This window comes from Tympanuchus pallidicinctus, unplaced genomic scaffold (genome assembly GCF_026119805.1).
Source record: "Tympanuchus pallidicinctus isolate F22 unplaced genomic scaffold, pur_lepc_1.0 scaffold8, whole genome shotgun sequence".
NCBI classification, from domain to species: Eukaryota; Metazoa; Chordata; class Aves; order Galliformes; family Phasianidae; genus Tympanuchus; species Tympanuchus pallidicinctus.
Window position 1 is genome coordinate 39367645 of NW_026294802.1, and position 102332 is coordinate 39469976.

A 102332-nucleotide genomic window follows, 5' to 3' on the forward strand; every position below is an offset into this window, starting at 1 on the left:
GTTATATTCTACCCATAAGCACAACAGTGCTTTGAGCTTGGTGCAGACCTTGCCTGAATCTGAAGCGAGTTTGGTCTTCCACTAAAGGGAAGACCAGAAGGGAAGAAGGCAGGGCTTGCCAAAGAGGCATGTGATGCTGTGCAGGACATCACAGTCCTTGAGCCTCACACAGCAGAAAAGTTCATTTTGGAGAACTTGTTTTTAACCAAAGTGTCACTTAGATAGAAGGTGGCTGCGAAGTGTTTCTTCTTACGTTTTGTCTTTCATAAAGAGCAGTGCAAGGCGCTGCCTCACTTTGTAAGTGCCCTGCTGTGTAAGGCAGCTTTCCCCAAAACACAGATTTGTAGGTTAGCTAGAACTTTCTTACAACATACAAAAACTTCCCCAGTATTCAAAATAATAATAACAATAATCATCTAATCATCATCAGGGTATATGTGTTCCTGTGTTCCACTCATGAATTCCTGATTTTTTTTTAATTATTATCATTTTTTTTAAGTTGCTTTTCTCTAATATGAGAGAATAGTTGTGTAACTTCTTTGGAGCTGTACGGGCCTACCAGTTTTCCAAATTATGGACTCCAGACCCAGAATGAGGCTTCTATAATATTCTTTCTTTGGCTCAGCTGTGTTAAGAAATAGGAGCTTGCTACTAAAATTTGCACCCCTAGCTGCAGAACTTTAGAAACAATGGAGGATGCCTTTTTACTACTGATCTGATGAGTTTGAAGGGCAGTTCTAACAGGTTATGTTACTATCTGTAGATTCCTTATCTTTTACACTGCTGCTTATTCACTGCTGAGTATTTGATGTGATGTGTTTGTCCAGCTTCAGGTTTCAAAGATTGAATTATGTTGCTTTTTTCACCCATTTTCTATGTGCCACCTCTGGTATGATTAAAATGTCACAACACTTCAGATGCAGCTTATGTGCTGCTTCTTTGTTCAAAGGCCTCCTCTTTTAAAAGGTCAATTCCAGTAACAGACCTGATGGTCCCTAGTGCTACAAAAACAAACCCTTTTGAAACATTGGTGTGCAAGAGCCCTGCAGTCAGTGCACCTGACAGCTGATTCAAATATGAACATTCTGGTAAAGCAGAAACTTCTGTCAGATAACCTCTCGCTGTGTGTCTGCATGGAGCTGTGAATCAAACATTGCTGAGGATGTGGATGCTCCCTCTTCACGCTCTTCTTGCTCTTGTCCATTTGTGACCTTGAAGCCTGTCTTCAGTGTTTCAGCAGAGCAGACTCTTCATTGTGGTTTCCAGTGTGGTAAGTCCCGGCTGCCATCCATGATTGCCAAATATCAGTGAGTTTTAACTTATTTGGTGAGAACAGTTCCCAGCATCTTTTCCTTGTTGCTATGCTGTACTCATTTTACATGCAGGAGGCAATTACAAAATGGTTCCAGCTGGGAAAACATCTCAGGATAATTTCCTGTATCACACAGGGCATCGGAAAAAGCACAAAAAGCCAACTCTTACAAAATGAAACCATCTACTCTACATGCAGCCTAGCTCCATGTATTTGTATGTTAGCCTATATTACATATACCTCTTAACATTATGGTGGGTAGTAAGAATTGCAACCACTGGATGCAGTAAATAGCACTGTTCGTGTAAGAATACATTTTTACTCTAATAAAGAACTTCTTTAATATACTGCCAGCCTTCTGCCACCCTTCTTGCTGGCCATACTTCAGCATTTTTTCATTTATCAGCTGAATTCTTATTCCATGACCTGCTGTTGAATAGATTTCATTCGTTGACTGAATTTCTTCTGTATTTTTACCTGTTCCTCGTGTTTTGTCTCACACTGGACTGATGTACGTACAGATACTTCTTCTAACATGGTTGCCAGAGTATTTCAACTAGTTTAATTCCCTCTGTTTCAGACCAAAAGGTCTAAAATGAGTAAGTGTTTAAAGACTTTGATGTTGGGAAAGTAGCGTTCTTGAGAGGAGAATCAGAATTAGTAAATGTTTAAAGAGAATGACTCTGTGAACCTTAACTACTGCAATAATGTTCTACTAACTACACAGCAGCTAACACTTTAGAGATTTAGCAGCAATTGCATTTTAGTGGCATTCTATGTAATATTCTCAATTACAGGTACTATTCTGAGTAAGACTATGCCCCTTCAGAATTATTCTTACATCATTTCCATCTGCAGTAACACTACAATACAGAATCACTGAGTTTTTGCAGAAAATAGTGTTAGCTGGATATGACTCTAACAAAACCTAATTGAACTGTGGAATAATTGATAAAAGGTCTTGAACCCATTCCTTTTGTGTTCTACCCTAAGGTGAAGTGCATCTAATAGGTTGGTGCAGACCTATTAGTGGTATTTTGGTCTGCACCAAAAGTTAAAATACTGGATAACTGTAATGTTCTCATCCCACAGAGGACTTTCAGTTCTGGTTCTAGTGGACTGACTGATTTTGATTAACTGCACAGCTAGGGTTGGTGAATTACTAGCTCTGAGGGACACTAGTGCTAGTTCCACGATTAAGGGCAGAGTGTCATACAAGAATTTACAGAATCTGCAGTAAGTCCTAGGAGGTAACACAGTTGAGTCTGTCTTCACAAATCGCATTCATAAAAATTGCAAAACAAAGTACTTCATAGTAGCTTAGGTTTTCCCCGTCCTTTTAAATACATTTTATATTTATATATATATATCTGTAGCATCTTTTCCTCTTAAGGTACTTCAGGTATAAAGGAAGACTAATGCTACAAATATTCTCTTTCACCTCAGACTGGAAGGCATTTATTCTGTAAAAAACACTTGTATGTCATTTCTCTGATCTGTGAAATCAACCTTTGCATTAAAAAGTTTGAGTTTTGCCATCCTGTAATTTTGTTATTAGCTACTGCACTACAGCAAATTGAATTATTCAGTTAAGTTGTTGCTCTAATAGACTTACAATAGATGGAAAGCATTTTTTTTCAGCTGTTTTGCTACTTATTACTGATTTTTTACAGCTGTGTTCATTCTGTCCACTTAGCCAAATCTCTCTGGATAGTACACGATATACATTTTTTATCTGCTGCCAATAAATTGTGGACTGTAAATTGCATGCCAACTGCTTTCCTGCTCACAGAACTTTTTTTTTTTCTTTTTTTTTTTTTTTTTGTAAAAGCATTAAGCCAGTGCCAAAATAAAACTACATAAACTAGTAAGTGATGGGGAATTTGTAGGTGCAGCGTAAACAGGAGTATTTTCAGGACCACCTTGGTGCTTGTGTCATGAAATGCCTCTTTTTACTCTAGTAAAGCCTAAAAAAAGCTAGAACAGGAATTGAGATATTGAGTATATATGTATATATGCAAATATGAAAAGTCAGGTAAGTTTTAGTTTCTTTCTGTAGAAGCTTTGGTCTGTATAGCAAGTCTGTGTCAGAGGGGTTCCTGGTGCAACTGGGTGCATCCTGTCAATCAAAAATTCCTAGTTCCTCCATTATCTCTAGTCCTTTCTACACTGTTTCTTCCCCTTGATCTGAACTGCCTGTCCTCTTGCTTCATTATCACGTGGAGGGTGAGTAACTTCTCTGTTTCAGTCTATTCACTTCACTTTCTGCTGACCCTCAGGCAGCCGTTTGTATCATATAATCTTGTAGATGTTTATGCATACTAATAGCTGCTTAATGATAAAGTAAGTGGTGCTATGAACTTTCTGTCTCACCTCATCGTCTTGCTTTTTATCAAGACTGAAGGTTATTCAGATATTTCAGTGTTTTCATTAATGTAATATTTTTGCTACAAACTTGTTTTACGCTTGATCAATTAATCTTAATTAATGCCCACACAAATGTCCTGTAGACAGTGACAATAGGAATGTATTAAAGGTTAGACTAGAATAGGAAATGAAATTGTCACATCAGGCAGTGTTTTTGTATTTTATATAGTTGTAGTCCTGTGAATATTTGAAGTAAGCCAATTGCACTGTGGTTAAACATAATGAAATATGATGCATCTGTCATTCCACAATAGATTTTTCTAGAATGTCTGTACGTAAGTCACTCCCAAAGTAGGTTGATGGTCACAAGAGTATTAGTATTATTCAAGGTATCTTGTGGATAAATTATAACTTTACTTAATATTTATTTAATATTCATGAGGTGTTATTGATTTCTTCATACTGATGTCTATAAACGTGTTGACAAGGTTTTATTGCTCCAACACATATCCTGTATCTGCAGTAGAGGGATAGGGCTGAAGGTGCTGATGTTAGAATGGAGGGACTTGCTCTTAAGAGAATAACTGGAACATTTCAGTGTTGTTTGTAGTTGGTTTATTTCTTTTTTCTTCTTGTTATGCCAACAAGTGAGAAGCTATTATGCGTGTACAAGGAGTAATAACTTAGGGAAATGTTGCCACTTTATTGGACTTTCAAGGTTCTGTGGGCTGAAAGGGCAACAAAAGAGAATTGCTTAGGGTGACAATGTTAGAAAGTATTTAGGCACAACAATCAACTTCATCCTAAAATGTGAAGCGTTTCTGCTTTAGAAAGTGAGTTTTGATGGTTCAGAAATGAAGTGTGAATGTAAGTGGTTTGAGATCTTCCATCAGTATGACACAAAACACTGGATATTGGCTGCTCAAGGTTTCAGGGTTTCCTTTTGATTACTTTTCCATATTACATGTTTGGAGTTTATTTATGTCTTTTATTGGAAACCACTGGGAAGACATTTATGCCCTGTGCACTGGCAACTTCTTGTCTTCTTGTCTTGTCTAAAGCAAAGAGACTTTTCTACAGAAGCATGCAGATGGTGATATGCCTCTGTGCATATTCCTTGTGAAGCTTCCTTCATGTGTTTGTAACAAAGCTGTGTGTGTTATAGGATTTTGCAGGGTCAAGGCCATACCTTTGGTAGCAAACAAGGCAGAGTACTTTGCTGCCACTTGTTTTTTATTGTAGATAAACGGAGGTCAGGAAGAATCATTATGGTTTAATGAACGCAGGTATAATTAATTTATAGGTGGGTACAGGCATCACAGGGTTATCACTGGATTTTCAGAACTTTGGGGCAATGTGGTTTTTTTTTTTTTTCCCAAGTTCAAAAGTTCAAAGAGGCAGTCATTACGCTCTCATGCAACTCTAGGCATACACTTTCGCTTTTCTACATGCCATATATGACAACTGTCTTGTCAGGACTGAGTAGTTCAGTGCCTGTTTCACTGTTACATCCAGATAAGCCATTCAAATGAAGCCATCTTCATGCTCTCTTCTCGTGAGCTCAGCCCAGCAACCCTACTCTAGATGCTTTTTCTTCCCAAACCATAGAAAAAGATAACTTGCCACCTTTTCATACAGCTTGCTGTCCAGCGGTTCTAAGAACAATTTGATATCATGAGAAAAGATGTAGTTAGCTCCAAAAGTAATGCTTCTTATTTATTTCTACAGGTGCTGCAACATTTACTAAGAGCACAATAACATGATTTGATAAAGCAAATTGCCAGCTACAAAACACCTTTTCTACATAGTAACCATTACTAGCTATCCATTTTCTCCAGTAACAAACAAGAGCCTACATGTCATGCTCATAAATATATGCACCAGCAGGGGTGCCTCACTGTCTCTATTGCCACAGCTGAAGCACACCACCCACCACCTTGCTGTGCTCACATCCACTACTTGGTCTCCATAAACTTTCAGCAAGTGTCATTGAGTGTCAGTGGGTGCACTTTTTTTCCACATGGGGGAATTCAGTGGCACACCTTTGCTTCATATGTACTTCCATACTTCCATGTCAGACTGCCCCTCTGCTGCCACCTGTCACACAGCAACAACATGGAATGGGATATGGGTGGGAAGGCTCATCCTCTACTGCTGTGCCACCATCATCTGTCTCTGAAGTTGTAGGCCAACATAATAAAGTGGGAGGCATTACTTTCAGAGCATCCTTCATATATGTCATACTTAAATTGTAGTGTGTGTGTGTGTATATATATATAGTAAAACTGTAGTAGGTAACATATAAGTTAAATATATACTCTATATACTTAGTTGTGGTCAAAGGACACAAGGAAAGTGAGATATAGGGAGAGGAAAAAGAACTGCTGTTTCCTGAACAGCTGCTTAAGCCTGCTTCTTTAAAGCTACCTCCAAATTCAGGCTTTCCCTGTTGCTCTAAAACAGCACTTGCAGATTGCCCAGTCAGTAATGAATGATCATCATTCATAAAACATCAACCTGCTAGTCAGGGAGAGCTCAGAAGTGTTGAGTACCAGTGATTGCTGTGTAAGGAAGTTGTTGTGCTGTATGAAACTACCTGTCATTGGTTACCAATATTTTACATTAGAATTTCTATATCCATCTAGAAATAATATTTGAAGCCTTGAGTTTCTGTGATGGAGCTATTTTGGTTTTAGCTTGCACATCAGAAAGGACGTTTTATTATATATTAGATCACATTTTTCGGGAGGGGGCTGGGAGGGGTTATGTTGAGCGCAGTGCTTGTCCTTACTTTATCTTACCTGTTTACTTTTGCAAAGATCCTCAAGATTAAAGCAAATATATAATTATAGGACACTAAATTGAATGAGTAGAATCTGTAGGCTGCATAAATTGAAGCGTTACACTTCAGAATAAATCTAATAAATGTCAACACATTCACTTCTGGGAACTCTTGTTTGTTTGTTTATATTAATAATTTTCTTATTTTTTCCTACACTGCTTAGTTTAACTGTTTTTAATGTTGGACCCATTCCTGTTACAGTCATATAACAGAACTCAGCTGCACTGCTTTACAAATTGGCTTCAATAAAAATTATCTAATTTGAAGTTTTGCTTGCGACTAAGATAATCAGTGTAGTACAACTTTCTAAAGAAACACACTATTTCTTGGGCCCCTTCTACAAAACGTGCCTCTATCTGAAGTAAGTGGAAATTTGTTTGCCAGTCATGGAGGTGGCAGTAGTTGGCACAGCTGTAATCCTCACACACAGACTTGTTAAAAATCTACAGAAATGGAAACAAAAAGAGGTGTTCCTGTTCTTACCCCGAATCTGGATCCCCAGAGTATTTTTCACAGAAGTGCCCAGTGAGGCATTCGTGCTTCCTGTTTGTGACCTTCGTGTTTTTCCTTCCAGCTCTGTCTATCAGGCTGCTGTGTGTCGGATTCATTACGTACTGGTTTCTGTGCTATGATCAAACAACCTAAACATCTGGCTGTTCTGCTGAATTGTTAATCCGGTAATTTTGTGATCCTGAATTAAAACAGCAACTATCTTGAAATGCTATTAAGGATTTTCAACAGGTGATGGCATAAAAAAGATATTTTTTTTCTCCAGAACACCCTGGGAACAGGGAGGAACATCATACTAAGCTTCTAGAAGCAATGACTAATTATTAAACCACTTCCAGTGATACAGTTAATGATCAAAATGGCAATGAGAAAGTACAATGAGAACAGCGGATTAAGTATAAAAAAGAGGCTGTGTTTTCCATTTGGTGATGTAGTGTACAGTTAATAGTGTTGAAGGAGCTTTCTGGAAATAAATGCAGTTAAAGCCATGGTGTACGGGACTGGTAGGTATAATCAATCCAGACTAAAGGCTAAGGAAGGTTTTCTATTGATTAGGCTGAGTGTTGCATTGTGACCTCAGCTGTTACTGAGTTTCTTGGGAAACTTAAGAAATGTCCTCTTTGTTTTGGTTACACAGGCTGTTGTTTACCTTTCTCTGCCTTCGTTCTTTCAGTACTAAATAAATAAATAAATATTTTGCAGGAATAGATAAATTATATCTGAAGTCTTCTGAGTTTTGCAAGCCTCTGATGGGTGTGGATCCTGGCTCCAGTTAGACTGAATGATTCAGAAAAAAATGTCAGTCTCCTAGAAGAACACAGAAGATATTTTTAAAGGGAAGCTCTGTGCCTGAAAGTCATAGATCAGACAGAGGAATCTCACTTAGTTGCTCCTGTGTTGGGGCAGCACTAACCTATACCTGTTAGGTAACTGAATTTCTCGTGTTATTCCTAGGGAACGTGCCAAGTAGAAATCAATAGATCTCTATGCTTTTTTAACTGATACTCCTCCTAAGGAAATTTCAGCGTTCCCTTCTCGTGAGCTTTGTTATACAATGTTTTTTAGATCAACTTTTTTCCTAGCATTAATATGGCTCATTCTGAGGGCTGGCTATGTCTGGAGAATGGTAAGTTACACTTTTTGTGTGTGCTTTCAAAAGCCAGCCTCCTTTTTGCAAAGGAATCTGTTTGCTGTTCCTGTCTGCTGAAGTAGGATAGTTATGACAGACTATCGTCTCAGGTTCATTTGGTATAGAGAGCGTATTATACTGAGTTTAGACACTTGATGTTCTAGCCTTTATTTTAGGAGTGAGTTTTTCCCCAGGCATTTGTGTTTAGAATACAGACATTTGTAGTTAAACAAGAAGGTGCTTGAATGGTAAGGAGATGTCTCACATCTTAAGAAAGCCTCCTCCTCATACTTTCAGTATTCAGAATTCCTGTGATGTTTTTCAAGAAAGATATATTGGTTTCAAGTTTGTAGTTGGTATATTTCTTTCCTTTCTTTCTTTCTTTCTTTCTTTCTTTCTTTCTTTCTTTCTTTCTTTCTTTCTTTCTTTCTTTCTTTCTTTCTTTCTTTCTTTCCTTTCTCTCTTTCTCTCTTTCTCTCTTTCTCTCTTTCTCTCTTTCTCTCTTTCTTTCTCTCTTTCTCTCTTTCTCTCTTTCTCTCTTTCTCTCTTTCTCTCTTTCTTTCTCTCTTTCTTTTCTTTTCTTTTCTTTTCTTTTCTTTTCTTTTCTTTTCTTTTCTTTTCTTTTCTTTTCTTTTCTTTTCTTTTCTTTTCTTTTCTTTTCTTTTCTTTTCTTTTCTTTTCTTTTCTTTTCTTTTCTTTTCTTTTCTTTTCTTTTCTTTTCTTTTCTTTTCTTTTCTTTTCTTTTCTTTTCTTTTCTTTTCTTTTCTTTTCTTTTCATGGTACTTTTGCCCTTGATGTATACATGAAGTCAGGTGTTTTAGCCACACTAGTAGAGTTTTAGCTGTATCTTTCAGCACAGTGTCTATTTTAAAATTCTCTTTTCATTGCTTTCCTGGCTTAGTCTTTGAAGAATAAAACATGAAGTTAACTATTTCTGTTACTTCCTTTCTTCTCACCTTCAGTGTTTCTACTCTCCCCCCAGCATCTATATATATTTCAGGGAAGACAACCTTCAACAATTTTTTTATAACTGTGGTATTTTTACTCAAATATCTCTTTCTTCTGACTCTTCTGATAAGAAGTCACACTTCGGTTTAAACCTCTTTCTAAAAATCACAGATGTCTACTTCTCTTTCTGGCTTCTCTCTTCTTATGCATCCCAGGCATTATTCACCTGCCCTCCCTAACTGGGTGGACCTGCTCTGTCAAAAGCATGTTTGGCCTGCACGACTTTTAAAATTGTTCTCTAACTTTTACTCTGTCGTTTTATGGCTACTGTGAAAGGATGGCTGAGATTGAAACAAGTATTTGGTTGAGAATTTTTTTTTTTTTTTACATTTCTCTATATAATTAAATATTTTAATTACTTGTTTCTGCCTCATAAAGTAGTTTTGCAGCTTGTGAGTTGTCTGCTCCATTTTCATTTTGCTCTCTGTAATTAAACCCACAGCTGGTTCTTTCCCTCAATGGTTTTAGTGATTTATAACCCATTACAGTGAATTAATAGATCATACTGTTCCTTTCATACTGGTACAGGGAAGTGTAAATTAAGTTTCTGTATGCCAGCAAGGAAAAAATTCTATAAAAGGGTAGAGTAACAAATTACTATTTTTAATCTCTGTGACAAATACATTTAGAGATAAACCTGTTGTATCTGCAAATATTTTTATTTTCTTAAATCATAAATCAAATGTGTCAGTTGTAGTTATTTTTCAGGTATACCTGGCTTTTTCAAACTCTACTTTGAAGAGTAGTGCAAGTATTGTCTTTTTTAAACTATTAGCATATTTAGGTAACATTTAGCCATGTCAACCAATATTAAGGAATCATCCTTATTGTGCCTAACTAAATATAGAAACCCTTGGGAAGGAAAATAAAAATGGCTTTTAAAAAGTCTTTGTAGATTTTAGAGTCTAACATGAAAACGCTTTCTCCCATAATTGTTTAGAACTACTTGCATCTGTTGTTTCAGTGTTCAGGGCTGTGAAATTTATCCTTTTGTCCTGCTTCCTGTCAAAACCCACTCTCACCAGCTCTCCTCAGTCTTATATCAAAGAAAACAATGAGATTATGCATTCATCCTTTCTACTGTGGGAAGAAATGGAGACATCCAACAGGATTTTTCCTTTTCTTCATTTTTCTTGCTTCTTTCATCAAAGAGCACCTTTTTTCAGAAAATAAAACAAAACACCATTCCTGATTTGGGTTCCAGTAAGCAGTTCATGATTGTGAGTGCTCAGTTGTCTTGCACTGAGTGAAACAATGGTAGGAGAGCAAACTCCGGAGTTCATGATCAGAAGTTAGTAGAGGCAAATTTCACCATTAGTTTGTAACATTTCTTTGCAAACCTCCTTAATCTGTGGTTGAATTGCGTTTTACTCCTTTGCACATCACTATGTGAAGTTGATTTCTGTGATAATAATAAGTGAAAAGCTGGGTCTGAGTTACCTTCGACGATGTTAATGTCCTTTGCTCTCTTATTTTTGCAGTGTAATTGTGGTAGCCAGTAAGCTTTAATTTTCTCAGAGCACAAGGCTGCAGCAGCTGGAGGCAGGCAGTACTGAATTGCTCTGCTGTTTACTTGCAGCAGCAGGAGTCTGGGCTTAGTGATCAAGTCTTAAGTTCTTTAAGAAAGCATCATAGGGATATCTGGTTCCTTTGCAAGTACTCCAGTGAGATCAGTGGACAACTTCTTGAAGTCTGAAACTATTTTGCTATTGTCATCATTATTTCATATGATTCTTACCTTTCTGTAATGTAAACTTTAGTAAATTCACAAACTATTTTGTAAAGAAAATAAACCAGCTGCTATTTTCCGGAACTAATGGTAAGTTTCTCTTACTCTCATTTTACTTCTAGAAGAATACCAGGTGTAAAAAATTTTACACAAGTTCAAAGGTCTAGCTTTTAGCCCTCAAATATCTTAACTGTCTATTTAAAATATGGCTATGCCTGTTTGGCTTAGCACAAGTGGCTGCAAGAACCCATTATGAGAAATAGGTTTCACCTCATATAAATTTTCCATTGTGTCCTATGTGAAAGGCTTTTAATTAAGCTCGGTAGTTCACAATATTCTGCTGTCAGCTGCCATGTTCAAGAATAACAACAAAAAAGCCATTACTTCTCATATTGGCTAGATGAAAACCTTCATGAAAATGCATCAGCAAGTCCACAGCAAGGCCAATCCTTGTTCTTTTGTACTTGAAAACATCAGGTTTCTGAAGCCTGACTAAATATGGGGCTATAAGGTAATAACTTGAATGTCAGCTTTTCCTCTAGAGATAGTATCATAGAACCACAGAATATACTGAGTTGGGAGGAACCCGCAGTATCACCCAAAAATCAAATCCTGTGTCTGAGAGCAGCATCCAAATGTTCCAAACTCTGGCAGACTTGGTGCTGTGACTACTGCCCTGACGAGCCAGTGCCCAACAGCCCTGAAGCAGGGCTGAGAACACTATGGGAAGTGCATGGAGAAAGGGGAATTATATGTCAGCTCCTTTATTTTCATGTCAAACATCATCTGCATCCTTGTTTCCCTCAATGAGCTCAATGCCCTTGGATATCCTCAGAGGTATGGCTATTTCTCTTCAATTATGTTTTAAAATTATTTTTATGTTTACTCAGAGTTAAGGTTCCTTACTGGAGAGATCTTCTGTGCTTGTTTGCAGAAGCAATTTTACTTTTTTTCAGGACCAGAGAAAAAATGCTAAGACTTACTGTTCTTCTATGGCTTGAGTAATGAATGGCACACTGTTTACTTCAAATTTGTTCTATTAAGATGAGAAAATGTTGAGACTCACAGGGAATAATTTTAGGCAAGAATATTATACACAAAACCCACTTCTAGAAAGCAACAAATTAAGGATTCGTTGCAACATGTGAATTCACATGGCAGGATTTATACTGTGTTATTTTTTGCGGTCAAATTTCAGTATAGAAGATGCTAATTTCAGAGCCCTGTCAGGAACTCAAGCTCTTGCAGTTTTAATCAGTTGTAAATACTTAGGAGCCTTTTCCTATGGGCTAGCTTCAATAATCTTCGTTGTTCAGCTATTTAAGACAGCAGATGTGCCTTTTGTTGAATTGTAGTAAGATACAGTCTTGGACTTCTGCCCTTCTAACCTCAATGATATCATTGTTCTAGGATTATTACATGACAGTAAGAAGAGGAAGAAGTTAAAACTATCTTTGGAAACATAAACCTCGCAAACTTGTCAGGCTTGGCTTCTCAGGCTCATAATTCCTTTCACATTTATTCTTGACTGAAAACAAACAAACCCTGAAGTCTTTAGAAAACTTTCTCCAGCTCACTTTCTACTGCAGCTTCGAAAGAAGTAAATACGTTCTGCAAAGTCTGAAGTGCAAGATTGTGCCCCCAACATCTGATAACTGTTCCTTTATACTGTTGAATCAGCTTAATTCAAAGTTTTCTCTTTTTTATTAGCTTTATTTGTGTGTGTCTGTGTGTGTGCGAACAATTGTTGCTTTTTTTTCTTTTTATTTAAATGCAGATACCCTGTCCGCCAGGTCATTTCTCATTTCTGATTAACTGTCCTAGCTGACAAAACCTGTCATGAATCTTAGTATTACTCAGGGTTACTGCCAGTGGAGTGTTCATCATTTGAACAATTCTTTTAGCATTTATGCTTAAAAATCAGTAGCGTGAATTTGTTGCGTAATCGAGCCCACAAGTCTAAACTTCCTCTTCTCAGATTCTAGTTCCTTCAGGACTGCACTCAGCATGACTTTAGTCAGCAGAACCTCAATGAGTACATTGGGACTTCATGTAGCGAGGCAGATCGAGATTACTTTTCAACAAATCTGAAAGTTTTTACTGGTTTTGATGCATTGGACTTTGACAATACAAATGGAAATGAGTTGTCTCAAAATTGTGTGCTGGTGGATGAAATAATCAGTTTATATTTTCCTTATTCTTCATCAGAATGCTTTAAAATAACTTCCAGTTTGAAAAAGATATTGCAGTTGTTGATAACTTCATAGACCAAGAAGCAACATCTGAACACATCTGACTTTTGTCTGTTGTTTCTTTCCAGTGTGATGTTAAAAATTTTCATCGAAAATTGCACGTAATTTAAAATCTTCTGAATAATCTACAATGGTTTAGGTTGGAAAGGACCTTAAAGATCATCGGGTTCCAACCCCTCTGCTGTGGGCAGGTTGCCACCCACTGGATCACGTTGCCCAGGGCACCCTCCAACCTGGCCTTGAGTGCCCCCACAAATGGGGCATCCACACCTTCTCTGGGCAGCCTGTGCCAGTGCCAGGAGTTTATCTGGATCATTTCTATAGTCAACCTCTGCAAACTCAGTAGCAGTCGAACTGGTCTTTGGTCAGTGTTTCAGTTAATCTTGTGAAGAAGTGCATGCACTACCCTAGAAATGTTAACTTGCATTTCTTTCTTAAAAGTTGTGGAGAGACATTGTATTTATTCCCATAGCGTTATCATTCCCTTAAGAACTTACTCAGTTGCTATTATCAGTAACTCAATACACTCCTATAAAAGCTTTGCTGCTTCAGGTACCTTGAAGGTGGACAATTATTGTTTGATTTTCTTTTTCCATCCAGATGCAGTTATTTTCTGTATTTAGACAACTTGGCTAAGTTTTCCTCTTTTGTGTGATAATGTAAACTTTTCCTCTTTGACTGATACAGGACATGCAGTGTCCTAACAGATCTGAAAAAAACTAGAGGGACACCAACATCAATTCTTCTGTTTTTATGAACAGTGGTGTATCATCAGTGTTTTTCTTTTCATAATTTCCTTGGAAGCTTTTGAAAAATACAGTCTTCTGCCCATTTTGCCTCTCCAGGATAAGATATATACTAATTTCACAGTGCTTGACCTCCCAGCTCTGTACCTTTTATCAGAGACATATATACCTGGTAGAAGGTCCGTGTTGTCCACCGGGAGTATTAAGCTGTGTTCGAGACTTACAGAAACGATGTATTGAGTTGACTTAGATAGATATTGATGATGTAGTGTGGGAAAGTATATGTGACTCAGTTTGCCAAGAGTATCCACTGCACTTTGATTAAGAATATTGATCTCCAAGTGTGGAAAGCATTGGTTGTAGCAATTCTAGCAGCACTAAGACAATGAATTGGGATGCAGGTTTTGCTGATGTGAATAGACCCAGGAACTATCAGTCTGGCTTCTGCATCTGAAGATAGGGCTCTGTTCATCTGTAATACTTCTGTGTTATAGAAGTATTACTAAAAAACTATTTGCCTGGTAAATACCTGTGAAGGCTGCTGTAGCTTTTGTCTTGTTTATGATCCACTTTTCATTACATTTCCTGGAAATGGAGAAAGTCCTTGGACATCATAGTACTATATGCAAAAAACTGATAAGCAAAATGAAAAATGTTGTCTTGCTAATTTATCCACAAGGAGAGTGCTTTGGGGACTTGACAACTGAAAATAGATATTAGTAGCTATGGTGAAGAAAGCTTTTTTGGAATAGGGTAGGTGGATGACAGGTGAAGGCAAACCATCTCAAAAGGGGTACTGAGAAGCTCTAGCTGACCCATGTCTTATGGGTATTCATGTAAGAAGATTGGAGCCGAGGCTTCCAGCCATTCTTGTAGTTGCGTGGAATGAGGAAGTGAACTCAGGTGTGTTAAGTCCAGCTGGGCACAGGAAGGCCTGAGGGAACAATCATTGTCAGGTTCTGGATCAAATCCTCTGCATTAATTAAAGCATATTTGATTATTAGATGTGGCTTCTTTGGGCTGAATGAATTATTGCAACCAAAACAGTTTCCAGTTAATTAAAAGATTATGAAAAAATTGAGTTAGAATTGAGTTAGCATGAAATTGATTTATAGATCTGATGGTTTTAACTACTGGCCAAAGAAAATAAGCTTTATCTTGATATCTGATTTCTTTCTCCCTATCTGTGCAGCATAGGACCAGGTTTGTTTATTTGTTTGTTTGTTTTGTCAAGGATGTTTTAGTTTTCAGAATATCAACATTGCAAGAATTATCAAAATGTTTTTCCATTTCAAGAAGAACAAAAAGTCAGAGACTTAGAGTGATACTTTTGTCAGTTTCTCAGTGTTGCTTTCTAGGAAGATGATATTTAATATGACAGTGCTTTCTCTTTCTTCTTGCAGCTTCCATCCTTTTGTCCAGTGATGCTAGCTAATCAAAAATTCAAATATCACTAATTTCCTCCTCTTTTTTTGAAAGTGGGCCCGGGCTTCCTAAGGTACAAGCTGCATATAAGAAAGGGAATGCAAAATTCAAGTTTGTGATTCTGTGATAGATAAAACTAATCTTCCCTCTGCCTTGTCTTCCTTCTCTCTGACCTCTTGATACAGTGCTATTTTTTTCTTTCTACTGAGTTCAGCATCTGCTGAAAATGCATTACTCTGGTGGGGTCTGAAGCCCAGTGCAGCTTCATGCTCAGTCTAGTGTTCCTTGATGGGAATTGGGCCGGGAACATTTACCTCAGGGCAAGGAAGAAGCCAGAGTTGCAGTCCTTGGAGAATGAGCTTTCAGTTGCTGGCAAGCCAGCCAGTTTGCTTCCCACTGTTACTTCAGGCTGGCCACTGCACATTGGGTGAGGAAGCCCTGCCAGTCACTGCAGTGGTGGCACAGCAAGATTTTACTCATTTTCCCCTCACATGCAGCTTGCTCAGTAACTCAGGCTCACTATATTTTCTTCAGAAAGACAGATAGATGGTGGATGTGGATGCGAGTCAAGAGATAAAGTAAATGTTGTCACACCAGGCTGTATTTCTGTAGAAGTGAAAGATGGTCATATTAATGAAATTCATAGGTAATACTAAATTTGGAGGTATTTCAGTCACCAGGGAGAACAGAAAGAATACAGTTTATTCCTACTCACACTGGTGCTAATGATAAGTTTCACATTCATGTCAGCTGGAGTATGTTCAAGATTAAAACTACAAAATGTTTAAAAGAAAAAAGCAAGGAAATGTATCAGTGGAAAGCATTCAAGAAGCATTAAGGAAGGATTAAGGAAGCATTCAAGAAAAATGGCAAGAACAAATTCTGTAAAATGCAGGTAGTTAAGACTGTGCAGGATAGGGGCTAAAGTAGTTGACGTGTTTGCAGAGCTAAACAGGGCAATTGCTGGTACTTAAGGAACTATTCAAAGTTTCAAGAAGAATTGTTCAAAATTAGAGAGCTTGTCATATAAAAGGCAATAGAATTTTTCATGTAAAAAAATGACATAATCAATAACCACTAAGGGGATGTCTTTGTCAGTCCCATATTTACTACAAATGCCCATAAGTCATCTTGGTTGGTACCAGCAAGAAGGGAGATATGTTTATCCAAAATACTCCATCAGCCACTGACATTTTTAGTAGTTTAAACTTGATCCACAGAAGGTTTTACATGACCAACATATCTCACTTTCTAAAGTAAATTGCAAAAAAAAATCTAACCCGGTGTGCAGCTTCTGCTCTATTCACCTGCACCAGAAATCTAGAGGCTGGAAAGACAAAGAGTCTGCAGCAGAGTGTTTGTATATTGCTTGGACTGGCTCACAGTGTCCAGAGGAAAATAATGAAGCTGGTGAGGGGTCTAGAACACAAGTCTTATGAGGAGGGCTGAGGGAGCTGGGGTTGTTTAGTCTGAAGAAGAGGAGGCTCAGGGGAGACCTCATTGCTCTCTACAACTGTCTGAAAGGAGATTGTAGTGAGGTGGGTGTCAGCCTCTTCTCCCAGGTAACAGCGATAGGATGAGAGGTAATGACCTCAAGCTGCACCAGGGGAGGTTCAGGTTGGATATTAGGAAATATCTCTTCAAAGAATGGAACAGACTGTCCGTGGAGGAGGTGAAGTCACGATCTCTGAAGATGTTCAAGAAACATGGAGATACGTTTTATTGGGCACGATGGTGATGGGCTGATGGTTGGATTAGATGATTTTAGTGGTCTTTTCCAGCCTTAACAATGTTGTGATTCTGTGATACTCCGGATTCTGCATCTTAACCTTATTTCCTAGTTGAGTATCCTTGCCACCGAGTGCGGAGGAGCAGGGAGGCCGACCTGCTGTCACTGCTCCATGCCAGGCCCACTTGCAGCCCAGTGCCAAACGCGGGCGGGCCGCGAGAACTGTGGCGGGAGGAGCGGCTGCAGAGCGGTGCGGTGCGATGCGGGGCGGTGCGGACTGCCGGTCCGGGGCCGGCTCCGCTAGGTGGCAGGATGCCGAAGGGCTCCGCTCTACTGTCCCCAAGCCCGCCTAGACTTGGTCCTGCCTCTCCGCATTGTCTGAAGACATGATAAAGCGTAGGCAGTTTCCTGGAGCCCTGCCTGCTCTGGGTTTCTTACTGGTTTTGTCATTAATAAAGGAGAGTCGGGAAGGATCCATGGGAGCTCTGAGGCACAAAGGAGTCCGGTGCGATGGCAGGGAAAGGGGCACCTCTCTGCTGTCTGCAATCTGTGAGAACTGCTGAGGCAGAGCAATTCCTTATGATATCACGGTGGGGTGTAGAGAGAAGTGGTGAAATTAAAAATTCCTGCAAAGTTTACAAAGAGAAACAGCAGCTTTAATTGTAATGGAGTTTATAAGAGCACAGAGTAGCATGTTTGCCTGTTTATAGATCTAGCTCAATGAGGAGCAGCTGCATGCTTAGGGAAGCCTTATTACATCTATACTTTTTCAAGTTATAGAAGTGAAAGGAAAACTGAGTTTGTAAATATGACACTAAAGCATTAAATAAAATTATCTGATGTGCGGCATTAAAGCATAAGCTCTCGTTCCTGCCTCTGGCTGTCTTTGTCTTCTTATAAGCATGCTTTCTACTTGGCAGCAGGGATCCTGTTTGTACAGCATGCATCCAAAACTATGAAAACAGCCTTACTGTTAAGCCCGGCTCTTCAGACTGAGCTCTATAAGGATGTGCTCCAGCTCTCATTCCTTTCGGTTCGGAAATTTGAAAGAGTGCAGCACGCGTGTGCGTGTTTTAAAGCGGATCCGAAGGCTTCTGTGCGCTGTGCCCGCTCTGTCCCGCCGTCGATGGCACGGGCGCAGGTGTGCAGCCGCCTCCCCTCGGCGCCTCGTCCCCGCCGCGCCGCAGACAGGGCAGGAGGCCCCGGTTGGATGGGCGGTGTCTCCCCGAGGGGCTTCTGCGGCACAGCGGCAGGGCCGGGCAGGAAGAGCGCTGCCCAGGGGAGCCGGGGCGGGGAGCGCGGGCCGCGGGTGCCGGGCGCGGCGGAGGAGGAGGCGGAGGAGGCAGAGCGCGGGCCGGCGCCGCAACCCTCCCGCTTTTGAACCTGGGCAAAGCAGAGGCGGGGAGAGGGGCAGGGGAAGGAGGCAGGCAATGACATCAGAGCGGCCCGAGCGGATAAGGTGGGAGAGCCGCGGGAGTGGAGCAGCCGAGCCGGGCGTGAGCGATTAGCGGCCGCCGCCGTCCGCGCCGCGCAACGCAACGCAACGCAACGCAGCGCAGCGTAGCGCCGGGCACCATGCAGAGGTCTCCCCTGGAGAAGGCGAACATCTTCTCCAAACTTTTCTTCAGGTGGGAGCCCCGGCGCGGCGGGACACGTGCGGCGCGGGGCTGCCCGGGGCTCGGCTCCCTTCCCTTGCTCCCCGTTCCCCGCCCTCCCTTCCCCTGCGCTCCCTGCCCTCCCCTCCCGTCCGGCGGCCGACTGCTCCGCGGGGTGCGCGGTGGGAGCCGCGGCCGAACGACGGGATCCTATCTCTTCTCTTGCATGTTGTTGTCGCGGGGTTTTAGCACCGAGCGGTCTCTATCTGTCAGGTGTCATAAGCCCTCACCTGCCCCGGACAAATTAATTTATGGCATAATTTGAGCAACCTTTGGTAAATTACTCAACGAGGCGATCTGTTATTTCATCCTAAACGGTGAGAACACGGGAAGGGCAGGGGGCGGCGGGGAGCGCTCCCGGAGCGAGCGTTCCCCCGTGGCTCCTCGGGCTTCAGCGTTTGCTCGGCGTGCGACCGCAAGACGCGATCTTACTGGAGGGAGTTCCCTGTGAGCCTTGAGAGCCTTCTCTTACTAGTTCTGTCCCTGGCGCCTTTTCTTTCGCACAACAACAAATAAAAAGAGAAGGAGCCAATGCCAACACCGGTGCACAGCGCTCTCTAAGTCGGTATAGAAGCCTGAACGCGCTCTACCTGACATTGTTCGAGGTAACGCTGCCAGCTGGAATGAGCAAACAATCCGGCTGGCAGCAGCCCACTTGCCGTCAGTTTTGCCCTTTTCCTAAGGAGCTGCTTTCCTCTTTTGTTCCTTGGGGGTCTTTCACACAGCACTGACGGGTGGGAGGAAGTGTTAAAAGCGTGAGCACGGGACTGAAATGGGAACACGTGGTATGAAACCATAACATTGGCCGAGTAACCGAGGGCTGTTAGCTCACTTTCTAAAGCTTTTGGGATAGCTTTCCCCTTCAGCAGGTTGCAACCTGCCTTGGGCTTTTCTTCTTCTTCTTCTTCTTCTTTTCGTTTAAAAAAAGTTTCTTAAAGGAAGTTCCCTTAGAGAATTGCTGTTTTGCCAGCCTCCCCCACTTTGAGCTCTGTTCATCTTTAACCAGGTGCGATTGCAGGGTAGAACCCCGAACATACACGGTTTCTGAGGCTTTATAACCCTCCAGGCAAAGGTGAGGACCCCAGGGAAGTCTGATACAGATGCTGCAGTGAGTGCAGCTGTACCTGCCTTCAGATGCTTTTAGATCCAGAAAATGTGGATGATGGGAATAACCCCATATAAATTAATCCATAGAATAAGCATCAGTTAGTTCTTCCCTCAAGTACTAAGATACAAATCTGAGGAAGAGAAGGCTACATAATGACTTCAGTGCTCATGGAGCCACTTGTATTTCATTTTATTTCTTTGTAAAGTTTATGTCAGGGTTCTCCGCTAGAACCTGGGAAGGCATCTAGGAAAGATTCCAATGTGATAAAGTAAATGTATTTCTGATTCTGACCTTAGTTAATGTTTTCATGGCTGAAACCAGATGCAGCTCGTGCTCAGGAAGTGCATAATTAACCATTCTGGGATCCGATCTGATGTCTTTTAAAATCCGAGTCGATTAAATGCCGTTTAAATCTTATGTCTCACGGAGGAGATGTGGTACTGCACCAACTATCTTACTGTAAACAAAGTGATAATAACTAATATATGAAGTAAAAGAGATAATTGTCATCAAAATTGACTACACCAGATAAACTTATTTACAAAACTTTGCAATAACTATATGTCACAGAAATCTGGGGAAGTACATATTCAGTTCACTGGGTGAGAACAGCTAAAAGTGTAACAGTGTAAAGAGTCATACGTTCTGAATGATGTGTGTCTATTAATTACAAAGTGTTCTGCTTACTTGCATTTTGACAAGTACACTGCAAATGCCTTTGTTTCTTATGAACATTACTTGAAAGATTTGAAAAAATCACAGAAGCAAAAACCAAAAGGTAAGAAAAAGTATTGCAGCCAAACTGGCAGAAAGAATGTCTTTCTTTTAAAAATAATTAAAGAAATCATTGTGTCTTTTAAAGTCACGCATTATTTATAGCTGTGGCACACATTAGTTTGTTTCAAAATGCTTCAGTCTTCAAGGACTCCAGCAGTTCTTGTCTCATCAGGGGTAGATCCATATCAATACTAAACACTATTAAAAGGTAAACTATCACAGAGCAAAAATGCAACAAGGTGTAATAATTTCATACTGCTTGGAAGTATATTTTCTGTAATGAGCTTTACAAAGTCAGAGCATTTGCTACATATCAATATCAACTGTTTCCAGTCCACTCAACTGGAAACACCCACAATGCAGTGATTAATGTGTTAGATTGGAACAAGGCTTTCTAGGATGTCAGAATATTTTATCAGCATTTTAACGGAATGTACACACATCGATGGTTTATTAAATTGATGCTATTCAGTAAAGAACTTCAAGGCATGCCTACACTTTAGTATGTGCTTTAGTTCCATGAAAGAGTGAGACAGAACCCAAAGGGCATTGTATCTGGAAGAAGTAGTCAATTATTTCTTTGGTGTGTATGGAGAAAGATGGCTTTTTCCAATAACAGAACAATATTTTTTTTCAAATACAACATAGATGATGAATGCTTTAGTGAAGTAACTTCTCTGGTCAGTTCTCATGGAGTTACTTGAGAAGTACCAAGCTGGTTTTAATGCAGTTCAGTTGAAGGTTACAGAAGTGTGTAAGTATTATTCTGAAGCTCTTGTGGATAAATATAATGTTTTAAAATATTTATTTAATATTCATGAGATTAAATCAACTTCTTGATACTGACATCTATAAACGTGTTGACAAGGTTTTGTTGCTCCAACACATATCCTGTATGTGCAGTAGAGGGATAGGGCTGAAGGTGGTGATGTTAGAATGGAGGGACTTGCTCTTAAGAGAATAACTGGAACATTTCAGTGTTGTTTGTAGTTGGTTTATTTCTTTTTTCTTCTTGTTATGCCAACAAGTGAGAAGCTATTATGCGTGTACAAGGAGTAATAACTTAGGGAAATGTTGCCACTTTGTTGGACTTTCAAGGTTCTGTGGGCTGAAAGGGCAACAAAAGAGAATTGCTTAGGGTGACAATGATAGAAAGTATTTAGGCACAACAATCAACTTCATCCTAAAATGTGAAGGGTTTCTGCTTTAGAAAGTGAGTTTTGATGGTTCAGAAATGAAGTGTGAACGCAAGTGGTTTGAGATCTTCCATCAGTATGACACAAAACATTGGATATTGGCTGCTCAAGGTTTCAAGGTTTCCTTTTGATTGCTTTTCCATATTACATGTTTGGAATTTATTTATGTCTTTTATTGGAAACCACTGGGAAGACATTTATGCACTGTGCACTGATAACTTCTTGTCTTCTTGTCTTATCTAAAGCAAAGAGACTTTTCTACAGAAGCATGCAGATGGTGATATGCCTCTGTGCATATTCCTTGTGAAGCTTCCTTCATGTGTTTGTAACAAAGCTGTGTGTGTTATAGGATTTTGTAGGGTCAAGGCCATACCTTTGGTAGCAAACAAGGCAGAGTACTTTGCTGCCACTTGTTTTTTATTGTAGATAAACGGAGGTCAGGAAGAATCATTATGGTTTAATGAACGCAGGTATAATTAATTTATAGGTGGGTATAGGCATCACAGGGTTATCACTGGATTTTCAGAACTTTGGGGCAATGTGGTTTTTTTTTTTTTTTCCAAGTTCAAAAGTTCAAAGAGGCAGTCATTACACTCTCATGCAATTCTAGGCATACACTTTAGCTTTTCTACATGCCATATATGACAACTGTATTGTCAGGACTGAGTAGTTCAGTGCCTGTTTCACTGTTACATCCAGATAAGCCATTCAAATGAAGCCATCTTCATGCTCTCTTCTCATGAGCTCAGCCCAGCAACCCTACTCTAGATGCTTTTTCTTCCCAAACCATAGAAGGATCAACCTGCAACCTGTTCATATGGTTAGCTGTCCAGCGATTCCTAGAACCAAGAACAGTGGTATGATGAGAATATATGCTGAATTCCTTCTTCCACTGTATGTGTGCTAAGAGGGATAGAAAATGGAATTGCATGCTATGTATCCTTCCCTCATTTGTTTTCTGGGAGGTAGGACTAGTTACCAGTGTATGGACAGTGTCTGTCCAAACTCTTCAAGTTGCTTTAGTTTTCTCCCTGGCTCAGTTAAAGCATTGTTGCTCTTGTGGGTAAGAAATTTATTTGCATGTAAGTCCTGATTCCTCTTCTAAGGGCATTCCTTATGAAGCGGAAGTCTGTTGGAAGCCTTCAGGGTGGGTAACAGCATCCAGGACTGAAGTTTTGAAAGTTGTTGACTCTTGAGCTATAGTCATGATTATTCTTTGTTTTCAGCTTGATTCACTGTTAATACTTTATTTTATTTTATTCTATTTTATTTATTATTTTCTTCAATGGCATGCTTTCAAGTGTAACATTTGGTGGTGCCTTTACCAAAATAGTTTCTGGTTAAAGAAGACATTCTCATGAGAATTAGTTTGAATTCTTTCACATAGAGAAAGAACTAAGGCTAGGCCACATGTGTGCAACCTGTTAGTTTCATGTTTTTGTTGTCTTCTTTTTTTATACATTAGTAAGTAATATAAAAATTATTAAAGAATTGTTGTTAGTATGTATTAACTATATCATATATTTTATATGTGAACCAAGACAATTTGTCTTCATTCCATGCGGTCCAGGCCACGCTGATTGTTCGGACACCTATAGGCTAGACCTACTGCAGTATTCTTTCCAGTGAGGCTGGTATATTAATAGTGGCTTAAAAATGGAACCTGCTCTATCCTTGAGTCAGGTATTTTAGCATTGTGTTTAGAAAAAAAAGAAGGTACTTAGTTTTTGATTTCTGAATAGAGATGAATTTATGTACTTATTTTCCTGGAAAATTGTGGGTTTTTTCATGCATGTTTGTCCTCAAAACTTACCCTGAAACTGTCTTGAATTCCCAAATTCGTGGCAGTGGATTTTGCTCTGGAGGGCAAGTATCTTACATCCAGCAAATATTTGGAACATGTCCTATAAATGCATAAATTTAGCATCTTGGCCATTTCTTTTCTGAGAGCCTGTGTGAATCGTCAGCTAGGGGCAGATAAATTGAATTGCTCAGTATGATGTTTCAGTTGCTGTGACAGCTTGCTTAGGCATGTGTGCAAGGCAGATTTCTTAGTCTGTATTCCTAAGGCCCTTTGAGGATTTAGTCCTGAGGACCTGACTTTTGGTAATCCCAGGTAATTCCAAATCCTATCTGCTAAAGAATATCAGGCATAGATGTAGCTGCTACACATGTGTAGGTCACTCCAAAAGTAATGCCTCCTATTTATTTCCATGGAAATTACAAGTTATACAAAGAGGATAATAACACCATTACACCATTTGATACAGCAAACTCCCAGCTACAAAACACTATTTTTCAGCATAGTCACCATCATTAGTTATGCATTTTCACCAGCACTGATCAAGAAAGAGCCTTTATGCCACGCTCATAGCAATCTGCTCTAGTGGAGGGGACCCATTGTCTCTGTTGCCACTTCTGAAATGCACCACCCACTACCTCAGTGTGCTGACATCCACTATTTGGTCTCCAGAAATGTTCAGCAAATATCAGTGAATGTCAGCGGATGCAATTGTTTCCTCATGGGGGAATTCAGTGACACACCTCTGTCTCATACGCCCTTCCAGATGCCATTGTCAGATGCCATTCTGTCAGACTGCTTCTCTGCTACCATCTGTCACACAGCAACAAAATGTAATGGGATGTTGTTGGGAAGGCTGTTTAGCTTTCTGCTCTACTGCTGTACCACCAACATCTGCCTCTGAGTTGTGGGCCAACATAATAACATAGGAGGCATTACTTTCAGAGCAGCCCTCTTTGTTATGATTCTGCAGTGCTGATCATTTGTCTATAGCCACAGATGTTCCTTTGGGACATGCTCAGCAGCCCACCCTTCAGACCTCTATGAAACAGTGAGCTTTCAGGACTTCTGAAGGTCAGCCCCGAAGGTTCACCATGCCTGCAAGTTTGGAGGCTCTTTAGGAAGTCTGAGTATAAAAGGTGAAAAGAATTAGAGAAAGAATGCTGACTCTCCTAGTATCTGAAGTATCACATTATGCCTTCTGAATTAAGTAAGAAAGGGCGAGCCTGTGTTGTATGAGCAAGAACTTCTGGGCTGCGTTTATGTTTCACTAAGTCTCATGCAAACAAAAGGATCCCCATGAGCATTTTCACAGCCAGCTTGGGGCTAAACCAGAACTGTGTCAGGAAGCTTCCAAAATTAGGAGAAATTAAATAGACTTTTAAGATAATTTTGGGAACAGTTGGGTTTTTTTTCTTTGAAACCAGAACCTTACTGCTGTTCAGATATGGGCAAGCATCCCTTCCTTTGGGGTAGCTCCTAGAAGGCAGTACTCGGGTGATCTCTGCAGAACTGGCTCCTTGAATCTGGGGGCAAGGTTGTGCCTTAGGAGAAAATCCCAAATGACAGATGGGAAAGGTACTTGGTTTCAGGTATTTTCTCATGCTGTGTTTTAATGTTGTTACTTACCTTTTTATAAACTTGTCTCAACTTTCAAAATAAAGAATGTGAGCCTATATTGTGTTGGAGCCAATCTGATCTTTCATATTTGCTTCTTTCAACTTAACACAGTTTAAGGTTAATCTTTGAAATCTGTGATGCTTTTATTTCTCTGGAGGTAATGAATACAAAACAAAACAAAAACCAATGTAACATCAGTGTTGCTTTGCTCAGAGCCCAAGATTTTAGAAATTGGAAGATGTGAGGCATTTTCTCGTTAACTTTCAGGAGTCAGACTGATGACCAGCAGCATCAAATACCAGGATGCAGAGAAGATGACAAAAAGCAAGCAGCCCTGTGCATTTATTACTTATTGTTATAGTGGCAGTTTACCTTTTGATTCTTAGTATTTATATTAAGTAGATAATTTCTTCCCATTTCCTTGCTCAAACTGCCACAGATCTGTTCAGTTTGTGAAGATATTTACCTCAGATAAGATCCCAGTTGCTGCCACTGGAACAAATGACACATTTGAGAAAAGTTGCAGCATGTTATGTGCAGCTGTGCATTAATTTGTTATGAAATATGTCTGAAAATGCATGGCTAAGATAGTGGAGTACTATACTGAGTGAAGGTAGTTGGTGTCACATCTGTGATCATCTTCAAGTTCAGCTCAGCAACAGTTTTGCTGATACAAACTCTTGTGCCCATTTTAAGTGTCTTTAAAAGAGCAGGAAAAAACTGTTTGTCTTCTGCTATGGCACATATAACAGAGAAAGAATAAAGATGAAACATTCTCTTCTAGCCTGTCCTACTGTACATACATGTTGCATATCCATTTAGAACCCATCATTACTACTGTCGTATTCGATAGTTCTTTTACTAAAAATAGCTGTTATAGTAGTTCTGCAAGCTGAAATACTTTGGCCACCTTACTGAATGTAAGGAAATATATTGCATTTCTGAAAGAAGTCTGAGTATTTAAAAAAGAAGAAAAAGTGGAAACGAGTACTATCTGTATGTAGCTTTTTTACCTTCTTTATCTTCTTTTGAAGCCCTTCAACAATTAGATGTCAATATTATTCTCAGAACATTGCATTTGTTTCTTTTTTAAAAGAAAAAGTGCTGAAGGTTTTATATATACTCTGAAAGCTCTTCCAGCAGGGTACCTATCGTTTGAAGCAAAATCAGCCAACCTCAGCCGCACTGCACTGAGAGCAACCAGGCCCTGGGGTTTAGGCTATGGTGCCTGGCAGCTGTGAGGCTGTGCCACCCATTAGTGAGGGCCATGCAGAACTAGAACCACTTTGCTTGGCTTAATTGCAGGAAGCTCTCAGAAGAGGTTTGGTGGTGCAAATGCATTTCAGGCATGGCAGAACTGCCACCTCCAGTATCACATAAGCTACAATTTGCAGTTTGTTCTGCAATGGGCATCTACTGGGAGAGGACTGGAGTGTGAGGCTCTCATGGCATCTGGTCTAGTTCGGATTTTGAGGGGTGCCTGAGGTCTGTGTGGTGCCTTGATCTTTTCCTACTGTCAGTGGGAACTAGTGGCCCTAAAAACACACTGTAAAACTTGGGCTCCAAAGCATCCAAATCATGGATTGATTTTTTTTTCCCCCTGAAACTGTTAAAAGAAGGGATAAGATAGAGGCACAGTCCTTGCTTCATCTTCACCAAGGTTTGGGCTCTTTCCCTTAGGAGCTACAGGCATTATTTCCAGTTGTGTAATACCTCAGGAGGGAAAGAAGTGCAGCCATGTCTGCTTCTGTGCAGCTCAGTAGATATATCACTGTGTTGTGCACATGGTTCCTCCCCAGGCATCTGCTCTGCTGGGCAGGCCTCAGCAGCATGGACTGGCCATCCTGGAGCAGCGGTACCTCAGGGTTAGAGAGGGTCTGCTGTCCCTGGGGAGCTCCTGTGCCTGGGAGGAAGATCTGGATGGTTGGCTTAGCAACACAGAGGCTCTTTCTGTCTTTGGTGACACGCAAAGCAGCCTAAAGGGAGAGTCAAATCCTATTGACTAGTCAAGAGTGTGTATTAATTCTCTTTGGGAAGCCAAAGACATCTGTCCTTCCTGTACGGTTTGTTTGAGTGAAGTGAGACTGCTAGAGAAATAAATAGCTGTAAAAAGAGATCTATTTTATACTTCTAAGGTGTATGGTAAAGAGATGGTCGTTAGAAATATAACTAAAGAGAAGTTCAAACATTGTGTGTATGATATTTATGTATCAAATGCGTAAGGTATTTTTTTGCTACCAGGCAATTGATATGGAGGAACTTGTTTTTCTTTCTTTCTTCTTTCCTACTGTACACCCTTGAAACTTGTCCCCTGCTGGGTTTTGTGTGTGTGTACCCATAATAACATTCCTAGTAAGTGGCAAAACTCTGACAGCACTACAGGTTTCTCTGTGAAAGAGTTCATTAAATGCCAGCCAGTAATCCGATGGCATTTGCTAACATAATGCTGTAAAGCCAATCTGTCTCCCTTCCTTCTTGCTTTCTTGCTTTCTTCCTTTCAAAAGAAATTTTGCATTCTCAGTATACATGAAAAGAAAAGGCTTGGAATTAATGCTGGCAAATAATTTCTATTAAGCCTAAAAATAGAAGAGGTGTATTGACAAACTCTGATTCGGCTGTTTTAGCTAATACAATGAAACATGGATAACTACAGATGACATTGCTGGTTAAAATAAATGTGCAACCATTTTGCATTTCAAAACTTTGCTAGAAATCCAGAGCATAATGGTAAACTGGATGCTATTTGAATCTCCAAAAAATGTGTTTGTAGAAGATATTCATGTATGTTCTTTTTCATTAAATATATACAGTCTGATATGGTTCTTGACACTACCAGACAAATACCACACAACAGCTAGATCCTTCCAGTACCACCACTCAGACCTGAAGCACATGGCTTGGCTCACAGGTCGGTTCAAGTGGGGCATCCCAGTAGGACCAGGTCAGGTGGGAGGTGAATACTGATGTGCAAACCTTGCCAAAGACTGTGGTAGAAACCTGACTGCAGAGCGGAATATGCCTGGAGGGTGACAGTACCACTCCTTTAGCTGCTTAGAGGAATTTGTTTGCTGTAGATACAGCTGCTCTGATGAGTAGACTTACCAGGACAAGGACTGCACTAGGTTTGATTCAGACTTGTTGACTTTGGAGAAGAGGTTGACTTCGGGGCGTATGATTTAGATTGCACTGATAAGTAGAGCCAGTAAAACATCAAGAAGAACAAGAGACGTCCTTAGGAGTACAATAGGCTTGCTAAATATGCCACCACCCTCAAATGATAGTACAGCCACTCTGCTTACTAATTGCAGTCACATTTTGTTACTTCAAGCAATGGAAAAATGCCAAAGGTAGATGATAATCAAAAGTATAAACAAAATAAATGTGTGGAGAAAAGCAGGGCAATGGAAAATGTTTTCCCAAAATCTGCAAGGTTGGGAAATGTAAAGCATTTCTTTTTTGTCAAGACAATTTGGGAATCACTTATTGCAGTCTCAAAGTATTATTGAGGAGGTCAGCAAGGATATTCCTTAACTACTGTGTTGAGAATTAAAAAGATTGCTTTGGAAGTATTGCATTAGCTGCAGTACTGGTTTAGAGTGTCATAACTCATCTGTTTTGTGATTACTGAAATATCTGCATATACAGAGTTTCTGATGAAGACAGTCAATGAGAGTGCTGTGCTTGAGGAGATTAGCCATTCCTGCACCTGATGTGCACAAAGTCCATAGCAACTGGTCCTTTCTGCTGTCTTGTACTTGATTTATCACATGCAGTAGCCACCAAAGACTTTCATATAACAGTGTTATTTTGAATTCAGAAGTGCTTTTTCTGATCCATCTTCTTATGTCCCTGCAAATATTGGCCCCTATTTCCAGCATCAGTGAAGCTTATGGATCCTTTACCAATGACTACAAAGTAGATTCTCACAGCTTGCTTTGCTACAGCATACTGTGAATTGCGTGGTACTTCTCAGATAAAGTGATGTCGAAGACAGAATTGAGCCCAAATGATTTATGTGAAACCACAGTATGATTACAGAAAGGAAGGATAATTTTCCAGCTCCTTAAGACGTACTCCCTTTGCAGTGAATATAATATAGCTTTTCACTTGGGAAATACCTTTGCATTATACTGGATTATGAGGATTATAGACTTGTGTCTCATAATCTTAATAACTTTGTTAAATGAACGTTAGTATGGACATGGTAGATATTTGCAAATACAGAACAAAGGTCTCAGTGCCCTGCTTGTTGTCTGACTAAATGGGAAGACTGGGGCATAATCATACCCCCAAACTAATTAAATGCAACAATTATGCAATTATTGTTTTAATGTTGGGTTTGTCACTATAGTTTAATAAATACGATGTAAAGCTGCACTGTATTATATCATATTGTGTGTACATATATGTGTACAAATATGTATAATTTGGGTGCATTGGACAAAATAATCACACAGAATAGTGCAGTTCTACCATTAATCCCAGAAACTAGTCATCATTATTTTATTTTTTACTTTAGATGGACAAAACCAATTTTGAAAAAGGGCTACAGACAACGACTGGAACTGTCAGATATTTATCAAATTCCTTCTGCAGACTCTGCTGACAATCTTTCTGAGAAACTAGAAAGGTATGAAAAGTTTCCGAGATACCTTTGTTTCAAGGATCTCATTTTGATATTCTTTTTCAGTGGGGTGTAACTCCGAAATTGTGCTGCATCTAGAACTATTTCATATAAACACAAGGGCTTCAATCCAGTCTCTCTCCCGCAATGTGTGGTGCAGGTTTTTGCTGGTATTTGGGGCAGCTCCCATCTGCATGATTACAACAATGCTGCTAAACTGAAGTGCAGGGTGACGTACGTATTCAAAACTGGTGCAAAGTATTGGTAGCATAGGTATACTTAATTTGTTTTCATACTTATAAATGGAATATTCTGGTTATTAAATATTCTCTTGAAAAATGAAGGAAAGTGTTAGCTGATTAAGTTCTCAGGAGTGCTTAAATCTGTGGGCTGAGTTTTGATTAAACATATGCTTTTAATATATAGCACTTCTTCTGATTGATGATCAATTATTAAATAAAAAATCAATGCTCTGCAGTAGAAAACTCACATTTTTTACGCTTTGCTGGTATTTTCTTTTTGCAGATTGGAAGAGCTCCAAAGCATTTATTTGCCTATTATTTGTGTGTTGGTCTTAAGTACACCAGGTTTCTTTAAAACATACAGTGTGACCTTTTCATGAATTAATTCCCTGCAGAGTGATGTATGGCTGTGTATTTAGAACTGCCAAATATGTGGCTGAACTACATTTGAACTTTTATTGATCTATCAAGTCAATGAAGATCGGGTCTTTGGGGTCTTTGAAAAGCTTTGTTTCTTTAGTCACCTAGGCTAAATCTCCTTGGATATTCTTGAGCAAATTGAAGTATGCCAGAGCCATAGACCCGTGTATTTGCTCACACTACTTAATGGCCTTGTTTTTCGGTTCCTTTTCAGAGAGTGGGACAGAGAGCTGGCAACTTCAAAGAAAAAACCCAAACTTATTAATGCTCTTCGACGATGCTTCTTCTGGAAATTTATGTTCTATGGAATATTATTATATTTAGGGGTAAGATTTATTCTTATTTCTTGTGAACTTTTAGTGTTCTGTAAAAGGATGTAGGTCATAAAGATTGCTAAATTAATACAGAATCTTGTGAATAACTACAAGTTTTTCTTTGTGGATTGCTTAGAAAGATAATAAATCTGGAGAGATAAGCAGGGACCTTCTTAAGTAATTTATTTTCTGACCATGTGTTGATATCTTTAAAGCATACCTATTGCTAAGTGTAAGCATATGTTTTCTCAAGTAAAGATAGGGAACTGATGAATTAAAGTAATTATTTTCTCATGTAAAAATTTTTAAGACATTTCCCAATGAATTTTCAGGAGAAAATTTCATGTACACTAACAAAAAAGGACAGTGAAATCTAACACGATTTTGGTCAGTATTACCAAAGGGATTAATAAAGTTGTCATTATTAGTGGCAACAATTCTGCATAAATAAACATGTAAAATATGCGTGGAGTTTGGTGCTCCAAAGTATATGAAGAGGAGCTTGATGTTAAAATCTAAACTGTTTGTGTTTATCAGTTTTGCCATGTTGTGATTATCCTGACATGAAATTCCATCTGTTTGAAAACTCTGCCACTGGAGTTCTGATCTGTGAAAATAAATTATTGGTAGTGGTGTCTTACTAGATATGCTGCATATCCAGTCTGTAAATTTGAAAACTACTGTTAACCAATATATGCATTAAATATGTGTGTAATTTTCAATTTTCTGTGATTTAATAGTGATATATCTGCTTCTGTGTTCAAAATATTGTCATATCAGAAACTGTAGATGTAATAGCTTGGACAGTTCCAACTGTACTCATGTAGTACTCATGATGTACTCATGTAATCAGTATTCTCAATTTTAGACAGACCTCTAGGCCAGAGTTTTATTTTGGATAGGTTGATACAGAAAGGAATTAATTCTATCTCATTAGTGTTGAGTGTGATATAATTTAGCTGTATTTTCTAGGAGGAATATGAACTGGACAAAAGAAGAGGGGAAGGGTAATTTGTGGGAAGTAATGTATAAATTTATCTGAAGTTCATATTACTTCCAATGAAACAGCTCTCTTCTACATTTTTATGAGGTATTCCAGTGAACTACTTTAAGAGAATAATTAAGTTACAGAAATGCAAGTCTCTGTAAGTCTTTGTTCCCATTAGAATGAAGTGTAGTATGGAAACTGTCATGCTTCCTCTTAAACTGCTAATGATTTGTCTGTAGAAGGGAAATTGCAGGCCAACTAGATCTTTTCATGAGCTGATAAAAAAAGATCAGAAACTGCTCTATAGCAGCCATTCCAGAAGTATGCTAAGGTAAGTGAGATCACTTCAAGTTTTAATGAATTTATATAAAGAAAAACTTGAAAAATAAATAAGAATAATCTGAAAATTAAAACTTTACTGCATGAAAACTTTCAGCATTAAAAGAAAACCTTTTATAGGTGAAAAATAGTAATTTATCATGCAGTGCTTCTCATTGAAGACTATTTTTCAGATTAAGTGTTAGATTACTACTATGAGTGCTGTTAGTCTTATGATAGAGCAGCTCTTTTGCAGTAAACTTCCTTGGAGTTCCTCCTGTTTACATGGCTATATGAAAGACAAATAAATTATAAAGTAAGCTTGTTTAGGATCCTATGGTGAAAATCCAGTCAATCCTAAGAATATCAGGTTGGATTGGTAATGATTTTTGTGTAGATCACCATTAATTTGGTTTGGATAATCAATAACTGCCTAAAATTGTACTTCAGATTGGATTTTTTCCTAAAAATTAAGGGAAAAGATGACTGCTTCTTTTTCTTATAATAACATATCTACCTAAAGGAAATATAGTATTTAAAATACCTTTCTGCAACACTGGTTTATTCACTACTGAGTATCAGTAATAGAATCACAAAGTTAAAAAGTAACATTGTCTAAAAAAAAAAGGAATAAATACTCTGAAGAAAATGGATTTTTTTTTCCATTAAAATGCAACTTTCCCTTCCTTTCTAGTCTATTAAAAAATAGGATTTACTTTGCTATATCTTGTTACTTTACAGGTATAAAAAAAATAGGCCTTAATTTGCTGTAAGCACGTTGATTGCCTCTTAGGGGTAGCTTTCACAGAACAATTCTGTAATTTCTCATCACAAAGGTTTGATTTTAAAAATAAAACCTAGCATGAAAATGCTCTCTGCATTTTATCTTTTTTGCTTCTTTCTTTTGAATAATTACACTCACACTTATGAGTACACAATTTCTGATTAAAAGTAAGGTATTCAAGATGGTTGCTTAGTTGAGGTGAGATACGGAAGCAATTATCTCCAAGCCAACTTTTCCCTAGTTTAAGTCTCTCCAACTTATTAGCTCTTGTCATTGATGGAGACCCTTACACCTCTCCTAACTGATGCTCACCTCATGTGAAGCTGCTGCTGCTGAAGATTTGGTTTGGTGAGACATGGTGAGACATGCTTACCTTCTCCATGTACAGGGACCTCACAGCAAGGAAAGAGAGACAAGGTTGCCACAATGCTCATTCTGGAGGCCTTTTCTGTCAAATCCTTGTCCTCCTTCTGGCAGTTCAGCTGTTGTACAGGGCTGCTGGGAGCCAATGTGGCTCTAGTTGAATTTGATGAGTCAAATTGTCTTTTTGTCTTCGTCCAGGCATAACAGAGCAGTACAAGGCCTCTTGGTGTATGCGGAACTGAGTCATAACATTTATATCTGTGCTCTTTTACCTTGTTTGTTCACAGCTCTGGGACAAGACACTTTCTTTGTCGGTTCCTATACAGTTCTGTCTTATTTGCTCCTGCTGTGTCTTATCATAGCTGTTAATTTTTTATTCTATTTCCTCTTGTGTGTAACAGACACCAAGCCAGTGACTCCTGATTCCTGTCAGGGTTGTAACACAACAGCAGTTCCACAAATGTAGTTTACCATACAGAGCAGAATCTGTCACCTGAAACTACCACAGTAATGCATTCTTGTTAAAAGTTAAGCAGTGTCTGAAGGTTTAAGGACAACGACCTTTCCTGGAATATGAAATGTGAGGGGCTGTGTGACTGTGTAGAGCTGATTTCTCCATGTGGATTTCTTTGGCCAGTACAATTTTGGACAAGTTGTATACAGAACAGTAACAGGTCTGCAGAATACTTGAGTCTTATTTTATTTGTTGCTTTTTTCTTCCTTAAGAAATTGCAGACATAAAGCTCAGCACACAAGAATCAAAATCTTTCACAGTAAACATGGCAAGGCTAAATTTTATTTTAAATTCTTCATTTAATTATGAGCTGACAAAACTCATTTTAATTCATTTTGTTGAAAGCCTGAAGAGGAAAAACTCTCTGCTAAAGCTACTGATGTTGTTTTCAGACCCTGCACACGGAAATTAATGGGAGCTTTGCCATTGGTTTTAATGGGGACAGGATGTTGTGCCGTATTGGCATCAGTGCAATCATGTTGTGTGCTCTTTTGAACTTCGCTTTCCTTTCAACTCTTCTCTTGTAAGATCCCCAAGACACTTTTGCAGCACCTTTCTTGGAGTGTTTTAAACTCCATTTACATCCCTGCTGTCTGTGCAGTCGTGGTTGAAGCCAACATCACATCTTTGTTCTCATTAGGTCTAACATTTTTTTTCTCTCTTTCTTGCCCTTCATGCACCCTAGGTGATGATGTTATTGAAGGGTGGACAGTTGCACTCTGGCCCCCTAGAGTACTGTGCTTCTCCCTAACACAGGGTTATGTTGGGCACACTGAGTTAGTTCATTTAATGTTTCTACTCCCCTGCTGGCTTAAACAGCTTCCGTGTTTCACCTCATCAGCAGACGTTTTGTAATGTAAAGGAAAGATGGACTGGCAATGAAACAAAAATTGTTTTTTTTTTAACAAGATGTGGCTAACAAATTGTGAAATTATGCACTTTGCTATGAGGATCATTTACATCTACTTACATTTACTTACAGTCTTACAGTCATTAACTTAGAAATGGGTTTAGTGTCATGTCCCAAAAGATTCTGATGAGGATTTCCTGGAGTTCTTACGTATAGATCATGTGTGTGAGTGCGTAGGGCAAGAAGGGATATGAAAGTCCCAAGGCACTTCTTGGGCATGGGCCAAAGCAGAGATGTGCATTATTGTCTTCAAATTCAGAGTGATTGAGCATATGGGAAATATATGTAATGCAAAACTGCTCATTGTGTAAGGGCAACCATACCAGGTCAAATCAGGGATCCATCTAGATAGCATCCCCTGTCATACTCCATTTCTGTTCAGAACTTTGATCTTTTAATGAGCATTAATGTGAGTGGAATGCTTATGAGTTTCTCAGTGGCCTATAGAATGCAGAGGGAACAGCAAGAGCAGAAGCAAAAAACTCTTGAAAACTGGATTTTCTGCTGGATGCACAATTCCAGTTCCTTTTTCAGGCAGGTTATTCGATTTATAGACCCACATTCATATGTAGAGGTAATTTTGAGGTTGCAGTAGGAAAAATGAATAACATCTAGTTCTACTTTCACTTGTATGATGAGTAGATATTGTTAGAAAATAAACTGGTAAAAATCCACTGTAAACTGGTGGATTTTTTTTTTCTATAGCAGATAGCAAACAATCTGGTGTATTGCCAGCCATTATTCTGCCCTTAGACAGTCAGTAAATCACCTTTCCTTTGCAGCAAGCTAGACATGCAGTCTTTATAGTCACAACAAACACAGTAGCAGAGCAAGGCATTTTCACTAGAAAAAGAGTAAATACAAAAATAAATCTTGCTATTTTAAGCTTATATATGTTAAAGCTTATCTTGGAATCTCTGAGAGTATGAAAACACTGTATTGTCCTTGAAAGGTGACTGTTTTGTATTTAGTGACTTTCGTGGAGTTTTGGTTTGCCACTTCTGGATGCATATGGTCTAAGCACAGCTGCCTTGGGTCATGTGTGTTTTAATAAACACTCCTCTCCTTTGCCTACTAATAACACTGAAGTGTTTGTCAAAGCAGCCTCCAAGTTTACAGCATTTATGTTGGAAGCACAGCACGAGTATTCTATTTCAGATGTTTAATTTCTTCTCTTTTGCGGAAAAAGTGAGTGATATCAATTCCACTGACAGTGATATTCAGAAGAGTTTACAGTACATATTGTATCAATGTTTGGGTTTGTTCTAGTGTGACTGAGAAGGGAAAATCAAAGAGGATTTTCCCAATCTATTTATCTCTGTAAAATATTAATTATAGCTCAGTTCCACTAGTTCACTCTGCCTCTGTATAGTGACCTGTGTTTTCAAGCTCAAAGGCTAAATAAATTCTAACAGAACTTAGCACATCCATACTAAAGATAATTTGATGGTTTCTTCTTATTTTTGAATTGCTTTCCATCAAGAGTGAATATAGACAAGAAAAAGTAGAATGAGGAGAATATGGACAAATTCTTTACCTTGATGGTAGAAATGAAACAAAGGAGCACAAGTGTATTTCATACCCTTTGGAAGTTCGTTCAGAGGAAGTAAACTGTAAACCACAGCACATGGTTGATTTTTGCAGGTCCTGGGATGGGAAGTGTTGGGGCTGGCAGGACAAGAGTTCCTGGTTTCTCCCTGGGACTTTTATCAGACTTACCTCTCCTACCATTTATGCCTGTCATCCTGCTTCTCTTACAGCCCTGCTTATAAGAGTCTAGAACGTTGAGCAGGATGATCCCAATTGATACTTTTGTTGTTGTCCCTATTTACTATTTATTTTAGCTGTATTTTCACTTTGTTGTTATATTAATGTTTATTATAGGACCTATGAGTCTTCCTGTGTCCTATAGGTCCAGTAAAACACAGCGAGAACTGTTCCTTAGTAGCTAAAACAGAGATCCAGCTTGCAGGGCTGAATTCAGTTGTATTATGTGGTGAATACCTTTGAAAAGTAAATCTAGAAGCTCATATCTCAGTTGTCATTTTTGTAGAAAACAACCAGCAAAATTTAAAAAGTAGATTGTGGTGGAGTCGCAGGAGTATCACAGGGAGCAGTGAGCTGTCTGTTCTTGAGCAGTTGCTGGATGTTTCTGTGGTTTGCTCAAAAACTGACCTCTGTGATGTGTGAATCTCAGTTGGTAGGCTTTGAAATTACAGTGCATCGATTTGAAAAAAAGAAAAATCTGCTAAACAAAATTCTTTTTTTTTTTTTTTTTTGTCTTCAGGAGGTCACCAAATCCGTGCAGCCCCTTCTGCTGGGAAGAATAATAGCTTCCTATGATCCAGACAACTCTTCTGAAAGATCCATAGCCTACTACCTGGGCATTGGCTTGTGCCTTCTCTTCCTTGTGAGAACACTGCTCCTACACCCTTCTATATTTGGACTTCATCACATAGGGATGCAAATAAGAATAGCTTTGTTTAGCTTGATTTATAAGAAGGTAACTGTTTCATTTACACTTAAAACCAAACTTCAGTCCATACCCTACGTAGTTTTTAGGCCAATTTGTTTAAAAGTTGATAGTTTTTTTACACAGACGATGAATGTGATTAACATTGCCTTCTGATAGCTGTCCATTTCCTATGTCTGAATAATTAAATACAAGTTTACAGATGCTTTGATTCAAGCCAGTCCTTGTGTGAGTTCAGATGGACTGGATATGTGGTGAGATGTCTTAATTGTACCACTCTGCTTCTGGATTGCTTATGTATTGCAAAAGAAACATTGAGTGCTGGTGGCTAAGGAATACTTTCAGAAGAGAGTTATAAATGAAGATTTAGACAATAAATATAACATAAAAGGTTTGAATGAGTTTGAATGTTACTATGTAAAAGGTTTGAATGAGTTTGAATGTTACTATGTGAGATCTCTATTTCATGAAGAATCAACAGATACATTGATACATTCCATGTTCACAAATCCAAAGATTTCAAAACATGTTTGATTTTACCAATACCAAAACCAGCCAATATAAGCAAATCTGTTATTTGTTCTAGAATAAAGCTCATTGTGAAAGCATCTTTCAAAAACATTTGTCTAGATAGGCACAGTAGGAGATTTTTGAGGATGTGCAACAACACAGCGTGTGTACTTAATTAAAGCTTGTATTTGCATATATACCTGTATAAATAAAATATGCAACAGACAGCAAAGGCTAAGTCAATAAATCAATATTTGTAAAGCAGTTTAATTGCTAAGTTGAATTCAAGTGACATAAATAACAAATTTAATGAGACTCTTTTAGTATCATGGAGCTGGTGAGTTGTTATTTATACTACTGTACAACTGCCTGTTATTTTTATTTGTATTTATTCAGTATTATAGGATTAGCTACATGGCCATTTTCCTATGGTTTTGTTTTCTTTTACAGACCTTAAAACTGTCAAGTAAAGTTCTAGATAAAATAAGTACTGGACAATTGGTCAGCCTTCTTTCCAACAATCTGAACAAATTTGATGAGGTATGTTATTGTTTTATGCACTTAGTGATCCATCAAATACAAGTGCAATATTTCAAGCTGCTTGTGAAAAACATTAAGGAAGAAACAAGGATAAACAGCACTGCACTGACTGCTTGTTGTCAATATAAAATGAAGTCTGTCTTAAGATTGTGTTTTGGCATTTGGTCACATAAATGTATATACATCTTCATTTTTCTCCTATCTGATTAGTAAAGGAAACCCAAAAACTCGACATTCCATGAAAACATTCTTGTTTTGCAATTCAGTGAGAATCTACCAGAAAAACCCTGGGTTACACAGTTGGTATCGTAGCAGCCAGAACTTGCTCATCCAATTCTTCAGTCTTTTTTTCCTGAACACTTTCTATCTTTCTAATAATGTGAACCAGTATGGTTTTCTTGCTGTTAAACAAACAATGATATTCAGCATCCTGTTATTATTATTACCTACTCTCCTTAAAAATCTAATTAAGTTTTGAGGTAAGACTTTGTTAGGAATCATTTCCAAGACATCCTTTTTAGACAATACACAGTCACAGAATAGTTGAGATTGGAAGGGACCTCTGGGAGCCATCTGGATGAACCTCCCCCCTTTAGCAGGGCCACCAGAGGAGGCTGCCAGTTATTGTGTCCAGGCTTCTTTTGAATATTTCCAAGGAGGGAAAATCCACAAGGAGGGAAAATTCCCAAGGAGGGAAAAGCCTCTTTGGGCAGTCTGTGCTATTGCTCAATCAATACCTCCAATACTTCAGAAGTAAAAGCTTTTATTAAAGACAGAGAGGTAGATCCCTGGTAATGGCTTGGAGATTTGAAACTCCATGAGCTGTTGTTCAGATTGTTTGTCAGTTGCTCTGTTGATAGTATGAGGTTTTCATCCATTGGAAGAAACAGGAAGCTCGACATCAGAGAGACTCTACAGTTCCAACATGTGTGTTTGGTATATCTACTTTAAGCACTATTTTACTGTGCAGAGGAATGTGAGTTATTGCTGGTGAGCTAGGACAAGGCCCAAGTAGTGCACAAGTGTAGCCGTAACACAGAGCTCTGTGAAGGCTCTGTATCTCAGCCTGACAAGAGCCTTCAATACAAAATCTGAAGCAACATGGATGAAGTGGGCAGCAGTCTCCTTTGAATTTGTTGCACTCATACAAGTCATCTATTCACAATAGCAATATTGGCCTTCTCTTATCAGATTAAATCACTAAGAAAAATCTGCTGTGTACTTTTCTCATCTTGCATTGATTGAAAATTCCAGTGTCAATGGCAAATTCTGTTTACTTTTACAAAGCTGTTTTTTTCCCCTCGTGCATACATAGCAAAGAGATAATTGTGTACTGAACTTTGCCTTACAAAAATCAAAGATTAGTTGTGGAATGAATATGTATTGCTGCGCTGTCATTGTTATTAAAACCCAGAATGCTATGTGGTCGTAATCACAAGTCCTCCTTTATGAACTTGTTTTACTACTGGAAATATTTGTACCATCCCTCATTACATTTTTCAGTGTCACTTCAATGACTTACTCATTTTCATGTAGCTTTCAGAGCAATCTGTAATTTTCATTATTATTATTTTCTGCTGTGGTTTTCTGCAGGGTCTTGCTCTGGCTCACTTTGTGTGGATTGCACCTTTACAAGTGGCACTGCTGATGGGACTGCTCTGGGATATGTTACAAGCTTCTGCATTTGCTGGACTTGCTTTTCTAATAGTTATGGCCTTTTTCCAAGCTTGGCTGGGACAAATGATGATGAAATACAGGTGATGAGACTGCTTTAAAGGATTTTAATGTGTTTTTTTTTTTTCCTTAAAACATTTTTTTAAGAGGTTTATAGCACTTGGGATCTCTAGTTATGACACTGTTAGAAACCTAGCATCCAAAGAATGTTGGATGTGTCAGAAAAGTAGGGTGAAGTCTTTACTTCTTTAGCAGCAGGTATCTAATCTTAAAAAAAAGGTGATGTCTAACATGCAGTAAATAGTGATAATACTTTATTGTACTGTTGGTAGTGAGTTGATGTTAAACATAAGTATATAGGAAAACTGAATCATAAGATATAATGAGATATAAACTGACTATAGAGGATGAAAGAGATGAAATTAACCTACTGGCTTTTTACTTTGTAGGGATAAGAGGGCAGGAAAGATCAATGAGAGGCTTGTAATCACCTCAGAAATAATTGAAAATATACAGTCAGTTAAAGCCTATTGCTGGGAAGATGCAATGGAAAAAATGATTGAAAGCCTCCGTGAGTAAGTGGTTTTATTTTAGTCACATTTCTTACGTGTTGAGAGAAAAATGTTAAGTGACTGTGCACATTGTCTGTACTCATATTAGTTAAGAAGTAAAGCACACAAATATTAATCCTCCATTAAATGAGCATGCATTCCCACACTACAGCTTGCTTTTTCCCAATTTGTCAAATTCACAATAGAGATGATTTTTTTTTTTTTTTTTTTAAATTTGCTTCCTTATTTGCTGTGATGGTATTTCAGTGGTTAGCTTGTACAGGTAAAACAATTGTGGCATCTGTGTTTGTTTCTGGCCAACCTTATCCTCATCTTACAGTAAAAAGCCCTTTTGTAATGCTTACTTAAGGCTTTATAGATTTTCCCATTCTGTGCTGGAGGAAACAGTATGACACCTCTGCAGTAATTTTCTGAGAAGTGCAACAGAGCTGGTTTTAGATGTGCCACACAACCTGTTTAAGGAGTACAGTATTGCAGCTTCATGTATTCCTTTGGTACAACTACATTAACGTTTATTATCTGTGGAAAGTCTTGTGTAGTGCTTATCTTCTCAATTAACATCAGGATTGAACTGGCACCAGCAGAGCTGAAGCATAAAGGAGGTAAAAGAGCTAACCCAGCTGGCTGAGAGCTAGAGGACTTCAGTGCTGATGGTGTCCTGGGGGAAGGGAGGAGAAGTGACAGATTGATTGATAGGTGATGTTGCATGAAGCAGAGTGTTTGTAGTCCTTTAGGGAACATTAGAATTCTGTGCCAGGTGTGTGATTGGGAAAATAAAAGAAAATAAAAGAAATATAAGTATCGTATTATCATGTAAATAAAAGAGGTGAAACAGTATTATTAAACAAACATCCTCTTCAGCTGTCTTCTGAAAGACAACACAGGAAAAATTAAGTGCTCTTTACCTTCAGAATAAGAAAGTTCTCAACATTATAATAATTTATTGTAAAATATGAGAGAAAACCTGGATTGAATCCAGTTCTAGGATGAAATCAGGCTAGGATTCAGCTGGTACCACCAGTACTGGGCATTACTTTTAGCAATTTTCAGACCGCATTTTCAAGTAAATCCTGAAAAATAAGGTTCATATATACATTCCTCAAAATGGTCAAGAAACCTCAAAAAAACAATTACCATTTTACAGTTTATATTTATTGCAGTACATTATAGAAAATTTTGTAATGCTGGAATTCAATTTTTACTGTATTATGTGTGAATTTTTAAGAGACATGAAAGAATTCTAAAAATGTTATAGGAGCAATCTATCTTTCTTCTTCTGCTTTTGCACCAAAATGCTGTATCTTCTGACTGATCCAAAAGGTCACTTGGTAAAGATATCACCAGAGCAGGCCAGCCTGGGAATGTCAGAATTTCAGTTGAATTTTGCTTGCTGAGACAGCTCTGCAGGGCTTTACAATCAGTTGGTTTGTTAAGATGGTAGGAAATGAGATATTGTGAGTTAACCCATGCCTGGACTTTAGCAACCATGCATCATAACTGTTAACAAACTGTCTCTGCGTGCTGGAAGTTTCTGGTGCAACCTATTTTAACTAACTCTATCTTAATGAACTAGATATAACTGTGAGGTTGTATCTTCTAGATCTGAGCTGCCTGGGCTGGCCATCCTGCAGGTGTAACGCTGCTGGAGGCAGAGACCTCCATGTAGCTGTGACACTTCAAAGACAACAATATGGGCTGTCTCCTATGTGCCTCTGAAGCCTGTAATGGCAACTGTTCATAAAAGGTGTCTGAATAAATGCACTGCATTTCTATGGGCCATATAATGTATTTGAATAAGTAAAAAAACACGGTGCCAAACTGTTACACCTGAACAACAGCATAATAGTCCACAAAGTGAAATTCAAGGCTTGAAGTGTCTGTATTTTGTTAGCTGGCTGGTACTTGAGAGTATACTGAGAAGGTTTGGTGCATTGGTTCTCCCTTGTTCGAGTGACGTTTGTAAGCTTCAGCACTGGGGGTGGTTTTGGTTTCTATCAGAGATTTTCATCAGACTGACCAGGCATTGAACCCCAAAGTATTGGTTATCCCTATTCACGGTGTCATGCAGTTTCATCCAAGTTCAGGAGATCCTTGAAAGGCCCTTTTCCAGACCATGATTACAGCTGTGGTGGTTACATGCCCGACTAATCTCTCTAGGCCTGTCTTGTGAATTGCAGACATAGCAAGAGCTGCTAGGCATCCTGATTCTAAATTAACTGAGCTCAGTCTTTCTCTCAGGGACTTCCATGATAGGACACTGATGTACGTGGAAATCTCACACACATGCAGTGTAGAGCTGAAAGTAGGTCCCACACAACCCCAAAATCTTGGACTTCCTTTGCGTGCAGACAGTGTCTCAGTACCAGAAGATAAGTAAAGACTATGATGCTCAGACTTGCAATACCAGCAGTTAACGTCACCAGTGCAACTGTGAAATGCTAAACATCCTAATGGTTAGAGCATTCATCCAGAATGGGCACCTTGATTGGGGACTAGCTCCATCTCTGGACTTGAAAACCCTTTATCTTTCATTGCTGCAGAAGTGCCTATGGAAAAGCTGAGACTTTTTGTGTCTGGGAATGTGAAGTGAATGAGGTTGATAGAAAGCTTTAGAACTTTTTATTTAACAGCTCTCTGTAAGATGCATAAATGTTATGAAGCTAGGAGTAATCATTAGTTGCATTCCTTGCATTCTTTGAACCCATGCTCCATAAACTGAGATTCAGCAGGAAAGATCGAGAACTCCCTGCCTTTCACCTCTTCCAGTTGAGGCCACCTGACACCTCATTTCTTGGGTGAGGCAGTTAGTAGGATGGTCTGCAAAAGGGGACGACGCTATAACTGATTGTTCTTGGAGTTGTTATGGTTGTATCTAGGAAATCTGACATTTAGGAGTGTCTGATTTCCCAGGGGATCGTGTATCCAGGTGATCAGATGAGAAGGGAATGACATTTCTGGGAGCATTAGATGTTTCTGGAGAGTTGTATCAGGAACTGTAATGGCTTGTGGCTTATGAGGTAACTAAATCATGACATAGATCACTGTCACTTTGTCTAACAACTCTGAGGATCGGTGCCCAAATATTGCTGCAATTATTTTTTAAATGTAAATTGGGTCTGAATCTTGATTTTTTAATTGCATTCCTTAAAAATAATAGAAACGAATGAGCCTCTAGGTAAACTGTTTTACCAGCAGTTCTATCCAAAACTTTGTAAGATATAAACTGTGAAATCAGATGCTAATCATTTGTTTTTAAATTTTTTTTTTTTAACAGAACTGAACTGAAGCTAACCCGAAAAGCTGCTTACGTGAGATATTTCAACAGCTCAGCCTTCTTCTTTTCAGGATTTTTTGTGGTGTTTTTAGCTGTGGTTCCATATGCTGTGACAAAAGGAATCATTCTCCGAAAAATATTTACCACTATTTCGTTTTGCATTGTGCTTCGAATGACAGTGACCAGGCAGTTTCCTGGGTCTGTGCAGACCTGGTATGATTCTATTGGAGCAATAAACAAAATACAGGTAGGTTGCCCACACTTCAACCTTCCCAAGTACGTAAGCTAATTCTTTATAGCACGTTATCTTGTCAGTTGATCAACAAAAGCACATGGCATTTGTGCAGACTTTCCGAATATACTAATAATGCTTTGATTATACACCATGAAATGCCATCATAAATCCTGATATTGTTATATGGTTCCCCAGGCAGCATAACTACAGGAGTCTTATGCTATCCGCCATTTGCTTGTTTTGAAACAGAGGCATCTAAGCCTCTTTTTCATTGCAGAATAGGGAACTTAATAAAACTACATTCTGGTACTTAAGAGATGTTTTCCCTTCAGAAAAAGAAGTACAAAATTAGTATGTGTTTTACATAGCACAGCTTCCAGTAGTTGAAATCACAAACCTGCTGTTTTTCTAGCTATTAGTGGCAAGAACAGCAGGAGATTGTACAGCTTATGCAAATGTGCATCTCATTCATTATGAGTAGTAAACATAATTAAGGTACTGGTCTGCTAATTACTGCCTACCTTACCTACCAAGATCAATTACTCATGTACCAGCGTGAGTGGCTTATGCAGAGTCAGCTCAGGGTAAACCTTTGTGACCTCTCTTTTGTCTGCTGTTTTGTTATCAATCCTCAGAGAAAGAATTCTATTCTGAATCCAAATATTAGGAATTTTAAAAAAAAGACTGTAGATGTTTTCCATTAAAATATAATTTTCTTATTTTTCAGCATGGTAGAAATACCCAATATACCCAATATATCCAATATAGAAATACCCTTAAAGATCTTTATCAGAAATCTGAACTGTAATAAAGAATAAAAGCATCTATTGGATTTTTGAAATGTCAAGAATCTAGCCTTAAGCCTGTCTATCTGACATTCAGAAGGTTGCCTTGTTGGATCCCAATTAACACAGAGCTTGTGTTGCCAGGCTCCCTAGGCATTAGTGGTGGCATCCTGTCTCTCATATTTCCTGGAAGAGTGCATCCAATGCTTTTTCACAGAACTGGAAAGCCCAGTTGTCACACTACTTTGTTAGACGCTTGTCTTTGGGGATACTAGCTATATGGCTCTTCTGGAATTCATAAATAATGATCTCTTTATGATAGGTTTCCTCAGACTCCATATAAAGGCTTCACAGAATCCCCAAGCACTGATGCCCTTTGTTTGTCACAGGAAATATGCATACATGCATAAAATGAATAAGCTATGCATATATTTCCGTGATTTAATTTATTCATCAGTTTGGAGAGTTTGACCAATATTCTCCCTTACCATATCCATTTTGTTTGTCCACTGTATTACCTAGGCAAACATAGTTGGTCCCATATAATTTTGAAAGGTGATTTAGAGGAGATGGTAATTAAAGACTGCATAACCTTAATAAAATAAAGAGACAGAAAAGTTAAAGATCTTACATAATATAGACTTACTCGTTTTTTCCTTATCATGATACTGATTTATCCTTATCTCAGAAGATAACACGAGTAGGGTTGCTGATTTCTGTCATTTGAAATGACCGTACGTCAGTGCTGCACTAGCCAGTGTTATCATCTGCCTTTTGTGCCCACATCATTTAACTTCATTTAAGCTTGCAGTTTTGGAATAGTGTGTCAGCAGTGTCTAGCTGTTTAGCTTCATTGTTTAACAGAGTAACCTTCAACATTCCACTCCAGAAACAAAGCTTTATTTGAAAAGGATTAAGGCTGGCAGCTAATGCTGCACCAAACAAGTCCTGAAAGTGAACAAAATGCTATGTTTTGATATTCTTACTAAACCAGAAGCAAATACACGCATGCTTATATTTCCACTAACAATGAAAGAATTGGTAGCTTCAAGAAACATTTCTTTCTGAATCTGAAAGACATGTACGGTCTGCATTTGTGCTTCGCACAAGGGCACGAGAATGCAGTAAAAAATAAAAAAAAAATAACACCATCAGAAATGTTAACTGGTGCTCAGCATTGGCAAATCTGTATTGCTTTGTGGGACTGACCGTCATCCCTTACCATTTCCTGTAATCTGCTTTCATTGTGTTTCTAGGATTTCTTGCTAAAAGAAGAATATAAGGCTCTGGAGTATAATCTAACAACAACTGGGGTTGAGGTGGAAAATGTAACAGCTTTTTGGGATGAGGTTTGTACTTTTACCTCAATTAAATTCATATACTAACTACAGATAGATAGATACACAGATATTTACCAACATTTGACTCACTGTTCTCTAATAAGAGCAGACCTTCCTTTTTACTGGCTTCAGCTGTCTGCAGGTGAGGAATATGTGGCAAGTAATTAACACATAATATCAAATTATCCACGGTGGAGAAACATTGGAATAAGCTTTTTAGCAAATGAGAAGGCCTGTAACTTATTTCAAATTTAAACCATCCCGAAACCAAAATCAATCACTGGCAGGTATAAATATCAGAAAGCAGTTCAGTTAGACGATTATTTTGCTTGTGTCAGCATATTTAGGTGCAAGTACAATGTGGATGGTAAAACAGATACAATTTTAAGAATATAATAAATTGGTTATGGATAGGAAAAGTAATGTTAGCAAAGTAAGTCCATAGGCTTTCATAAGTCTATAGTGTGCTACACTTGTCTGCATATGTTCTGTTCGTTTTTTGTGTATGTACAAACATACCAATATGTGTGTTGCAGGGAATTGGAGAGCTCTTTGTGAAAGCAAAACAGGAAAACAACAACAGCAAAGCTCCTAGCAATGACAACAATCTCTTCTTCAGCAATTTTCCCCTTCATGCTTCACCTGTTCTTCAGGATATAAATTTTAAGATCGAGAAAGGAGAGTTATTAGCTGTTTCTGGATCTACTGGATCAGGCAAGGTATTTCTCTTTCTGTTGTTTCTATAGAAGTCCTATTAATTTTAAGGAATATTTTCGTGTTGTCTGTGTTGTTACCAGTATTGTTAATGTATTCGTGCTAATCTGTGCTTTCTGTAAAAGTAGCAGCTGCAGGAAGAGTGTATGAATAAAATATATCTCAGTAAAATGACCCATTCTTATTTTAAATTTTACTCTGTGGCTAATGTGAAGTGGAGACTGTTGGAAAGTTTTTGTACATACAAGGATATAGGCTTAGTAGAGAAATACCAACTTAAATTACAAGTCTATTTTTCCACAGGAACTGAAAGGAGGTTTGCAGGAGTAATGCAGACTGTAACCTTATGCTGGTGATCACAGTGAGCATCTCCTTGCCTTTAAAACAGTGAAGTAGAGAACGTTACATGGATACCCAGATTGCTCAGTGTGTTTGAAAGCAGGGCTTTTTCCTGCTTTGCCAAAACTTTAAGGAAAAATTTGAAAACAAAGTGGTCAGCAATCTGACAAACATGACACAAATTAGCAAAATAACTATGATGCATACTCTAGATACGTGACATACCTCATCGTATAGGCTCCAGATCATTCAGTACCTTAGCTTGAGCTCACACTCTCAGTTCCAGGTGAAAGCCTGGAGCACAGGTTTGGGGAGGTGCTGTTCAAACTGGTGGAGTACTGAGAAAAGTTGTGGTTTAGATAAATCATCATCTTAGATCTGGATAATGTTATAAACGCATTTTGTTTGCAGATAACGCATTCAATTGACCTTGGTACTATCATAGAATCATAGAATCTAATCCAAGGTTGGAAAAGACCTACAAGGTCATCCAGTCAACCAACAACCTATTGCCAATAATTTTCACTGAGCCATGTTCCTTATAAAATACACTGAATTGTAATACTCTTATTCACTTCAAGCTGTAAGGAATTAAATAAAGTATTTGATCTTCAGGGAGCCTTCTGAGAAGGCGTGAAAGAAAAAAAAACACATTAATTACAGATTTGGCAATTTTTCCCATTTAACAAATTATTGGTGAAAGTATTCTGACTTGCTCTACTTTCACCTATCAGGACTCTTTTTGATGAGGAGGCTTCCTCTCTGGAGATTTTCAAAAGCCATCTAGACACTGTACTGAGCAGCCTGCTCTAGATGTTTCTACTTGAGCAGTCAGGTGTTGGTCCGGATGGCTTCCAGAGGTCTTGTCCAGTCTCAGCCATTCTGTGATTCTTTGTAAAGTCTTTGGTTTGTTGAAGTCAGTGGAGAGGACCCATCAATTTCAAAAGCATCAAGGCTTCAACATTATTTTTCATCAGTGATACCATTGCAAAAGACATGAGGTGGTCCTCAAACTGATATACTGGCATGCATTTTACTGTGATAGTTCTGAATTAACAGAAGAATTTCATTATATTGCTGAAGTCCTCATTAATCTAAGCTGGCTGTTGGTGAAGCTCATACTTATAATACAAAGATGTCACTTAGTAAGAAGGCTGTTTATATATTCCATTTATTCAACTTCGGAAAATTCAGATCACACTGTGCTGTAAGCAATTATATACATACAAGAAATTTGCATTTTTCCAGGCAATAAAGATAAAAAGATTAAATATTATCTGAAAGGAAAATGTAAAATAAGATTTACGCTTAGCCCTCCAACAAAAGAAGTTTCTCCTTTCCTTCCACCCTCTCAGTGTAGGGTTTCTTTCCTGTTGATGGTGTTGCAAATTCCAGGAATTTTCAGGCCAATGGAACAGAGTGTGTACTTATTTCTTCTCTCTGTACTATGAGGCCTGACATCAGCTCTTTAAAACAGCTTCTTTAGTAGATGTTTCTGGTCTTTTTTTTTTTTAACTTTAAAGAATACGACATAAGATATTATAGCTCAACATCCAGTGTGCAAAACATCCTAAGAGATTATCCTTTGCAAGTTCAGAAACTTCTTACTCAGCTTTTTGGAAAATTGAAGTTCTGGTATGATGAGAAGATGTCTCATGATATTCCCCCTGTATAACTTCTCAAAAAATATCTTTGCTGAGAACATAAAATTGTGTCTTAGATAGATTTTTAGATCTTGGGCTGTTATGTCCCAGCTTTGTTGACTGTTTATCTGTGATAAGAACACCACTGGAATGCCTCTGTAACATATTTTTCCTTGTATTTCTCAACTCTGTTCTTTGATCAAGTAGCTAGTGATGTGTGACAAGGTTACGACAAGCTACTGATTAACTTTGAAATTATAACATGTTAGTGCTGAAATTGCAATCAATTCTTTTATGAAGGGAAATAGCAAATATGCATAGGTCATGTATTCACGTAAATGAGTTAACAGTTACAGAGAAGACTTCAGATCGCACTGAGCAGTTGGTGAGCAATTGCATCCACAGAGATAGCACATTTTTCAAGGCAACACAGAAAAAGGGCTATAAACATTAGCAAGATTGCAAACATGAACTGTGTTGCACAAAGAACAAGCAAAATAGACAGTGATGTTAAAAATCAAATAACATTCACCATAAATACTAATACCTGACATCCATATGCCTCCCACAGATACTCACATTTTTACCTTGTAAAAGTGCTACAAGTTTAACTAATGAATGCTTTTGCAGCCACGTGCCTTGTTTATAGGCTATCATACAGTTTTTCTTGTTCAGTAACTTTCTCTCTGTTCAGGGGCCTTTCAGAACCATACACATCATGACAATCTTCAGTAATTGCGTCTTGTACTGGAACAGTGAATGTAGGGACACATTTTATAGAACGAAAGTACCACCTTATTATTTTAAGGTGATTCCTATTTTGTTTAGCATTTGTTGTGGTTGTATGCATTTCTGATATATGAACCATTCATAATTTGTCAGACTTCTCTTCTGATGTTGATAATGGGAGAACTGGAGCCTTCTCAGGGTAAGATTAAACACAGTGGACGGATATCATTCTCTCCTCAAGTCTCTTGGATCATGCCTGGAACAATCAAAGAAAACATCATTTTTGGTGTATCCTATGATGAATACCGATACAAGAGTGTCATCCAAGCCTGCCAACTGGAAGAGGTCAGTCATTAGAACTCTTAAGACCTAATTGTATAAAAATAATACTAAATAAGAGTCAGGAGTTTCTTGTTTTAAGTAAACAAGAACTCATCCTGGCATTGAAATTTCGTAGTATTACAAGTCAGCCTATTGCCAGCTCCTTCGGACATACGCTGATGGTGCTGGTTCTGGGAGTTTACATAACAGGAGCTAAATCAGCTTGCTTGACTGAGGTTGTGCTTTTCTTTGTGTGAATGCCGTAAGTTTTCACATTGGAAATTACTGCAGGGTCAATCTTTATGTGATGTGTAGTCTATAATGAAGTCAGAATGCCCCTGTATTTGTTTGTTGTTCCTAGAGGGTAATGTAAGAAACGAGCACTTTTTCACCTTGCAGTATACAAAAGGACCCAACATTTTAGGCCTTTCCACACTCATTGCTGTGCCATAAGATCAGGTGTTTCCTCAGCAGCATGTTGACGAAAACAATAAATATTGAACTGCTCAATAGGATCTTTCTTTAGGCTATGCAGTGAAACATTTTCCTTCAGTGCCAGTCAAGCAAGAAAACAATAGCCACTCTGTTTAAAAATAAGATGAGGTTACAGCATTTTATCTCAGAGCAGGGTATAGTCAAGTGATAAAGTAATCTGGTCTTATGTGTTTATAGCCATCTCAGTCTGTGTTTGGATTGTGGTTTGCTGGAAATCTTCTTTGAAAGCTTCTGAAGACAGAAGAATTAGCAACTTCTGTTTCAGGCATTCTGAAGAGAGTAGTCCTTAACCCCAGACTTAAAAAGTTGTAGTTAATGCCAAACCTCCAAGGGACAACTTGCAGCAGTTCAAAACTCTCCTTGTCCCAGTAGGCTTTCCAGCCTAGGCCCTGGCTAGAGCAGAAGGTTTTTAGTGATGGGTTTGTTTGGTGCTGGTGGGCCAGCTCAGTGTCTCCACGCTGGTGAGCTAGCTTGATGTTTCTGTGTTGGTGAGGGAGCTCAGTGTTTTGGCACTGGTATGATACCTTGGTGTTTTGTTTTGGTAGGATGGCTCAGTGTCTCAGTAGGCTGCAGTTCCTTTGTTCTCCAAGCAGGCTCAATCAAGCCAGCTTTGATCTGTGTGGGTGCAGATCTGTGCAGAACGATATGCTTCACCTCTAGCAGGACTCATTACTTGAGGCCAAGTTTGATATTTGTAAGGATACTTTCTTCTGCACTGTAGCTGAATAAATTGGGACGGCCTGAAGAGAAGGCAGAATGGTCTGGAATCAAGCCAAATGCATTACCTTGTTACTGTTATACTTGCTAGTCTCATTAGCGTTGAATTACAAATTATCAAGTAGGACTGAGAACAGCAAATGTAAGGATGGTTTTAAAATATTAATTCCTAGTTTCTTCCCCATTGTGCACTTTTAAGGGTTTTATTACGACAAGAAGAGTTAATGTTTTGTTGGTTTATGGTTGTGTTTTTGTTCTTTCGGAAGAAGGAATGCCAGAGAATTTCTGCCTAAAGGAGCTCACTTTACATTCTTCTCTACAATTTGTGTAGGTAGTTACATAGTGCCCCTGAATGCAAGAGAGTATTGTTTATTTTGTCTCTTATATGGGTTCTTCAAGTTGGACCAGGGTGTGGTAATAAAAGAGAGTTTGTTTCCTTATTGCACATATACTGGAAGTTAGTTAAAAGGCATCTCTCAACAGTGACTAATTGAGATTTTCCTTCAAGTTCCATGCTCACAAAAAAAAAAAAAAAAAAAAGTTTTGAGGAAGACAAAGCCATTTCCTTTGACCTAGTGATCAAATGTAAACAGAATCATATAATTGTTTCCTTTTGAGTGGAAAGGGATCCTTAAAGGTCATCTGCTCCAACTCCCCTGCAATGAACAGGGACATCTACAGCTAGATGAGGTACTCTGAGTCTGGTCCAGCCTGATCTTGAATGTCTCCAAGGATGGGGATCCACCACCTCTCCAGGCAACCTGTTCCAGTGCATCACTAAAAACTTCCTTATATCCAATCTGTATCTCACCTCCTTCAGTTTGAAACTATTTCCCTTAGTTCTAAAACAGCAGACCCTGATAAGAATCTGTTCCCTTTATAGCTCTCCTTTAGGTACTGAAAAGCCACTATCAGATCTCCCTGAAGCCTTCTCTTTTTCAGACTGAACAGACCCAGCTCTCTCAGCCTGTCTCCATAGGGGAGGTATTCCATCCCTTGAATCATTTTTGTGGCCCTCCTCTGGATGGACTCTTAAAGGTCATATGACTACTTGTCATAATTTCAGGAAGACACTATATATATATATGTAATGCTGAAGAAGCATGAAAAAAGTTCTCAAATTCTATTTTGAATGTATTTCTATGAACTAGCAGCATGTCCTTATGGCCAAGAAAACTAGTGGTATCCTTGAATGCATCAAAAAGAGTGTGGCCAGGGAAGTGATCCTCCCCCTCTACTCTGCTGTGGTGAGGCCACATCTGGAGCACTGCATTCAGTTCTGGGCTCCCCAGTTCAGGAAAGATTTTAACAGCATAGCCTGCTTTATATGTGTAAAATGATTCAGAACTTGTTCATAATTACATTTTTTTATGTTACTGTTCCTTACAAGTAAAGTAGGACATCAGGGGAGGTAAAATCATGTGGTTCTAATTACAGGCATTTGGAAATAGACAAAGGTTAAGAGAAGAGCAGTAGGTGACAGAACAACAGAATGACTACTTCGGAGTTGAAATGAAGAGATTGTAGTGTGTCTAGATTCACCCTTATTCATGCATGATGTTGAACTCGAATGCCAATACATTTTAGTCATGTGATACTTACTATGAAGCATCACAGTAAAAAGCATTTCATAGAAAAGGTAGAAGGGGAACTTGATCCTCTACCACTGCCTTCTTGTTTTATCTTTCCTCGGGGAATAGGGAATATCCTAGCAAGTATGCAGTGTGAATACATAACTTAACAGATCTTTCAAAATGAAGATAAAATTAGTCAGCACAAAGTAGTAGTCCTCACCATTTATCAATTTTTCAGTAACCTTGTTGGAATATACTGTTTGAATGAGTTTAATTCTGAGTGTGCAGATATTATTGTGTTTATTACTTTTAACATTACTGCTATAATAGAGAAAAGCCAAGATGTGATTGAGGCAGTCTGAACTCTCTTTCTTCTAAAGAAAGTCCCCATATGCTAGTTTAAAAGTAATTAAAAGTAAAATAAGATAAACAGATGATACTTGAGCTTATGCTACCTTTCTTTTTTTTTGACAAGGTGTTTTACCCTTTTATTAAGTACTTTTCATCACATTCATGATAAAAGTCAATTAGAAGGTGAACTTCTTCCTAGCACTTCAGATTAAAGACCAATTAAGTAAGAACACATTCAGTGCTGGGAACATCCTGCATGATTCACCACTTTTATTCACAGTGATGAATGGCAAAAAACACTGGGAGATGTGAACTGCATGAATTTATATGTCTATGGAGTCTTGCTACTAAATATGAGGTAATTCCACAGGTGCATATTCCACAGAGACTGAAAGATTCTACTAATGTAATGGGAAGGATAACATGAATTTAAACAGGAATTTGTAGGAATAGCCAAGGGGTTTTCAACATCCTTATTACTGATATGAAAAATTGTGAAAAGAACATGGCTTGATTTTTAAATTTTTAATTTGAAAAATCATTATTAATAGCCTACAATAAACTGGAAGTGGGTTTTTTCATTGGTTTTTATCACTTGTTAAGTTACAAAGGTAAAGCCCTTGAACAATTATAGTGGGAAACTTGAAGGCTACATTTTGTTAGCTTTGAACAAAATTGTCCCAAGAGAATACGTTTTTCAAGCCAGAACAGCAGAAACAAGCCCATTATAGTTATTCTTGTTAAAAAATAAACAAGGACTGTATCTCATTTGAAGGGAGACAATACTTCATTTGTTTTAAAATCATAGTTCTGTGACTTCTGGTTTTGCCTTTGTGAAAGGTAAGAGAGATTTTTCCACGTACTTAATTCATTCTGTCCTTCAGTGCTTTCCTAAGAGGCCATAAACCCATAATGGCAAACTACCTGTAAGAAGCTGCCACTTTTAAAGTAAACACATGTTCTGATTTGACAGGCACCACCTGCTTGTGAATGTAATGTTTAACGCTGCTTGCAAACAGAGAAAGTGTTTCCTTACAAAATCAAATCATATAACAGCATACAGGAAACACGAAACCACATTCTGTCCTTTTTGAGCTGCCTTCACAGGGAATGCATGCAATACATTTTCAGCTTAGATCATAAGAAAATGATTAGAGAAAGAGACAGTTAATATGCCAAGCCCTCGTTTGTGCTCTTGTGTGTTTGGCATCTCCTCAGAAAGGATGACATCTCCCCCTCGGTGCCCAGCTCTCTGCAGTGTCAAGGATGCCCTGAGACAAAAGCACATATTCTTACTAGCATCTCACTGTGCTTCCCCAGCCCCTTTTATCAGTGCTGACTGGGGTTTTTTTTTGCAGGTGTGTTATTAGTCTGCATAGAATATCACATCTGAAGCTGACTACAGGTGCACAATTAAACTAAATCTGTAGGAGTTGTGAGGCAGTTTGACAGCTTTTAGTCAGGCAGCGTGTGAAATACTTTGCACCCCGTTTTGTGGCCACTGTTCACAAGGGCTGCTGACACGTTAGGAAGCGGAAGAGAGGAACAATAAGGACTCAAATCTGGCTCTGTGTGCTTTATAGTAAGCAATTCTCTGCAAGAGGATATTAAGAGGAAGCTTGGTTACCTAATCATGTAGATGTTTGAAATGTGGGTGTTCAATGAGAAAGCAGGTTACCTAGGCTGCCTTCATAGATAGGGACAGACACAGGTATGCCAATGTGAAGTTCCTCTCATCCTAGTGTAATCAACTAAAATAGCATAACTGAATTCCCTGCATGTTTTCTCTGGAGTTTTTAGAGGAAAAAGGTAGCTTAGATGTCTTTGTTATCAATATGAGGTGGGGTGAGTCCCACTCTTTGTCCATGCATTAAACAGATGTATGGAAGCTGTCAAGCATTTAGCAACTAAGAAAAGACAATAATTGTCTGACAGTTAATAACTAGTTAAAAAATCAGGAAAAAAAGTGCCAAATTTTACACATTGGGAATGGTGTTTTCTTAGCATGAAGACACATAAAACTATCAAGTAATCTTCAAATAATCTTGGTAACAAAGAATTTGTATGCAAAAAAAGTCTGTTCTGTGTTTCCTTTTGTGTGTGTGTGTGTGTTTTAAGCAAGATCATATTTATTATATACTCTGGAAAGAGTTATTACATTAAACTATCTCAGCATTATTCTTCTGTACCAATCCCAAAGGTATTATCAATTACCCTTATTGCTGAGGCAGGTGAATATGACTTACACACAGTTAAACCTACAAACAAATATTAAATAGAGTGCTTTCTCCTTGAGTGTGAGATTTGTTAGCTAATATTAGAAGATCTCACAAAAAAAAATTACCATCTATGGGAACAGGGACTGGAGAGAGAATGTTAGGGTTCCTCTCTGAAAATAACACCTCCTATTTTATTACCCTGACCCACGATGTCAGAGGTGGATATTGCTGGTAAGGCAGTAGAGGCAAACCTTCCCACCAGTTTTCCATTACATGTTGTCGCCATGTGACAGATGGCAGCAGAGGGGCAGTCTGACAAAATGGCGTCTGATGCAGAAGTGCGGATGCAGCAGAGGTGTGTCGTGGAATTCCTCCATGCAAAGAAAATGGCACCCACTGACGTTTGTTGACTCTTGCTGAATGCTTATGGAGACCAAACAGCAGATGTGAGCACGGTGAGGCAGTGAGTGGTGTGTTTCAGCAGAGGTGGCAGTGATGTGAAAGACAAGCCATGTTCTGCATGGCCATGCACAGCTGTTACACCACAAAACGAGCTCATCTGCACGAATCAGAAGACTGTGACTAGGGAACTGTGTACAGAGCTAAATATCAGCTTCAAAGCACTGGTGGCAATGTTGGAATGTCACAGATTTTGCATCAGGTGGGTCCTAGGAATGCTCACACAGGAACATAAAGAACACCATATGAAAGTTTGTCATGACTTACTGAATCAATATGAGGCTGAAGATGACAGTTTTCCACTACAAACGATGATGAAATGTGTTGTCACCATTAGGAGCTGCAGTCAAAATGACAGTCTGTGGAGATGCAAAATGTGAATTCCCCATTGAAGAAAAAGTTCAAGACACAGCCCTCAATGGGTGAAGTTATGAGATAGGAAAGGGGTGATCCTTCTGGATTCCCTGGAACCCAGACAAATCATCAACTTTGACCACTACATCATGATGCTGACTAAGCTGAAGGCTCGAACTTCCAGAGACAGGCAGAGAAAAAAACTTATCCCAAGATAACACCAGGCCCCATACCAGTTTGAAGACTGTGGAACATGCTGTCAGCCTTGCCTGGGCTGTCCTATAAAACCTATCACATAGTCCAGATTTCCTTCTGACTGCCATCTATTTGTGCCAATGAAAGACAGACTGTGTAGGCGACATTTGTCTAGCAACAAGACCGGCACAACAATTGTGAAATTGTTAAGTGGGTCAACTCTGGTGGTGGAGATTTTTATGTGTGGCTTGCAGCCTTTGGTGAAATTGCACATCTGGTGGTCGTGACTATGTTGAAAAACAGTGTTCTGTAGCTAAGAATTTGCTCTATCAAATAGTGTTGTGCATCTGTTACAATTTCTATGGAAATAAATAGGAGGCATTAATTTTTGAGCAACCTATGTATATATTAAAGAAAATCCAGTAAATGCTTCATTAGCATGCTGGGTTTTGTGCTGTTCAGCATCATTACATTAGATTTGTTCCTGGCTTAATTTCACTTCCTGCATAAAATGACAGCAAGGATGTATTTGGACCAGCCCTACATACTTTTTTACAATAGGTAATGCATGTTCCAACAAATAACATTGTGTGTCTATTGGACTTCTTCACTCTGTTTATGCCATTGAAAGAAATTACTAACCATTTTTTAATTATTATAATTACAGCCTGAAAAGTTCTTTGTCTTTTCCATGCCATATATTACCCTGAGGTGAAAGGTAGAAGAAAACAGAAGGGGAACTCATTAAAAGTCTGATTAAAATACCATGTTGACACACCTGCAAAGAAATATATCAGACAAAATCCAACCACCAAAGCAATGGGAGTTCTGGAATTGATTTTAGTAGGGCTAGGATTTTACATTGATGATAGGGGGAGATATAATGGGCCCAGTAATAACCTGGAGCTTATTTAGAAAAAGTTGTAGAGGCAGGAGTCAACAATGGCACCAACAATATTGCAGGCTTCAATAGAAATGTGAAGCAGTTGAAGTCAGCTTAAATATTTAGGTAAACGCAACAGCACAAATAGCAGTGTCCAGGTGAAGATATTGGGGTAATGTCAAAAGTACAGATGCATAACATGACTCCGGTGTGCAGAGTGAAATTGGAAGGGATCTGAGCAGGTCATCTCATTTAAATGCCAGAAAAGCCTTTATGCCAGAATTCCACACCTCCTTTTGAAGTACTTCATGGCCTATAGGAAAATAATTATATTCAGATAATTGTGCTTTAAAAATGTTAGCACTATATTTTGCATCCTTCTTTCTGCAAATGTCAGTTAGTAACAGGGATTTGTTTGTGCGGGAAGCAACTAGTTAACATCAGAATAAGTTAGAAATCACCTGCAATGGCTTTTCCGTACATAAAAGCCTCTTGATTTTGAGGTCAGAATCCTCTGAGCCAGGAAGTAAATGCTATTACCAAATTAAAGAGTTGGGAGAATCTCCCATTTCCTGATGGATCAGGCAGTCAATTTCTAGTCTTTGAGCTACAGGACTTTAATCTGTCACTGATCCAGGACTGAACAGCATTGTTACTCTGTTCCTGAGGTCAGGGCAATTTACAGGGGAGGAAGAAGGAAGTGTTTCTCTGGCAAGATTTTTATTTATTTATTTGTTCGGCAAAACCTGCGGGGCCTGTGACATCCAAAAGAAAATGATTAGCAGTCAAAATCTCAGTGCATGTGATCACAGCTATATTGCATCAGACTTCATGTGAAATGTTAACTTCTAGAGAACAGCTCAGCTTAGATTGTATTTCCCTGGAAGTCTGAAGAGCCTGGTATCTGAGCCTGACCGTACGTCCCAGCACTTCTCTGTTCACCTGGGGAATGATGCAGATTGCATATTCAGAGCTGGAATCGATCGTTCTTATGCAGATACCACAGCTGGAAACAGGAGTCCTGTGCTAGCTGGGGACAGACAAGATAAAAGGTATTCTGACAGTGCCATAGAGAAGAGCTTATCTTTTTCCTCCATCTTTTTAATTCCATATCCTCTCTGCCACTGTTTTAGTAGCAGAAGTTATGTTCTCTGGCTGGCCAAAGATTTTGATTGCTTCCAGAATAATTCAAGCTTGTTTCTTTCACTGAAAAGTGCCAGGCATCTGCTTTCTGATTTCATAAATAGTAATGCCTTGAAAAACGCTTCAAATTTGTCTTCCAGTGTTTTGCCTAAGGAAAGGTAGCAAGCCCTCCTTTGCCTGACTCGTGGTTCTGACTCTAATGTGGGATGTTCCTCAACAGGAAGCACTGGAAGAGCACAGCTTTTTCCAGCAGCAGTGGTAGGCCATCTGGGACATGTTCATGCCCCTACTATGAATTGAGTGGCTGTGTGCAGGTGAATGAATGGTTCTGAATGCCTTGAATTGCTGCAGTTGTGTAGGAGCAGCTGTGCAGCAGTGCTGTGCTGCTAGGTGGGCAGCGCTGGTGTAGGGAGCATCTGGCTGTCTTGGGGCTTCCAGCTGCGTGCTGGGAAGGCTGCCTTGCAGTCCTACTGCTGGAAGCCCAGTCTGCCCAGGGCACTGCCAGCAAGTGGCTGGGAACCTGAGGTAGTTGAGCCTGTGTTTCTGAGCAAAATTCCCTGACGTACGGAATGTTGTGGAGCTGCATCAGGGCAGGGTCAGTTGGATATCAGGAAAAGGTTCTTTACCAGAGAGTGGTCAGACACCAGAACAGGCAGCGGTCGTGGTCACAAGCTGCTGGTGCTGTAGAGCATTTGGACAACGCTTTCAGACATAGGGTCTGATTTTTGGGTGGTTCTGTGTGGAGGTAGGAGTTGTACTTGAGGTTCCTTGTGGATCTTTTCCAACTCAGCAGATTCTATAATTCTATGGTTCTATGACTCACAGTGGCGTCAGTGTTACTGAAATAGCTTAAGGACATAGGCTGGATAAGATTTACAGGCAAGTTAATATTTTTTATAAGAGCAACCGTAAACTTAGATAAGCTAGATGGTGTTAGCGCACATAAGCACTTCTCCACATCTGTGCTTCCATGAATTGTTGTGGTTTGCAGTGGTCTGTGCTAAATGCAACTACTCAAAAGTCTCCTGTCCACCTCTGCCAGTGAGGCACAGGGATCTCTACTGGTGCCTCTTTCTGTCTTACATGTGTACAAAATGGTATTCTCTGTTTTCTTCACTGGCAAAATATTCATTTCTAGCACAGCCACAAGTAAGTTACATGCCAAGTGGTGGAGCTTGGTTCCTACACTATTTGCAAGCCTGTGTTCCTGTCATTCTCTGCTGAGAATTTTATCCAAGCCTCGTTTTTATGAAACTGCCTTCTCTGAGGTCTGAAGAATTCAGATCTAGACTTTGATTTTTGCTTTTCCACCCGTGGTAGCAAGAGCATTTATCATCGTTGTTATAGAGGAAACTAACAATTAACATCTTGAATCAGTTTTATACAAAAGTATATTCTTTGTTTTTATAGCAATCCAGCAATTCAAATATTTGTTCTTGAAACCTTACAGCTTGAGATTGTTCTCTGAGATAGAATGATGCTCTGTTTAATCACCATTTCTGATTACGTGAACGTGTGAAGAAATAATTGTGTGGGAGACTTTTTTATTTCATTTTTTTACAACTTCTGTCTAACCTCTCTGTGCAGTATTGCATATCGTGCCTCCATTTGTTCTGTAGCTTGAGTTCTTTGAATATGGAAAATCCATGTCAGATTCTTAAAAAAATTTGTTAACAGGACATTTTGAAGTTCCCAGACAAAGATTATACAGTGCTGGGAGAAGGTGGAATCATTCTGAGTGGAGGCCAGCGAGCACGAATCTCACTAGCAAGGTGAGCATTTTGCTATTTCTATGTTTTACATACAGGGGAAATGTTATGACTGAACACATAAGTACATGTGGGCTAAGACCGAATATGTAGCTATACCCCAGGCAGGAGCTTCGTTTTGCTATCAGAAATCTGAGATTTGCTCTGCAATTTCATTTGCGATACATCTGTACAGCTATTCATTGAATTTTAAAAATGTCACTCCAGATGCATGCTATGGCTTGGCTGAAGATGAGTGTTCTCCTCCTGACACAAGATGCACTGGGAGATTCAGAACTTCACGTGTAGTTCTCTGAGTATCAAAGAAACACTTGCGATACACATACACAGATAAAGCAGCATGCTGGGATCTTTGCCTGCTGTGATACTTAGACAAAGCAGTTTGTACACCGACTAATGACATACTCTCTGCCTGCAGATAACAAAACTGAAAAAAATCCTGCCATGTTTCAATAAGTGTTACTAGTTTAGGAATTTTTGTGTCATACAAAAAATAAGTGGAAAACAATGGTTAGCTTGCACCAATGGGTAATGGCCTAGCCCTGTCTCTTGGGCTTTCCAAAGTCAGGAGATAATTTTGAACAGCAGCATGTTTTTCATGTAGTTTAGCTGTATGTTTCAGCTGGATTGCTTAGTTATCATCAAAAATCCAGGAATGATAGCTGTAATGTGTAAATGGTCCTGTTGGTTTCTGTGCTGTGCTTGGTAGAAGTAAAATCTCATTATAGTGGTCCACAGTGGCATCCCGTGAAAGATGTGCGTGCCTGTTTGAGGCTAGAAGATTCATTAAAATAGGAAGCCTTTCATTGAGGATATCCATAGTGCATTTGTAAGAGAGGAAAAGGGATATGGCTGCTTCTGTTTCCTACAAAAGGACAAGAGAGATGTGGGCAAAGTTTCCAGAGAACACCAAAAAAAAGGGAAAGAAGAACCCTAACCAAAACCCACTTCTATTTTCATACAAACTTCACTCAAAATATTTCTCAGATTCACTGAGTAATCATGTCTGTTGTTTTTCAGATGGTCACAGCTCATTTACTGGAGTGTCATATAATGGAATTTATGTTTTTATTGCCAGCTGTATAATAATTATTTCATAAACAGTTACATGTTGAAAGGCAATAGTTTATTTGCTTTAAATTTTGATTGTGCTGTAATCTAAACTCAACATACATGAAGGTGTGCAGGTCCTTGGGTTGCAGATGAAGGTCTGTGGAAGCCAGAGAAGAAAATGTAGGGTTATAGCCCTGGGTTGTACCCTCCTTCACTGCAGATAACCTGGACATTATTTGCTTGGACTGGCTGCATGCATCTATCTGGTGTACTTCTTGCAGTCATATTAAATCAGAGTCCCTTCTGTAAGTGCCATCAGTGATTCTTCCTGAGGAGCAGATGCAGCTTGCCTGAGTTCTGCTTTCTAACAGTACAGCCAGTGCTGCTGTTGCGACAGGGCAAACGAAAAGCCCCTGGAAGGAAACACACTGTGCTCATTGGCTCAGCACTTTGAAGTCAGTCCTATACAGCTAGTCAGTCCACCATACAAATTACAGCCATAATCTGAGTGCAACTGTTATTCCATCAGACAAACTGCAGATGTTTCACTGATGAAAATGCCAAGAACAGCGTGAGCTTTTTGTTATTGTGCAGCCACTTCATCATAACGTAACGTATGGCCATTTAAATCAATCATGACAGAGATTTTTTGATAGAGCTGCTTGGTTTATTAACATAATATAGTATCATTGAGCTTTATTTCTCCTGGTGGTTAAATATTTTCACATTGTTTAACATAATTATTTGAAAACACGATTGAAAAGTACTTTAAAAAGTACTGAAATGAAGTTGGCCAAATTTTCTTTACTAATTATACCATGATTCGTATCACATCATGATTTTCAAACTGACAGAGGAAGGCCAGGGGTTTTTTTGAACTTCTGTTGAAACATCTACAAAACCCCTCTTAATCACAGATTTAAGTATCTCTGACCCATGTCCAGACATATGTAGCTTAAGAGCCTAATGCCACAAATGATTTTTCACATCCCAATCTCAAAATATTGTACAGTCCTGTTTAAGGTAATGCTTGCAATCTTATAGCTTGCTAACACTTGTCCTGGCTCACCATTTATCTCAAATTACCCAAATTATCACATGCACCAAAGTCTTTTTAGGCACTTATTTACATAGATGTAATATGCAAGGAAAGCCCTAACTGAAAAGTGACTTATAAGCAGATTAAATGTTGAACTCTAACTCTGTATTTATACTGAAAAAAAGTTTTTCAGTTAGAAATATAAAGGCAGTCATTTTAAGTTATGTTTATGTGAATTTGTAAGAGTTGTGAAAGTTAATTTCATTTCTGTTTTCTCTGCTCAGAGCAGTGTACAAAGACGCTGATTTGTATCTCATGGATTCTCCTTTTGGATATTTAGACATTTTTACAGAAAAAGAAATATTTGAGAGGTACTGTATGTTTTGAAATGCTGTACTTAAGAATTCCATGAAATGACTTAGTGTAAAACCAGTAACAGAAATCTCCCTCTAATTGTTATAGAATTTAAGAACAGTACAAAAATACAGAAGTGATTAAAATAATACCTTTGGGGAATGTTGTTTTATAGAATTTTTGTGAGTAAACATTTTGTGTTAGCATTAGGATGGGATATTGTGTATAGCAGGCCTGGGCCGTATTGAACCTGATGTAATCTGTTAATCCCAGGTTGTAACACTTCATGTCAGGTGCATCTGTCTACCAGAAGGGCTCTCCGTTTAAAATTTGTATCTACTGTGTCAGTATACGTTTTGGCAATATTTTATTTTTTTAGAAAGAAATTTTAATTGCTGAAAGAGTGGTCACCTGAAAGTGCCCACTGAACAGGAGAATGTTGGCCGAACATGTAGACTTCTGACTTGTCCTCTTAGAGTAGCTCAAAACACTGGGGACACACTGCCATCCATGAAATTTGCAGTTACCAAATTTGAAGCTTTGGAACTGAGCTAATAAATCTAAGAAACTCTAAAATGAGAAGAAATATTTCATTTTCATGTTGAACTGTACTTTTTTGGATTGATCTGAAAAGGATTTATTTTTCCCCCTCCTTTGGCTTCTGCTCTAAAAATGCTCATCCTTCATTCGTTACCTTACCTTCACACAAGCCTTACCAGTTCCTTGTAATTTGAGGGAGCACCCAAGACTGTGCATACTTGGAGGGAGGCAGGTGTGGATTAAAAATGGAGGAGATAAAAAGAAATGTCTAATTATGAAAATAAAAAATCTAATTTTTAACTTTTGTTTTTCATAGTTGTGTGTGCAAGTTGATGGCCAATAAAACTAGGATCTTAGTTACTTCAAAACTGGAACATTTGAAGATTGCTGACAAAATATTAATCTTACATGAGGGGAGCTGCTATTTCTATGGAACATTTTCTGAACTTCAGGGCCAAAGGCCAGACTTCAGCTCGGAGCTGATGGGATTTGATTCTTTTGATCAATTCAGTGCAGAGAGAAGAAATTCAATTATAACTGAGACTCTGCGACGATTTTCCTTTGAAGGAGAAAGCATGGGATCACGAAATGAAATAAAGAAGCAGTCTTTTAAACAAACATCAGATTTTAATGACAAAAGGAAGAACTCCGTCATTGTTAACCCACTTAATGCAGGCAGGAAGTTATCGATAATACAGAAGAATGGGACACAGGTCAATGGACTGGAAGATGGCCACGTTGATTCACCAGAAAGGAGGATCTCACTGGTACCTGACCTGGAACAGGGAGATGTGGGACTACCTCGAAGTAACATGTTAAACTCTGACCACATGCTGCAGTCTCGGAGGAGGCAGTCTGTGTTAAGTCTGATGACAGGCACCTCCGTGAACCAAGGCCCACACACCTCCAAAAAGGGAAGTACAACGTTTCGGAAAATGTCTATGGTGCCTCAGACGAACCTGTCCTCTGAGATAGATATCTACACTAGGCGCTTGTCTCGAGACAGCATCTTGGACATCACTGATGAGATTAATGAAGAGGATTTGAAGGTGCGTGTTGATTTACTTCGTCTTTTTTGATATGGTGACAATTTGAGCAGTATACTCCTATGCCCATTTCTACTTGACTATGCACTCTACAATATTTCCTGAGGAATGTCTTTTCTTCAATATCTATCAATATTTTTTTAAAGTCAAATACTATCTTGAAATTCTTAAAAAGTATTTCTTGTTGTCAAACTGCCTAGCTTATATTCTGGTACAAATAATCAACAGACAAGTAAGCTGTTTTACTCTGTTTTTATGGGTGTGCTGGAAATCATGGTCAATCAAGGTTGAGTTTTACGCCAACAACTGGAGCAAAATTCCTTTCTTTTTCTTATAATTAACAATATTACGTGATGAAATACTTTTCTTTCCAACGTTTCCCCTGCCCCCCCCCACCTCCCCTCCATTTTTCTTTAAAATTGTTTTTGATAGGATAGAAAAATTTTCTGTAGTAGTTTACTTTGTGGAAAAAAAGTCCGGAAGAAACGTTGAAACTCTTAGTTTGCTGAAGCACTGTCCGTTTTTTCTTTTGCTTTATTGTTTTGAGCAGAACAAAAATCTCTTAATATATCTATGATTTCACTTTAACAGCATATTAGTAGTCTACATTCCAATATACACTGAAAGAAAATTGCTGTTGATTAACTATTACCCGACTTTCTGAAGTACTGGAAAAAAATCTTTGTTGTTTCTTTCAGTGTTATCTGAACATTTCAAATTATCCCTAAACTGTGATGTTGGAGTGAAGATAATTTGATCACCCAGTATCTTCCTCACCTGGCCATTATCAGGCAATTTGAATCAAATCATAGAATGATTTGGGTTGGAAAACTTAAAGATCATCTAGTTTGTGTAGCTTAAAGATCCTTAAAGATCATTTACTTCCAACCACCATCCATGGATGCAGGCTTCCCCAACTTTCCACTAGACCAGGTTGCACAGGGCCCCATCCAACTTAGCCTTGAACACCTCCAGGGAGAAGGCATCCACAGCTGGGCAATCCATGTCAGAGCCTCACCACTCTCACAGTGCAGAATTTCTTCCTGATGTCTAATCTAAATAATTCCTCCATCAGTTTAAAGCTGCTCTCCCTTGTCCTGTCACTGCATTCCATGATAAAAAGTCCCTCCCCATCTTGCCTGTAGTCCCCCATTAGGTACTGGAATGCCACTATGAGGTCCCTCTGGAGCCTTCTCTTCCTTGGGCTAAACAACCCCAACTCTCTCAGCCTGTAGTGTGAATGCTGCAGTTCAATTATTTGGAGTCAGCAGAAAGAATGACGGCTTTCATGTGAGTTAGCAGAATGAATGACAGCATTCGTGTGTCAGAAATTTTCACAAATAGGTACCATTGTCATTGTAACTATGGTCTTATCAATTCTCTGTCAGGAATGCTTTACTGATGATGCTGAAGGCATGGGTACTGTTACCACGTGGAATACTTATTTCAGATACATTACCATCCACAAAAGCTTGATTTTTGTACTGATTTTATGTGTGACTATCTTCTTATTTGAGGTAAGAAAGTCTGTTCCCAGTTTCATTTTCCTGCAAATGATGTTTCTTCAAATTATGCAGTTTGTGATAGAAGTGTAAAGGAATAAAGGATCAAGACATTAGTTGATGCGTGTATCGACCAGCGGCAACTGCCATTAAAATGATAATTTTTTAAATGTAATTTCTCTACCTTTTGGCTGAACATTGCTCACTGAAGGTAATGATCAGTACACGGCAGAACTCAGATTATCACTGTTATTTCTGTTATATAAACTGTTGTCCTGAGCTTGTCTCTTTTTCGTAAGTGAATGAATTCCCATTTTCTATGAACAGAAATCTTTACAGAGCCTTGTGAATTTAACAAGTACACACGTATCAGTCCTGGAGAGTTGCTTTTAATAATGTGTTATTAGTTTTTCTCTCAGTGAAGGAAGAAAGGGTAATAATGCAGAAAGCTGAAGGCCTTTGATGGCATTTAAAGACAGGTGGGATTTTCCCACAGTGTGCAGAGAAGACTTTTTTCCAAGTACAGTGAAAACACTGTCAGAACATGTGCTGAAGAACTTCTGCCTGATCACATGCCTGATCATTATTTTACCTTTTGTGGATGTTTTCTGCTTTTTGTCTTTTCTCAGCTTAGGAAAGGCTTTTAACATATCTACATAAACTTCTAGTATCCTCTTTTACAATTAATATCACAGAATCACAGAATCACAGAATTGAGAGTTTTTTCTAAGGCATGAAACACATTTCAGAGAAAAGGCTGTGATTAATGGGGACTGTATTGATATGCCAACTTATAAAATATAGCTCCTTTTCCCTTGACATTTTTCAGCACAGGAAGAAAAAAAGAAATATCCATTAGGAATATAGGATTGCTTTTTGACTGACTGTGCCAGTGAAGGGTTTTTAACAATTCTAAGTTGACGTTTGACCTTCTTTTAGTGTCATGAAACCTGGAGAAGGACATGAGTGATAATAGGCTGAATTTACAGTAATGTTGCATCCTGGATGACTAAATTAGTTCTTCTGCAACCGATGACTTTGTGTCTGGAGCTTGGGTCTTGTTTGAGATCCCACATTTCTAAACCACTTCCAACAACAAGATTGAGCATTTTAATGTGTAGCTGTTCTTATTATGTAAGTTCTATTTTCCTGCTGTGGAAAATGGCATTATAAACATACAACAGCGAAGTTAAATGTGATTTGTTGGAGAAAAGGAAATTTTAACTTTGAGGTGTTTGCCTCTATATTCAGCATATATTTCCAATGCTGGTCACAGGTTTTTGCTTTTTAAATTAGACGAAAAACTTTTTAAATAATTCAAAAGCCTCTTCTTCTAACTGAGAACAAATCTGATGACTATGAATATCGATCCATCATAGTTAAAGTCCCCAGTGTAACTATTGCTTAAATAAAATCCTATTGATAAATTAATGGGCTGGGAGATATTCAGATAGAGCACAACCTATGTAGCCTCTACTAAGGCTCTGTGTATGAGATGAAATACCGTGCAAGTTGAGTATGTGGCCTGCAGTTGCCCTTCTGGCCATAGGTGGTGAAGAAAGTCTAGAGCTAAACACTGAAATACTGAACTGAGAGAATGGTGACAAGTAAATCGAAAGTGGAATTTTAACAGCCTTCAGAACTGGATGGGACTACTATGAAAATGCTAGATATGCTATTTTAGATTTAGAATGGATTACTTCATATTACAGATCCCAAGGTGGGTTCACAGAGAACACCATAAATCGGCCATCGGCTGTACTTTCTTTCCACACGTGTGGAGTGTGAGCTGCTCAAAGCAAATTTCCTAGATGTAGGACGCAGAGACCAAAGTTAGTGAACTAGAGGAAGAGTAGTTATGCATGGAAACATTTAGAAAGTTTTGTATTCTTTTGCAATACACGCAATTAACAATTAACATGCACTGTCTTCCCACCAGTATTCTGTTACATTTTATTGCCGTTTAACTGATGGCAGCAGAGGGGCAATCTGACAAGTGCTGTCTGACATGGAAGTGTGTATGAAGCAGAAGTGTGTCATGGGATTCCTCCATGCAGAAGCATGGCACCCATTGACATCTGCTGACTCCTGCTGCGTGCTTATGTGGATCAAAGAGTGGTTGTTACCACAGTGAGATGGTGGGTGATGCATTTCAGCAGCAGTAACAGCAACAAAGACAGGCCACATTCTGGATGACCTTGCAGATCTTTACGAGCTCTTGTTCATTGCTGGTGAAAAGGCGTAGTTAATGGTGGTGACTATATTGAAAAGTTGTGTTTTGTAGCTGAGAATTTGCTCTATCAAATGGTATCATTCTGCTCTTTGTTGTAGTTTCCATGCAAATAAATAGGAGTCGTTATTTTCAGAGTGGCCTATGTACATTTAGATAGACAAGAAATCATAAGTAGAAAAAGAAACAGAGTGAAATGGAGTGACCTACATGAAGTTCTCCACTGACTCAGAGAACAGAAAACATTTGTTATAGAGAAAGCTTCCATTGGGCACAATAAATAGAGTTGAATTCCATCTTAAAATATGCTAAAGTAGATTATGTGGTGAAGCATGTAAAGCTAGCAGCCAAACAAGATCAGACAAATAGATATATATCGAAGGTAGGTGTCACCTGGAAAGAACAGTAACGCAAGAGTAAAAATGTTAAAGGTTTTGAATTATTGCCTTTGAATATATTGGGAAAGAGACCTCTTTTCTTTTCTTTTCTTTTCTTTTCTTTTCTTTTCTTTTCTTTTCTTTTCTTTTCTTTTCTTTTCTTTTCTTTTCTTTTCTTTTCTTTTCTTTTCTTTTCTTTTCTTTTCTTTTCTTTTCTTTTCTTTTCTTTTCTTTTCTTTTCTTTTCTTTTCTTTTCTTTTCTTTTCTTTTCTTTTCTTTTCTTTTCTTTTCTTTTCTTTTCTTTTCTTTTCTTTTCTTTTCTTTTCTTTTCTTTTCTTTTCTTTTCTTTTCTTTTTTAAAGAGCCATCACGAAATATTAGCTTTTGAAACTTAAAATATGTTAAAGCGTACACTGAATATCCCTTGTCATTCAGAGTGCATTAACAAGCCTTTGTTAATAGTATGGTAAAAAATAATACAAGAATATTAAAGAACTTGAGTGCCTGATTGTAATAAAAGTCTAAATGTAGCTTTGCTAGTGGGATGCACTGAATGGTTTCTGTGGAAGGAGAAGCTGATCTGACAAGGTTTTGCTTCAAGGAAGTTGGATTTCCATAGATTTACAATGCTCTCTCTACAAACAATTATAGAACAAAAAAAAAAGTAAATGAGAAGATCATTATGAGACAAGACAAAAAATTAACTGTTTTCTCTGGTCACAGGTGGCTGCTTCTCTTTTTCTGTTATTATTTCTTCAAAAGTAAGTAATTCTGATTATTTATTGAAGGACTGAAGAATACTTTACATTGATTTTTGTTATACATAATTAATACATTCTGCCAGAAGTCCATATAATAGGCTCTAGCTTAAGTTCAATAAAGTGATTCGTAGATGGAGGTGGTACCTTACACTTGTCCTTCTCTAAGTGCTAACATTTGTATGGTTTGTGTCTTGTTACTGAATGCACAGCAGTGACAAAAGACATTTCCTCAGTCAGCTCACTCTAAAGATGTGTGGACTTATTTCTGAATATGTTGTTGTTCACTGTTGTCTTTCAGGGTCCAGCAGATGAGGGTTAAAACATGCTGAGCAGCAGTATGGCTTTTCATGTGTCACTGCTTTTGCTTCTTATTTTAGTCCTGTAGAACTAACTCTGTGTGTTCGAGCATAGGAAATGTGGTAATTAATGTGTGATTTGGGGGGGAATTTTGGTCTCCTCTTAGCCTAGGTCACTAAGGTTTTGGATTAAATTTTATCTTTTTAAAAACAAAAACATATTTTAGAAATCACTACAAATGCTGATAGATGCGAGCATCTCCAAAGATATGTGAAGAAAAGAATATGGCATATATTGCCTTGGCCCCTGAACGCACACGGACTAACTTTGTCTTACTGGCACTTGAGGTAGATCATGATATATATGATGGTGTGAGTCCAGAGGAGGGCCACAAAGATGATCAGAGGGCTGGAGCACCTCTCCTATGAGGAAACGTTGAGGGAGTTGGGACTGTTCAGCCTGGAGAAGAGAAGGTTCTGGGAAGATCTCACTGCAATCTTCCCATACTTGAAAGGAGCATATAAACAAGAGTGAGACCGCCTTTCAGTGCAGATAGATAGTGACAGGTCAGGGGGGAATGGCTTTAAACTGAAAGAGGGAAGGTTTAGGTTAGAAAGAAATTCTTCATTCAGAGGGTGGTGAGGCACTGGAACAGGCTGCCCACGGAATCTGTAGATGCCCTGTCCCTGAAGGTGTTCAAGGGCAGGATTGATGAGTTCCTGGGCAGTCTGACCTAGTGGCTGGCAGCCCTGCTCATGGCAAGGGGCTTGGAAGTAGATGATCTTTGAGGTCCTTTCTAACTCAAGCCGGTGTATGATTCTATGATTTTATTTCATAGGATAGGATAATTCATACAGGATAGGATATTTCATAGGATAATAATAGTAAATGACAGTTAAACTATATAACTAATCATTGACTTAGTTTTAAAAGAAATGAACGTTGCAGTGCTGTTTATTTAGTAGAGAAATTAAAAAGAAACTTGCCATTTCTGATAATGCATTTATTTTTTATTTATATCACACAGTACAGCTGCAAAAATAAATGAGACACAACCAGAAAATGCTACCAGTGACAACCCTCCAGTGATCATCACCAACACCAGCTCCTACTACATGATTTATATTTATGTGGGAGTTGCAGATACCCTGCTTGCCATGGGAGTTTTCAGAGGCTTGCCCCTTGTGCATACACTGATAACAGTATCTAAGACTCTTCATCAAAAGATGGTGCATGCAGTTCTTTATGCACCTATGTCAACATTCAACTCTTTGAAAGCAGGTAACTTGGATGGAGACTGATTGACTCGTATCGGTTTTATTTTAATTAAACAGGTTTTATTCTGCTAAAGAATACTGCTGCTTTCCATTTAAATTGTCAATCAAGCTGAATGATAAAAGTTTGCTATGTAAAGTGATTTGTGAATCTTCTAATGGTTGCGCTTACTTTAAGTATGACATATTTCAGTTGTCAATTCTGATTCTGAAATAACACCTTTTAAGTTGGCATAGAATGAGAAAATTCATTGTTAGAAGTTTGAGGCAATAAAACCAGAAGAGGTTCTAATGAATAGCCTTTGTCTAAAACTGTAATAGAAAAGATACAGTCTAAAGATACGTGGTGAGTGACAAGGAATCAGATATGGATGATAAATAGTGCTTTATTTCATGAGCAGTCCTACTGAATGGCATAAAACATCAGTTGGTGTGAACAATGGTATTCATATTCAAATTTGGCTCAGAAGTTGATGCAGAGTTCATTACATAACTGGTGCAACAAGTTCTGTTTGCTGCTGAACATGAAATTCCTTTCCCATACCCTACTTAACAGATACATGCTGGAGTACAGGAAGCATTGGTAAATGACAGTGTAATATAGGATCTTCCTTCATTTTCCCACTATATTCTTAGTTCTGTTGTTATTTTGTGGTTAACATGGTATTTCTGCTCAGAAGCTAATAAACTGGTATGCAAACTAATAAAAACGCTGACATACAAATTATCCATGTATCAGCATAAGCCTGATGCATAAAGGGTGCAGACTTTATGGCAAGTGTCTGGGTTTCTGTCCTGTTTTACATGTTAATTTGTTTCAACTACATTTTTTTTGTCTGAGATTCCAAGACCTGAATCAGAAACTGTAGAATCATTCTTTTTCATGATGTAGCTCCATTAAGCTGTAATGGAATTGCTTGTAGTAGAATACATCTTGTACTTACCTTTAGCATTTTGTGTTTAGAAAAAAAGAAAATAAAAACCTGTTTTGTTTGTTTGTTTTGTAAAAGTAATACATGTAGGATTTTGTGGGGAGGGTGTTAAAATGCTATATTCATTTATTCTTAATCCACAGGTGGTATACTCAACAGATTCTCTAAAGATACAGCGATACTGGATGATTTACTTCCACTGACAGTATTTGATCTCATTCAGGTTTGTAGAATAGAAGTTCTCAATTTTTGATGTCTTCTGGCATTGCAAAGTTTCAGTTGTACATCAAGTAAAGAAATTATGTAATGTGAAGAGCTAACAGGAATTAAATCCCAACAGTCTCTTTCTTTCAGTCTGTTCACATAGCTGCTTATCTTGTAAGTCGACCACTGCTTTTGTTTTTGAGTTCTTGCCGTAGGTCTACCTACACTCTCTGTGCAAACTTCTTTCGAGTACTTGGGCACAGAAACATTTTTGCCCTGCAGTCTCCTTCGGTACAAGTCCACATTCACCTTCAAAGGTGTAAGATACATTTCTAGGTTCCTTTCAGTTATTTTGGATCAAGATGAATATAGTCTGTGATGCCCTTGTTAACTACTTGTTATGAAAGACAGGTTTTGGGGTTAGGAATTCTTTGGAGGAATTTTACGAGAGTTGTAGAACTGCAGAATTTTATTTTATTTTTAATGACAATGCTTGGTGCCATTGTAGCTGCTGGGAAACTCCACACATTGCCAGATCTTGATGAGCTTTGAATAACCTCCAGTACATTCACACTGAAGAGAACACTGAAGAAATATAGAGATAGAGACAATTCCAGTGCTTCTTAGAGGGGCTGCCTTTCCTTGTTCCTCATCCCAGCTGCGGCTCTGTATGGATCCCAGCTCACGTCAGTAGTGTCCCAGCATACTGTTGACACACTCCATCTGTGAATTTGCTCTGATTTGCAGTTCTTACATGATGATCTGATTAAAACCAAGTCCCCTTTCCTTGTTTATTAGTAATTTGTAACTTTGCCTTAGGGAGGCAAGTGCAGCTCCACCTTAAGTTCAAGAAAATAGCAACGTTACTTTGTGCACTGCTGAAGTCCTGAATCTTTGCTGAATGAGTAAACGTGGGCATTAAACCATTCTCTTTTTTATTATCCATTGCTGATGCCATCTTCAGTGTGAATAGTATTTACTACCATCTTTTCTGGTGTGTTTTTTTTTTTTGTTTGTTTCTGACATTTTGGATCTGCCATGGAGGAGTTATTCCAAGCTGAATTTTGTTATTCCATCAAATTCTATGTCAAACTCTATACAAGAAGCTGACCAGTTTTTCATATTTCAAGGTTAAAGAAAATAATCTCTACCCGTAGCTTTTCTGTTCTGATGCCTTTCAGAAGCTAACTTGTAATACCTATTGGTACATCTCTTTCTCCTGAGTTTCAGGTGTAGAGGCTTCTGGATATGCATGGCCAGTTGCCCTGTCTTTCCTTTTTTTTTTTCTGTAGAAGATCATTAAATCTACCCACTGTCTTGAACACTTTTTACCAGCCTTTTCCTTATAAGACATTTCTGTTCATCCTCTGCAGCTTTTGAATTGTTTGGCAGTTTCTGACTTCCATGGACACTGCATATAAACAATGTCAAATTCATCTGAAAGACATACAGAAATTGTGACTCTATACGTTGGTTATCACAGAGTCAAAGGATGGTTGAATTTAGAATAAATCTGTGGACCTAGTCCATAGAGGACAGTCAAACACTAGGATCTCTTCAAACCTTCTGTTCAAAGCAGGGTCATCTACAGGATTTTGGATACTCTCAAGGGTGGAGACTCCACACGTTCTTTGAGCAGCATGTTCCAGTGTTTGTCCCCACAGTGAAAAAGGTCTTTCTCGTGTTTAAATGGAATTTTGTCTATTTGAATTTGTCCTCTTGTCCTTTCACTGCTTGACAGTTAAAAGAGTCTGACCGCCTTCCCAAATCAACTCCAGATACCTATGGCCTAATAAATTTTACATCAATGGCAAGAGATACCGTCTGTGATGTTTTCTCTGGCGGCCATCTGTCAGAGTATGAATTACAGCCAGTTAATGACTGCAGTAGCTTTAAACAAGTTTAAATGCCTATGTCAATCTTCCACCAGTACTTACAGTGGCAGCACCATTTTCTCAAATCCTTTGCATGAGATGCTGCTAGCATATATTGCTAGTCTCGAAGATTTAATATTATCTCAGTCGTGAGATCATAGTGAACTCACTAGGCATTTATACTTACGGTCTTAACCACATTTTCTCAAAATCTTGAACTGCCATTGGTTAACTGAATTGGCTGTTGCAGTCATCACCACTTTGAACCCTGGATGAAGTCTTTATCACTTGTGTTTGTTAAAATGAAGGCATACAGGAAGCACTGGAGTAAGTCTCCTGGTCTGGCCTCCATCCCAGCCCTAAAAGCTCATAATCTGAGGTCACTGCAGCACAGTCCTGTGGCTTTTAATTGATCTTCATTAATTCTCTGCTGGCATTCCCTGAGCATATACCAATGTAGCCAGCCTGTGTGTTGATTTTCGCTATTGACATTTTGGAGAAAGTAGTATTGTCTGTTTGTTTTTACATTTGTTTTGTTTTTTGAACCTGCCAGAGAACACTAATTTTTTATATTCAGCTTTTTAGAAATAGGTGTTGGACCTGCGGTAGAGCTATGTGGTATGATCATGGTCTTTGCAAAATTTAAGTGAATAATGGAAATGGGAATTAGAACAGCCACTGTGTTACTCTATGATCTCAAGTAACCTAAGACCTGTATAATTTGGCAGGTGTCATTTGAATAACTCATTTTCTTAATAGTAAAATAAAGAAAAGGGGCTAAATTCTGCAGTTTGAAAAAATGAATAAACACAAATTCATTCTTGTGTTTCTACAGACCAGTGCTATACAAGCCAATGTGTGTCAGCATTCTTTTAATAGAAAGGGGTAAAGTAATGAAAGACATCTTTAACTAGTACATCCATTAATTTTTATTCATAAACTTTGATAATGGCATTACACTGATTGTATTTCTGATGAAAACATAGGGTAAGAAGCCTATGTTGAACACTTAATGTTAGTCTGACTGTGAAAGGCATCAGACTTGGAATACTGGAAATCCAAATCATTCCTCAAAACCACACAGATTTAATAGCTAACACAGGAACTGCAAGTAACTTCTTAATGTGAAATTAGCTCTGTTTTCCAACTATTTCTTTCTTGAGATAATGGGCATAACCTGGAACACAGGAAGTTCTGTCTGAGCAACAGGAAGCACTTCTGTGCTGTGTGGTTGGCTGAGAACTGACACAGGTTGCCCAGAGCCTGTACAGTTTCCTCCTTAGAGATCTTTAAAAGCTGTCTGGATGTGGTCCTGGCACCTTGCTCTGGATGTCCCTGCTTGGGCAGGGGTTGGACCATATGGACCTATGGTTCCCTGCCAACCTCAGCCACCCTGTGATTCTGTAAGCTGGTCAATTACAGTGATGTTTCAATCATCATTTCATCATTTTGTTGAAATTGTACATTTGTAGTTGCCTTCTGCTGATAAGTTTGCAAGCTGAAGTAGTTAAGTGTGAAAGGTAACACCCTGATATGCAGTAGAGTTTTGCTATTCTGCATACATGGATGTATTTGTGTTTCATCGATTCAGATATGGGACAGAAACAGCCCAAGGGCTTAAGGTGCTTCTAGAGTAAAGATTGACTTGACTTAAGCAAATCTGTCTGGAGATACTGAGGATGAGGTCTCAGGAGAATGGTATAGTAGTCTCTGGTAGATTTCAATAGACTAATTTGAATGATTTTTCCCATCTGTCACCTCAAAACTTTTTTTTTTTTTTTTTAACTTCCTGAAACTAACTTTTCATACCATAAGTCCTTTTACAACTCATCTCCTGTCTTCTGATTAAGATGACTACAATCACGAGGTTGATATGTAGGTTATAGTCCCTTGCACAATTTATGATGTACCATTTCCCATTTTTTCTGACCCTTGGAAAACCGATTGGCCCAGAATCTGCAGGAGAGTGGCACTCAGCTTCTGATAGCCTAGCACACCAAGCCCAGACAGGACAGAGTCAGAATCAGTAGGTTTCAAAGATGATTGCAGGTACAGCAAGTATCATTGTTTTAGCTGGAGTGAGTGCATAGCTACTGTTTTTGTGTGTAAATGTTTGACTTCGTAATTTAGAAGTTTGCAGTACTGTCTCTACCACAGAAAACATTTCTTCCATGTATTAGGAAAGGTAGACATTCTTATAGGTGTGGATCTGGTCTCAGTTATTCATGATCTTTTCATAAAGGCTTGTTCTCAGCTGCAAGTACTACTTAAGTTAGCTTTTTATGGTTATCAAAACAATGCATAGTTGCTGTGGGAAGGAAATTCATCACCAATCTCTAGTCTATAAAATGACAAGTTTACTGTATCAATAGTATTTTTCTTTCATTCTACAGTTAATACTGATTGTGATTGGCGCTATAACAGTAGTCTCAATATTACAACCCTACATCTTCCTGGCATCAGTGCCTGTGATAGCAGCCTTTATTGTGTTAAGGGCATACTTCCTCCACACTTCTCAGCAGCTGAAACAACTGGAATCTGAAGGTATGAGCAACAAAATTGGTTAGACTACTAAATCCACCACAAATCAATTGAGAAGTGATTCACCCTGTCACCTCTTTGCCTTTTCTCTTATAAGATGCCGTTGTCTCTGGGAGTAGAACACTTATCTCCTTAAAAGCACTGCTGTTACTGATCCAGCCAGTACTGAGTGCTCTGCTGCCAAAGAACAACGGAGAAGACCTATTTAAAGCTGGGCTTTAACACCACTGCAGCTGAAAACAAATAAAGTCTTGAAATACAATTTTCTTCAAAGTAAACTTCACTTGAAAAATTGTGATCAGATTTAGTATGTGCCTCACAAAGTTGTTTCTTTATAAGAAAACTTTAGAATCTCCATACCTTTCTTTTATGAGTGCAAGTAGTTGTTTTTTCTGAATAAGTTGTTTGACTAAATTTCTTCCTCTCCCCTATTATCAGACTAACATATTCCCAATTAAAATGGAAAAACTGATTCTGAAGTGTGGGTTTGCAGATCAGGACTGTGGTCCTTTACCAAAAAATTGGCAGGATCTGACAATCCTCAGTCCGTTGTGAATCATCTTGCCTTTTACTCATGCATAACTTTAAATTTGCTCAGATATAAATTCCAATTTGTTTCATATTTAGAGGGGTTTAGCACTGGCACTCCATTTTTGGTGTAATTCAAGGTTTCCTTACAATTAAAACCATGACAGGAGAGTGGAATCCAGAGCATTTAAGTACTCTATCTGTGCTAAACAAACCCACCCAAACTTACTTGACGGAGTGGTCAGAATTGTAGGAATTAATTTTGGCTGGGGAGGAGCCTTCTTTCTCTTGTGACGTCTTACAGCTGACCAGGCGTTTCTCCAAGCAGTATGCTGACTATGAGGAATTAATGTGGTCACTTGCTGGCAAGACACTGAATGGAACTTCAACCCATTCATGCAAACACTGTTGCGTATCCTCTGCTAGGATTACTTCAACCATGTATGCCAACAGCATAGATAAATTAAACCAATGACAGTAGTTACACAGCTAGGAGTCAGACACAGGGCTGTGGATTTGTGTAATATGAAAAGTATTTTCTTATGAGTGTTTATGATGTTTGTAATTTAAACACTTTACAGCTCGGAGTCCAATATTCACACATCTTGTTACAAGCTTAAAAGGACTGTGGACGCTGAGAGCCTTTGGGCGGCAGCCGTATTTTGAAACCCTGTTTCACAAAGCTCTGAACCTACACACAGCAAACTGGTTCCTCTACCTGTCAACTCTGCGCTGGTTTCAGATGAGGATAGAAATTATTTTTGTTGTCTTTTTCAGTGCAGTGGCATTCATCTCTATCATAACCACAGGTACAGTAACTTTACTGGAATACTGAAATGCACGTTTTGCCTCTGTTTAACAGCTCTTCTGTGGACACTTCTGATGACAGTAAACACTGCACAGTTCAGCATACATTGCACTCACTGATTGAAGTATGTCAGAGAGTAGAAATTGTGTTTGACTTAAAATAGAAGTTATACCACAGTTGTCTGCTATTGTAGAAGGCTCACTGAAGAGATTAGTTTGAAAACAGGTTATCTGAGGGGCCACAACTTTCTTTTCTTGACCCTAACTGCTGCAAAAGTAATCTGGTGGCTTCTAAACCACATAAAGATAACCATGTGAATGTACTGAAAAGCTTGGATGGTGATTATTATCTATATAGCTTGAAGTTTTTTAGTAAATTGAGTTAATATTCCTCTCATTTTACAAATAGCTGAGTGAAAATGGAAAGATTTAATGACCTCTTAAAGCTGCATCACTAGCAAAAGTATTCATTCAGTTTTCCAGTTCCCACATATTGATCCATTTCCTGGTGTGAATTTTTGCAAATTCCATTAAAAATCACCTCCAAAATGGCTCACCACTCCTAGTAAACAGAGTACACACAGGAGAAACACTACGTACCTTACTGTTCTACCTGGAAGCTGGGCCAGGCATAGCCAGTCTTTGACAAGCAGAGTACGAACTGAAAGATCCCAATGAAAACTGAATAATTCAGCTTTGTGGAAAAATTTTGCAAGTTTAGCTACAAATATCTTTTAAAAGAGTTTCTAATTCACTGTGCTCTCAATTACATTTTTTTGATTTTCATTCTCAGGCATTATACTCCCCTCTCCCCTGTTTTACATTGAACTTTTTGTCCAGGATCAGTGTTATGACAGCTGATGAGCAAGAATTCAGTGACTTTAAGAATGAAGTTTTTTATTCTAACACTATCTGAGTTTCATAGCTGATCATACTTTTCTTGATCATACATACAGTACCAGATCTGAAGCTGGATGGCCCTGGCTGTGTCAGGGGAACTGGAGCTTGATGATCCCTGGGATCCCTTCCAACCCAAGCCGTTCTATGATTCTGTGATTCTATGATTCTATGATACCAAGATTTAATTGCAAATCAAGATCAGGGTTTTTAGTGCATTCACTGGCAGAACCAGGAGTTCAATTGATGACTAAACTGTCAATCCTCTTGTATAACCAACAAATCCATGGTTTTTTTCCATGAAAAAAAAGAGAGAATTTGAATTTGAATATGTATTTTAAGATGTTATATAGATCTTCTATGCAATGTATGAAATATATATTCATTTTGTGAACTTTGTTGGCCATATATTTTCATATACATTACATCTTTTTCCCTTTGCAGGTGATGGACCAGGTAGAGTTGGCATTATTCTTACATTAGCCATGAACATCATGGGAACCTTGCAGTGGGCAGTAAACTCAAGCATAGATGTGGACAGCTTGGTAAGCATAAAGTGTGCTCTGCTGTGGTTTGTTTGTTTAGAGAACTTGCTTTTCTTTGTTGATTATAGGTGCTCACTGAGTTATTATCAGACCTGTGTAGCAATCAAAAGTGGAAAAATTTTCCTTTCACCTTTCACAGCTTTGGGACAGCACTGAGTTTTTTCATGGTCAGAAATTCTCCTGGATGAGAAAAGGGAACAGCAAATGCTTGCTCTTGAGGATTCAGATTGCATAGCAGTTATGGGAAAGCATCTGAAAGACTTGGAGTTGCTTTGTTATGGTTATATACCTAATCAAATCTTGGTCCACTTAAAGGCTTTGCACAGCAGATTTCAATGGATGAGGCTGAGCTGCTTTCATGCAAAATGGAAGCAATTTAAAAATCATTCCTACACTTAACTGGTGGTCTTTTTCTGGTTTTACTTGGAATAACTTCTGAAATAAGGCTTTGCTGATCTCATTAATTTGTGTAGTTACTTCATTAATTGAGCTTTGCTGATCTCATTAATTTGTGTAGTTACTTCATTAATTGAGACTGACTTTAAGCTTTAAGAGAGAACATTTCACAGGATTATCTTATCATCACCTATTTGTTGAGAAGCAGACAGGAAACTCATAAAAGAATACATTTGTTATGGTGGTTTTCATCATGTAACAGTCAATTCTCTCTCACAATTAAGGAATTCTGGGATTGATTTTAGACAGAATTCTTGTGGCAAACTCCATATAAACCCTAATTACATCTATTAAAAAAAAAAATAAATCTAAGATAAAAAGTCCTTTGCATCCAGTCATACTGTCTCTGAATCCTGAAGTATCTTCGCAAGCCAAGCCTTTAAGCACTGGAAAACAAATAACTTTCACAGGCGACAATTAGATCCTGATTAGCTGAAATGAATTGTTTTTAAAAAATGGAGCAGATTTATTTTTTAAATAAGTGATTCAACCACCCTCATCCTGAAGGAAATCCTTAAGAGCCCCAAAACTGGGAATTAGCCACTCACAAAATCTAATCTCTTGTTGACACATACAATTGGTGATAGTCCAGAAAGCTGACTGCCATTCAGGGACACATTTTTTCCCTATCCACCAATTGTTTTATGATAATTCTTTCTTCAGTTGTTAGTACAGGCTGTCTTGAAGGGCAAGCAGTTTGTGCAAGGGCTTGTTTGCCAAAACTGCAAGGCAAGCCAGAGTGCAGTGCTGTGACCGATACAAAGTAAAACATCCTATTGGTAAGGCATGGCACTGAACATTCAATGAACTCTCTTGTGTAAGCTCACTTTTAGCCTTATGTGGCATGATGTAGTCACTGAAATATCACAGTCTGTGAGAGCCATGTTCATTCATACTGCTTAGTGCAAATTGAAGATGCTTCACACAAGAGCAGAAAAAATCTTGGTATGGTATTGAGAGGGTGCTGGACACACCAGCATTTTAATAAAGAACTTCCCCTTTTTAAAATACATTGATGCTAAGCTCTCATCTATTAGTAGTAACTACAAAGTAACTCCCTTTCCCCTGAAAAAGAACAAATTGCCTTATATGTTTGTGAGTTCTTTTCTCTGTATTAAGACAAACTAGTATATTGGAGCACTGTATTAATGGCAGTTTTCTGAAGGTGCATCCGTTTGTAGATAGATCTTGTGGTCTTGTTTTGGTAATGGTTTGCTGCCCTCCCCCATCCCATGGGTGTTTAAGTATCCCAGCTGCCAAGCTCATAGATATTGCTGGCAGAATGGTTTCCTGACATTGAAAAGCTGCTTCTGTGCACAAACAAATAACAATAGCTTCATGGTCTCAAGGCAATAAAACGGCTTCATTGGGTAATTCAGATATATTATTTCCTACCCTTTTCCACATTTGATGCTTCCCTCTTTACAGTTATTTGGTTAAGGATGTCCTGCGAGGGCTTGCATGTGTGCCTGGTTTAGTGTGCTATTTTGGTTATAATTCTCTCAAAAGCTCCCAGTTGCATCAGATTGGTGAGAACTGACACATCTCTGTGTGTCTCAGTTACCAGTACACACACACTGCTCTGAGTGAGATCTCTTATGCCCTTTTGTGAGCTGCCGTGACATCCATGCTTACAAGGCAGCCCACAAGTGTGCCTGAGTGTACACAGTTCTAGGTGGTGGTCTTTGGTTGTCAGATAAGTTGGTGTTTTCTGCAAGTGATTGAAGCCCATGGCTAAAGGCACAGCTGCTGCAATTAGTACATGACACTAAACTTGTGCTGAATTCTTTAACAAGATATGTGAGATACGAGACATGAGTGAAATAGGTACAAGCAAAAGGGCAGGAAGAAGGAAAACAGGGAAACAGGATAATATGACAAAGACAAAAAGGCACCAGAAGAAATATTGACCAAACAGATAAGTAGGTGGCTAATTTGACTTTATTCCACACAGCTGCCTTCTTGAGCTGCTGTGATGTTGGTGTATGTTTTCAAGCAATCTGAGAATCTAGGTTGGATTTCTGTTTTTACATGCAGAAGTATTCTCGTCTTTAGAGGGACTTCTGTTCATCTTTATTTGTCTCTAACTGAAAAATCTCCATTGTCTTTTAATACCCCATGATGGTTTTGGCACTGCATTTTCTACAGTTCTGATACTTTATCTGCTCTGGTGTTTCTTTTTTTCTTTCTTTCTTTTTTTTCTTTTAAACATATATGGTCACTCTGACAGCTACCCACTGTTTCATTTAAAGCTAGCAGCTAGACTAGATTTATCTCCTCACTTTGATCATTTCTGCTAATACCCCTTTAGCTTGTTTTCAGTCTTTTTCTTAGCCCTCCAGACAGTCTTGCAATATTTTTAATTTTTTCCTCGATAAGGAAATACAAAAATAAGTTTTCCAGTAAGTGTTGCCTTAGCAGATAAGCATTGGCTAGTCCCAGTGGAATGTTTTAATGTTCACGAAACTTCTCCTTCGCTGATGTGTATCCTGCAACAGCAGTGCTAAAACTGGGAAGGACGATTTCTTTCATCAGGGAGCAAGAAATTGTCATGCTTTCATTATTGCCAAGATTATTTATGTAAGGAGATAAAAAAGAATTCCCAAAGAGATATTAAGAATGTACTTTCTACGCTACATTGTGCTCCATCCTATACATCACTGGTGCTGAGGAATTAAAGTGGTACATGGTAAAGAAGAAGACCAAAGAAAAAAAATAGGATTGTTAAAAATAATGCTTGTTTTATGGCTGGTTTTCATACTTTCATTTTTCCATGCTAGTTTTCTCTTAACCCATCCAGCCGGTAATTCTTACCTGGAAAATGATATTAGTATGGTCTAATATGGGAGAAATGGGAGAAAGCCTGAGAACTCTTATTTAGTCTGGTAAAACTTTAGTCGCTTCTTGACTGTATAATCTGCATCAGAACAGCAGTTCTCAAAATGAGCTGCGGTCATACGGAGATTCACAAAATCTAAAAAAAAAAAACAGAGCAAACAAACAAAAAAAAATCAGTACAAGTGCGAACTAAGTATTTTGCTTTTGCAATCTGGAATAGGAGTATATGAATCACAGAACATCCCCAGCTGGAAGGGACCCACAAGGGTCATCAGCTTCAGCCCCAGGGTCACACACAGCACTGCCCAAAGTCAAACCCGTGTCTGAGAGCGCTGTCCAAACCCTTCCTGAACTCCGGCAGCTCGGTGCTGTGCCACTGCCCTGGGCAGCCTGTTCCACTGCCCACCAGCCTCTAATGAAGAATGTTTCCCACCTCCCCTGGCACAGCTCCATGCCGTTCCCTCGGGCCGGGTCGCTGTCACACAGAGCAGAGCTCAGCGCTGCCCCCCACTCTCTGTGAGGAGCGGCAGCCGCCATCAGGCCTCCCCTCAGCTCCTCTGCTCTGCGCTGAGCAAATCCAGGGGCCTCTGCCCCCCTATAGGCCCTTCCTTGAATGACACAGAATTATTAAGCTGCTCCCCATGTCTTTCCCACTAGACCCTTCCTCATCTTCCTAGCCCTCCTTTGGTCTAATAGCTGTATGTCCTTGTACTGTGGCACCCAAATCTGTTCCCGGTGCAGGAGGTGAAGCCGCACAGCACAGAGCAGAGCACAACCCCTGCCCTCGCTCAGTGCCGTGCTGGGGCTGGTGCACCACAGGGTGCAGTTGGCCCTTCAGGCTGCCGGGGCGCATTGCTGACTTGTGTTCAACTTGCTGTCAGACAGAACACACCAAAACCCACATATGAGTTTGATTACCTCTAAGTGCCTCCAAAAAGTGTCAGCAAAAGATAAGAAACCTCACAATTAACATATGGCCTGCCTGCACCAAGTTAGTTTTTGCAGTGACAAACTGCACAGGATCTTTTTTTTCCGCCTTGAGCCGCTGGACTGACCTCCTGTGGTATCGCTCAGTTGCACGCTGCTGTTTCCAGAGAGCGTGTGTTTGAGGAGGTGGTGTCACACAGCGCTGTTGCTGCAAACTGTATGTGCCTGCTTTGGAGAAAGGAACTGCCCTCTTATAGCAGAAGAATACAGAGCCTTATAGAATTAGTTGTATTAGATTACTTGTGAAAACAAAAACAAAAACAAAAGTGACCTCTTCCACATTCTGGAAGTGTATATTACTTAATAATATTATGAATTCTCATCCCACATTAGGAATAGTTTAAGTGATATTAATGAGAAAGTAAATTAAAGGTTTTGTAATGTTATTAAAATCCCAGTAAAATGCAATTAGGCAAGGCTAAAAATAGTGTATTGTGCTCTAGACATTTTTAGCTGAAAGTAGTAAATATACTCTTTCATTCTAAAGCATTAATTGGAGAATGTGAATATAGCAATTAAATTGCTGACGGGAATAACAGATAAGAAACTTTCTGTCACCTAACTGTGCCTGTCATTATGAATGACAGAAGATTTCAGTCTCCAAAAGGAAGAATGGATATCATTGTAAAATGTTACTGACATTTATGCTGTATTCTGCCCAGATCTAAATCGTAATGCAAATTACAGAACCAGGAAAGCATCTTTTCAATTGATTTAAAGTACTAAGCTGTCTAAAATATCTTCGCATGTGAAGTGAGTGATCAATTTGTCAGGGGAGCTGGATTATAGAGATTAAATTTTATAAGGCAAGACTCTTTAGCCAGATGGCTACCTAGCAGATTTTAGCTGATGTGTATTGCTAGGATATCATGGGCAGTTACAGGATTTCCCTTTTTTGCACAGAATTTCATTGCCAAGAAGCCAGGAAAGAAGCTCTGATATTTCTGCAGATGCAATATTTCTAAAAATATAAAATTTCTGGGAATAAAAAAAAAGGTACTAACACCCGATGAAGTGAAAGCAATGATAATAGAAGCAGCATGAGTTTACTGAAGGAATACAAAAACAGTTTAATAAGGTCAAGGATATACAAAGATGTTTCTTTAGTATCATTAAAGAACAATATGATTGGGTTCTGCAATTTGGCGTTTCAGTTAAATCTGTAAGATTGGGCTGGAATAGCACATACCAATACACTGAGGCTGGATGGGACTGGACATCCCACTCCAGAGTTCAGAAGGAACTGTCTGAAAATTTGGCCATCAGTAACCATGGCGTTGAATGAATCCACCAATGTGGCAGTGGTGGCATGTGACCAAGAAACAAATGTTTCTTCCAGTTGAGAGAGATCAGAAGTCACTGATCCCACCATCAGTTTGTTAGTCTGATGGTAGCAGTCTTTAGAAACTATGCTGAAGATGCAACTGAAGATACAAAGCTCACAGAGGGAATAAACTCAGATGTGCTGAAATTAGGATGTATTAGAATAACTTGATAATTGTGTTTGATGATGTATTTTCTGGACAAGAGTAATGTAGTAATAATCTGTCTTCAGGAATACACTGGCTATGGCTTTCTGTTTCAGAAGTGATGTAAATGAACGAGATCAGGATTATTGCAAGAACTGTAAACTAGTTAATGAGTTGGATGGAAAGGAAACGGCATTAAGCCGTAGCTATTGAGCTATAGGGAGGATACTCAACAAAGATTAGGTTTGTGACTGAGCTTGTTTTAATCTTTTTCTAATACTCTCAACAACAACAACAAAAAGATATGTTGAAGAAGACTGCCAAAGGCACAGAGCTGAAGAGCAGTGTCAACATGAAGAACACTAAGAGTTAAAGGTATTAGGTGACCTCAGATGACAAATATGAAACAGATTTCAGTCAACAAAGGGGCAAAGGCTTAAACTTAGGAACTGCTAATAATAACCTCTCTTGTAAGTAAGGATCTCTTCAATTAGAAATGTCTAAAGTGAAGGAAAGCTTGGCCAGCCACTGCTTGGTTACAGGGTGACTGCAAGATGTGAGTGTGAAGAAAAGAATATATATAATCTTAAGATGTGTTAATCAAGATATTCCTAAAATAGATAGGAAAGTATCAGCATGTTTGTACAGTGTTCCTGCTGCTCAGACAGGAAAGATTAATTTGAACTGGGATGTCTGGGGAAGGAGAACATATGTTTAGAAAGAGGCTTAAACCTGGATTTTCTTTAGGCTTGGAGAATAAAGGGTGACTGGATCTAAGATGGCCCACCATAAGTTAAAGGGGAAAGCAGTTAAGGAAAAAAAACTTCAGAACTTAGAATTTACGAATGCCCCAAACCAAAATTGTCCATAGACTTAAAAATATGTTTTGTGACCATCTGTCCAGTGAAGTTCTAGCAAAGGAGATGAATTAACTTTTTATTATCTGATCCTTGACCTATTCAAATTCCATGCATTCTGCTTATCTTTGAAGATTAATCATTATTCAAGGAAATTCAGTTTTCAGGTAGAGCAAAGCCAAACGGGAGGAAGGAGCTGGAGACTCCAAGATTTCTTACATGATTGGTGATTTCAGATGTATAGCTCATCTGCTGTTTTTGCTATACATTATAAAGGTGAAGAGAGCTACTGTGCTCATTTAAAAATAAAGGAAGGGGAATTAGATGTTTGGCAACGTTAGCATCGTACGAGAGAAAAATAATCTACAGCTCTGTAAAAGAAGTACCTTACCTTTTCAAATTATACAGCACTATACATAGAAAGGAGACTCACCCAATAGAAATTAGTAATAATTTGATTTTGTTTGCTTTGGTAGCTCAGTACAATTAGAATAATATTTGTTTTGATTCCTAGATGCGGTCTGTCAGCCGAATATTTAAATTCATTGACATGCCAACAGAGGAGATGAAAAGCATTAAGCCACAGAAGAATAACCAGTTTTCAGATGCCCTTATAATTGAGAACAGGCACGTGAAGGACAAGAAGAGCTGGCCATCGGGGGGACAAATGACTGTGACCAACCTTACAGCCAGATACACTGAGGGAGGAACTGCTGTCTTAGAAAACATTTCCTTCTCAATCAGTCCAGGGCAGACGGTGAGACACTGTTTTGTTGTGTTTGGTCTGATTTCTATTATGCTTTACTGTGGAAGTGTCATTATAAAACTATTTATTGACTCGGTAAGTTTTTGTAGATAGAAACATGAAATTATTGCAGAACAAAATAATCATCTAAATCACCTGAATGACAGAAACGTCTTCTGCCTCTTATTAAAAAAGTGCTTATATCTAGTATTATTAGCTACGAAAAATAGTAAGGAAATTTGGCTTACTTATCCTAGAAATCTTGAAGCTGTTAGTACCTTGGTGAAGCACGATGAATTGCTTTCCAGACCACGAGGAGAATAACACACAGCTAAAATATTTCTGCAGTAGTTCTTCACATCCTTTTCCTGTGCTTGAAGTTGGCCTCCTCCTCCTATGGACAGAGAAGTGTGCAAATGCTGGGGGCAGACTGACCCAGTGGAACGGGCCATGAAAGAATACTGGCCAGCGTGCCAAGGGTAACGCACCAGCGGCTCGGCGCTCAGAGGGACGTTCCATGAGTGCTGTGGGCTGTGCCAAACTATTAGAGAGCAAACGATAAGCAGCTCTATTCTTTAAAAGGCTTACAAGCCTGTAACTAATCTTCATGTGTGTTTGGGTTTACATTCAAGAAATAACTTTATTTTCAGGGCAGCACTTAGGCAGATGTTGAACACTTTGCTTGAAGTTCATGCAAAGATTCCTGAGCTGAAGCTGTATGGATGAAGAGCCAATTTTAACTCTGTCACTTAGATGAGAAAACAGGGTCAGCAACAATGCCTTGCCTTGCCATGAGGCAGCTCGTAGGTCCTACTTTGAACAGCACCTGTCTGCCAGAGTTGATAGATCTATATTGGTTTACATGTTTCAATTCTAAGTTTGAAGGCACTGCAATTTTGATAATAGGGTTCAGACTTCCAGTAGCATCATCTTGAAACAACTGTGCCTTTGGAGGAGAGGCACTCTGTGATTTCTGCACTGTGAGGTGTGGGTGCTTCTGTAGTCTGCTTGATTTACTTCCTGGATAATTCTTTGAAGCAACGGAGTAATGGAAATGAAAGATACTTTTGCACTGTACACTTCTTACGCAAAACAATTAAAACAAAGATCCCTTTTACAATGACTATGATTTAGAAATTTTACCCAATTTCAGTGATGAACCATGTACGCAGAGGTAGCGTTTCCAGAATTGGAGTGCGTTCCTTAAACCAAAGAGATTTGTTTCTGCCTCATAGTGAAGCAAGAGAAAAACAAGCAGGAAAGGGGAGAACACCCATCACAGACCTTTGCTTGCCCTGTTTTGCCTTAGGCACTGTAATGGAAAGGATGTCAGACAGCAGGAATGGTCCTCATGTCACCTCATCACCTTCACATTTATACTGTCATTGTTCAAATGCAGCCCATGCTCAGACAGTTCAGCATTAGCGGTGTAAAATTCAGCTGTGGAAAAAGGCAGTATCTCAGCTTTGGGTGGTGGTTACAAAATATGAAATAATATATAAGGAAATTTCTGCTCTTCAGATAAGTATAGGCTAATGGATCTACCTTCGTTGATTCTGAAGGTTTACACTAACAATCAACCCTTGCTGTAGACTTTTATCACTTACAAATGAACAACCTACCACTGAACAGCTATCCCACTGAAATCAGTTTGGATTGCTCTCCACTATTAAGATCTCTAAATGCTGCTGCCTTGGTCTGTGGTTAATATGTGAGCGATATTAAGTGCTTGCTTTTATTAATTTGCATTGCAGGTGGGCCTTTTAGGAAGAACTGGCTCAGGAAAAAGCACTTTACTTTTTGCATTTTTAAGACTGCTGAATACAGAAGGGGATATCCAGATTGATGGCATCTCCTGGAACACAGTCAGCTTGCAGCAATGGAGGAAGGCCTTTGGAGTGATTCCTCAGGTAATGAGAATGTTTTACAGGCAGCAGAGGGCCTTCTTTTTTTTTCTTTGATTGTATGTTAATATACACATAGTTACATTTAAGCTGAAAGTTAGTTGTTTTATGCTAAGAAACAGAAAAAATGCACAGAATTTGTGAAGAGGATAGTTGGATTGATGAATGTGATAATTTGCAGTAAAGTCTACATTTTGAGTATTTCTATGTCACTCACACAAGAGCTCTTATAAGAATGAGAAGGTGCAGACCCTCAAACAAAAGTGTTTGTAGTTGCCTTATCTCTCTGCCTCTGAAATGGATGACATGCTGATTCAAAACAAGATAGTGCCATCTAAAGAAAAAAAATACAGTCAGTGATGTTCTCACCTCCTGTTTTCTAAAACCTTACATCATGTATTATGGTTAGGTTGTGAAAACAATAGTTTGCCTTTTTTCTTTGATAGGTCAGTAGCAGAACCACTCAATCATTAACTGATCCCCAACTTGGGCAGGGACACCTTCCTCTAGACCAGGTTGCTCAACCTGCCCTTGAACACTTCTAGGGGTGGGGCATCCACAGCATCTCTGAGCGACCTATTCCTGCTCCTTACTACCCTCATTCTGTGATTCTGTGTTAGAAAGTGCCTCTCCAGCTTTCCTGTGTGCCCTCTTTAGGTACAGAAAGGTCACTATAAGGTCTCTCTTGAGACTTTTATTCTCCAGGCTGAATAATCCCAACTCCCCCAGTGTGTCTTCATTGGAGAGGAGCTTCATCCTTCTGAGCACCTTTGTGGCCCTCCTCTGGATCTGCTCTAATAGATCCGTATTCTTCATTTGGTAGGGATCCCACAGCTGAATGCAGTGCTCCAGGTAGGGCCTCAAGGCAGCAAAATAGAGGGGAACAATCACCTCCCTTGAGCAGCTGGTCACTCTTTTTTAATGCTGCTGGCTTTCTGGGCTACAAGCACACATTAAATGCTCATGTTGAGCATTTCAGTCACCAGTGCACCAACTTTTTCTCCACAGGGCTGCTCTCAATCCACTCATCTCTCAGCCTGTATTGATGTTTGGGATTACCAGACCCACATGCAAAACCTTGCACTTGGCCAGGTTGACCTGCATGTTTGCATTGCCCACATTTCAAGCCTGTCAAGGTCCATCTATATGGCAACCTTTCACTTCCAACATGTCAGCTGCACCACACAGCTCAGTGTCTTTTGCAAACTTGCTGCGAGTGCAACAGTTTCCTCAAAGACAGCAATTTTAAGGACTTTGACCTTACTGGAGCAGCCTTTTCTTTCACTGTCAATTTACACACCCAACCTATGGGAGCCAGGAGTGCTGCAGGGAGTTTGCGGCTCAGATTCACCCCCTGGCTGAGCTCTGCTGGCAGCCAGGGCTTGCCTGGCATGCTGCCCTGTGACAGCTGATCTGTCACCCTTTCTCTCAGCTTTGCAACTCTTTCATGTATGTCTAGTCCTGTAAACTTCTATTTGTTACTGCTGGTTCAATACTGTCAGCATGACTTTTAGTTGCAAGCAAGGAAAAAAGTAACTCCTTTGGGTCAAGGTAGCTGTGTCAGAGATTGCAAATACAGCTGTGTCAAGATGGGCACAGATTGCATGTATGGTGTTGCTTTAGTTTGGAGAAGTATGTTATAAAATTTGTCGAAGAGTACTAAAAAACCCCAGCTCCTCATTCTCTGGAGATCACTAGACTTGACAATCTATTTGCTTGCTTCACTTTGCAGTTTCTGTCCAAAACACTTGCCAAGGAGCTGCACATTTATGCCTCAGAATTTCCCATATGCAGAATGAAATAAAGTTTTCACCAGTATTCTTTTCAGAGAAGAGAAATTACACATGCCGCCCAGCCTTTCCCCGCAGAACAAAGAGAGCCTTTTGTTCTCTGCCATTCACCTGCAGCTTCAGAATGTAAAATAAAAGTCTCCTTGCCTTTCCTGGGAGGTGGGCCTATAGCAACATGTGGATGCGCACAGTCACACGAGAGAGGCTTCACTAATAGTGAGGGAATGGAGCTAGTTTAACCTGAGGCATGCTTCCTTAGGAAAATTCTTCAGCATTGCCCTTCTTTTCCCTATCCCCAAATTTTGCAGTTTAAAGGACACAAAATTATTCTTTAATAGGAGTGTCATTAATAGGTGGCTGTGTAGCACCCGCAATGTCCCAATGGCACGTACTGCAGTGTGCTCCAGGTGGGTGGTGCTGGAACAGCCCGAGGGGCACTCACAAATCTCACTGAGCCACAGCAAAGGAGGAGATCTATCTGCTCCTTTCTGTGTATCAGATGCAGCCGTCGGTGCATGAGCTGGTAAATCACATCAAGCAAGTTTCCTGGAGCGCCCACAAGGAAGTTCCTTCCTGCACCTCATCAAAGGCTGGCGTTGGTTAAGCACAGCCTCGACCACAGTAGTGCTCCTACAGGATGTTTGTAATTCTCATGGAAATCGGTAACTCAGTGATAACAGGCTGCTTGAAGCATAATTGTAGCCCAACAGCTCTTCATTCTGGGCAGTTCTTTCTGAGGTTTCATCTGCAAGACTTTCCCTAGCATGTTTCGAGGGTGTTTGGAGAAGAAAGGTGTCTTGCACCTGATTTCTGCACATTGAAGCTCTTTTGCATGCAGGTCCTCAAGCAGAGTATGTACTGAAATAACTAATTGAGTAAGACTGAAGAAGAAGCCTTTAGAAGTTTGGCTATGAAGGGATAATGGGAGATCTGGAGCCAGCTTCCCATTAAAACAACTGAGGAATCCTGAGATCCATAAGGTGTCCCCCCCCACAGTGGGTGCTTCCTTGAGCCTTGAGTGCTGTTCCGCTCATATTTAGACATTTAATCATCCGCAGATGACACATCTCACAGCATTTAACTCCATGTAGAGTTAAAATCAAGCTTAGTATGGAGAACAGGACTACTACAGTTTGTGTGATTGCCAGCTGACAAAAAGAAAACTATCAAATCCCTTTGCTCCCTTATTTCCCTGAAGAAGTTAATGTTTGGCAACTTCTCTTCCTGGTTCATTTTGCAGTAGCCATCTGTCTTTGTTCATGACATCTACCTGTCTGTCTGTCCATCTCAGCACTGTTCCGTTGCCTCAGACTCTCCAGGACAGCTCACCCTTGGAGGTGGCACCAGGATGGCTGTTTTGTACCCTCCCAGGTCACTCCTTTGCAATGCATCCTGCTGAGAAGCTCAGCTATGAGCTGACATGTCAGTATCATCATAGTGGGAGCATCTCCTGCCCCTTGCCCATGCACAGGACACTGGTGGAGGTCAATAGAAACATGCTCATTCAGGGCAGTATATCTGTTGTTTTCTGCATCATGCATTCAGTGCTGCTGGGAACACAGCCCTCGTGCTTCTCAGTGAGCTTTATGGGAGGCAGAAGTTTTTGCATCTTCAACACAACTTTGAATCTTACAGAAATGATTGCAAAGAAATTTGCAAAGAGTCTTTGTTACTCTCATGCTCTTACTGTTGACTGTAAATGTTTTAATGTCAGTACAGTTTCTAATGGACACTTATGACAATAAAACTTTGAACTCAGACATTCAGATACCAAATTCATTTTCCTTCATCTTGATATTGTTGTGATGTATGTAGGAGGAGGCAACATGGAGGTCATGTTGCTGTTAATTGGACACCTCTGTATGTGCACCTGGTGTTGTGCTTCTGAAGATGTTTCAGCCTTGGGCAGATGGGAACAAGGAAGGGTTTGTAAGAGCAGAGTGAGAGGTGCCAGCTCATGGGTCTGGCTGAGAACCTGCACAGGTCTTCTATCTCATCAGCAGCTGCTCACAGCCAGGATATTCTCACTCTTTATCTGCCTCTTCTAAATGGATTCAGTACTCTTCTGTATGCATTTCCTTGGGTTTGTCAGAGACTTGGTTCTCCACACAACACTTAAATCACTTAGCAGGCTTATCTGCACAAACTGGGTGTACTCAACTCTGTAACCAATATGCAGAGGCTCTAGCCACTGAAGAGGATTAGCACTTTAGAGGGGTTGATTTACAGTAGGTGGGGTGGGCAGAACATAAACATGGCCATATTTACGTTCCTAAGCATTTTGCTTGTGGGTGCTTGTTAGCTCTGAGAAATTACCTGCTGTGTGATCACACTCTTTATCCTCCAGATTGAACACGAACAACTGACAGAGAAGGAAATGGCTCCAGATTTACTTCCAGTCTCCTCAGCCACCCAGTTCTCCTTCCATCACCTCCTTATTCCTACTCCTTCCATATTTATAAATGACACGCAAGCCCATGGCAGTCACTTTTTTTCCCCCCCACACCCTTTTGAATTCCTGGCAGTTAAGATTTATTTTTCTCCTTCTTTCTAAGTGGACTGTACCTGCCCACGTACCTAACACCATATTTACTCAGGTGAAGCCTATGTGGTTTCTAATGAGTTCAGAGGAAGAAGGTGTTGAAAAGGATGGAGAAGTACCAGAATTCAGGACAATGCAATATTTATCTTGTGGAAAAAAAAAAATATGTATTTCAGGGAATAGCTTGCTTTTAGTGCCCTACTTCTTAAAGGCACAGCTTTCACAAGTATCAGTAGTGTCTGAAGAAAGTGGTCTCCTTTATTTCTCTCCCTGCTGCACTTCAGCAGGAATGTTATTCAACCCAATCTTCTTTAAAACTGGTTTGTTCAGTTGACTATTCTTTATCAGTGAGAGCTGAAAATACCTACTCCATTAGTTAAATGCATGGTGCTCAAAGTGTGAACAAAACCAGGTCTGACCCTGCTTCCATAGAGCGATTACTTTCACCGCACCCAGTGCTTGCAGGAATCTAATCCTGCTGCAAATATGTAGTCCCACATGCACAAACCAACTGGGCCGTGGGAAGGGACAGGGCTGTTCTTCACTCAAGCACTTGGAGTTACTAGAAATGATGGTTATAAAGGAAAGGCTCTTCTCTTTCCCTGGTACCTACCAAATGTAGTTCTGTAAGTTCTGGCTGTGCACACCACTGCCTGCACTGCAGGATCCTGGCTTGCAGAGCAGTGAGGAGCAATCAGGGAAGCCCCTCCAGTGGCTGCATGGCAGCAGAGTGCAGTTGGTTTTCTCTTCTGCTCTCCTGAGTGAGGTCCTTCTTCCCTCTTATACCGAAGAAGTTACTGGCAATGCCTTGCACCTCTTAATTAAATGAATTAAAACAATTTATTTTAAGCTGCCACACACTTCTAATTAATCATAATTAGATGATGAATATAAATGCACATATAAATCACTCTGAAATCTGATGAAAGAAGGCCAATTTCCCAGGTAAGGTCAGACGGAAATTGTGGCCAACTGGCTGAGCTCTGGGACAGTATTTTACTACATACACACTCTCAGCCAATCTCTGCCACCCCAGCAGTTCCCTTGTTGCTTTCAGTAGCTTTGGACAACCAGAGCTCTGGTTTAATTTCAACAAGAAATTATTTGGCTACGGATCCCTGGCATTTCAACATGTCTTCTCTAAATAAATATTTTCTTTAGGAAGACAAAAGAAGAAGTAATGGCTGAAATCCTTCCTCTTGATATCCATTCTGTATGTACAAGGCAAGAACATGCAAATGGTCATATTTCCCAACCTTTGCATTCTTTGAGAGCAAGTTTCCCTGCTGTTAGCAGCAGGTGTAGAGCAACACAGAAAGCAACAGCTTCCATTTACCTTATAAGAACTGTAGCAACCTCAGTGTCACTTGAAGAACCCCACTTCCACCAATCTGACACACCTGCCCTGTGTAAAAAGAGATTAAACAAATATTTAATTTTGTCTGAGTCATTGCTTTTCCAGCCACAACACATTTATCTAAAGCATGTTCCTTTATAGCTGCTTGTCTGAACTGATGAACAAAACAAATTCAGTAGTAAATCTTAGAAGGATGCTCTGTTGGTGCTGAGCAGTGCACATCTTCATCATTTTCTGCAACAGAGGGAAGGTGCAGAACAGGAAGAGGAGAGTACGCCTGCAGCATCCCTCAGGGCAGCCTCCTGTGTGAGTGTGTGGTGGTGCTGCAGCTAGGTTGGGTTGTGCTGCACCACGTCCCTGTGAGCTGGCACCAAGAGAGGGGCAGGAGGGCTCTGCTGAGATGGGGCTGGGACGAGCAATAAAGAATCAAACAAGATTTTAAAAAGGCTTCTTCCAAAGTTAAAATATAGAAAATTTTCCATTCTGAAAACTGTTGAAATATTTCACATTTTTTTAGACAAGTTTGGGTTAGTTTTTATTAAAACAGCAGTCAAAACCTAAACATACACTTCTTAACTCTGATGATCAGGGGACTGGAGCACCTTCCTATGAAGACAGGATGAGACAGCTGGGCTTGTTCATCCTGGAGAAAAGAAGACTGCAGGGTGACCTCACTGCAGCCTTCCAGTACCTAAACAGGAGGGGAGTCAACTCTTTGAAAGGGTAGATAATGGCAGGACAAGGGGAAATGCTTTTAAGTTGAAGGTGGGAAGATTTAGGTTGGATGTCAGGGAAGTTCTTTACTATGAGAGTGATGAGATGCTGGAACAGGCTGCCCAGAGAGGCTGTGGGTTCCCCATCCCTACAGTTGTTCAAAGCCAGCTTGGATGGGACCCTGGGCAGCCTGGTCTAGTATTAAATGTGGAGCTTGGTGGCCCTGCCTGTGGTTTGGGGGTTGGAGATTCATGATCCTTGAGGTCCCTTCCAACCCTGGCCATTCGGTGATTCTGTGATTAACTCTCTCCTCTTTTTTTTGAACAACTTTTTCCAAAATTGTATAAAACCTTCACTAAGCTTTGTCTGATAATTACAGAAGGTTATTTTTTGTCTCTGTATGCTTTGCAATTTACAACGTCTCACATAGTGATCCACCTGTATATATCCATCTGTACATCTTCTTTCTTGTAGAAAGTCTTCATATTTTCTGGAACTTTTCGGAAGAATTTGGATCCTTATGGGCAATGGAACGATGAGGAAATATGGAAAGTTGCCGAGGAGGTAAAACTGCTCAGTGTGTTTCTTGTTTCCCTCTGCTGAGTGCCTACACCGGAGTGCAATGCAGTGCACTCAAAACAAGTGGTTATCGTGTGCTAAATTTATATAAAGGCTTTGAAACAAAGTGCTGAGAAAAGATAACAGAAGGCCATAAACCTTTTTTTCCCCAACTTTGACAAAGGCGATTTTTTATGGGGTAATAAGGAAACACAAAGATAAACTTCCGTGCAGCTCTTCATGCAGTGACTGAGCACAGGTGAGGCTCTCTTGGCTACATGACCCTGAGAGAAAAGAAGTGCAGTGGGCTGATGACGCAGAAGTCTTGTAATCTTTTGTCACTTTAATGCTTTGTCAAATACGTGAAATTTTTCAACTGAAGTGTGCAAAGATGACTGGCAAACATCTGAGAGGCCAGAGAGAAGTGAGAAATGTCTGATGCCAGTGCTAGAAATAAAAGACTGGTATTACTGCAATAGGAAATACTTAGACTCAGCTTATAAGAATCTTTCATTGAAAGATTTTCCAGTTGTTGCAGCTCTCAGTCTGGCTTACAGCTGGCTGGTAGGCAGTGCTCTCTGACATCGCATTTGGGCTCATGTACAGCTTGTGTCACAGCCAGCTGCCTCCTTCATGGAAATCAAATATTAGGGGATATTGGAAAACCCGAAGGTTTTCTTTCTTCTAATTTTACATTGAGGTTTTAGCAACATTTTTGTTTTCAAATTCCCCAGTAGCAGGGGAAAGATTTTTCCAGCTGTTTCCATCTACAGAGCAAACACCACGCATTATGGGTGTAAGATGCCACCTATTGGTGCTGATAGTGTTTAATAGGTTGCACGGGTGTAAATAATGCCACAAGGCAGCTAAGAGGTACAGAAGAGGGAATGCTTCAGCCTAGAAAGCAGATGTCTCCTTCTAAGGCACGGATGACTTAATAAACTCCTTCCCTCTTCCTTGTCCATAGCAAGTCTCAAGTATCATAAAATGCATACAAACGTGGGAGTTAATCTGAAAGCTTCCTTGTTCCCACCCAGGAGGCTGACTTTTGTCTCTGTTCTCTCTGAGGTTTATGTAATTCCTTTCCTGTTTGAAAAAGGGGAAAGTAGCCACTTTCAGTGCACAATTTACTGTCAAGTACGTACATCACAACAGTTTTGGTGAAATGGAGCAACAGCAGCTTTTTAGCTGGTGCTACAAGAGACAGGGAAGCAGTGCTGTGCTTCCCTGATGCCCTGAGACTTGGGGGAGGGAATTAATATCCCCTTTCTTGAATGAAAGTGAGTTCTAGCTCTGCTTTGGATGGTGGTGTGTGAGAGCCAACCCCGGGATTTTAAAGAGCTAATCCTTATTTGTAAACAGTGAGAAAAAAATTTTTGAACTATTTATCACTAAGGAGTTTGGCAAATCCAAATGCAACAACACAGCGTATTTCAGTTAATAGGCAAGAGAACTCAAAGCAAATAAAAAAGAGCCGTTAGTACTTTTCAGTAGGAGTGATGTGATTGTTTACACAGCTCGTGCTCCTGAAATCTGGCTCGGTGGAGTCAATGAGTCAGCGTGACTTCAGGAGTGGGGCATGGGAAGAAAGCAGGCATCCAGCTTCACCCTGACCCATAGGCCGCTGAGGGCTTAGACAGCACTGCCAGTATCAGTGCCACCTTTCAGCTCCCTTACACTGGGCTGCAGATGCAAGGCGCTGTATGAACAAATGTCAGGTGTTTCACTTCCACTGCCCCAGTATTTCAGCACCTGAATCTGTCACACTCGTGTTAACTCTGAGGGCTGGGTTTTCCTCGGGCAGTCAGCTGTCTGAGCTGTAGATGTACAGAGACCTCGCACAGTTTTAAGAAGAAAGCAAATCTCCAACTAAAAACCTGCTGCAGAGTTTCATTAAAGGGCAAGAGTTATATTTGAAAGAGTGGGGAACAATGCAGTGACCTTGATTTGCTTATAAACAGAAGTATGAAATTCAAAAATACTATACATAACCTACATGCCACCATTTAATATGGTTTCCATGTAAAAAGGAAATGCAAAGCAATAATTCTGTTTTTTTTGCCTTGGAATGAAAATAAGTGGCAGAACAGTCATATTTTGAAAGTCCAAGGGGGGCTCTTCATGAGCTGTGAGGTGCACTGCACTTTTATAATGTATTTTGGAGTAGTGCATCTCTCATATGTTTCCCAGTTCTCATGTTTTACAAATGCTTCTCTGGGAATGCCAGGGAGCAGTCAGACTGGACGTGAGGAAGCTGCAAAGCTTTGGTGCAAACACAGTGCCCTTCCCAGCGAGAGCAAAGAGGGGCACAGGCAGAAACAAACGAGAGCCACCTCCTGTGCTGGGTTTGTTTCTGGCTCTGGTGGAGCAGGTTCCCACCACAAGGCCCTCTGAAGCATTCTGCCACTGGTGCTCGAGGAACGGCCGCAATGCCCATGGGCTGAGCAACATGCACAGTGCTTTTGAGGCAGCACAGAGAGCAGATGGAAATGCTCTCGGAACCATAGACACAACGCCGCAGTGACCGGGGTTATTTTGCCTGTTGCTGTAAAGTAGCACGGGAATTTTGCTTGTTTCTTCTTGCCCTCCTAGTAACCAAAGAGGCCTGGTTTCCTTTCAGAAATCTCTCTCCTTGACATTACCAGTGACACACATCATTTCTGGACACGAGTTCTGAGCACATGGCTGTCTCTGCTAACTCAGAGAGTTTGGGTGGAAATGCCAGAAGTCATTGTATGTGACAAACAAACAAAGCATTGACTCTCAGCTTCCCAGAGTAAATCCTGGCACATGGTGTGGTTCAGCTTTTCACACCGCCCAGCCAGCGCCTTGTAGTCTTTGTAGGACAGACACTCATTTTCATCAATCTGTATTTTCTGTTCAGGAGTAAAAGGCAAGAAAAGAAAAGGTGTTGGTCATCATACCCTCCCCCCCCCTCCAATCAGCAGTAACTGTGCCTCATCCATTTTTCCTTTCTTTTTCTCTCTGGTAGGTTGGGCTGAAGTCTGTGATTGAGCAGTTCCCAGGCCAGCTGGATTTTGTTCTTGTGGATGGAGGCTGTGTCCTCAGCCACGGGCACAAGCAGTTGATGTGCCTTGCCCGGTCCGTTCTCAGTAAGGCTAAAATCCTGCTGCTGGACGAGCCCAGTGCTCACCTGGACCCCATGTACGTTTTGTTCACGTGTTCTAATACGAAATCCAGAAAACAGTGAGGCAGCACCTCCTAAAGAAACCTTTGGTAACTCCTCAGGTCTGGTACTAAGCCTGATTTCAGCTTCAGGAACAGACCTTGGGGAAAAGAGTTGCACTAAACGTGACACCTCTGAGAAGTACACTTTTCAAGCCGGCTTCCAGCAGGGCAGCAACTCACTTCTGCTGCATCAGCAGCAGCTCAGCCGTGCTGGCTGTCCTGCTTTGGCAGAGCTATGTGAAGGAAGGAGAGGGACACGCAGTGACGGCTGCTGGGCTGTCCACAGGGCGCTGGCCACACTTGGTCCACCGTGCTGTAACTCACTGTTCCTTGCTGTTGTGCCACTGTCACAGTGCAGGGTAACGGAGAGGCTCCAGCATGGTGGGTGCTGTAATTGTTACCCAAGGGGAGCAACTCTATACCCCAAAGCTTACATCAGACTGGGATTATCACCATGAGTTCAGCACTCCAAGCTGACTTATCTCCAGCCCAGACAGCAAGAGCATAAATTAGGTCCAAAGGATGCCAGTGCAGTGTGGCATTGTTAGAGATGATGGCATTTCTGCATGAAGTGTCAGAGAAGTTCAGTTACACCTTCACATTAGAGCAGATGAGTGTTTCCCCAGCAGAGGTGCACCACTGCTGAGCATCACAGCATGCAGCTGGATGATTACACACCACAAATGCAGCTACGGGCTGTGGGTGATGTATGTTGCAGTCTGGATGCCAATGATTATTTGCCTTCCAGAACTTCCCAGGTGATCAGGAAAACGCTGAAGCATGCATTTGCAGACTGCACTGTGATCCTCTCTGAGCACAGGCTGGAAGCCATCCTGGAGTGCCAGCGGTTCCTGGTGAGCAACTTCCCCCACAGTTGTTTTGTTACATTTGACGAGCCCTAGAGTGCTTTGGCTTGAGGGGGGCCTTAAAGACCAGCAGCGCCAGCCTCCTGCCCTGCTTTACCATGGCCAGGGCAGAAAGGGCTGCACTTCTTGAGCAATAGAAAGGCGTGCAGGGGAAAAGGTTTTCCGAGTAAATATCCAACGGTCAGAATCTTTGATTTCATCCATAAAGGCACCTGAATATTGCATTATCGTGTAACCTGGGCGGTGAGGAGTCAGGACGCACTGCGCCCTGTCAGAACAGAACGTGCGGGTCGGGGCAGCCGGGCTGCACCTCCCGCGGCCACCGCCCATCTGAGTGGTGCGGTGTCCCCGCAGGTGATCGAGGACAACAAGATGCGGCAGTACGAATCCATTCAGAAGCTGCTGAGCGAGAAGAGCTCCCTGCGGCAGGCCATCAGCCACGCCGACCGCCTCAAGCTGCTTCCCGCGCACCGCCGCAACTCCAGCAAGCGCAAGCCCAGGCCGCAGATCTGCGCGCTGCAGGAGGAGACGGAGGAGGAGGTGCAGGAGACGCGGCTGTGAGCCGTGCGCTCCGGGCTGACCTCCCAGGCGGGCGGGCGCTGCCTGCGCTGCGCTGCGCCGCGTGGCGGTGCCGCTCCGCTCGGTACCGCACCGAGGGCCGCAGGAGCGACCGGCGCGCGATCCGAGAGCCGCGCTCCGCGCCCCGCGCAGCACAGCCGGTGAAGAGACTTTCGCACCGATTTTTGTACTCTTCTGGTTTGCGGTTTTATGATGAAACGGAACTTTCTCTAGGACACGTTATTTATTTTAATATTGTTGCCAACGTTTGTTAAGGAAATGATGTATTTTAAAAGTGATTCTGTACTGTAAAGAAAAATATATTTGTACAAAAAGCGGTGTGTTGGGACGGTGTTTCTGTTACCGCCAGCCTTTGGTGCCGCGTTGCCCTCACACAAACGAGGGCAGCTTCGGGCCGGCGCAAACAGCCGCTCCAGCGGCACAGCCCGCCAGTAGCTCCTTGCCGGCCGCCACAGCCCGGGGCCGCCCCTACACCGCCCCGCGCGTCCCCGTCTGCCTCGCGCCGCCTCCCGCCAGCAGGGGGCGCTGCGGGGCCGGCACCGCTCCGCCTGCCCGGCTCTATCCGTGTCCCAGCCCCTGCCCGTGCCCGGCCCTGTCTGTATCCACGGCCCTGCCCGCTGACCAACGGGCAGCGCTCTTTGCTTGGTGTGATTTTCACATCGAAGCAGCAGGGCAGGCGCTGGGTCGCGCAGGCAGAGTTTCTGGCCGTACCTCGAATATTGCATTCAGTTTTGGGCTCCTCCCTGGAGCGTGTTCAGAGAAGGGCAACAGAGCTGTGAGGGGTGCGGAGCACAGGCCTTGTGAGGAGCAGCTGAGATAGTTCAGTCTGGAGAAGAGGAGGCTCAGGGGTGGCCTTACTGCTTTCTACAACAGCCTGAAGGGAGGTTGTGGTGAGGGGGGGGTCAGCCTCTTCTCCCATGTGATGGGGCTGATGGATGGACCGGATGAACTTAGTGGTCTCTTCCAATCTTAATGATTCTATGATTTCCAGAAGGGAAACGGCAAATCCAGCAAGAGCATGCAGTAGAGGGGATGTATGTGGGAGCTGCTTATAGATACGGTGTGAGCATGTGGAATGAAAATAGTGTTCCCAGCCAGTGGCATCCCGCTCCCAGCCAAGTAGCTGCAGACCCCTGTGCTGCAGGGCCCAGGATCCCACTGCAGTCCCCCAGGTCCCAGACACTGCCCTCTCTGCTCTCAGAAGGCAGTGTGGAAAGACTGGAGAGGCAAAAGGCTGGTTGTTCCAGTGCAGGAGCACGGCCCCAAGCACTGCGCTCCTCCACAGGAGGAGGAAGGAAGCATCTGCTGCCCGTGGCAGTCAGGAGGAGCATGCTGCTTTCCAGAGGAGCTCTGACAATGCCAGTGGGAGCAGCTGCCTGGGCCGTGCCTGATGCCGAGCAGGGAAGCTGCGTGACTGCTCCCATGAGGAGCTGCAGCCCAGTGCTGTGGAAGAAAAGAACCAATAACGATGGCCTTCATAACACGGATTGGTCACTATTTAGGTGGATTCTCCTCATCAAGTGTGCTTTAATTCACACACACACACACACACACATACACTGGATAAAACAAACCCCTCCCATAGTGCTTTGTTACTGAAAGCACACATCTGAGCTAACGGGTGTGTGTGCAGGTGTGCAATGAAAACCAAGGAGCAGGCTGAGTCCAGCACTAATAGGAAGATTTAATCTTGCAGCCTGCGAAGAAGAAGCCAAAATGATTAAGAGAATGAAATAGCCCTGCCAAGGATCTGCAGCTCCCCTGAAGTACAGAGGAGGGAGAGGGCAGCCAGAAATGCCTTGCTCAGCACCAAGGGCCTTTAGACAGCAGCGGCCACACAGGAGCAGCCCAAACAAACTCAGATGTGCACATCCCCCCATCCTTGTACATCTCGTATACAAAATCCCCATGCACAGCAGCTTCATCATCGCCATTAGTGGTGTCTCTCTGGGCTGCTGTCCCAAACAGCAGTTCAGCTTGCGCTGTTACTTAACCGGTGCCTTACCAGCTGTAGGTTTTATTCAAGGACTGCCTGTTATCTCCAAAATCTTTCTGTGAGTTCCATGTCTCCCATTTCCACGGCCCTCCTGCTGTGGCCCAGCAGTACCAGCACCATCCACTGCTTGGTATCCACGTCTCTCCCCAGGGTCACAGTGCCCCACTGCACCCCTCCTGTTCCACCCTGCCCACAATGAGAACATTTCCCTGAAACGTAGCGGCTCTGGGAGAACAAATCTTTTGAAGCCATTGCTTCTGAATTAGCACGGATTGCTGAAGATCAGATCAGAACTTCACAGTTTGTTCTGGTCTATTAGATATCTAAAAAGTTATTGCATAACGTTTTCCTCCGTTGTGTGGTGCCCACTTGGCCTTTTAGCTGGGCACAGCTTGCCTATGAGTTAGCGTTGTTCAACACTGGGCAAGAAAAGCACCAAAACCCACATGGAGTCGTGTGTCCAATTATTCACTAATGGACAATTAATTGCTGCCTAAAAATCTTGCACATTAAGCAACATTCAGTGTGATACAGTGACATGATTCCTTTATAAACCCTCATGTTCTCCGAAATCAATTTCCTGCTCTTAGGATAAATGACATTACTTCAATTTTATTCACTAGGATTTAGATCTTGAAACATAATCCTTATAAATGCAACCAGAGGTTTTCAAGCCCTTAAGTTTTGCTCTAGG

General features: G+C 39.9%; 1 protein-coding gene across 2 annotated transcripts; it reads left to right on the top strand.

Annotated features, from left to right (window-relative positions):
* The first annotated feature begins 18528 nt into the window (after window positions 1-18528).
* On the top strand, window positions 18529-99956 carry CFTR (CF transmembrane conductance regulator). 2 transcript variants are annotated; one of them, XM_052668430.1, is made up of 27 exons: window positions 18529-18677; window positions 29726-29836; window positions 30707-30818; window positions 36971-37186; window positions 38117-38206; window positions 39800-39963; window positions 40330-40455; window positions 43727-43973; window positions 46003-46095; window positions 46623-46805; window positions 49665-49856; window positions 59900-59994; window positions 62368-62454; window positions 63294-64026; window positions 65412-65540; window positions 68855-68892; window positions 70217-70470; window positions 71539-71618; window positions 75867-76017; window positions 77124-77351; window positions 78691-78791; window positions 85913-86155; window positions 87898-88053; window positions 94925-95014; window positions 98001-98173; window positions 98946-99051; window positions 99418-99956. In XM_052668430.1, the coding sequence occupies exons 1-27, from the start codon at window positions 18625-18627 to the stop codon at window positions 99622-99624; spliced, it is 4458 nt and encodes a 1485-aa protein (XP_052524390.1). In that variant the 5' UTR covers window positions 18529-18624; the 3' UTR covers window positions 99625-99956. The 2 variants fall into 2 exon arrangements, with proteins under 2 accessions (XP_052524390.1, XP_052524391.1); XM_052668431.1 differs by lacking the exon at window positions 18529-18677 and adding an exon at window positions 19294-19309.
* The last annotated feature ends 2376 nt before the right edge of the window (window positions 99957-102332 follow it).

What these genes read in the sequence shown, in the direction of transcription:
- CFTR (XM_052668430.1), top strand. Translation starts at nt 18,625, where the DNA reads ATGCAGAGGTCTCCCCTGGAGAAGGCGAACATCTTCTCCAAACTTTTC. An exon ending in TTAGCTTGATTTATAAGAAG is followed by an intron (nt 37,187 to 38,116) that starts GTAACTGTTTCA and finishes TTTCTTTTACAG; the next exon opens with ACCTTAAAACTGTCAAGTAA. An exon ending in ATCTGAACAAATTTGATGAG is followed by an intron (nt 38,207 to 39,799) that starts GTATGTTATTGT and finishes GGTTTTCTGCAG; the next exon opens with GGTCTTGCTCTGGCTCACTT.